This window comes from Vanessa atalanta, chromosome 27 (assembly GCF_905147765.1).
Source record: "Vanessa atalanta chromosome 27, ilVanAtal1.2, whole genome shotgun sequence".
NCBI lineage: Eukaryota > Metazoa > Arthropoda > Insecta > Lepidoptera > Nymphalidae > Vanessa > Vanessa atalanta.
The window spans coordinates 3277674-3402902 of record NC_061897.1 but is presented as its reverse complement, the minus strand read 5'-3'; the positions used below and the strand labels follow the sequence as shown (position 1 = coordinate 3402902).

General features: G+C 33.8%; 4 protein-coding genes across 7 annotated transcripts; 1 reads left to right on the top strand and 3 right to left on the bottom strand.

The window, feature by feature from the left end:
* Positions 1-3953: 3953 nt before the first annotated feature.
* LOC125074213 (luciferin 4-monooxygenase-like) lies at positions 3954-16844 on the bottom strand. The gene is made up of 9 exons (XM_047685476.1): positions 16584-16844; positions 14567-14774; positions 13822-14140; positions 12982-13144; positions 7501-7640; positions 7100-7238; positions 6402-6623; positions 4625-4795; positions 3954-4088 (listed from the first exon to the last, which is right to left on the bottom strand). Exons 1-9 carry the CDS (start codon positions 16707-16709, stop codon positions 3954-3956), a joined length of 1623 nt encoding a protein of 540 aa, XP_047541432.1. The 5' UTR covers positions 16710-16844.
* A 1870-nt stretch (positions 16845-18714) lies between these two features.
* Positions 18715-28093, bottom strand: LOC125074454 (4-coumarate--CoA ligase 1-like). Its single transcript, XM_047685827.1, has 9 exons — positions 27900-28093; positions 26507-26714; positions 24109-24463; positions 22880-23042; positions 22428-22567; positions 21692-21818; positions 20865-21086; positions 20081-20251; positions 18715-19173 (listed from the first exon to the last, which is right to left on the bottom strand). Exons 1-9 carry the CDS (start codon positions 28014-28016, stop codon positions 19048-19050), a joined length of 1629 nt encoding a protein of 542 aa, XP_047541783.1. The 5' UTR covers positions 28017-28093; the 3' UTR covers positions 18715-19047.
* A 2605-nt stretch (positions 28094-30698) lies between these two features.
* LOC125074453 (cullin-1) lies at positions 30699-72754 on the bottom strand. Of its 4 annotated transcripts, none has more exons than XM_047685823.1 (21): positions 72524-72754; positions 67669-67891; positions 47551-47633; positions 46985-47096; positions 45833-45928; positions 44944-45090; positions 43624-43770; positions 42793-42972; positions 41048-41182; positions 40531-40689; positions 40035-40164; positions 39609-39742; positions 38738-38845; positions 37774-37845; positions 36422-36574; positions 35417-35535; positions 34499-34619; positions 33535-33635; positions 32620-32725; positions 31963-32076; positions 30699-30819 (listed from the first exon to the last, which is right to left on the bottom strand). In XM_047685823.1, exons 2-21 carry the CDS (start codon positions 67732-67734, stop codon positions 30739-30741), a joined length of 2364 nt encoding a protein of 787 aa, XP_047541779.1. In that variant the 5' UTR covers positions 67735-67891; positions 72524-72754; the 3' UTR covers positions 30699-30738. The 4 variants fall into 4 exon arrangements, with proteins under 4 accessions (XP_047541779.1, XP_047541780.1, XP_047541782.1 ...); XM_047685824.1 differs by lacking the exon at positions 72524-72754 and adding an exon at positions 72247-72390; XM_047685826.1 differs by lacking the exon at positions 72524-72754 and adding an exon at positions 72239-72355.
* A 508-nt stretch (positions 72755-73262) lies between these two features.
* LOC125074255 (LHFPL tetraspan subfamily member 2a protein) lies at positions 73263-78721 on the top strand. Its single transcript, XM_047685538.1, has 5 exons — positions 73263-73557; positions 74581-74699; positions 75393-75503; positions 76476-76589; positions 78276-78721. Exons 1-5 carry the CDS (start codon positions 73382-73384, stop codon positions 78416-78418), a joined length of 663 nt encoding a protein of 220 aa, XP_047541494.1. The 5' UTR covers positions 73263-73381; the 3' UTR covers positions 78419-78721.
* The last annotated feature ends 46508 nt before the right edge of the window (positions 78722-125229 follow it).

Here is a 125229-nt window from a genome sequence, read left to right as displayed (position 1 = left end):
GAATCTACATTCCGAACCGGTGGTAGCTTAACTTTAAATAGTTTGTTAAATGACGATTCAAAAGTGCTTTTAAAAGCCTACTTGAATAAAGTATATTTTGATTTTGATACGCCGCTATCATAGAAGGACATCTCGGTCAGGACATCATCAATTACAATAAATATATATTGATTTGGTTAAACACAACTTTGTTGTTATTTATTTAACTTTTTAATTTTCTATAATTGTTCTATCATGTTACAAATCTGCCGGGCTCCCTGTTTCGGACATATTTTGTTTAAAGCTAAAACCTGTATCATACAGATTAACAAGTTACGTTTGGTTACGCAATCTGTGGTAAGTTTTAACGATGACTACATATCTTGTGTTTCATTTAAAACGTCGGATTTAATATGACCTCAACTTTCTCTTTATACAGCTTTAGGCGTAAAATTGTATGGTTTTATGTTAATGTTGTAATTTGATTGTGTTTTTTTTTTCATATCCTCAGATTAACACTCCGTAACAGATAGATTAGTAGCCTGTAAATTTCCTACTGCTGGGCTTCCTCTCCATTTGAGGAGAAGGTTTGGAGCATATTCCACCACGCTGCTTCTATCCAAACAGATAGATGATATTAATAAATTTATAGTAATATAACGCGAATGTAATTTTGTCTGTCTGTCTGTTGCTGTTTCTCGGCCAAACCACAGAACCGAATTAGATGAAATTTCGTTTGCAGCGTGCTTGAACTTTTTCTTTCTTAACGCTCGACGACCAACCCCTAAAAAGCCGCTTACAACAACTAGTTTCTAAACAAAGAACTTCAGGTATGACATTGGCTAATTTACAAATACTTTACAACAAAACCTTTAAATAGGAATCCGCAGGCGAAAACATTTATTCAATAAAAATAAATGTCCAATAAACTTATCATCATATAGATTTACAAAACAGTCAGGATATTTAATATTTTGAAACGAAAGGCAATATGTATAAAAATTATTTATAACATATATATACTATTATGGTATAAATAATTTTTATTATTAATCTTTTATATTTTTAACACTCTGTTATATCCCTTCCTACCCGTTGCTATTGGGACATCCCTCTTTTCTTTTCGGGTATTCAATTCTTCTCACTGTATAATCGGATGTGACGTCACAGACGGGCTTAGCGGGCAGTTCCAGTACAAACTGCATAGCTAGCTTTGGTTTGGATTTGGTTTTGGCTTGGCATGGCATAGCATATAGCGTGGCGTTACAATTTATACGTAATATTATTAGTATGGTATAATAAGTAGCTGATTAAATGAAACATATATCTTATCAAACTATATCAGTAAAAAGTTTTATCAACTATTGATTACTGTAATATAAGTATTGATCGTGATAATATTACTTTTTTAAAGTTGATATTTTATTTAATATGCATTTTATACAGCGTGAACAAAGAGTGTCTTACACATACATTACTCTGATCCCAATGTAAGTAGCTAAAGCACTTGTGTTATGGAAAATCAGAAGTAACGACGGTACCACAAACATCCAGACCCAAGACAATATAGAAAACGAATGAACTTTTTCTATATCGACTCGGCCGGGAATCGAACCCGGGACCTCGGAGTGGCGTACCCATGAAAACCTGTGTACACACTACTCGACCACGGAGGTCGTCATGATGATTAAAAGATAAATATGCATGAACACTTTTGCACACTGTGCAAAATTCTGTAGTCTCTTTCCACTTCATGGAAAAAATTAAGATCCCCCAAATCCAATATTAATTATGTTTGTTCCAATATTGATATGAAGGAATAAATAACAAAAAAAATGTTCCTAAATAATATTTAATACTCAGTCAATCTAAATAAATATATAAGTACATATTTTTAGAAATGAATGAGATGGAAGAGAAATTGGTAGATGATTGTTGGAATGAGATGGCCAGGCACATAAGGAAGGTCGCAAAGGATGTGTTTGGAGAGTCGAAAGGAAAAGGTCTGATAGATAGGGATACATGGTGGTGGAATTTGGAAGTGCAAAATGTACTGAGAGAGAAGAAAGTGGCATTTAAAGAATGGCAGGTTGTAAAAAATGTGAATACAAGTTTAAAAGATGAAAAAAAGGAAGTTTACAAGGAATTTAAGAGGAGAGCAAAGAAGGCGGTAGCAGTGGCCAGAGCTAAGGCACAAGAAAAGTTGTACAACTCACTGGACAGCCCTAGAGGCCAGAAGGAACTCTACCGAATTACGAAAGAGAGAGAAAGACGATCGAGAGATATAACACATATCAAATGCATGAAAGATGAGGCTGGTAAGGTGTTATGTAGAGATGAGGAAATAAAAGAGCGATGGAAGATTTATTTTGAAAAGCTTATGAATGAAGAGAATGACTGGAATGGTATTCTCCAAGAGGCACAAGTAAATAAGGGATTAGTAAGAGAAATAAGCATGGATGAGATAATGACAGCAGTCAAAAGTATGAAAAATGGGAAGGCTTTGGGTCCAGATGACATACCAGTTGAAGTATGGAAGGTGTTAAAGACTGACGGATGTATGTGGTTGACTTTATTCTTCAATAAGTTGTTGCATGAAGAAACCATCCCTCAAGAATGGTGCAGTAGTTCGCTAGTGCCCATCTTCAAAAATAAAGGGGATATACAGGATTGCAACAACTATAGAGGGATAAAGCTCATGTCACATACTATGAAAATATGGGAGAAGGTAATAGAGAGAAGATTGCGAGAAGAGAGTGAAATTGCCCAAAATCAGTTTGGGTTTATGTCAGGTCGAGGGACAATGGACGCTATTTTTGCACTCCGCCAATTGTGCGAGAAGTACAGACGTGCTCACAAGAACCTGCACATGGTATTCACTGATCTCGAGAAAGCCTATGATAGGGTGCCTCGTGAAGTGTTATGGTGGGCATTGAAAGAGAAAGGTTTGCCTGGGAAGTATGTGGAGTTAGTCCGTGCTATGTACAGGGGATCCTGTACCTACGTCCGATCGTCTGCCGGCAACACTGACCAGTTCAGTGTGGCTGTAGGGTTGCACCAAGGGTCGGCTCTAAGTCCTTACCTCTTCCTGCTGATTATGGACGCTCTAACGGCGAACATACAGGAGGAGGCACCCTGGTGCATGCTTTTTGCCGACGACATTGTACTGGTTGGTGAAGATGGACCTGAGATCCAGAATAGATTGGAAGATTGGCAACAGAAACTGGAGAATGTTGGCTTGAAAATCAGTAGAACGAAGACTGAATACATGTTCTGCGATTTCGGCGGTCTCTCCGGTCCTGAAGCCATAGCGCTTGATGGCGTAGCCCTTCCAGTCTGTTCCGACTTCCGGTATCTCGGTTCACTCATTCAAGGCGATGGCGAAATAGATCGAACGGTAAAGCACAGGATTAACACAGGGTGGATGAAATGGCGGCAGGTTACGGGAACAATTTGTGACCCCCGTATTCCCCTTAGACTTAAGGGGAAGATCTATAAGACCATGATCAGACCTGCTATTCTATATGGATCAGAGTGTTGGGCTATAAAAGGGATGACTGAAAGACAATTGCATGTGGCGGAGATGAGAATGCTGAGAGCAATGTGTGGTGTTACGCGAATGGATAGAGTAAGGAATGAGTACGTAAGAGGAAGTTTGAAAGTGGCACCGGTAACCGAGAAGCTATCTGGAAACCGGCTGTCTTGGTATGGGCATGTTATGCGGAGGAATGAGGACCATGTTGTGAGAAAGGTTTTGAGTATGGCTGTGGATGGATATAGAGGTAGGGGACGACCCAAGAAACGATGGATGGATTGTGTGAAAGACGATATGGTTAGAAAGAATGTTACTTGTGAGATGACGTCTGACAGAGAAGTATGGAAGAAGAAGACATGCTGCGCCGACCCCAAGTAAAATTGGGATAAGGGCAGGAGGATGATGACATATTTTTCGTAATTTTTGAGTAGTCGTTTTATTATAACTTGCTTTTTGCCTCGTTTTTATTCTGTGACATCTCCCTTAGCTTCCTTCTCAAAATTTTCCCACTGGGATTCTTAGGTATTTCTTTTACGAACTGAACTCCACCGCGGAGATGCTTCGGATTTGACAGCTGCAACAAATGCATTCTTTAAAACTATACCTCAGAATGGTATTTTTTGGTACGGCTTTGTGAAAGCCCGCCTGTGTAGGTGTCACCCACTCATCAGATATTCTACCGTCAAACAGTAATATTTGATTGTGTTCCGGTTTGAGGGGTGAGTGAGCTGGTGTAACTGAATGCACCAGTGACATAAAATTTTAGGTTGGCGGCGCATAGGTGATTTAAGGAATTGTTAATATTTCTTACAGCGCCTTTGTCTATGGGCGGTGGTGACCACTTACAATCAGGTGGCTCATATGCTCATCCGCCAACCAATGCCATAAAAAAAATGTGTACAGTACAGCTAGATACAAGATTAAAAAAATAAGTATAAACAAAACCAAAGTTAAACAGATTTTAATTTTAAGGTGAGTTAAGTACATTTAAAAAAAATAAGCAAAACAATGTCATATATATATATATATAATAATATGAATCACTAATTAAAATCTCATTTAATTAGAGTTAAAATAACTAGTAAAGTAGTCAAAAATGAAACCATTTACCTTTTCCTTTACAAGATTCTTAATTTCATCTTCAGTTACATTAGCCTCTGGTTGTACAACGACATAAGCACGCGGTACTTCCCCCGCGTCAGCATGGGGAATCCCAACAACTCCAACGTCGCGTATACTTGGATGTTGAAGTAAAACCGCTTCTATTTCAGCCGGTGGTACCTTCGAAATATTTATTGATTTCAATATCCTTCCCTAAATACCATCATCAATTAGCTCCATAAATGTTACTGTACCACCAGCCCGTATCGTGGAGTAAGTTCCAAACCTTCTCAAAAAGGGAGGACCTTTGTCCAATTGTTAACAAGCTGTTATTTTACCTTCGAAATTATCATTGATTTTGTTATATAGATATCTAAACTCGTGGTTGTAATAATACTATAACTGACTGTTCTTTATATTGTGGTATTAATCAAGCTTGTCAAGCATTCCCAAGGCGGTTAGTTGATAAAAACAGTAATTTAAAATGCACTGTGCTGATGAAATAAATGGGATACAAACAGGGCAATTCTACTAAAAAAAATTCACTTGGTCGCAATCTAATCGAAAGTGGAATTGATCCTCAGTTACGATTAAGCAGAGGTTTATTTTTGTGAGGAATAATCGAAGTTTGATCAGAGTAGAATCTGGATCGCATCATAGTCTTTATATGTTAGCAGAATGACCCCCTAAGGTCATTCCAATTGTGTCAGATTTGCCGTCCCATTGCATTATAAGAGTGCACTTATGTTTGTCGATAAGCTTTTAATTTTTTTTATACATATTTACATACAAAATAAATAGTCCATTAGAATTAGTACGGGTTAATACCCAGACAAGCACCACTGAACTCTCATGTGCTTAATTTAAAAATCGAAGTTGGATCGGAATTGAATTACGAACGTATAATTATCGTTTTAAGTTAGTATAATTATCCCCATTTGACTATAGAGAAGTCGGGCACGCACGTATTAAAATGAAAATAGTACGACTCAAATTCGCGAATAGCCGCCGTTCGTTTGAATCCCGGTAGCTATGGCTCCATCATTTAAAGTGGACGAGAATGAGATAGACGAAGCCCGAAGAGCGATTCATGTAGGAATATATATGTTACGTAACGTTATGAATATATATATAAATAACGTATAAATTAGACCGCCACGTGTTTGATGAATGTTATATGTTAGTAGAATTGACCCTCAGGCTTGATGATAATGACAAACTTGACAAATTTGTGGTTACTATACAAAAAATGGTCAAAAAATACTATTTGGTCTGCTTTCTCTAAGAGCTAAGATGGCTCTAATTATAACTCGAGTGCCTTAATATCGTTTGATGAACCAAACCCAGTAGAAATATTCTATAAAAAGAAACTCGAATCTCACCGCAGAAACAAGCGTGTATTTTCAGAATAGGACATTGATTATAATAAAATTTACAGGATACACGTATCAAAATTGCATATCACCGTAAGTCGAATCACCGAAAAGTCACAACAACATTTCTCGAGTGAGATACGAAGTGAGTTTAAACAGAATCGCATCGCAAGCACCGTTCATTTTACGTTCTCGTTCTCGACATTGAAGGGAAACATCATAAAGAAATCTCTAGGTCAGAACGCTTCTTCAGCGTTAAGACCATCAGAGTCGCATTCTAATAAAATTTTATAAACCATAGTTTACTTTAATTTGAATCTTGTTGTGCAGTAAATAAAGATTATCTGCATTTAACATTTATACATTTCCTTCATAAAAAAAATGGCGAAAATGTAAAATAAATTGTACCTTACCTGATAACCCTTATATTTAATTAGTTCCTTTAATCTATCCACTATGAAAAAGCATCTGTCTTCATCGTAGTACCCAATATCACCAGTTTTAAAGAAATCTTCATCATCGAAATCTTCGCTTCTATCTTTTCCAATGTAACCCTTCATAACCAAAGGGCCCTTTATGTAGATCTCTCCTGGTTGATTGACACCTAATGGTGCTTTCGTCTCTATATCTACAACCTTTAATTATGAAGAAATGTATAAGTTCAAAGTCCAGTTTTAAAGTAAAAGAGAGACTATGAATCGCTTTCGGAAATTTGTTTGTTTCCACTTGGTGGTAAGACTTTGTGCAAGCTTGTGAGTTGTGTTGTGGCTGGAAAAGTGAGCCAGTTTAACTACAGGAACAAGACATAACATCTTAATTCCCAAGGTTAGGGAGGGGGGCACTGGAAATTTAAGATACGGTTATTCTATCGACACAAGTATTTTTGGGTGGTGGTGATCACTTACCATCAATTAGCCGACTTTCTCGTCCGCTAACCTTAATGGTACCTTAATAGTAATAAAAATAACAGGTCTCAGCAAAAACCTTTATTTACGACTGTATGGATCGAACTATAGTCACCAGAGTCAGATTTAGAAGCATGAAGGCTGTTGAGCGACATTTGTTTAACTTCCTTTGCTTATATAATCGGTGTATAAAGTGAATACTCCACCTTAATAATACAGCTGGAGACCACACGTCCAACGCTGCCTGTTTTAGACAAGTGAGCTGTATCATAAGAGTCCCTCGTGACTCCAAGAGTGGCTTCCGTCATCCCATAGCCTTGGAGGACGCTTGTTACATTTGGAAATCTAACGAATGTAATTAGTTTTTATTTATTTGATTTGATTCAAAATATACATTATTCAAGTGGGCTTTTACAAATACTTTTGAATCGTCATTTAACAAACTATTTAAGTGAAGCTACCTTTTCGAAATGTAGATTCGACCGAAAAGAACCGGCGAGAAACCAAGTTCAACGTTTCAAAAAACAGTCATGTTAGTTAAATACAATTTTATATTGAATTTCCTTATTGATTATAGTTTAATTAATGTATTATTTTATTCAGATACCTGTCTCTAACTGCTTTTATGGTGTCACCTCTCAACGGTGCAGCTCCGGAGTAAACTAACTTTACCGAACTGACATCATAGTTCGATTGAAACTTACAAAGTGCAACTAATACTGGAGGCGCTACGACAATCTGGACGACCTGAAAACAGAAAAAAAAAACTGAAATAAACAAATTATACAAATATTCGTGTCTTATTCCAAGTTTTGTTTTTGCCACATTTGCTGTTTAAACAACTTGGACCTTGGGGTAATAGTGCAAAAAGCTTCATTAAAAGTATACCTCGCTCTATTGCCTCCACTTGTGACAGGAGGACTGGTTCATTTTTTGCCCAGAGGATTATTGCGATTCAACGGGGAAATTCTGCTTGTATTCTTGCCACCGACACACTTGTGATACCAATTTTTAAGCTAGAGTTACGTTGATACTATTTGGATGAAGATATCATATTTTAGCTGCATTAGCAAATATTATTTAGCAATTGTGTTTTTTTTTCTTTTAGCATTAGCAGCCCGTAAATGTCCCACTGCTGGGATAAAGGCCTCCTCTCCCTTTGAGGAGAAGGTTTTGGAGCATATTCCACCACGCTGCTCCAATGCGGGTTGGCGGAATACACATGTGGCATTATTTCGTTGAAATTAGACACATGCAGGTTTCCTCACGATGTTTTCCTTCACCGCGGAGCACGAGATGAATTATAAACACAAATTAAGCACATGAAATTTCAGTGGTGCCTGCCTGGGTTTGAACTCGAAATCATCGGTTAAGATGCACGCGTTCTAACCACTGGGCTATCTCGGCTCAATTGTGTAAGTCTTTTTAATTACAAGAAGAATTATTATTGCGTAAATAATTTGAATTTTTTAACTTTAACATTGGTTGTCCGAAGTTGAAATGTCTAGAGGTAACTTGTTTACCAACTTAATATTTGGTACAGATTAAAATTTTAATCAATTAATTTTTCTTTCAAATATATATGTATTTTGTAAAAAGTATTATGCTTAACGATCCTATAATTTTGGGCACAAGATAAACGACAAGCACTTGACCCACACTTATTACAGGAAACAAAGCATTAAGAGACTACTTGGTGGTAGGGCTTTGTGCAAGCCCGTCTGGGTAGGTACCGTCCACTCATCAGATATTCTACCGCCAAATAACAGTACACTGTATTGTTGTGTTCCGGTTAGAAGGGTGAGTGAGCCAGTGTAATCACAGGCACAAGGGACATAACATCTTAGTTCCCAAGGTGATTTATTTATTTATTATAGGATAACCAACAGAAATGACAATAGTATTACAAATATTATATAGTTAACAATTGAACACACTTGATAATTGTATTTCTTTTTATAGGTAATCACAGCTTGCACTAAATATAAAATTAAACATTAGTAATTATCACAAAATTGTTTTCTTTGGATCAAATATATAATTAAAAAGAAATTGAATTATTTAACATTTTTATAACAATATCAATTGATTTGCATTTAAATGATCATATTAAATGCAAAATAAATTAAATAAAAAGTAAACATTTTTTTTTTTAAATTAATTTTGAGTTAATAACAATAATCAATAATTTTAGTTTCAATAATTTATATTATTTTTTAAGAGACTTAACAAATTTGATTTGTAAATAGGCAAATTATTACAAGTAATATCTAGATTAGAGATCTTCGAGGAGAGATCATTATATGTGCGTGCTAGTCTAGCTGATGGGGAATATTTTCCTAAGTTAGATTTGTATAGCGGTACACGAAATAAGGCGCTCGGTTTTCTAGGTAATCTTGAGGGAACATTGAAATTAAATAATTGCAATATAGCTGGACAATCAATATTGTTGTTCAATATTTTGTGTAGGAATAATAGATCTGACATTATTCTGCGCGACTGTAATGAAGTAATGTTGAATCGTTCAAGCCATCCTTCATAAGAATTATCGGTTAGATTGCAGTTCGAGCGATACGCAAGATGACGCAATAGTTGTTTTTGTATCCTTTCGATTCTATCACTATGAATTTTGTAGTGAGGATTCCAAATTTGGCTGCAATATTCCAGTTTACTTCTCACTAGACTACTGTAAAGTTTGATGGTAGTTGAGGGCTACCTGAACTCTTTTGAATTCCTCAATACAAAACCTAATGTCTTTGTTGCTGTGGTAATAATATTATCAATGTGGCTGGTAAATCTTAACTCGCTGTCCAGTACGACGCCTAAATCACGCATCGCTCGAACTACCGTCAGTTTTTCTGCCTCGATGTAATATTGGCTCTGAACGTAGTTTTGTTTTCTTGTAAATCTGATTGAAAAGCATTTCTTGGGATTCAGTGTCATCTGGTTATGGTTACACCATTGTATCAACCTGTTCAGATCTTCCTGTAAAAGTGCGACGTCAAAATTGTTTGTAATTGTTTTAATAATTTTAAGATCATCTGCGAATAGGTAGACCTTTGAGTGCTGGAATATCGAAACAATATCGTTTATAAAGATGTTGAAGAAAGCTGGTCCTAAGACTGAGCCCTGCGGAACACCAGACTTGGCAATGTATGGCTGAGAAGAATATCCATCTATCACCACAGTAGAGGTTCTACTTTGTAGGTAGGATGAGCACCATTTTAAAATTGTCTCATTTAGTCCAAATTCGCTTAGTTTGTTAACAAGTAATGTGTGGTTTACTTTGTCAAAGGCCTTAGAGAAGTCTGTGTATATAGCATTGACTTGCAGTCGATTATCGACATTGCCAATTAATTCAGTGACATATGAAAAGAGGTTTGTTGCAGTAGATCTACCTGACAAGAAGCCATGCTGTTGCCCGTTGATACGTCTTCCTAGTACCTTAAAGCTTAGTTCATACACTAAACTCTCAAAGACCTTTGACATAGTACATAAAATGGAGATAGGTCTATAATTTACAATATTCTGACGACTTTCACTTTTGTAAATTGGCACTATACGCGCCTCTTTCCACTTTTCTGGGAAAATACCTGAATTTAGGGAGCTATTGAATATTAAGGTTAACGGAACAGACATTGAGATTGCGCACTTACGTATAAAAAAAGGCGGAATATTGTCTGGACCAGCAGCCTTCGATGTGTCAAGTCTTTTTAGTCGTTTCTCAATGTCTCCTTTGGATAAATGAATGTTGCCTATATAAGTTTTGGATATGTTCACTGACGGTAAATCAAAGTTATTGTTTGAATTATTATTATTATTAAATACCGATGAAAAATGATTAGCAAATAAGTCGCATATTTCTTGCCTATTGCTTGTCTCACGATTATTCAAAGTCATTTTGTTGGGGAATTCGAACCCTTATGTCGCATATTTTTCAGATGTGTCCAAAAATATTTCGGATGTTGGCCAATAGCTTCTTCAATATGTAAAATGTAATTATAGTAACATTTTTTAATAAGTTTGTCACAATCTTTCCGCAGGTATGCAAATTCAATTTTGTCAAGTGGATTGTTATATAATTTAACTTTGTGGTGATATTTATATTTTTGTTTTATTAGTTTGATGACTGTAGGAGTAAACCAGATAGGATAACATTTTGTTTTTTTGCAAGACTTGGGGACGAATTTATCAATCGCTACTTGCAGAATTTCGTAAAACTTAGATATCATTGAATTAACATTGTCTAGTGTACCTAAAGTTTGAAGCCAATCAATATTATCAAGATACGTTCTAATAGAATCGTAGTCAGCTTTTTTATAATTGTGTGAAGTTTTAGGCTTGGTTTTAAGAGGAATATTTGAGGGCATTATTTTTAAGACAATTTCTAATGGTGGGTGCAAAGTATCTACATTGCGTATTGGAAATTGACTTTCACTAATGTTCGTGGTTATGTTGGATAGAATTAAGTCTAAAATTTTTCCACTTCGGTTTTTTATATTATTATATTGGTTTAGGTCGTGTAAGGTGAAGAAATCTATTAGGCTACTTTTAAGAAGACAATTTGTGTGGTTCCTTGGGGATGTGTACTGAACATTAGGATGGACTTCCCATGTGATAGAACTCATGTTAAAGTCACCAAGTAATAAAATTGAATTATTTGGAACATCCAAGATGTTATTATTTATTGTTTTAGTTGCATTATTAATAAAAATGTCTAATGTGTTGCGAGTAACTGGTGGGGGAATGTATACTGCGCAGATATGTAAATGTTTTGTTATGTCCTCAGAATCGAGTTCTATTGTGACCCATAAGTCTTCGCATTGACTCTCCCATCCAAGTTGTCTACGTGAACTAAAGCCATCCTTTTTTACCGCTATCAAAACTCCACCACCAATTTTCTTATAGTTAGAAATGGAGGACGTTTCGCGATCACGTCTATATATATAATATCTGTCATCGAAGATCTTAGCATCGTGTATACTATCATTGAGCCAAGTTTCGGTTAGTACAATGATATCATAAGTCGAGTTAAGTACTTCATTTCGTACTTCAGTTAAGCTTAAACGAAGTCCTCGGACATTTTGATAATAACAGGCTATTGAATCGAATTTTTCAATTAATGTACCACAACATGTATGTTAATAAAAATTAGTAAAATTTAGTTACGATAAATTTAAGAGAGATTCTGAACTTTTTATAATTTTGTATTCAGACGACTTTGATTTCCGCATAAAAACTCGACCGTTCTTAATCCAGACAAATTCATATTTGAGTTCCTTAGCTTTAATGCGTGCCTCTGCGTGTAGTGCCTTTGTAGCCGGTGGGAGATGTTCGGTAACATATATAGGTTGTTTGTTTCCTCCGATGCCTAAGTGACTGGTATTTAATTTGTCCTCCTTACATTTCGCTTGTTTGTTAAAGGCTATAGTTGCCGCTAGAAAATTATCCCGTATTCTTGGACTACTAAATTTGACTAGTACAGAACGTGGTCGGGGGCTCTCCTTGTTGATTTTCATTATTCTACTGCAGCTCTGTATGTCAGTATCTGATAAGTTATACTTTACGTTAGCGGCCAGTTGTTTCACTGTGGAGATGATATTTTCAGATCGGTGCTCAGGAATGCATTGGATTTCTAGGTTGCTGGCTCGGGATTGATTTTCAACTAAAGTGAGTCTAGTCTGTAAGTCATTCACTTTGGAGTGTAGTGTTTTATTTTCTAACTGTAGGGTTTTAATTACTTCATTTCTAGCGGATAAATCTTTCTTGATGTTTTCATATTGATTTTCCAGGAAATTTATAGACGCAAGAACTTCGTTCGTTTTTGTAGTGAATTCATCCAGTATGCTTTTTTTGAAAAATTTGTGATGGCGGATAGGTGATGTAAGGAATGGTTAATATTTCTTACAGCGCCTTTGCTTATGGGCGGTGGTGACCACTTACCATCAGGTGGCCCATATGCTCGTCCGCCAACCAATGCCATAAAAAAAAGAGAGAAAGATTTGCCTAAAATTGGAACTCCTACCTTCAATTAAAACCCTCAAGATCTAATAACAATTTTTTAAAGAAAATACCTTCAAATACTTACTTGATATCTTTCAATTGTCTTCAAGTAGAGATCACTTTCAAATTTAGGTAAATATACGAAATAGCAACCGTTAGCAAATATCCTTAGGTTTCCCATTAGACCCATAGTGTGGTACCACGGGGTAATAGTCAAAGACGACTCACTTGGGTTCATGGTGCTCGATCTGAAAAAATGTATGAATTTACAGCTTACTTTCTTTAAATTATTAATGAATTAGTGATTCACCTTTAATGAAACAAATATCAATATATTTTAAACAATTTTCAGTTTGAAATATATCCTTAATGTCCGCTTTTTATTTAACTGTGGTTGTCGCTCGCGGCTTCGCTTGTTTTTTGGGTTGGCCGTCAACTGTGAGGCATAAAAAGTAGTAGATAATGCCTAATTTCATCAAATTCGCTTCAGTGGCTTAATCAGAGCAACAGAAAAACAGAGTTACTATATGATAGGTAATAAAATATATATATATATAAAACCTTCTCAAACAATTTTGAAATGCTTTGGCCTCGATATTCGCCTTTGTAAAACCATTTATATTTTTTAATATCTTGAAAAAAAATATTATTTATATTCAAATATGCACTGGGTATCATGATATATCCATGATATATCCAGTGCATATTTGAATATAAATTATATTAATTGGATAGTATGTGGAGAGAGCTCGAAGAGTGCCAGTGTAATTACAAACACAAGAATCATCTTAGATCTCATGGATGGTAATGCATTATTGATATACGAAGCGGTTTATATTTTGCCAGCGTCTATTGGCAAAGTTGACCTACCTCTGGCATATTAGTTCTCCCCTAATATATGACTACAGGAGACGAAAAAACTTACATATTGCATGTTGTCAAAATATTTAAGTGATTCAACATGACACCCTTCGGCAGTCCCGTTGTCCCAGACGAGTATAATATAACGGCTGTGTCCGTCTGTCCTACTACATCAGCTGCTCTGAAGTTCTCCAACGTGATATTCGTATTATTTTTTACTAAATCGTTGTACAAAATTGTGTTTGGTGGTCTGTCCGTACCAAAAATAATAATCTTCTCCATGTACGACAGAGTTCGTAAGGTCTTTTCGTGTATTTTGTAAGCGTGTTGGGAACAAAATATCATTTTTGGTTTTGATATATTTAGAACGTGTAAGAGTTCATCTGAAACACAAATAATATATTTAGAAGTTCCTGGCGGTAGAACTTTGTGAAGGCTGGTCTTTATGACGTTTGGTTTCTCTCTTTTTCTTACAACTTTAGCAGCCTGTAAATTTCCCACTGTTGGGCTGAGGCCTCTTCTTCCTTTGTGGATAAGGTTTGGAGCATATTCCACCACGCTGCTCCAATGCGCGGTGGCATACATATGTGGCAGAATTTCGTTGAAATTAGACACATGCAGGTTTCCTCACGATGTTTTCCTTCACCGCCGAACACGAGATGAATTATAAACACAAATTAAGCACATGAAAATTCAGTGGTGTCTACCTGGGTTTGAACCCGAAATCATCGGTTAAGATGCACGCGTTCTAACCACTGGGCCATCACGACTTTTCTTCTTACACTATATGTTACCATTTAAAAAGTTACCTTTAGTATATGCCGAATTGGTAGCAGTGAATGTAGCTCCAGTACAGGTTGTGCCAATAAAAGTGCTCCAATACTCCTGTCTATTTTCTGAACATATTGCGACAATATCTCCTCGCTTCACTCCTATACGAGCAAGGGAGACAGCTATATTCATGGCGTCCTTTACTATATCTCGATATGTCAGTCTTTCGTCAGTGATTCCGTTAATCTGTAATGTTCGTAGAAATTAATTCTTCATCGTTCTACTAGTCACTTCGATAGTCGTACCTAATTTATTACTAATCTTTTCTTTGGTTTTTCTCTCTTTTCATCCATAAATGCTATACATTCCTTCTCTCGCCTGTCCTCTCAACTAACTTATTAAAGAGGACAGTTTCGAGCATTTTTGACAAAGGTAGGGAGACGGGCACATGAGCCACCTGGTTCTAAGTGGTTACCAAAGCCCATAGACATTGGTTCCGTAAAAAAGTCATTACTTACATCGCCAATGCACCACCGACCTTGGGAACCGATATGGTATGTTCTTGATGCCCGTGATTACACTGGCTCACTTACCTTCAGATCGAAATACAACAATACTACATATTGCTGTTTGTCGGTAGAAAATATGATGAGTAAGGAGTAGGGCACTAACCCAACGAGTTTGCTCAAACCCCTGCCAATCTATATACTCATTTTTATATATGTCATATACTCATCACAGTACTGCCTCATTGGTTTAGTGTCTAACTTAAAAAATTTCAAAGCCCTCGTTTCCTAAATAATCTGATGAGTCTTTCAAGTAAATCTTCAAACCTCTTTGGTCCAGTGGCTTCAAAGACCACAGATCCTGAGGTTCTGGGTTTAAGCCCCAGGTCGAGCCGATAGCAAGTTGTTGGGTTTTTCTGTCGATAAATTCTCAGTAACAACCCGAATTCTGGAAGTTGGAAGTGTGAAAACTCCCGTGCCTCGGAAAACGCGTAAAGCCTGAATTATTCCTGAACATGGTCATTATCGGATTATGAGAGTGGCGGAATAGGGTGTGAACCTGCGTTTGCGCAATCACTTGTGCCCTGTAATATGCCCTGAGTAATTTTGTGTAAAGTGCAAAGTGCACCTGTGTTTACATATCTATGAACTATAAAGTCGCATTTTTTTTTTTTAGCATTAGCAGCCCGTAAATGTCCCACTGCTGGGATAAAGGCCTCCTCTCCCTTTTGAGGAGAAGGTTTGGAGCATATTCCACCATGCTGCTCCAATGCGGGTTGGCGGAATACACATGTGGCAGAATTTCGTTGAAATTAGACACATGCAGGTTTCCTCACGATGTTTTCCTTCACCGCCGAGCACGAGATGAATTATAAACACAAATTAAGCACATTAAATTTCAGTGGTGCCTGCCTGGGTTTGAGCCCGAAATCATCGATTAAGATGCACGCGTTCTAACCACTGGGCCATCTCGGCTCATAAAGTCGCATTTGGCTCTATTCCCTATGTGACCAAAATCGGAGACATCATCATCAACATTTTTCTTGTTAGCATTATAAAGTTAATAAAATATTATTATATGATTAGATAGGATTAAATTACCCAAGAAAGAGGGTCTTGTATTGTATAATTTCCTAACAATAAATGTACAAGTCTAATTGTGATAGGCCAGACGGACAGAAAACAGAACACACACAGCATTATCATAAATAGTTTGTAATTGTTTCCATGTGCTGTTATCTTATTCGTAATTGACTGATTATAACAGAGACAATGGCGAGCGGGGTAAACTCGCAAGTCCGATTAATACTTATACAACAAAAACGACCTCGTAAAAGAATTATGGTTACGACGATCTTTTTGAACATTTATCAGAACTAAGGGAGATCGACAGAGATGACAAATGACATTCCAGCTGCTACAGAAGCTAATATGGATTTATTGTTATAGTATATGATTGATTGTCCACTAACCACTAGTGGATTTCAAATTTTTCACTTCGACAACAGCGGCTTAACGTAAAAAGTACGAATATGTTAGAGTAACTTACCATTGCAATTTTATCTCCATGATTCCACATAGTGGTCACCATGTACTGACCGAAGTTTAAATGTGACGGTACACCGACCACTTCATCACCGTACACGTAGAGAGGGTTTTTCAACATTTTTTTCATAACACTCAACCAATTTTCTTACAAACTTAAAATACTTTATGACTCTGGTCTCAAGTTCAATGAGTATTCACAGATAATAATTTACAATAAACAGAAATTCTTTATAGATAATATTATCATATTACGGCCTGTGTTTGTTTGCGCTATCTTTAATTACGGTTGTGATATATATATTCAGCGTTCCGAAGTGAAATAGTAAAAAAAAAAACAAATGAAATTTACTTAAAACAATTTACTAACAAACAAACAAATAACTTCGAATTTATCTTAACATAAATAAACCACCAATTTATACATATTGAAGTACACTATTACTCCGTTTGTCTTAAACACAACACCTAACAACAAAACAAACAAAACATCTTACTGTCAACAGATCAAAAAGAAAAATCAATAGTCGTTTAATTCAGATTGGCGCGCTCTTACTTTGTTTTAATTGTAGCCAGTTATATAAAAAATGAGCCGAGATGGCCCAGTGGTTAGAACGCGTGCATCTTAACTGATGATTTCGGGTTCAAACCCAGGCAGGCACCACTGAATTTTCATGTGCTTAATTTGTGTTTATAATTCATCTCGTGCTCGGCGGTGAAGGAAAACATCGTGAGGAAACCTGCATGTGTCTAATTTCAACGAAATTCTGCCACATGTGTATTCCGCCAACCCGCATTGGAGCAGCGTGGTGGAATATGCTCCAAACCTTCTCCTCAAAGGGAGAGGAGGCCTTTATCCCAGCAGTGGGACATTTACGGGCTGCTAATGCTAAAAAAAAAAATATAAAAAATAATCTTCTAAATATAAATATATATATAACTTGACTAATTAAAGTTGTACAATGTGGGAAGAGATAGGCGTTGATTATTATCGTTCTGTTATATAGATATTAATATTATAATTTTTGTGACGCGGGAAATAATCTAGGGTCGTTGAACTCGGCTTTGTTGATTTCACTAAAATCCATCTGACTGTCATCAAAATAAATAAGATAAATAAGAACTGGCCGACCCCCTCCCTCCCTGTTTAATATTTATTACGTAAGAATCTAAAGGAGAAAATGAATACACGTTTGGTTTATTTTACTGTTTATTATTTAAAGTAACAACTTTTTGATATGTGTATATTTTAAATTTGAAATATACTAAAAGTACGCATCAGAGCGAACCTCAGTAATCGCGCGGTTTCCCGCGTTTTTTCAAATAATTTTAATTTTTTTGATCTTACGTAAGAATTATCGTCACTCCTTCCTTTTAAGAAAACATAAGACATGGTCGACCCCCTCCCCCTCTAAATCGTCTTACGTAATAAATGAATGACCCCTTATTATTACAATTTGTAGTTAATTTAACGCAACATAATTTAATAATTATCTTAAGCTAATAGCACCGAAAAAAATATATAACGCATTTATTTAAATATTGAATCAGTGTAAATTGTATTAGAATTTTCTAGTTTTTACATTACAAATAGTTGGTCTAAATCACTATATAAATATTTTCTGTGACGATTGATACATACACACACATATACACTTTTTCCCTGACACAATTTCAATTACTCATACATGGAAATAAAACAATATACAGTTTTGATTCGAAATAAAAATAATAATAAGCCAACGAGAGTGTTAACCCTTCTATATTTCGTTATCAAATCTTTGAACGAGAATGTAAATATGTCTAAAATTTAAAAACGAACTGTTTATTGTTTTATCATTTGATATCATTATACTAATAATTACCGCTATAAATCACCTGTATGATAAACAAAATTTCAGAATTTTATACTAGAATTAGACGTTTAAAGATAAATTTTACGATGTGTTCTGACGACGAACGTTGCTTTTAAAGGCTTTATAAATTTCGTACATTCATTCATTCCCAATTGTTTTTATTAATTTATTTTCAATATACCTTTATTTTAATTGTATTCTTAATTTGAATATTAGCCGTTAGTATTTTAATAATCAAACATTCTAAATACTAATATTTTGAAATGACAAGAACAGAAAATTAAAAAATAATTTATTTAAGAAGTAATTTTGACTTATTACTAGAAACCGCTTCCAAACTTAAAAAAATATCTCATTTATTATTATATATTTTTTTAATTCATATTGAAATTAATAATATTATTATCAATTTCATAGCAGTCTTAATCACCTATCAAATATTATCGACCCCATAGGGATTACATGTTTGAATAATTTCTATTAAAATATACAATTCTCAACATACAACACTATAAAAAAAAAATGAAAAATTATAGTATTTTTCAGATTCGTTTGAAATCAAACTCAATAACCTTTTAAAATCAACGTAAAAAGGACTTTATATGTATAGCATTAGAGTTTACTTTTGGCGGATTTAGCCATTTTTCTTAAATCCTTTCTTAATATCTTGCCAGTTTGGGTCTTCGGTATTTCGTTTATGAATTTGACTCCACCACGAAGATGCTTAGGATTTGAGAGCTGAAAGGATATTCATAATTACTTTAATGTAATAGGTATTTATTTAGGTAAGGTAGGCCTGTACATATCCCACTGCTGGGCTAAGGTCTCCTCTTCCTTGATGGTGGTCGGGAGCTTATTCTACTGTTTCAATGCATTTTGGTCGATACTCATGTAACAATTTTTTTATTAAAATTAGACACATAAAATATTAATCGAAAATAATGGAAATTTTCGATGCAGTCAGAAGTAAGAAGAAAGAAAGAAGTCAGAAGAACAAGTACCACTCTTATAGTTTACTTGGTGGTAGGACTTTGTGCAAGCCCGTCTGGGTAGGTACCACCCACACATCAGATATTCTACCGCCAAGCAACAGTACTCAGAATTGTTGTGTTCCGGTTTGAAGGGTGAGTGAGCCAGTGTAACTACAGGCACAAGGGACGTAACATCTTAGTTCCCAAGGTTGGATGTAAGGAATGGTTAATAATTCTTACAGCACCTTTGTCTATGGGCGGTGGTGACCACTTACCATCAGGTGGCCCATACGCTAGGCCGCCACCCAATTCCTTAAAAAAAAGCTCCACGAGTTCTAAACACTGGAACATCTCGGCTCTCTCGGCATTTATTTGTGGTAATAAATATACATTACAATGATTTCAAGGTCAATTCAAGTTCAGTTATTAAATGTAACTTAATTTAAAGCCATTGGAATCGGTGGCAGTTTCATTAACAAACGTGTTTGCATTTAGATTGTGATCGTTAAATCGTTAACAACAGATCGAATCAAAGATAATGAGACACATAGATAATTTTACTATTTTTTAATGATTTGATATATTTCTAATGGTTTCTTTGTCTGTCAGGCAGAGAGTCGCCTGGATCTATTACCTGTTATTCTTATATCAATTAATGGTATATTTCAACATACCCGTTCAGCGACGAAGTCTTGAACATCTTTCTCTGTAAGGGTTTTCCCGGGTTGTAACACGACGAACGCTAGAGGTACCTCCCCAGCGGTTGGATGTGGAATACCTATCACACCTGCGTCTCGGATGTCAGGGTTTTTGAGGAGCACTGCTTCTATCTCTGCTGGTGGTACCTGAAATTCATTTATAAAACATTTATTCCCAATATACTAAACCCTTAATCTAGCTAAATTGTAATAGATTTGGCAACTAATGGTTTAGTTAATCTAGAATAGTTTGACCAATAAATTAACACATCAATTCCCAATAATTAATACTAACTATTAAATGAAAATTAATAAAATACTACTTTGAGTATATTCTATTAAGTATCTACTCTTAAAAAAATGTAGCAAAAAGTAATTACTACCTAAGTAACGTATTAGTTATGAACAAGGATGTCTCATAAACAACTACATATATAATTATTTATATATATATAAGATTGTAATACCTAAACTGCTTGTAAACAATAATTATCAGATAAGATTCAAGCGCTATCTACTTTCAATATTATGAAGTCGAAGAGTTTGTTTGAATGCGCTAATTTCACGATCTAAATCACTGATTTAATGTTTAAGATACTTGGTACCTATCAGATATTCCTACCGGCTAACAGAAACCATAAAGGAGACAACATCTTAGCTCCAAAATTTTGTATAGTAACTCTTCGGCGATGTAAGGTTTCTATTTCTGATATCACCAATGTCTGCCTACCTATAATTAAAAAATAACTCTTCAACTCACCTGATATGCTTTGTATTTAATGAGTTCCTTTAATCGATCAACGATGTACAAATATCCTTCTTCATCATAGTAGCCAATGTCACCGGTTTTAATGAAACCTTCATCATCGAAATCATCACGTCTGTCCTTTCCTACATAGCCTTTCATACCCATAATGCTTTTGACGCATATTTCCCCCTTTTCATTAGGACCGAGAGGCTCTCTCGTTTCTGGGTTCACGACCTGTAATAGCAAACGTCGACAAAATCTATTAAAATAAATCAACGATTCATAAGTTCACCATTAATATGAGCTGTAAAAAAAGATTCTGTACTAATGTATACTAATATTATAAATGCAAAAGTAAATCTATCTATTAAGCTTTCATTAGCAGCCTGTAAATTACCCACTGCTGGGCTAAGGCCTCCTCTCCCTTTGAGGTTCTCCTTGAGGTTAGGAGCATATTCCACCACGCTGCTCCAATGCGGGTTGGTGGAATACACATGTGGCAGAATTTCGTGTTGAAATTTGTCACACGCGGGTTTCCTCACGACGTTGTCCGTCACCGCCGAGCACGAGATGAATTATAAACACAAATTAAGCACATGAAATTCAGTGGTGCTTGCCTGGGTTTGAACCCGAAATCATCGGTTAAGATGCACGCGTTCTAACCAAGCTTTCACGGGAAACGAATTTGATATGACGCAAGCTAGAACAGCTAGGACAGCTAGAACAGGCTTTGAAACACTTAACACCTGGCGAACAACCCCCAAAACACGACAGAAACCGGGGGCGACAACTAGTATATATATAGTTAACTTTTTTTAGGTCATAAAAAAAACACTTACCTTAGCAACAGTATGAGAGATTACCGATCCAACACTACCGATTTTGTCTGGATTAAAGTTGACCGAAATAGCAAGAGTCGTTTCTGTCATCCCGTAGCCTTGAAGGATAGCCTGTGCACTCGGAAATCTAAAATTGGTTTTGTATTAAATCCATAAATTTATTGTAATATATGACTAGTGTTATATTATAATGTATACAGGAAACCAAACATACGTTTATTTGATATTATAAAAAAATCTGTAAACGATCCTTAAATCGGATTGTTTTCCCATTGGATTATGTGAGTTGGGAAACAAAAGTGGCTCTATGATTGCGTTCTTGTGCACTGTACACAACGGCTGCACAGTTGACAAATATCTGTTGAAAATGACCGGGAAATAAAACCATCATATCATAGTTTGTATGAGCTAAAAATACTGGCAAAGCTAAAATTAAAAAACTATAAACTTAGGAGGCGCACATGAACCAAATAACAGTAATTAAAGAGTGCTCATAGACATCGGCATATTAAGAAATATAAACCGCCATTGCAAATACGTTATCAACCTTGGAAACTAAGGTGTTACGACCCTTGTTCCTATTGTTCCAATAGTTAATCTGGCTAATAACCTTTCCAACTTGCACTCAACGATACTAAGTAATGCTTTTTGGTTGTAGAATTAGTGATGAGTATACGATGCAAACCCACCAAGTAACTTAAATTAGTATCCAAGTGATATAATATGCGATTACTACCTTTGCTTAACAGCCTCCGCGGTTTCTTCATATAAAGGTGCAGCTCCACAGAATATAATCTGGACAGAACTAGTGTCATATTTCAAATTTGATTTGCACAAAGCGATTAGCATTGCAGGCACTACCGCCAACTGGGAAATCTGTTAACGAAAAATCGTGCAGTTCATATATGTTGACGAATAAATTTAATTAGATATACATTCTTGGAAATCTCGGAATCGTTGGTTGCTTTACATTTAATTTTAAGTTCGAAATCGATTTAAATATTTTTTTCAAATAAAGAATATTTCTTCAAAAATAACTCCTTGTTCCTTAGATTACAAATGAACACCTATCGTTGTTATGTTCATTGCAGTTCAGATCAAAACATGGCCTCACAAAGTATAAGACCTTTTGGGTCGAATAATTAGTGAGTCTGCGAAGCCTTTTACTGCGAAGCGATAACATTTTACCTCATATCTTTCAATAGTCTTCAAGTATAATTCCACCTCGAACTTGGGCAGGTAAACTGACGTGACTCCCTTGCAAAAGTTCGCTAAAGTACTGATAAGTCCCATTGAGTGGTACCATGGAGTGATATTTAATGGCTTCAATGGTGGTAAAACAAAACTAGGGCTGTAAAGAAAGTAAAAGTTGAAAAATATTATTTAGTTAATGTATGTGTACGCAAATACAGGGCACTCCTTATTCCTTCACAATCATAGTCTAGAAAGATCCCGGGCTCTCCATTGGTCCTCTAATGATCTAAGTCCAGGGTATTATTGGACAGACTTATACTGATAATTCTTGACGGGCTCATTCTATAACATATTAGGCCTTTGGACAAACTTTCACATTGCGTCGCAGACCACAATTTGATTTAGCAGGGCCCCGTTATTTTAGCGGTTAGGTATTGGGTCTTGTGATACTTAAACCCTGGATTGAAATCACGGCTTGGACTTTGGAAGGTCGTATTTATCGATGCAACGAAATCACGAAACGCCTCAAATGTCTGAACTCTTTCTGGTGAAAGAATAGCGAGTGTACTTCTATTTGGACACACACTTGTGACATTATATTCAGTTGAGCTATTGATTATGTCTGTCTGTATATATCGTATCTCATTCAAAATCCCACTCAGTCATGTTATACCAATATTCCCAAAAAAGGCTTACAGAAATGACAACATCCTATCCAAATTTAAGGAGTCGTCCATTTCTTAGAGTTTTTTTTTGTGAGACGAATATATCGCACGCCCGGTGCGAGACCGTCACTTTTGCAATGATTGAAAAAAATATTAAAATGCGTAATGTCCTGAAGAAACTCTTTACTTGGTGCAATAACCGTAACACATAGTTTCCGTAAGATGGCGTGAGTGTCATTATGGTTTTGGCGCGAATCACGGCGACGCTGGGAGAATATCAAAATTTTAAATGCTTCTCCTGAAAAAATTGCATTTTCGCAAAAGTGACGGTATCGCACCCGGGGCGCGATTTGTATATATACATCTTTATATTTATTCATTTGTGTGTGTGTGTCATTGCGCTTCTTCTAACCAGCTTGACAAATTTTGATAAAATTTGGTGCGTGTTTGAGTAGGTATTTAAATGCTACAGATACATAGGTGACACTGGTTTAAGGTTCCACATTTCCAGATTCCAGAGTTCCAGAAGCAGTTAAAAAATATACAAATAGTACTTACGAGCATAACGTTATGACATTAAGATGGGTCAACATCACTCCCTTCGGCAATCCTGTTGTTCCCGATGAGTATAATATTAATACTACGTCATTTTGTCCTTCAACATCTACCACTTGGAACTCCTCAAATGTAACGTTACGCGTTATTTTGTAACGCTTAACGTTATTAGTTTTATCGTTACTTGCTATTGCTAAATCTTTGTATAAAATTGTATTTGAAGGACTCTCATCACCGAATATGAAGATCTGCTTTAAGTGACTGAGGTTCTTGTATATCTTCATATGCGTTTTGTAAGCGAAGGGTGAACAAAATATATATTTCGGTTTTGAAATCGACATAACGTGTTTGAGTTCATCTGAAAATGAAAAACGTTTTTTTTTAAATAACTAGTAATTATTATTAAGTCGAAGCTTTGGAGATCATTCCACGTCGCCGCTACACTATAATGGATCTATTCGTACTTGTAGAACAAAGTCTCGTCTAATCTTTCAAAACTAAGCATGATATGACTCAAAAAATAAAACCATATAAAAATTTAATAGTAATGACGTTCCATCTACTACGACTTCTCGGACATGAGTCTGTCAAGCTTCTTAAATATGAGAGGACGTGTTTGCCCATCGTTGGGACTTTACTGGACAGTACTACTAATTATTATGTATCCCTTATTTCCAATGGCTGACAGGAGGTCTGGTTCTTTTTCGCCCAGAGAATTTGTTATTCATGGGAGAGGATTGTTGAAGGCGCTCCGTCTCCAAGAGAGAAACCTTTTAATGTAACATTTTAAGATACAATATGGACATACGCTTGCAATGGATTCAGTAGTTTTTACACTGACGGACAAATTGATTGATTGGTAATGTTACACGACGCGTATTGTAATAATCACTTCTTATCACTTTGTTTATGCAATTCTCGAATCTGAACGGGACAATACAGGCGAAGATTTCCCGCTGTATTCCCTAACATTTTATATTTTGCACAGAATTAGTCGTATCAATGACTTGTGCAAATTTAACACATCATCTGAGGAATTGCTAAACAGTAATCAATAGGTCTATGATAAGTCCGTTAACGGCATTATTGTTAAACGTAATACAGGTATGTATTTTAAAAAATATATATATATATTTTAATTTTGCATTAAATAATGCAATTTAGCACCTCATCTGGGGATCTACGATATGACAATGAACTTTACCAATATGTCTAGAAAAATAGACCTCTTTTTAGAAATATTCTTTTTACTTTACCACTTAAATTACTTGTAATTTAACAGCTCGTCTAAGGAATTATGAAATAACAACGAACTCAATCTGGTCTTTTTAAAAAATATTTAAAACCAAAACATCGGACCTTAATGTTAATCAGAGACCAATCAAATAAGGTAATTATTATCTCGCAATTCATCAGTTGTAACCATCTTCACTGACTTGCCTCACCTCCCCTGATAAAAACAATCAAATTGTATAATTGGAGATATTCCAAAGTTCAACGGTTTTGTTGTTTGAAAGTCAAACATCAGAACAATGACTACGGATAAATAAAGAGCTATTTAAACAAATACATTGTATTATCTTTGATAAAGCAGATATCAAACAAGAATATCAAGTCATTATAGTCATAAAGGAAACGAAAATATATTTAAGTTTATTTTAACAACTTTGTGCGATATTATCTCTTATTATCAGAGATAATAGATGAAAATTGGCTTGCGATATTATTAAGAATACTTAATCATCGTCATCAAAATGACTGACGGCGTTTTTGCGGGAATAAAAAAGGTTAACAATTTAATTTAATTTTGTGGCAAGAAAGCGTGTCTATTTTGCCGACATACATAATTTTGTATTAGGAAAATCAACGTTTTGAAGTACTTTTTCAAGCATAGTAGATTATATAGTCCCTATTGTTAGGAATATAATAATTTGTAATAAGTAGTAAATGATTACAGGACGTCAGAAAGTTACGAGTATTTTAGAGTAGGGCTTATGCTAGACTCTGTAGTAAAAACAGTATACAAGACAATAACTCATTAATGATACTACACCAATGACCTTTGATAATACAGCGAAGCGAGTTAGGTGTAGATAACTTGGTGGTAGGGCATTTTGCAAGCTCGTCTGGGTAGGTACCACCTAGCCATCGGTTATTGTATCGTCTAACAGCAATTTTAGCATTGTTGGGTTTCGGTTTGAAGGGTAAGTGAGTTAATTAAATTTCAGGTGCAAGGGACATAACATCTTAGTTCCCAAGGTTTCTTAAAGCGCCATTTTCTATGGGCGGTGGTGACCACTTACCATAACGTACGGAAGTATTTTAGATTAAAGTTTCATATAACAGACAGGATAATATCTATCGGATTTTGTAAGTAATATTTATATCAAAGCTCACCTACCATTTGTATATCCAACATTAATAGTGGTAACGATAGCTCCTGTGCACGAACTTCCAATCAAAGTACTCCAGAATTCTCTTCGATTTTCTGAACTTATGGCGATCACGTCTCCTTTTTTAACACCTAAGTGTGTGAGGGAGACAGCGAGATTTATAGCTTCCTGTTGAAGTTGATGGTACGTCTGTTGTTCATGTGTAGACCCGTTTATCTAAGGAAGGATTGAATAAAACAAACTACAATAAACTTAATTAGTTATTTCCATAATAGCTACTTAACAACAATGATGATGATTGTGGGTTCAAACCCGGATAAGCACCACTGAATTTTCGTGTGCTTAATTAGCCTTTATAATTCATTTCGTGCTACCTCGTCTTCCTTGAAGAAAAACCTTCGTGTGTCTAATTTCAATGAAATTGTATGTGTATGCACCAACCCGCTTAGGAGAAGCGTGGTGGAATAAGCTGCAAACCTTCTTCTCAAAGGAAGAGGAACCCATAGCCGAGAAAAGGGACATTTAAAGGTTGTTTAAAAATGTTTTATTTAAAAAAGAGTTCATACGAATCGATCTAATTCTAAATTCAATGTGTGACGCGCATTCGCTCAATTTTTTTCTTTTTTTTGTATATATTTTCTTCAATATAAATGTTTGATGTAGAGGGTCTACATTCAATCCTTGCGAGACTCGCACAAGTACCTAACTACTACATAAGAGGTAGAATATACATATATTAGTGAGTACCTACTTACTATAAAAGTAAACGTAAATACATTCATAAAATTATTATTAAAGCTTCCTCTTTCACTTAGGTTACAACGTCACAAGGGCGGTTAAATTTTATCAAAAATTTACATTGGTGAAGACCATTCCCATTATCATGACGCATTAAATAATACTGCGATGAGATTATCGTAATTACGAAGTTTAGTTTACAAGAGTGCATAAAAGTAAAACCTGTTGATGTTCCAAGTTTGTCACAGATCCGTTTTCCTAAGGTTTACAGCAAATTTCACCGCGGTTCATTACGACTTAGTACGACATAAAGAATAAATGGAAATTAAACAAAAAAAAAATTTTTGGATCGTTATCAACCCACTGGATTACGTAAATGTGTAAATATTAATGTTTAAATAATATAAATATACAACTATGAAGATCTATCAACTTTGATTGCGGCGAAGTTTAATCAAGTAAAAAAAAATATAACGATAAGGACCAGGATGTATTTTGTATGTAACCTTTTTAGAACGTACAAATAATATTTAAATTATCTGTGGTAATATTCAGTCTGTGTATTTAGTTGTTTACCATTTGTACAGTGAAACAACAAAACGATCAGACTATAAGCATTACTAACTATGTTTCAAACATGTCGTAATATAAATTAGCACTTACCAATGCGATTTTATCGCTATTTTCGTTTATTTTCTTTAACATAAAATCACCAAAGTTTATATTGGCCGGTATCAAGCGATCTGATGGACCGTAAATGTATTTTGGATTTTTAAGCATTGTCAAAGTGGTCTCGATAACACGGCGTCGCAATTCACACTGGCGTTTTACTGGTTGATATTCAATGACGGACTGGATTTGTTTGGCCGACTCATAACTGTCTTGTCTATACGATTGTAACCGGTGATTATACCACGATCGTACGATATAATTAATATTGCTTTATTACACAATATTATGATTTAATAATGTGAATAATTTCAATTTAGTTTTACAAATATCATATGAAGCTGATATATGAGGTACTTGATTTTTTTTTTAAACTTTTTATATTGTGACGTTCTATGTTAGAGGTCAATAACATTGATTCAAAATTAAACAAAACACGTCTAGACTACTTCTGTATCTGTATGTTCAATCATTTAATGTATATATTGAAAATATATGTTCATATCAGCGGATATACGTCAAATGAATGCATTTGAATTAGATTGATTTTCTTTTTTCTCGACAATGATTAACGGATACCGGAAAACTTAAAACAAATATGTTAACCTCTATAATATATTGCATTTCTTCTCCAGATGCTATATGGAAAGTACCTTTTGAATTTGTCAATTTAAGCTTTATTTCCTCATAAGCACAAGTTGTTTTTATATATATTAGAATTTAAAGTATCAAAATTCTAATGGAACCCTCATCTTAACTATGAAGAAAATTTTTGCTATTTTAACGTAATCAATACGCTTTAATCGCTAATAGTCCTTAGCCATTAAGCATAGCCTATGGAACTTATCTTTCGCCTAATACTCGTAAATCAGTGCTAATAATTAGTATGAGATGTTTTACTGAACGGACCTGCGAGCACAGATGTGAAGCTTATCGTTAACGCTCAATCGAGCAAGGTGTATCTCCTATTAGTGTGAATTTTCTATATAAATCAGCAGTTTGTCTTTAAATTCTGTTTTTTTTTTTTTTCATAATGTATCAATGTCCGTTTAAAGAATTACTAATACTATACATTCCCTCTAATTAAGTCTGAAGCTTATGCTGGGAGTTAGGACGATAATAACCCAAGAGCTCAGGATATCACTTATTTTTTGGCTGCAAGTAAGTAATTTGAAATTTTCGTATATCAATAAAAAAATAATAAATCCAGTAATGTTAAGTCAATAATTCATACTCCTGTAATTTTCTATAGTGTTGAGTGTGGAGACTATTTTTACTAGTCACGTTACATAGTAGAATTCAATAATTAATTATTTCAAAGCATTCGACCACATCTCACATGGGAAATAATTTCTAATATTTCTTTTTACAGTGATTTACAGCTTTAAATTTCATCACTGTAATAAATCATATGCTGTAACAATTATAGAATTCACTTTTAGTTTTGTACCAATAACTTCAGGTGTACTACAAGGCTCTCATCTCGGACCCGTACTTTTTAACGTTTTTATAAATGATGCAATTGATCCGCGGTCAACTGGAAGGCAAAGCCAAATTGGCATCAAAAAAGCTTGGTGTGCTCAGCAAGGCAAGACAGTATTTCACATCGGCCCATCGCCTAAGACTATACAAGGCGCAAATTCGGCCTCACATGGAGTACTGCTCTCACCTCTGGGCGGGTGCTCCCCAGTACCAGCTCCTTCCATTTGACCGTATCCAACGTAGAGCAGCTCGAATTATCGACGATCAAGCCCTTTCTGATCTGCACGATCCTTTGGGGTTGCGTAGAGATGTTGCATCTTCTACCGAATTTTCCACGGGGAGTGATCCGAGGAATTGTTTGGATTAATCCCGGCAGCTGAATTCCATCTTCGGACATCTCGACAAAATTCTAAATTTCACCCACACCACTTAGATGTCCGTAAATCCACAACAGCGCGATTTTTAAGGCATTTTCTGCCTCGCACAACCACTCTGTGGAACCAGCTTTCGCCGGCGGTTTTTCCGAACCGATACGACTTGGGAACCTTCAAGAAAAGAGCGTACTTATTTCTTAAAGGCCGGCAACGCACCTGTAACCCCCCTGGTGTTGCAGATGTCCATGGGCGGTGGTAGTCGCTTTCCATCAGGTGAGCCTCCTGCTCGTTTGCCCCCTATACCATAAAAAAAAAAAATTGATCGCTTTTAATAATCTCAAGTTTTGCTGTGACGATAGCAGGAAAGCATTAAATATTGTAAATATTACCAAATTATAAGAGAGTTTAAAGACTATCTTGATAATTATTAATGTAATGTTACCTACAAGTAAAAATAACGATTTTATCATAAACCCCATATTTCAAATACAACTCGTAAACAAATTCACGCTTGATAAGCATATTGATAAAATATGCTACATATAGTATATTTGGATTTATATGTCGATAAGAAAACTTAAAAATATCAATGTGATTATTTTGTGTAATGCTTTTATTTCTATATCTATACAGAATGTGTCTTTTTTTATTTCATTTAGGTAGACGTACTGGCCATCTAATACCAAATGGTTACCACCAGGTGCAAAAACAAGTACTAGATAATAAATTCAACAATCATGTGTTAGCAAAATTCAACCTTTTTGAACGCACACATACTGATTACGGACAAAGTCAAACTACAAGCGGATCCTTTGAAGTCCCACGAAAGGCCGCTTTTCGTCCTGGGCGTATGGTTGTCACTTTTGTTTATTATGTTATCTAGAATAGGGGAATAGATAAGATTTGATCGAATTGTACATAAAATAAAACTCAGCCGTAGATAATAGTTATAGTTTATTTATTATGCGGTTAGGCGATCACGCTAAATAACTGTATGTGTCCTTCTCCCCCTCGGTGCGCTCTAAGTATTCCTTTTCTATCAAAATATCGATACATTTCTGAAACAAATAATAAGATAAAATATATTAGAAATCACGAAAGTAGGTTCTTCTTCTCGAAACTTCTCGAAGGTTTTGTACCAGTCATACAGAAGTATATTCATACTGAAAGATTTCAACATTTCGAAGTAAATATTAATACACTATTATTACAACTTAGACCTTGATAGGAGGTTTCATTGGAAAGATTTAAGTAATCTGTCATATTTCGTTAAAGAAATGGCGTTTTGTATGTCTGTCAATGAGGCAGTTACATACAGACACCGTATGTAACTGCCTCATTGCTCTATTGTCTATAGGCCCCTATCTCGGGCCGATAAAAAAATATCGGATTTTTCTGACAAAAAATTCTCAGTAACAATCTGGAATTTGTCAGTGTGTGGGATCCGTGTCAGGGAAAGCACGCTAAAACCTTTGGTTTTACGAATGAACTATTTTCTGATCGTACCGGATTTGCCGTCACATCGGAATATTTAAGTGTACTTGTTTTTTGTTTTGTTTTTGTTGGCGCAAACAGTTGTGCACAATAATATGCCTCGTGTATTTGGCCGGTCTTCTTTGAGAAAACGATCAGTAAAACGTATTTCATTCGATTTGTTAATGACTCAGCTATATTGTGCACTTCAAGAGTTTATGATTAATCTATCTTTATTTATAATACAACACTTTTACACTTAACCACTTGTATCCACTTTAATTTTACTGCCAAAATACCGATAACAGATATAGTGAATATCATAGATTAATCAAGCTCTCGCCCAATGATATCGGGTCAGTTTGCTGTCAAATGTTGTTTATTTGACTTTTTTCCTTTTATGGTTGGAATAGAGATTAGCATATTTAAGGTTGCGACTCTCTAGTGAACATAATACAAACTCAGAACCCACTCTTCCATAACATGTGTGTGTGTGTGTCATATAAAAAAAAATTAATATAAATATAGAAAAGATAATTGAAATTAATAATGAATTCAAATTAACGATGAAGAAAGTGTGAAAATGCATGTGTGTTCGTGTGTAGCGAATGTGATGTATGTGTGTATGTGTCTGGTTATTTACACAAAGATTGGACAAAAGACCTGAATTTAATATAAGCGGGTTTTAGCATTCGTATATTTAAAAAAAAAAACACATTATATTTCACCTTTATGACCGGCACTCTCGGTTTGAATCGCGAAGACAGCTGGTTCAGTACCTCCACGACGAGATGTTGATGTTTTAGAGTCTTCCTCGTCTTCATAATCCTCACTATGGCAGCCTGTCGGATGAAAGAACACTTTCACATACTTATATCATGTTATGCGTTATTTAGATGTAACTCTCTTGTTCGTTATCACGCTTCCCGGATTGCGAGTATGTTTTTTACATTATGATGTCTCTATTCATGAGCCGAGAGGGTCGATAACTACAGCATAACCTAAGTAATCACCATTCACATTCCAAATGCTCAATTTCAGTTTGAATTAATACTTTTTAAATGTATATCTTTTCTCAGGGACTATTGCGTCAGCGTCTTATATTAATCTCCTATCATGATTGATGATGGTAAAAGAGATATATGCAATTTTTTTCCCCAAGGAATGCACCGCCAACCGATGTAAGGAATGTTTAATATTTCCTACAGCGCCATTGTCTATGGACGGGCGGGAGCCCCTTACCATCAGGTAACCCTCATACTCGTCGGAAGAAAACATCGCGGGGGAACCTGCACGTGTCATGCTGCATGTCTATCCCGTAATGGAGCGGTGCGGTTTAATTATTTGCAATCCTACTACAGGACATTAATTAAACGTTTTCTCACCTGTATGAGCATCTTGCGGTCCTCCTCGATGTGCTTGTGCGTCGCCTCCTGTTCTACTTTCAGTTCTGTTTTCAGTGGTATATTTATGTTCACTCGGAGTTTTTTGCTGCGAAAGCAATTATAATTATTAAAACTATAATATATATTTATTTATTTATATCATTTAAAAACACATTAACTTTTTCTTATTTCTTCAATATACATAACGATTCCTTAATCAAGTTAAACCACTAGATCACTGGTAATATTCTTTATAACTAAAGTAATACGGTAAGCAAGTGATACCTTTATCCTTAAGTTTTATTTTTATAATTATTACTATTAAAAATGTTATGTAAAGTCTTCAATATCTCTAATATAATGTCTGTCTAGTCTTAAGATATTTTTATAAAATACGAAGCATGTTGTGTTCTCCTATAATTGTGAGTGCATATAGGTTAAGTTTTGTGAATGTATTAGTGTAAGTTTTTTGTGTACTAACGTTGGAGATCCTTGTAAAATAAAATAAAATAAAAAATAAGATACCTTAACAGACAGATCTGCACTAAGCGTAATCACGGTAAAATTGAAATTCCGATAAATAAAAGATTTTTAGAATTATATCTGTGTGTGTTCGCAAGTCTGTGAATGAATGTACGGATATACACAAGTATATAAAGTTTCTACAGCTTCGTACAATATATTGATAACAATATAGAATTACAACATTGACCCCGAAACAAATACTAATTTTTCATGTTAAAGGCAGACCAAATCTCAATCGATCGATAAATAAATTTTTTCCTGTCAGGGATTTTGATAAAGTTATTGATCTTTTACAGAAGACTTAAATCTCGTGCTTAGATTGATACATTATGAGCAACATCTATCTAAAAAAGATCTTATCTCAGTAATAATATTTCAAACAATGCTTACTTTTTATATCCTAAATACAGTTCGACGACCGACGACTCCATAAGCTCGGACTCGTCGTCTTGACAGACGAGTAACTTCGCCTTCAGCAGGATTTGTAGAACCTGAGAATAATTACATAAATATTAAAAACCAAGTTAGTTGGTCGTTGAACTTCGTGCAAGGATGTCCGGGTAGATACCAACTACTCATCACATATTCTACTTTCGAACAGCAGTACTTGGTATTGTTTTGAAGGGGAGTTCCCAAGGTTGGTTGGGCATTGGCGATGTAACATTAGCAGCCCGTAAATGTCCCACTGCTGGGATAAAGGCCTCCTCTCCCTTTGAGGAGAAGGTTTGGAGCATATTCCACCACGCTGCTCCAATGCGGGTTGGCGGAATACACATGTGACAGAATTTCGTTGAAATTAGACACATGCAGGTTTCCTCACGATGTTTTCCTTCACCGCCGAGCACGAGATGAATTATAAACACAAATTAAGCACATGAAATTTCAGTGGTGCCTGCCTGGGTTTGAACCCGAAATCATCGTTAAGATGCACGCGTTCTAGCCACTGGGCCATCTCGGCTCAGTGGTTAGAACGCAATGTAAGGAATGGATGATATTTCTCATAGTGCGAATATGTATGGGTGTTTGTGTCAAATTAGAATCAGGAGACCAGTGTGCCTGTTTGTCTGTATTATTTAAAAAAATAGTAAAAAAAACAAAATTAAGAAAAAGAAAATTCAGTATCCATAGTTAATTTTTAATTATGGTTTATTTAAACTTACATAGATTGACATTGGATACCAAGTTACATACTTAATTAAGTTAAGTATGAATTTTAAAAATGGTTGTTTTTTTTTCTTTAAATCAAGATGGAAGAGTAATAAAATGTATTCTGATAGGGTTGTCAGCAAATTTATATAATGGCAACTCTAGAGTCTTTCTATTTTAAATTCTCTTAGGATGAGGGCCTCCATACCTGTATGAGGAAGTCCCCCTTGATCCCGGTGTGATGTTCCAGCTGGCGCACACTCCAGGACGTGTTGTCGTTGTACTGCAGCAGCACCGCCATTTGGAACGTACTCGCTTGTAATGTGTATCTGTGAATATAAAATGTATTTGTTAACAAACTATTAAAAACATTAGACTTTACTTCATACAAAATTAAAATATTTTAATTGGTTGCTCTAAATATTACCAAATCTATGCAAAAGACAATATAAACGATTTAATACATTTTATTGTTGCATACAGGATACAATGTGAATGATTTAATCTGTCATAGATAGACAAAAAAAAACAACAAAGAAAAGCTAAATAAAAAAAACTTATCATTAAGATGAAAACCCTGCCAAGTTTGGCAAGGGTGTAATTTATTAGTCAAGGAAGTTATATGGTATAATTATAATTTACACCCACTTTTATAGTAATCAGGAATAATATAGCATTCTACCAGTGAAAATATTTTTAGAATTAGATTATTAGTTCCGAAAATTACCTCTCATACGAAAAAACTTTTACTTTTTCATTCAAAGATTTAAAAAAAAAACGTATTATTATAATTGTTTTGTGTTAAACATTTCGATTATATAAAAATGTATAATTAAGATTAACTTGACTATATAGAGTAGTTGAAAGTAAAACTGCGCCACTAGTATCTGTCCGTCTATAGTAGATTGGATCGCTCGGAAAAAAAATCTAATCCTTCTCTATTTTTCATATTTCTTACTTAGCAAAATATAACTTGTTTTTTTTTTTATTTTTTTATTTTATTTAAATACTTATACTACACTTATACAATCAGACATATAGTTTGTATATATATATATTTGATAATATTTAATGTATTTAACCTACACTCTTTGAGTCTGTAAATTAAAAAAAAAAATAAACTCACCTGTTCTTAAAACAATTGGTCACGAGTTCACCCTTACTCATGTTGTAAAGCCAATTCAGTTTTCTGCCCGAGTGTTGAGATGAATAGAACGTTGTGAATCTGTGTACCGAACGCTCCAACTGTTGACAAACAAGTAATAAAAATGATTAAAGAAGGACAACACAAATGTCCCAAACTTGGACGAAGAACATTATTCAACATTGGACATTGGTGCTAATAGGAAATACACTCACGACCGAGCACAACGATATCCACTATCAACGTATTTCAAAAGTTGCGGCCACACTTGACCAATTCATCGGTTGTTTAAAAGTCAAGTAAATCTTAAACACGGAAAAGTTTAGTTAGTTGTTGTCTTTTTTATAGAGTTACAGAACAAATTCGCTTACCGTTAGTCCCTATGTATGCTTAGATCTTTAAAATTACACAACTGATTTTGATGCGGTTTTTTTAATAGATAGATTGATTCAAGATGAAGGTTTTATATGTATAATACATGCACAATATAGTAGAGAAACACTGCTCATTTTAGAGGTTTCCAAAGTGATGTCGTAAATAAACATTTTTTTTGCGCTTATATTGCAAATGCTGGCTGAAGTAACTTAAATATGGCCCATTAAAGCATGTAATTTAAATGAATATTTTCGAAGATATTACAGATTTAAAACGCAGGGACATAGTGGTTCGTATTGTCGAATGACTGAAAAACTGTGAACGTTGTAAGACATTCTTTAGTTAGTATATTTAGTGACAGTATTGCACCCGTGTGAAGCGGGTCGCTAGTTAGTTAGAAGCTACATTTGTTTAAATTCGGTTTTAGCAGACTTTCCAGAGAGTGATCATGTCTATGGTCTAATTTATTTTTTTAAGCAAATCTATCAACGCCCTAACATCTTTATAAGATATCAATAATTAGTTTTACTATTATTTAAGACAGAACATACAGCTAAAGCAACTTCGTTCCAAACATATCTTGTAATTTGTGAATATATATATATATTTTACCTCAGTTGGTAACTGGAAGCTAGACGATTGCTGGAAAGGCCAGGAACCAGACGATAGAACTTGAATGCTGAAGTCGATATGAAGAGGTTGTTCGGAGCTGTTGGCCATGTGCTTGCGGAAGTTCTCGTTTAAGTCTTTTGATACACCAATATCCTGGATACGAAATAAAAGAATAATTAAATAAAATTAGTACAAGAATTTAAAATATTTTTATTCGTTTGGATTTTCAATAATAATAATAATAAAAGCCTTTATTCCTAAACATGGGGTTACAAGAGGTCCCTGTCCCTGTGTGCCTTTTGTCATAGACCCCCTACAATTTTTTCCAATAGCTCTTGTCCCTTGCTACTCTGATCCAGAATTGTCCCGCTGTCCTGACTTGACAACCCCTACTTCCTTTGCCGTTTCTTGTTTGCCAGAGGGTGACTTGGTTACTCCATTTGTAAATGGGGTAGCGTAGTAATAGTACAATTTTAATTACCTAAATTTAAATATTAAAGTACTTTTCTATCTGACGGGAGCATTGTCTTTCTCTTAGCTAATTAGAAAGTTCTATATATATTTCTATGTACTGTATATATAATTTTTGCTTTGAAAACGTTACATGCTAAGTTTAAAACAGAAATAAATTTCACTTAAAATGAAAAACACAAACTCGGATTTTCTATTTTCATTTAATATAGGTAAGCATACTGGCAAATGGACTAAATGATAATTAATTAGTGTGTAACAGTCCTCACTGCCCATAGACAATACAACTGCAAGAAATATAAACCATAGTCCATACCTTACATTGCCACAACAACCAGCCTTGAAAACTAACATGTAATATCTCTTGCGCCAATAATTACACTGTCTAACTCACTATTCCAACTGGTGTACAAGTACACTAAGTATTACTGTGTGGCGGTAGAATATGTGAGTGGGTGATACCCACCTAAAGAGGCTTATACAAAGCCCTACTACGAAATTACCATTGTTATATAATGATATTATTATACCATCCTACCACCAACAACATTAACAGCCTGTAAATTTCCCACTGCTGGGCTAAGGCCTCCTCTCCCTTTGAGGAGAAGATTTGAATCATATTCTACCACGCTGTTCCAATGCGGATTGGTGTATACACATGTGGCAGAATTTCGTTGAAATTAAACATATGCAGGTTTCCTCACGATGTTTTCCTTCACCGCCGCGCATGAGATGAATTATAAACACAAATTAAGCACATGAAAATTCAGCGATGCTTAGCTGGGTTTGAATCTGCAATCATCGGTTAAAATGCACGCTATCTAACCACTGCGCCATCTCAGCTCTTACCACCAAGTAAATAATTAAATAACAATACTGACCTGGAACATCCTTTGTAACTTGCTCGTGTATTCGAATCCACACGCTTGCTTCAGTTTTGAGATCATCGAGGCCTGAAATGATAACAATTTTATTAAAAAACAAAACACAAACAAAAATAGACTATCATTTTATTTCTTAAGTTAAACATAAATTTGTACGACACAATATATAGTTGCAATATCGTTTTAATGATTTGCCAGTTATGTTTCTCATTGGACCGCCCACCACTTATATCCTGTTTAGTGCCATGAATAACGTGAGGTTAATGTAAGCTAAGCTAAATAAAAAAAAGCAATCATCTATTTAATTCACGTTATTTATACTAATATAATACGCGAAAGTAATTCTGTCTGTCCGTTGCTCTTTCGCGGCCAAATGACTAAACCGAAGGTATGAAGCAAGTTTGAACTCCAAGAGAGGACACAGGCTATATGTATATACATAGCACTAAGCGACCAACCCCAAAACCGCGAGCAACAACAAGTATAATATATAATAATTTGATCAATGGTACGGGTAAAATTAAACAAAGTTTACCTTTTCAATTTCCTTTTTAAAGTTGATATATATATTTACTTATATATTTTTTTATTGACAAAGGTGCTGTAAGAAATATTAACCATTCCTTACATCACCAATGCGCCACCAACCTTGGGAACTAAGATGTTATATCCCTTGTGCCTGTGATTACACAGGCTCACTCACCCTTCTAACCGGAACACAACAATACAGAGTACTGTTATTTGGCGGTAGAATATCTGATGAGTGGGTGGTACCTACCCAGACGGGCTTGCACAAAGCCCTATCACCAAGTGAATATTTCCAAATAGTCCTAGCAGATATTTACTTTATAAGATATCTATTTATCAATGTACTAAATTCCAGCATTCTAGACTCAGTAGTTCTAACTGTGCTTTGATAATTGACCAGAACAAACGATTTAAATAATAATTATCATCCTACCTCAGCATCATCACTGGCTGACATGTGTTGGACGAGTCGTTTGGCTAGCATCTTGCTGTAGAACTTCTGGAAGACATCTTTATCCTCAATGTACTTGAATACTACCATCTGTAAATAAAATTATAACCTTATTACTGAGTAGGAAATGAACAAGTGTGAGCAACAACACAGTCAAACCGAGACAACCAGATAGAGATCAGCCAAAGGAGGAATGAGTGTGTGAATTTATTGAAAAAAGAGTTCAATATTTTTTTACTTTGCCGTTTCATAAATTCAAATCATTCGTAAAAAATACATCGGTAAAGAAGGCATATTATTCAATACAAGATTATATTGATGATAAAAAAGCGTGGAGTTAATGCTTGTTGACTTCCAGGCAGGATATATAACATTCATATATAATTGTATTTAACTAACATGACTGTATTTTTAGATGTTGAAAATGAGTAACTACTGCGTTTCTTGTCGGTTCTTCTCGGTAGAATCTACATTCCGAACCGGGTGGTAGCTTTACTTAATATAGTTTATTAAATGATTCAAAAGTGCTTGTAAAAAAGCCTACTTGAATAATGAATATTTTGATTAAATTTGTACAATATAATTTTCCTCGGTTCCAAAAACATCTTTACCGACATTAAAAACGCCGTTTATACAATTATAAGTAAAACCTAATATTATTTAGATGTCGACCAACAACTTTACGTCAATTTAAGGTCAAAATGGTCTATTTATCTATATCCACATCACATATCCATATACTATTGCAATTGGCATTAGACCAGTTGGCCTATTTGGTTTATAAGACACACGCACACAATGCTTACACCAAATAATAATAAATATCTACATAGGTTTGAATTGGAAAACTCACAACTTGGTTAAGTGTGTCCTCGAGCTCTGCTTCTTCGGGGTTCTTGCTCGACTTCTTCAAAAGCAGATCGCAGTATTTGGCCAATAGTTCTGGACTCTTCGATGAGGAATTAGCCGCTTTCGTTACAGCATTACCTGAAATATTGTAATTGTATAAGCATAACATTATTTTACTCAGACTTATATGACTTAGCAACCAGCGTATACACTGTTACATAATATTATGGAATGTGAATATATTAAAAATGAAATTTTTCTCTTCGGAGGCTTGGAACATTTCTGTACAACACGGTTAATCTAAATAGGTCCAAGTTTGTATGAAAAGATAATGGTTTTCTTGACGATATAATTAAAAATATAAATCTGAATTTTACAGTAACCAAATGTTTAAAAAATCTTAAGTTTAATAATTATATATAATACTCACTATTTATGAACCTTCCACAGGCTTTGTCCAAGGCAGCCACGAAGCCAGAGTCATTGTTGAAGGCAACCAGAACTAACGCGTTGTACTTCTTGTGGACTTCTAAGATCGTAGACACATACACTTTAGGGTCCTGGAATATGACGACACTCTGTTTAAATACGCTTAAATTTAGATAATTTAATTACCCTTAGATTTATTTACAATATATTAAAATAAGCAGTTTTATAATAAATTAGGGCGCCAATTAGTAATTATCTTAAATAACTATTAAACTATATTTTTATACACAGCGCCCGTTTAGTTGGTCGGGTAAGTTATTTAATTTTTCTAACAGGTAACTCGATTACAACTCAAAGTTTGGAATTTGGCAGTATTCAATTCCCAGGCCTTGGGAATTCGATGGCACTGATATGGTGATCGCCATCCTATTCTGACGTCTGATAGTCAGAGTTCCTTCCCGTTGGGAATGGTCCGTACGTAAGAGCAGAGCACTCACGGAGTGCGCGCAGTCGCCGCACTTGTCGATGGCGGCGAGGCCCTGCGCGTGGATGTGCTGCTCCAGCAGGCGCCGCAGCTCCACCAGCCCGTCGGGGATGCGCGCCACGAGGCTGTACATGCGGCCCAGGTCGGCGTTCTTGTCCGCGTCCAGGAGTTTCTGCGGGGGGCGATAGTGTCATATATTATCTCCAGAGACCAACCGAGCCACAGAACATCCTACAGTGATGACGTTTTATTTGGAAATTCCTTAAAATAATCACAATTACGGTATACGATTTTGAAACATTCTAGGAAGCTTGACCTAGATTTGATTTGGATTTCAGACTTGCATATCTACGGTATCTCCTATGAATATTAGAAGTTGTTAATGAAGAAAGTTTTGAAGTCACGAAACACTAAGTGTACATACATTTTCAACACAATTAGTTAAGTGGAATTTGTTTTGAAATTGAGTTGCAAGATTTGGTCTGACGCCATTCACACGAAGGAATTAAACTAAGTAAAAAAAATCGTACCTGGAATTCTGCGTGGAATATCTCGAGGTGTTTCTCGATGAGCACTCGGTCACAAGTCTTGGCAAGTCGCTCCATTGTGGTCTCGTGCAAGTAAACCTGCACGCGACGCTGTTCCTCCTGCAGACGCTGCTCCGCCTGGGACAAACACACACACATATTGTCTATAAACATATAAATTGTAAATTGCTTTCACTAGCTTTCTATCGACGCACAATTTAAACTGAAAGACGTAAAGAAATTTGAAACTTGAAGGAACTCTTTGGTCGTTGGTGCACAAGAAACAATTGAAGGATATTTTAAATGGAGCGCTGCATCCTTCAATCTTCAAGTACACTAATGTGCAGTTCCTACTTATCAAATAGCTTTTGTACCTCACTGACAGATCATTTTTGAGTTACGAGTGAAGAACCCCTTAAAATCGGCCTACAATTCCTAAGTCTTTACGTCACAAACATACTAAAAACTAGAAAAATATTAAAGTCACGAACGTCTTCGGGATTAAAAAAACTTTAGTATATTTTTTCATTTTCCGATTTTATCGTACGTCGACGCACGCGCACGCATAAACCTAGCGCATTGACATCGACACATTCCACAATAATTGTATTCAATTCAGAAGCAATACACTTCTTCTTTTCCCTGCCTGTGTACCAATCTTTGGGGGGGGGGGGGGGGGGCGTAGCATGTCTTTTCCTTCCATTCTCCTCTATTCATCTGATCGTTCACACCATCTCTCTCATATCCCTCCTCACACACTCCATCCATGTTTTCTTAGGTTAGAATAAATTAGATCATCATCATCATTTCATCGGTAATCTAAGTAAAAACATACACCGGTTCGGAAAAGTATATACACCTGAGAAGAACCAGCGAAAGAATATCGACGAGTTTAAATTTGATGATTTATCATAGCAACCACTCGTGACGTCATAATACCTCAATCTGTTATGAAAGATTTCATGTTTACTATTTTGCAGTAACAATTTAAATTTAAATACACACCTGTAATATAATACATGTATCAGAGGTTCTCAAACTTTATGACGTCAGGGAACAATACACTTTGCGCGCGACACACTTGTTATATATCAATAAGCTTCAAAAGAAATTTCAATTAGAAGATGAAGTAAGTTCACGTGTCCAGGTAAAAACTAGTATCACATTACTTGTGTATAATATTGTGTACCCCTTATTTTGGTGTTATTATATTTGGTTTAACTTGACTTGGCATATTTGAGTATCTGTGTTCTTCGGTCGACGGTTTGAGTACCACTGAGACAGGTAGACATTGCTTGGGTCAGACAGGTATTATCATAATTTCTTTTATGTATTCTGTCGTGGTACATGCAAATAAGATTCAAGGTCATCGCGACACGCACTTGGATCTCGTGTTACGTTTAAACTGCATGTAAATTTAATCATGGGTCAAGTAGGATACATTTTACATACTTTTATTAACACAATGTACTCATACTCGTTTCAATATATTATATGTATAATTAAAATAATAGTATAAATTTAAAGCGTATATTCACTGAACAAATACAATAGATCGTGTAACGTCAAGTTTTCGGGAGAAAGAGGCATTTCGAGACATTTCAAGGCATACATATAAAAATATTGTGTACTCACTCCTTTGAATGTCAAATCAACGATGTTAGAAAGAGAGGAATCAGCGTTTAATTAAACACCCTCAAACGGCATATATAATTAAGGAGAATATATTTATTTCATAATCAAGTTACCTTAATCATGTATTCAGTGACGGGATTATTTCTCAGGAAATCGGTGCTTTCCCTCGTGTAGAATCTCTCCGTGTCTTCGAGGAATACAGCTTCGAATGTATCTTTATACACGGCCAGGTTCTGCCCACGGGCCGAGGGCTCCTCCTCGTTAAGACCCAGAGCTACGTAGCAGTTGATCACCTGGAACAGAAACATTGGATATTATCACCACATGTTTGGATTGACATAAAGATTCTTCTTTTCCCTGCCCATGTTGCAGGGCAGAAACGGCCGAAATTACTAATCAATCTTATATAAAATATATAGCTTACAAGATTGAATAGTTTATAAATTGGATTGACATCAAAATATTTAAAAAAAAACTATTAATGCCGGATCGTAGATTAGATTTTTGAATGAAAACTTCCATATGAGTGCCTGTGAGATGCTTATTGTATCATAGATTACGAACAGATCACAACTTAATAAATACAGTTTTAATATTATTTTGGAACCAAAGTGATTCCTATTTCAGAACACCACTCTTCTGGTACAGTAGGTAATTTTTACTGTGAGAACCAGACATTATGCAGTCAAATAACCATGAATAATTTTTTTATTTATCTTATGACATTTGTACTTAATTAATCTCCATGTAATCTTCACCATAATCAGTCCTTAACTCTCGACGCAAAGTAGTTACAAAAGTATACCTTAATTAAATTAAATTATTGACTCAAAACTAGAGTCTGACCTAGGTCATATAAAGGTAATCCACCGCGGTAAAAATATACTCAAATAACATAATGTAATCTCGTTGAACAGTTTCTAGGTGAAAAGATCAAAACTCACCCCAGACACTAGTCTAGTGTTAATGGTTTCTCCATTGCGCTCCCTCTCGATGAGTTTCAGTACAGCATTGGTCACTTGTTTGTTCAAACTTTGGAACAAATGATCACGCCAGGTCACCAGCGCGAGCTGGTAGATCTCATAAATACCCTGAAATTGATAATAATAATAGTAACATTAGTTGAGATATTCTGTAAGAATAAAATAGAAAGTCATCGCAGAGCACGCAACGCGACGTCACAGACGAACGTGAAATGTAAGGAAATTATATCACGACACTTACTATACTAAAATTTATTATAACATTTAAAGCATTTTTATTAGCATTAGCAGCCTGTAAATTTCCCACTGCTAGGCTAAAGCCCTCCTTTCCTTTGAGGAGAAGAAGGCTGGAGCATATTCCACCACGCTGCTCCAATGCGGGTTGGTGGAATACACATGTGGCAGAATTTCGTTGAAATTAGACACATGCAGGTTTCCTCACGATGTTTTCCTTCACCGCCGAGCACGAGATGAATTATAAACACAAATTAAGCACATGAAAATTCAGTGGTGCCTGCCTGGATTTGAACCCGAAATCATCGGTTAAGATGCACGCTTTCTGACCACTGGGCCATCTCAGCTCATTTAAAGCACACGCATCAAAATAACGTATCATTGTTGATCCGCTGTACGAAATTAATAAGACACGAAGTGAGCTCTTACAGAATAGAACTATTATATAAATTGCAATTCTACTTCGAGTAAATGTGTACGAAAAATAAAGATTACATGAGGAACACGCATGAAAAATAGAAAATTGAATATTACAAAAATGCGTGTGGGTGCTTTGCTAACGCTACATAACGATATTTTTCTAGAATAATCGTATGAGCTTGTACATCTCACGATTCAACTGTTCGCAGCGAAATTTTTACCATTAGTACCGTCAACAAACTCTAGTAACACTAATGGTAGCAAAAACACTTGCCCTCCTGGGAACCCAGTGATATCGACTCATCCATCATCAAAACAAATAAATATAAATCATTTCTTACACCAAGACCGACAAATAGCACCATCGACATTGGCAATGTAAATTTTAACCAAGACTCATGCCGCCATTGCGCCAACAACCTTAGGAACTCGGGTCTTACGTCACTTGTACCTGTACAAGTCCATTCAAACCTTTAAAACGGGACACAACGATACTACGTATTGGCGTTTGTCGGTAGAAAATATGATGATATCTACCGAGACGCACAAAGCCCAACGACGAATGAAACAAATATTTAAATAAACGTCTCACGTTAATTAATTAACAGATTCAACGATTAAACTCACCTTCCTTCCCTCTTCGCATTCACGCTTGACCCAATGCCTGTTGAGGTAGGAGCAAACCCCGTTGAGCACTCGGCTCGAGAACTGGTACTCCTCCCACTGTGTCGTGTAGAAGCCCAGGACGTCCTCGCCCATCAGGTCTACGCCGTGCTGTTGTACAAACATATATAAATACTTATTCAATTTAATATAATGTTCTAGTGAAATTCTAAATGGTTTTTTGTTTGCTATCTAATGAAAAACATATAATAATGTACTCTTGAATTATTAATTTAATTAACACTTTATTATGAATTACAGAAAAACTACAAAACAGAAAATAGTAGAAGGTATGCTTTTCTCTGGAAGAGATTTCATCCAGCACAACACAATAAGGGAAAAAGAATTTAGACAAATAAAAGGTAGACACGTGCAATTAATCTAGATTAAAATGTACAGTGGAGATTTAATCTTAATAAAACAAAGGAGTTCAGATGTAAAAATTGTCTACTTTTCGTCCTAACATGCAAATAGAACAGCAGGGGGGGTCTAGTGTTTGTTCAATATGCATTGTTTTTTGTTATAAGTTTAATGTATGTCCAAGTGTCTATCTGTGTCATTGTAGCTCCAAGCGGATGGATCGATTTTGACTTAGTTTGATAAAAAAAAATGTTCATTTATCTGAAGGACATTAGCACTTTTCTAGTTAAACTAGTAAAGGTGTGATCCTAGACTGGTCTGTTCTAAGCCAAATTTTAGCCAGCGTTCTATTTTTAAATCAATTTCATGGAGCCAGATAAATAAGCCATCTCATGTTAAATGGCAACCTCTGCCAGTAAGTCTTTTTTAGAAGTATATTTGTACTGAATTGGAAGTTTGTTAATTACTAATTACTATGTAGCTATAATCTCACCTCGAGTAAATTAATAAGATAGAATATAAGGAAATCACGTAGCCTCTTGTATAATTCAAGACCGACCAGTTGAGCGCCGCCAGGCACTTGTTGAATCTGAAAAAAAAAAAAAAACTTGAACACTGACTGTCTGACGCTAGCACAACTTCCGTCCTGTCGTAAAGAAATAAATTACATTATTAAATTAAACGATGAAGGTTTTGAGACGATACGTTTTTGGACCTGAATTACACTAGAATCCCGTTTATCCGGATCAAATAAAACCGGGAGTATTCCGTATAAATGAAAATACGGATAATCGATTTCAAAACAAATAAAAAAAACATTTAAATTTTATTCGATTATCACTTTTATACCAATTGATAGCTATGAAGCAAAATGTAATACTTTCTACGTCAATCAGTGAGAGGGACATTCACGATAGCAGGCGCGAACTGTCGTGACGTATCTTTGTGCGATCAAAATAATTTTAAAATTGTCAATTACTGCTGCACATAAGTGTCCGGATAATCGGGATTCTACTGTAACTCGTATATACTGTCCAGCCTCTTACAACCGAATAAATTGATATAAACATACCTTACATTTACAATTTCTATGCGACCCGATCTGCTATAAAATTTATTCATTTGAAACAGCCCTCGATACAAGACTTAAATACAGTCTGTCCAATCACAGGAGGACAAAAGCCAAATAAACAACATTTGACATCGAATTGACGCGATATCATTGGTCGAAATCTTGACTTAATCCACGATATTATAGAGTATCATTATGAATTAGCGAAAAAATTTGAACGTCGACAAAGCTGTTATCGGAAGTAATATTAAAACAGACATAAATAATTCAGTGATATATTATTCAAGAACTGATTTTAGGGCACTATATAGCTGACCTATTAAAATAAATCAAAATATACTTTATTCAAGTAGGCTTTTAGAAGCACATTAGCAAATCCAAGATTTGTTTATCTTTATTCCTTTTTCGATTGAAATATACTATACTGATACCCACATTAATTTTACTACCGAAATTCCGATAACAACGCCGATCTTTTAAACGCCATATTTTCACAAATCCATAGAGTATAGACCATACCATAGATCATTTGAAATCTCAACTCTACTTGGGTGGTTATATTATTCGACATACCTTATTTTTATATGAGCTGTTCCTGCCACCATTATTGGTGACACTCGTCCTACTGGAGCCGCTCGAACTTGACCCCTGCTGGTGAACTGATGTACAATAGTTATATACGTGTCTGGGATATATTAAGGTTTTTATTGATCTTTTATAAATTAGATAAAAAGTTACTCCATCCAAATAACACTACGAGGCAAAGAGCGGACCGTGCATTTTCTCGACAATTATAGTCAATTGCTTGCAATTAACAATAATTGTTACTCTTTAAACTTTGTGAAAGCCAAATTTAGTTAAATAAATAAAAATAGTATATATATATATAAAAAGAGCTGAGGATATATACATACGAAACAAGTTATCGCTCGCGACTTCGTTCGTGTTTTAAGAGTCTGAGACTCTTAAAACACTGAATAATAAATACATACTTTAGCTATATTTATATTGCATTATTCAAACTAATTTTAATCCAAAAAATAATATTGTAAAATATAAATGGCATTAACAACTAAATATTTTTTAAAACATTTTTAAATGCTAGCAACACTAAATCGAGTTGTTTTTTCAAAGGATACGTATATAAGTCCATGTATCTCTGCTTTACCATGAGCTGTCTCGTGTACACTTGTTCGATACCTTCCCGTAAATCGCCCCATATCTGAAAAAAATAAGAAAAATTCTTTGAAAATCAAATTAATTCCTATTTTAAACATTACTATCTATAAAAAGTTAAGTCGTAGTATCTATTACATACATACATACATACATAAATGACATATACAATATATGTATAGTATTTAATAACTTTGAATATTAATGTGCTTAAATTGTACATGATTCATTTTACACTCGTGGTGATTTGATACCTGCATCGGTCAGATGATATTCTCCCAATTAGGGTACCAACCAACCATCACTAAAAACAATACGATCTAATAAACCAAAAATTCTCCTTTACACATACACCGAGGAACACTCGCAATCGGAGTTAAAAGATTGCAGACGACCGTGTTCGTTTATCCAAAAATAGACTTTAAAGTATTGCATAGACACTATAATTTCCTTTAGCACGTTTAAAAAGCACAGCGTCGCGATCCGGAACGGCGCGTTTGATGTGAATCGTACTTTAGGTTTTTTTTTTATGTTATCATATGTTGTACCATGTGTTGAATCCGAAACAGCTGGGCTTCCCCCTCTTAAAAATGTACAGCTGTTTATTATAGCTTATCCGGGTCCTACGCTTCAGTCGATTCTAGTCCTTGGAAGGAGTCAGATCGTTGATTGTATTGCATACGTGTTATGAGGGCGTGTACCGCGTACGAAATGTAGCGTTACGTGATACTTTAAGACATTATTTGCAACATCGGACACTGTTCATCAAACACGTGGCGGTCTAATTTATACGTTATTTATGGACGCGGTTCAGAAAACTTCGATAACCGTTACGTAAGATATATATTCCTACATTAATCGCTCTTCGGGCTTCGTCTATCTCATTCTCGTCCACTTCAAATGGTGGAGCCATAGCTACCGGGATTCAGAGCGAACGGCGGCTATTCGGCGAATTCCTGTCGTACTACGTTCGTATTCATACGTTCGTTCGGCTTCTCGATAGTCAAATGGGGACAATTCTACTAAGTTTAAACGATAAAGATACGTTCCAAATACAATTTCAATCCAACTTCGATTGTTCCATACAAAAAATAACCTCAGCTTAATCGATCAACTTAATGATATCCGATCCTACTTTGACCGAACTGTTAGGCTATTCTGTAACAAGAAACATATCATGTGATATTCGAAATTAACTAAAATCATTATAAAATATATAGGGTAGACGATCAAAATTGCGTATCACTGTAAGTTAGTTGTCAATATTTTTTAGTTTGATACGAAGTATTTTCTTACAGAATCGCATTGCTAGAACTGGATCGTTGCGTTTGTAGAAACGGTACTCGTCAAGGATTATGTTTAATTGTATCGATTTGTAAATATTTATTGGTACAAAATTTAAAACCTATATGTAGTTTTTTGTAATTTATAATACAATCTTAAGCATCATAACAGTTAATACGTTTAATTGTGCGCGGGTACCGATTCCTTAAATACAGTTCAATCTAGTTTATGAGTCGATATAATTGTATCTTACTATTTTGTTGCAATAATGATTATTCTTAATTACTTATTTCATATTTTGTTAATGATTTGATAACGAGCTCAGTTTAAAAGCAGGGCTAGGTTTCGATTCTGGTATAACCAGAGCGGGATCCGCTGCAGCTCGCCGATCGCCGAGGCTCGATCGCTCTGTGGCGTGAACCCGACCCGGTTCAGACATCACGGATAGTTTATCCACTCAGTGACCCGTCTGTAGTTGCAAATGGCGTTGCTACCACTGTAGGGGGCCATCGCCCCAACCAGTTACCCCGGGGCCTTTTCGGGGCCGGTTCCTTGTCACGTGTGTACCGTGTGTATCTGTACTGTGATAGAGTAACAGCTGGTAAACGCCACATAGCTGGGCTAAGGCTACTTCATTTGAGGATACGGTTTGATGCTTATCCACTACGTAGTCTTCAAAATCAAAATCTTCTAAATAAGTCTTCAAAATCTTGGAAGATTTTTATCCGACACATGTAGGTTTGGTTCACCGTCGTATGAATTGAGTTTAAACACAAATTAACCACGTGATCTTTCAGTTAAAATTCAAGTGTTCCAGCTAGCGGACCATAACGGCTCAATAAAACAGAAATTTCATTATTATTAACGTACATATATTATATAATTTTCATGAATGAAGTAAAATATGATTACTTCGACTAAGCAAATAAGTAAAAAATAAAGTAAGACGAATTAAAACGTTATGAATTCAATTAAGAAAGCTATCTTCTTCGTAAGCGTGTAATTAATTTTAAGTATCGCTGTTATATTGTGATCATAGCGATCATTGTATGCTATATAATCACGTCATCTTGCAAATGACTCGACAGCCAGACTCGTGAGTGCCAACACAAGTAAGAGTTGACTTATTATTCCTTCACTCCCATAATCCGATTGAACGGGTCATACGACATGACCGGACAGTATTCAAGGACATGTTTTACGTGTTTTCCGAGGCACGACAGTGTCTATAATAACTTCTAGATGGTATTGAAAATTTATCAACAGAGAACCCGAATAACTTTTTTTCATGGCTTAGTGGGTAGACGAGCTGTAGGCTCCCGTGGTGTAAAGTGACAACCACCGCTCATGGACATCTGCGATATCGGGGCGCTTGCAAGTGCGGTGCTAGCCTTTGAGGATTAACTAGGCTCTTAACCCAAGGAAACAGCTTTTTATACGGGGAATCGGGGACTACGAGATTAAAGAACCGACCTGAAACTCGTGTACTTTCAACTTTGATCGCAAAGGTGTATCCGCTCCCTTATATTGCCACGAAATAACCCCGTTTACATTATCTCGTACCGATTTTAATAAATAATTATTATTTATTTTCACAAGATTATAAAATTATGTATATGTATTCATAATAGTCAAAATCATTCAAAGTTACATCCGATTGCTATAGCAATAACAAATTCGTAAGTTAAACGATTCGCTTATTAAATATATTAAATAAGCGATTCGTTTAACTAAAGAATGTATGTCTGTCTACTATAAAAAAAAAAAAAAACGTTTCGTAAGTTTCGAAGCCGCATGACGTAAAACAGATCATTAATCGTAGCTCTAAAACTATTGATTAATGTCGCACAAAAACGATTCGTTAAATATTGTAACCGAGTAACACTGAGACCGTAAAGTGATTTAATTACGGTAAAAAATGTGTAATTAAATAGATTACCATAAGTTTATTCTGTAATCGTTCATGATTAACCATCGCTATACAAATAAAACACCGTAAAATCACGATCAACAAATAGATAAGATTCGATAAAAATGTGAAAGTGCCCGCTTGTCTGATTACCACTCTTAAATGCCTCAACCGAAAGTCATGGCATTTAATAGAAAACCCAATGTTACCGCAACTTTTCAATCTGTAGACAAGATGAAGTTGTATTTTTTCTATTGGTTATTATTGATGTAAGGATTTCTGGATAGGTACCACACACTTATTATATATTCTACCGCAAATCAGCAATACATAGGTTCGTTGTGTTTAATTTTTAAGGGTGAGTGAGCCAATGTAACTACAGGCGCAGGTCAAGTCACAAGGTTAGTAACACATTGGCGATTTTAGAAATCTCTAAAAATAATTACTAGCAGTGGTGACCACCACTTAGTGGATACCATCAGGTGGCACATTTACCAATCCGCCTTTGTATAAATACTATGTAAAAAATATACTTTATTCAAGTAGGCTTTTACAAGCATTTTTGAATCATCATTCAACACACTATTTTAAGTTAAGCTACCACCGGCTCGGAATGCAGATTCTACCGAGAAGAACCGACAAGAAACTCAGTAGTTACTAATTGTCAACATTTAAAAATACAAAATCAATGATGATAATTATTAAGCTATCAAGTTTAAGTTAGTAATTGACACTGTGAGAGATATGATATAATATAATGATTTCCTAGTGGTAAACCTTATCATGTCCTTCGCGCATTAAATACAGAGACACTTCCCACTTCTAACCCGAAGCCTCGTCTCCATTTTGTAAATGTTTCTACACATATTGTACTTTTTACAAAACGAGATTAAGTCACGATTTTAACCTTTAGTGCCGAGCACGAGATGAATTATAAACACAGGCTCAAATATTCTACTAAAACATATTATTAATGTTTAAATTATTAATTATTAATGTTTAAATTATAAGTACAAAGCTATTTTGCTATCTCATATGAATACGAAACAACAAAGGAATACCAACACAACGGTCGTAATCGATAGATGTATTAAAAACCTAAATAAAATCGCTTATCACTTAAAGAAATCTTAACGTCATAATGTAAACGGGCTATCAGACGTCCGTTATAATTATATGTCTAAAAATAATAAACACAAAACTGGGCCGTTACTGCGTTTTTTAATCATAAAGATTTGTGAATACATTGGCCGCTATCCAAGTGCTGTATTAAAAATATCGCTTGCAATGTACTTAGTATTATGCGATTTTATTACTTTAATTTATATTATAACTAGCGACCCGGCAGCAACATCGTCGGCACCGAATATTATGACACGTTCCATGACTCTAGCAAAATCTTTCCAAGTCCAAAATATGGGCAACACGGTCCCTCTCATTCTTAAGAGTTCAATGGACTGGATGCATCCGAAATCTCCTGTTAAGAAAATGGTTTAAAGCTTACCGCGTATAGGAGATTTGATGGGTGAATGAGTCTGTATGACTACAGGAATAAAGGGCATAGCTAAGAGTTCCCAAGTTCACCGGAGCACTATCGAACCATATTTCTAATAGCGGCAATCTTTGGCGGTGGTGGTCACTTACCATCAGGTGTTCCAATTGTCAGTCCGCCTACCTAATATATATATATATATAAAAACTCGACCACGCTGGTCAAATGCAGATTATATGCTATAGCATAGAGGAAATAGAATTTCATACTATATGCACCTTTCCTCACGGTGTTTTCCTTCAACCGTATCTCCAAAATAATAAATTAAAACAATATGTATCTGCCCTCGATCTGATCTTATATACTATATGTGTACTGAACCATATTGGGTTTTTTTTTTAATTTTTCATGCTATATTATAAAGCAAAGGAGTTTGTTTGAACGCGCTAATCTCAGGATCGATCGTTGCGATACAGATTAGCTTTTTCTGTTAAATAGATAATTTATTGGACAAAACTCATTATTGAATATGAATCATTACAATTACTTATTAATGGACTAGAAAATTCTATCACAAAATCGGAAAAAAACACCATAACCTCAGAAGCACCGGCTAAAGTTCCTTGATGGTAGGACTTTGTGCAAGCCCGTCTGTGTAGGTACCACACTCATCAGCTATTCTACCGTCAAATTACAGTACTCTGTATTGTTGTGTTCCAGGCACAAGGGACATAACATCTTAGTTCAATCCAAGGTTGGTGGCGCATTGGTGATGTAAGGAATGGTTAATATTTCTTACAGCACCTTTGTCTATGGGCGGTGGTGACCACTTACCATCAGGTGGCCCAATTGCTCGTCCGCCAACCAATGCCATAAAAAAAAGTAACTGAGCGAGGCATATTATTTATGTTGTATATTTTTCAACCGTTGTATTTAGAATGTGTGAACAATTATTCATATTTCTAGTTAAAACAGCCCGAAGGCCATCGTTTAATTCCGAAGGTGTGTTATCCTATAAGACGTTATATTTATAATACCGTTTAAATTAATGAACGAATTTATCACTCGAGTAGTAGAAAAGTGTGTTTTATCAGCTCAGTACATTGTCATATCTGGAGACTGGTACCAAAAACAGATCCTGTACATCAGGTCACCAGGCCCTTAATCAATATTAGCAATTGATACAATATTATTCGAACCATCACAAAAAATATTTAAATACTAATCATTAAAAAAGTTAAATTGCTTAAAGCTTAAGCAAGCTTGCTTGCTGATCACAGAGCTTATAGATAAGTGATATTGGTAAACATAATATTATACACTAAATAAATATATATTTATCTAACATACGAGCGTTTAACATATCGGATATATGTTAGATCAGATCAAATGACACTACGATCCACGGGGGCGATGCAATACCGTTTAACGCTGATAAAAACACAAGGAGAAGCTAGTGATCAATAATCAGGGGGGACAATTCTGCTAACGTTTAACGGTAATTATATGTTCCCGATACAACTTCGACTATTCCTCACAAAAATTAACCTCAGCTTAATCTTAATTGGGGGCCGATTCCATTTATTTACATCGACTACGATACCATCTCGATATATATTCCGATCTAACTTTGACCGAACCGAAGCTGGATTTATGCGTTTGCATACTCTATTCCAACCATATACAGGAAAAAAACTAAATAATCAACATTTGACAGCAAATTGATATATTTCGCGATATCACTGGTCGAGGGCTTGATTAATCTATAATTTTCTCTATGAATTTTCGAAAAAATGGCGCTTTGAACGTCGACGAAACTGTTATCGGAATTTTAATTATAAAGTCTTAGTAGTGCACAACATAGCTGAGTTATTAGCAAATCGCATGGCATACGTAAATCTAAGGTTTTTTTATCCTTTTTCCTACTTCCATTGGAATATGCTATAGACACGATTGAACGGAAACGATAACGTTACGATACACTATAAAGGGACAATATTTTTAGAAGAGAAGTTGAAAACGACTGTCGGAATAGCCCCCCTCGTGCAATGCACGACTTGCACGCCCACATAGTCGACGTAGGATTACAATACTAAACGCTTAAATGGTTTTATGTACGAAGCATTATACTCTTGACGTATGGAAGGTCGTAGGATGTATTGAGTTACATATAATTCAATATCGCGGTCGTGACGTCACTTCAACATACAAACTTAATTACGATCGTTATGTATATAACGGAAAAATTGAATCAAAACCTTGTCAACGTATAAAGTTTTAAAAGACCCGACTAATGTCTTTATTATCGATGCAGAGATTAAATCATAAGATACTTATTACTGGAGTTTTTTTTTTTTAATAGGATCTTTGCCCCAAATTAATTAAGGATTTACTAATATTCCTATTTACCCCTCCTTTTAAGCTTATCACTTGTGTTAGGAATGGGGACGACAACAGTCCAAGAGGTCAGGATCATTCCTGCGACTGTTTACATCACCATAAACGTAAACCATTGCGCTCATGTCGGTTATATAGAAAATTAATAAACAAAAATTTCGATCGTTTCAATGATAAACAAAAAAAAAAGAAACGAAAATAATTTTGTTAAACCCATAATTCACCAACTATAAAAGTCTATCAGAGGAACAAAATTTAAAAATAAATTAAACCAGTATGAGGAACCCTAAAATATCATACAGCTTAAGATGCAAGATAAAATTACACTACGTTTAAAAAAAAAAACAAACATCTCTCATCTGTCGGTCGTTAAATTATGCTTCACTGACTAACACTTAAGGTATAATTAAATTACTTAAAATAGTTCGCCCTTATTTTAGAGGATTTTATGAGAAAATCTTGATCATGCTTCACTAAGCTTATATTCTAAATCAAAATCAAAATATACTTTGTTCGACTAGGCTATTACAAGCACTTTTGAATCGTCATTTAACAAACTATTTAAGTAAAGCTACCACCGGTTCGGAATGTAGATTCTGCCGCAAAGAACCGGCAAGAAACTCAGTAGTTACTCTTTTTCAACATTTAAATAGTCATGTTAGTTATAATATATATTGTGATATTTATTGGTGGTAGAGTTTTGTGAAAGACCGTCCGGGTACCAAACCAATCGTCATATATTAACGCCAAGCAGTAATACATTTATGTACTTATAGCCTATTCCAATAGAAGCTGAAATAATTATACTCAAACCTTAGATTTACGTATTTCATGCGATGCGACTAATAACTCAGCTATATTGTACTCTAATAAGAGTTTATGATTAATATATCTCTATTTATAATACAACACTTTTACACTTTACTACTTATATCCACTTTAGTTTTACTTCCAAAATTTCGATAACAGTTTCGTCGACGTTCAAAACCCAATTTTTTCGCAAATCCATAGTGACTATCATAGATTAATCAAGCTCTCGACCAATGATATCGCGTCAATTTGCTGTCAAATGTTGTTTTTTGGCTTTTCTCCTCTTATGGTTGGAATAGAGTATTGTATTGTTGTGTTAAACTTTGAAGGGTTATGGTTGGCAGAGCATTGACAATGTTAGAAATGGTTAATATTTCTTAGAGCGCCAATGTCTATGTGCAGTGGTGACCTTAGCATCAGGTGGTCCATGTGCCGTCCAGTCTACTCTACATTATAAAAGATACTGATGTCTCTGGCCGATTCCTATCAGTGCACACTCGGACCCTGTGATACCTTTATATTTAATTACTATTTTAATAAAACATTTTTCGACATCAAGGACGATGTCCGGATTAAGAGTCTTAGAGTCTTTCACAAAGAGCTTGGAAAAACATTAACAATCAGTTTTGAGGTCTTCCGATTGTAATATCCAGCTCGCTTATTATACTTTTAAGGGACTTTTTATTTCTAAGAAAGCACCGCTATGTTCATTTTAAGGTTATATAGATACAGAAGGTAATTCAATATTTTTTTTTCTTTCTTTAAATAAATGTAGAAAGTAAACCTGTTTAAGTCTTTAGCGTTTCACTTAAGGGTTACATAGTTTATACTGCAAAACGACCTTTTAACCATCAGTCAGCTATTTTATTGACTTAGCTATTAACGCTTCTATACGAATGCATTTTCCCTGTATGCTATTTTCGTACTAGCTAGTTCAAGCTTAATAGCGACGCAGACGGATCGACGTGGAAGGTCAATGGGGTAAAACAAAAAACAACCCCATTTCAGGCAAACGTTTCGGAAATCGCGTCAGTTTTTAAAAAGCTATAACACTCGAAATCATTGCCAAATGACGCAAATATCAAATATCGTTTTTGGTAGTATTACTAAGTATTCTTTGATAACGATGTACGTAATTAAACGTTAAAGATAAAATATCTGACTGTTTCGTTGGTTCTGTGGCTAGATGTGGGTATGGCCACAGATCCCAAGGGTACAAACTCCAAAAAAAAATTATTCAGTTTTTCCTTTGAAAAATTCTCAGTAACAGCCCAGACTCCGGAAGTTGGAAGTGTGAGCCGTCGATTCTGCGCCAGAACTCTTTCTATTCGTATCAGATTTGCCGTCCCATCGATTATGAGAGCGACGGAATAAAAACTGCACCTGTGTTTTTTGCACACACTTTTGCACTATTTTTATGATAGTGTGTTCTGGGTGGTTTCCTTGAGTTCGCCCGCCGTAGCCGAAATCAGTCAGTACGGCGTAATTAACATCAGAGATAATACTATGAATTAAAATTAAAATAGGTTTTGTTGATATGGCATAACACATAGTGACAATTGAATCACTTGGTCGGTGCGGTTGACGTTGGCGCTGTAAGAAGTATCAACAATTCTTTACCAATACGCCACCGATCTTGGAAACTAAGAATTTATGTGCCTTAACCCTGTAGTTACGATGGCTCATTCTAAGTACATATTACTTTTTGGCGAAAGAATATTCGATGAGCGGGTGGTACCTCACCAAACGGACTTTGTACAAGACAAAGCCCTCAAGTTCTATTTGCTCTATTCCTAATTCGAAGGTTGTATTTCCGGTTTATATATAACAGACGATACACGCAATCTACACGATAATCAACTCACAGGCGATATAGCCGTGTTTCTATTTATGGAAAAGCAAGATGCATTTATGAACATAATATGTCGTCTTAGCAGAACCAATTTTAGTTTGATTATTATCATTGAGCCGTGTTCAGGTGCATCCTGTTATCGACTTGGATGTAACAAACTTAAATTATAAAGAGGTTAGAAGAGATATTCTGAGCTTAAGATCTATCTGGACAGTTACAGCTAGCTGTTTTAGTGAGATTCTGAGATATGGGCCGTAATAGACCAGTCAAATTTTTGGAGCTTTCTGTTAAAAATTCGAGTGCACAGAATAAGGAATGACCAGTATTATCTGTAAGGAGTGTCAATCAAAGAGGAGCGATAGACTTAAACTTCTTAGTTAACGTACATCAACAATCTTCCTAATTTAATTGTTCACATAATCTCACAATATCTTCGTTTCAGAAAGAACGTAAACGTCTGAGGGTGAAGCAAAGGATCAGTATCCTTCACCTACATTTATAAAATCCAATATTTTATAGGTCAAGTTTAAATAAAAACAGGAATTTCCATTTTGACAGTGAAATGGTACGAGCAAAAATCTATACTTAATTGGAAGTTTAAAATCACGACACAAAGATTTTGTTATTGATCAAATAAACATTTTAATTTTACTTGATTAAAACCGTTTATTTATGTAAATTCTAAGTTTAAACCGAGAATGAACGTAAACTCACAAGTGAATGAAACAAGTCGTTCTCAGTAAATGGATTAAAACTAGAAAGTGTGTTTGTTAGTTGTTAAACTACCTCTCGATACTATTGTTTACATTGCACACTACAATACGACGCCATTGTTTGAAACTCGTTCGTTTCTAGGTGTTAAACTAAATATTCGTCACGGTTATAAGATATTTTATAGCCAGTTAAACGCGAACTCGTATCGTATGGCAAAATGTACTTAGTTCTTTATTTTAATTTTATAGGTCACGGTAAGTTATCATTACGTATAGACACCAATGAGTCATTAACCTAGGGAGCCTAGTTGGTATGACCCCCCTGTTCACTCAACCTTCAAACCGGAACACAACAATACAAAATATTACCTGGGTGGTACCTACCCAGACGGACTTACACTAAGCCCTAACACAAAGTTCTAAAACGTAACCAATTACATGAAAATCAAAAATATTCATTTAAAAACCACTCACTGCAGACTATTACTTTAATTAACATTATCATAAATTTATATTCAGACAGCTAGACTATCCAGTTAAAGGTGAACAAGCGAAATAAATGACTACTGATATTATGATTAATTATTTTTTAATTAATTATGAATAAATCGCACCCGTACGAAGTCAGGGCGAAACGCAAATATTTGGAAATGTATAGTTTATTTTTCTTAGCTATTTATTCTTTAAGAAAGATCGCTGATAATTATAATTCCAATTAAATTTTGATTATCTCGCCAAAAATTGGTGTCGTGTCATTTTAACGTCACTTGATAAATTTAAGTGATAATGCCGGATCTCGAGCGATCTCAAGTCTCCCGAAATTTAACTTTAATTGAAAATGTTTACACTTATTATCAAGTGGCTTAAGCATTGCTGGTTCCAAGTTTATTATTTTTGAGTGAGCCAGTGTAATCACAGGCACAAGGGACATAACATCTTAGTTGCCAAGGTTGGTGGCGCATAGGTGATGTAAGGAATGGTTAATATTTTTTACAGCGCCTTTGTCTATGGGCGGTGGTGACCACTTACCATCAGGTGGCCCATATGCTCGTCCGCCAACCAATGCTATAAAAAAAAAATAAGATAACTTAACACCAAATACTAAATAAGAAAAAACGTTACGGAAAATATCATCCTAAACTATCAATTTCCTTTGCGAAAACGCTGGCAAACGAGCAGGAGGCTCACCTGATGGAAAGGGACTACCACCGCCCATGGACTTGCAGCTTTAAGATATGTGTAGACTCTTTTCTTGAAGGTTCCCAAGTCGTATCAGTTTTTCTTTCGGTTTTCTTACCGCGATGTTCTTATACCAACATTGGTGAAAAGTGTCTTATTTTTTTCGATTCTAAACTCCAGCTTAAACCGGACCGTAATTGGTTGGTGGCAGTCCATGACGTTATAGGAGACCAATCAGCAGTAGAATTAAACTATAACCAGTTAATTTGACTTAGGTCTTTTCAGAAATTGGGCGTTATTTTATTTTCATGGCAGAATGTCTTTTAATCATATATTCTTAGCATATTATAAAGGCGTATAGAATATAGTTTTCGAGCAAAATTCAAGGAAAATAATATTCCCGTATGCCAAGTTATTATTACTAAGCTTATCTTAAACCTTGTATTAGTCACCTTTTGCGTGTGTGTATAAGAGAGTTCATGTGTGTTAATATATGTGTATTAATATTCCAAGAGATCAGGATCGAACTAGCTTTTTTATCGCTGAGCCTGTGTATCTCAGCTATTGATTTTTTTAATGTGCGTCTATATGGACATCCATGTGTGTGTGTGTGTGTGTGTGTGTGTGTGTGTGTGTGTGTGTGTTTGTGTGTAACTAAAAACTAACTTATCTGCAAACAATGTTACTTTAAAACTATTCATACTTAAAAATACCTATTGTATATGTATATTAAAATAACCTCGTAAACATTACACTCACACAAAACAATGATATATACAGTTACGTGAACGAACGGTATTTGCAAAATATACAAATAATTTATTATTGTTCGAAATCTGGGTCACAGAAATGATACCGCCCGCGCGACGATCATTCGCAATTATGATTAATGACGTAATTTAAATACCTAACGAAAATATTTACGTCGTACGTACGTAGGATGATTTGATAATTAAAATTTTCGCGAAAATACGGACAGATAGACATTGTTGATATTGAGAAACACGATGTATTAAAAATAGGTTGTTTGTCAACTATTTCGAAACTTCGGTAGCCTTCGGCGTTACGAGATCTAAAGTCCTACAACCCGCCTTCGGTTTTTTTTTAAAACACTCCAGGGTAAGTCCAACAAGACCACGTAGAGTTAATAGAGTCAATAGATTGACCACCTCCGTGGTCGAGTAGTGTGTACACCGGTTTTCATGGGTACGCCACTCCGAGGTCCCAGGTTCGATACCCGGCCGAGTCGATGTAGAAAAAATTCATTAGTTTTCTATGTTGTCTTGGGTCTGGGTCTGGTCTGGTGAGAAACCACCTATTTTGAGTCAATTGCACAGACAAATGTGTTATATAAAAATATTACAAATAAATTGTTTATCAACTATTTTGAAACTGCGGTAGCGTTACGGCGTTGCGAAATATGAAGCTACGCCTTCTGTTTTTTTTTAAACACTCCAGGGTAAGTCCGACAAGACCATACAGAGTCAAGAGTTAACAGAGTCGGAAACCACCCATATTGATTCAATTGCACAGACAAATGTGTAAGATTGAGTAAGGTTTTCATCATTCTCTAATTATCCACGATCTCACAATATCCTTAGGGTTTTCTCGAACATTCCAATTATTAATCATCCTCCGATATGGCGATGGCGAGATGGTAGGGTGACAATATTCTTATTTGAAGTATAAGTTGTAGGTTCAAAAACTGAACGAAACGAAAACAATTAGGGTATGGAAAAAATAGTTTGTGTTGAAAAATCATGAATGGTGTCATAGGGCTTGAATATACCTACTGAGGGAGGAGATACCTACCAGAGCAACGTATACCTACTATAAATACAAGCTGAATATAGTATTATTGTTTTTATTTATAGCGATGAAGTGCCTACCATCTTACAAAATACATTAGAAACGGTACAAGACATAGCGATTTTATCGTTTTTTTTTTATCTCTCAATCTTTGCTAAGTAATACTGAGCTACCACACACACATAAATCACTTCCCTTCATCTACAAAGACGGAGCACTAATCCCTACCACATCTTACTACGCTTAAAAAAACAACGTCGATATTACTACAAGATATAAAAAATATATATTTTTTATGAGCAATTCTTCTCAGTTGAAATAAAATTCCGAATAAACTAATAAAATAACACGTATACTTTGATATATAGTATATTAAAATGTTACATTTCACCTTGCGTTTCTCAGAGGACGCAATTTTGTTTTAAGGGGTGTCAGTAGAAGTTTAAGCCCAAAATTGTTGGGCTGCAAATAATGGACTAATAATCTATTCCAATACGAAACTGCCGAATTTTAAAACAACTCGTTTCATCAACAGATTTATAAAACATTCAAAATATGTTTTTCGTAAAATTTATCGTCTACGCTAGACGCGTATTATTATGCTATTACGTCAAACAAATATCTAATTAAATAAACGTCACAAATCATAATAATATCTAACGCATCACAGTTCTAAAATTATCGAGATAAAGACTCAGGTCTCAGACACGAGTATTCAATTTTCCGTCACCAGTAATAAACACAAATACAAATTTACTTTGTTTTAAGTCTGTGCGCAAGCCCGTCTGGCTAGTTACCAACCACTCATCAGATATTCTACCGCCAAACAGCAATACTTAGCATTGTTGTGTTCCGGTTTAACGGGGGACTCAGCCTGTGTAACTACAGGCACAAGGGACATCTTAGCTCCCAGCAGTCCTGAACGCTTATCATCAGGTGGTCCATAAGCACATCCGCCTAATTATTATTTTTAAAAAAAAATGGTTTAAATCTAGTCACCCACGAAGACGCCCCCTTAACTTTAAACTATTATCGTCTTGCATTAGTACGAGTGACGTTTGTGCTAATAAGATATCTTAGTGTGCGTGAAGGCTAATAGTACAGACAGCAAAAAAAAAATAATCTTAAGATTATTTTATTAAAAAATAATTAATTAAACATTGAGCGCGCTTTCGTGAAAACATAGCGCAATTTATAAAACTTAACCTTTAACCTATGTCATTACCAGTGACTCGAACTATCTCGATACCAAATTTCATCTAAATCGGTTTACGCGTGAAGAGATAACACTCAGAGTTACTTTCGCATTTATAATATTGGTAAAGATTACTTATTTATTTAATGATAGATATTTATTTAATACGTATAGACGCATTACTTTCAATAGTCAAAGTTAAAACTACTTTTGATTCGGAAAATAAAATACCTATAGCCTATTCCAATCGAAGGAATTTTAAAATAGTTGGGCTATATTGAGCACTACAAACAGATCTTGATTAATATATCTATATTTAAAATACAGTATTATTCAACTTAAATACATATATCCGCTTTAATTTCACCTCCAATCTTCCAATAAGAGTATCCCCAACATTAAATGCATTCCAATTTCTTCGCGAATCCATAATGAATATCATAGATTATCTATCCGAGGTCTCGACCAATAATATCGCGTCATTTCGATGTGAAATTTAGTTTATTTATCTTTACGTATGTTGTGGTTGGAAAAAGCTATAGACGACTAACACTGAAGACGAACTGAACAAAGTAGGTATTGTAATAAACATTTAATATCGCTTTTGTAGTATGAATAACGTTACCGAATTTTGTTTACACTTATTGCTAAGTTGATCTTAGTTCAGGGATGAGGAATAATGAAGGATAGTATAAGTACTCCCCCCCCCCACCTGCTCCATCAATAAACAAGAATTACTAGTGTAGTGTTTTGTTCCAGCTTAAAAGTCGAATGACTGACTTTAAATGACCCTTTGGCAGTATAGGTACCATTGATGGTTTTACCACGTGGGACATCAATAGGCTGTTACTAAACTTTCCGAAGAGTCACAAATATAATGAACGATTATGTGAACGTATGAACGATATCAAAGACAAACTGGAATGGAGGTCGTTTAAATGTTCGACCTCTTTGTACGTTCTCGTTGATTTTCCACTATATAAACCACGTGTCAACATTTAACCGTTAAGTATAATCCGGCCGATGAGAGAATGCGTTTAAGTGTATCTGTAAGTTTATCACGAGCATGACTAGTGATACATTAAAATAAAAATATATATATATGTGTCTTTGGACACCCGATTGGAACGAAGTCGCTTACGCTATATAAAATGTATTTATTAAATTATAACAAATAAAATTATAATTAAAAATCTTGCACATAATCAAATATAAGTTTAAAAAATGCTATACACAGTAACAGTTACTAAATTTCCCGCTACTGAGCTAAGGAATCCTCTGATTTGAAGATTTGATCTGATGGATAGAAGACCAAGTAAATACGATACGGCTTTTACGATAAAAACATCTGATATTATAAAAAAAAGTTTATTCTTATGTGCAGTTTACCTTCACTCCTCATACCTTTGTATTTGTCTATGTCTTCTTCAGAAGAAAGATCTATTATTTTACATTTTTTTAATTTAAAACCTAGTTCATGTAATATTCTCCGCAGTTTCTTGACTGTGATTGAAAATGTTTAATATTGTCAACAAAGATTTTGTCACAAGCTACGTTTTTTCGGTGAGATGAAAGCCAGACATCTTCCTTCTAATGACATCATAATCAAAACTATCTTATTTTGCTCGACGTTCTTAATTTTTTCTGAGCAAAAGCTCAAAAAGGTAAATTAAAAGTTGTATGAGAAGAACCAAATACTTTAGATAGTGATCTTCCCCTTAATATATATATTTGATTAATGAAGGAAAATTATTTCATGCTATTATACGGCTTATCCAGTTTCAATGATTCATATAAAAAAAAAATATATATATATTCCCTTTGCCATTAAATTGTCACGCAGTGTACGGAATGATTCACTCACGTGCAATCCCGATGCTGTCTCGGGTTGAAATGAAGCAAGAATCTATAGCGTCGAATAGCGTCGAATGGCGCGATAGGGAGCTATTTCAATTGGTTGTTTAAATCGGTAATAATCGGTTTCTTGAATTTGTCGATGCTACATCTAAATTGTGTCTTACTATATCTAAAAAGCGTTTCACTGTAAGTCGATTGTCAATATTTCACGAGTGAGATACGAAGTGATTTCTTACGGAACCGCACTGCTGATCTGACGTCCAAACGTCACATTGCATTTATGCGTTACGGCCTTTAATTTTAATCATACAAAGCGATCATTGAAACCTACTCGAGAACCCGAGAGTGGCATTACGTTTGCCAACATAAGCCTAGCGGTTGCGTACCGTGACGTCACACATTTTCGTTTTTTTTTAAATTATTGTGTAAGTTATTGTTGTATTTTTGCCTGTCATTAGCACCGTGCGTTTTAAGAAAGGCATTATATTCTATTCTATTACGACTATTGAATAATCAGCAATGTTGGTATGACAGTGCATTATCAGGTTTAACTAAACGCGTCTTTCTAGTATCGACACTTCATAATATATAATAATAAACTATATCGATTTCTTGTACGTCAGTACATCGAAGATTTTTCGATGTTTAATACTGAAAGTTAAGTGCATTCGTCTTATTCGTAAACAGTTAACACGACTTTATTTATAAATATTTTTAACGGGTGCTTGGTGAAAGAATGGAAGAAAGGGACAGCCCTTTCTTCCAAATGTCAAATCGATGACGACGGAAATAATTGAACCATTGTTTTACTTTGCAACCTTCGAATAACGTAACGTAATAAGTCTATAAGTGAGACCGTTAATGGTGGGCCTTTTAGAACCGCGAGTGACATAACAAGTAAGGTCCCACGGTTGTTAGATAATTATATGTAATTAACTATTTTTATTGTATACATAAAGATATTATATGAATTAAAAATGTGTTGTAAAACTGACGGATATAATTTTGTTGTATGCCACAAATATATTATATGGAATATTCCAGGACTAAAAAGGAGTTGTGTTGGTACATATAGCCATCTCTTTCAGACAGACCAATCTGATAGAGACACAAGACACACAATCTGGGTATGTGCAATACAAATATTTACATATTAAGATTATACCACTGTAGTTATATTTTATGTATCTGTGTATCATAGTTTCATATCAACGGATTTTTTTTTTTTTGAAATTAAATAGCCAGTCATTGGCGCTGTAAGAAATATTAACCCTAACATCGCCAATGTTATGTACACTTAACGAATAGCTCGAAGTCATTTACTTGTAAATATCTACTTAATGTAATGAATGCAAGAGAACGGTCCGTACGTTCGTTATATTATTTTAAACCACTGAATCGATAATTTAAGACATGACTTTATTTTCTCGCTGATAAATGCATTAATGACATATTGCAATCGGGGAGTCTAAAACTTCTGACCCATTAATAACAACCCGAGACCAGACCAAGAATATAGAGAAGTTAGAGGATTTTTACAAAAATAATTTAACTACGGATTGAGTACCAGCGCTCGTGACCTTGCAAAATTTTTGAAACCGAATTAAATTTTCCTTATTCTGCTACAAAAAATATTAAAGCATATATTCCCGCTTTTATAGTTCAAGTATTCATTTGAATAAAACATGAAGGAACCTCTTGTATTAATAAATAATAAATATCTTAACAAATATTGGACAACATCACATACATTACTCTGATCCCAATGTATGTATCTAAAGCACTTGTGTTATGGAAAATCAGAAGTAGCGACGGTACCACAAACACCCAGACCCAAGACAACATAGAAAATTTATGAACTTTTTCTACATCGACTCGAACGAGACTCGATCCGGAGGTGTATTACATTGAAACAATTTATTGTTTTCCTACTAAATCTCGAAAATCAGCGAATAGGATTTAAAGTAATTTACTTTAAGACGTAATATTATAAACCAAGAACTCTTCACCGGGAAAGACCTCGGGCGTAATCTTACTTAACGATTCTTGCGTAGCTATTATTTAAGAACAAACTCTACCCGACGCGGATAACGATCGTGAATGTCAGAAAGTAATATGCGACATTGACGAAGTATAGAAAAACAAACCTTCGAGCAATACATTCCATGGTTTATTATGCAATACAAACAGTTTTTGATCAATACCACCTATACACATTTTCATTTTACATCACTTGGTGGTAGGGCTTTGTGCAAGCTTAACTGGGTATGTACCACCCACTCATCAGATATTCCAGACAGCAGTAGGTACTCGATATTGTTGTTTCCGGTTTGAAGAGTGAGTGAGCCAGTCTACAGTCACAAAGGACATAACATCTTAGTTCTCAATTGTTTATGTAAAAAATGGTTAATATTTCTTACAGCACCATTATCTATGGGCGGTGACCACTTACCATCAGGTGACCCATTTGCTCATTCGCCAATTATATTTAATAATATTTATTTTATCGTAAAAAATAGCTTTTAGTTTAGATATCACACGCGCTCACGCCAATCAATACGCAATTTTTTCGCGAATCCATAATAAATATCATAGATTATATTCATGATCTCGACCAATGGTGTCGCGACAATTCAAGGTCAAAGTTGTTTATTTATCTTGTGGTTTGAATAGGCTAAATAATTTATAATAATATTATAAAAGCGAAATTATGTATGTCTGAGCTGAGACGGCTAAGCCGAATTTGATGAGATTTGGTATGAAGCCTAAAGGACACAAGCTCCAAATTTATATACATAAAACCAACAACCACAACTAAAACGCGGACGAAAAGGTGACAAATAGTTCTATACCCTTTTCTCCCAAGTTTTTCAACCGCTTTCCTTTGTTTTTTGTTAGGTTAGGTTAGCTAGTGAGCAGCTTTAGGGTTATCAATAAAAAAAAAAACATTAAGAAATAACAGTAGAATTAAAAAAAAAACATCGAAACATGAAAACAGTTTTTCTCGAAGTTTAAATAATGATTATGCTCGAATCTCGACCAATGACCGAACACTGTCACACTTAAAGGATACGCGTACCAAAATAGCGGTACGTAAATCACCTTAAGTCGGTTATCATTTATTCACGAGTGAGATGCCAAGTCAGTTCAGTTACACACACATAAATTAAAAAATAATAATATGAATGTTAAACATATGATAGTGACTATATTATCAGTGTGATACTATAAGTTTAATATTAACACGTACAGACGTACACACGAGACACGTGTTGAAGCGTATCTTAATCTATAGTATTGTTTTAGCTAATAGCTTTACCATTTCTAATATTAGAAACAATGCGTCATTTATAATCTATGTATGTATGTATGTCTATTTATATTTGCTTTCATTTGCTACCAATGTTCTCATTTAAAGTTATCCAAATTCAAATTTGAAATATAGCTTTATTTTTTAATTATCAGGATAAGGGTATTACACCGTGCAGCCTATTATTGTTGTTAAGGCAAAAGTATTGCACTGTGCAGCCTCATAGTTTTAATAAATAATATGTTTTGTACTTAATGAATAAAAAAAATCTTACCTGATCCAGGTCAATCTGTCGCAAGGGAAGCTGCGGTCTTACGTTGTTTGAACTCATCGAACTCATCTTATCGTCATATATGAATTGCACTAAAGCTGAACACGATTCATACAATAAAAAAAATAATAAAAATACTATGTCACTTCGAGATCACAGATAATGTTATTTACAATAACATAATTTTTTTGCGTCAGGATTTATTTTTCGGCACAATGGTTCTTTCCTGAAACAAAAAAAAATAAAACTTTCAATATCGCACATTCTATTCTCGTCTTGTTATTTTCATGGATTATAATATGTACTACAAAAACACATTTTATCGATGGTCAGGAAAAGAAAAAAAAGTATGTAGTATGTCTACATGGGTACTTTGGCGTATCTGTCATTAAATTTATTTAAAAAAATTAATTGTATATAGAATAGATTTAAAACAGGCAAATAAAATGTGTTGTGGTTTATCATGCATTCCTTATTTTATAAATATACAATAACTGTTTAACCTTCTTTAGTTCGTTTTAAACCGCTCTACCCAACAAGGAAAACTATTATATGCATAATGTGACTAAGCTATGGACTAATTTCTTACTACTTTCTGACCTACCACTGATACTGGCTATTCTTTTCAACCCCACACATAAGAAAGAGATGTCTGTATTTATAGACCTGTCAAATTCGTTAAAGTAATGAGAACGATAGACGCCATTTTGAATAATTTAGTTTCTTATTAAAAATATCTGCTGTAACGTTTACTATTAAAATGGAAATTTGAATTAAACTATCAACTTCGTACGAACGTGCAATTCGATTATAAATATCAACACGTAGTTTTATATTTTGAAACCGGATCAACGGCTTAAACTTGATCAATTCAGTAGTTGGTGTTATTTTTCTTTTTCTACGTGAGCAACACTTAAATCAACATTAAACTCTTCGTGATAAAAAAAAGCTACACTGTAACGAAATACGGGTCATAATTCTATCACTCGTACCGTTGGAAATATGTAGTTAATTAATTGATGTCTTTTCGGTTTCGTCAGAGTAGAATAGAGATCGATATCAACCGATTGGATTTTTAAAAGTGGTTTACGGTCAGACCCCACAAACCGATCATAAGGATGTATAACCAGAAAGTAAGATATCAACCAAAGTTTCCAATTGAAGTTGAAGTCAGGTCAGCTGAAGTCTAGCAAATTATTATCATGCTGTTTAGATATGATGCTGATAGGATACCTATTTTGAAGTCAGTATAGTATCAAATATCATAGCATAGATCACCATAGGAACAGCCATAGGAATAGGAAGCCAAATACTTCATGATAAAAAAAAAATAATAATTTTAAAAACATTAGCAATAACACCAGCCACCTAATGGTGAATGGTCACCACTGGTCATAGACCATTGGCACCTTAAGAAATTTTAACCATAAAGAAAAAAAAGCAGAAGAAACAACTAGCAACCAGACCAATAAAAAATAGATATAGCTTAAATTATGTCATAAAACTAAAACATTAGTGAAAACCACAAAGACAATTAGAGATTTTATGTAATTTAACACAGTTTAATTAAAAAAAAAAAGTTTATATAACACTTAATCATTGCAATATATATAATTGCATACATATATTATAATAAACGAATGTTGCTTGTATTTGAAAGGAAGTAATCAGTTTTAATTTACTAACAGGAACAACATTATAATTACATCAATAAAACATATATACCAATAAAAATAATGCTTTTTACATTTTATCTTGTACACTGAATGTAGGGGGAGAGGGTTGGTTAATCTCTGGGGCTAGAATTTTGATTATGTATATTTATTTATTTTTATATTATAGGTGGCAAACGAGCAGGCGGCTCACCTGATGGAAAGTGACTATCACCGACCATGGACAGTTGCAACACTGCCATTTAATAATTGTTTTTATCATGCATATTAGAACTGCCACAATTTCTGTCTAGCCAATTGTTAATAAATTATAATAACATGAATTAAAGTATACTATGGACTTTGAGCTAAGAAGTTGAGTGTTTTTTGCTGGTCACTTACAGCATTCTTCATCTTAATGTTCTTCGCTCTATAAAAGTTGAATGTTCACTTTGTTATTTGTATTTGTTCAGTCAATTCTTATGTAAATATATTAAATGTAATAAAATTAATTTGTGAATAGTCCACTTGATGTTATATTTCATTATAAGCTGTTTAGAATACTAACAATTATTTTTAATCTGTGTCATTATTAACTCTTAATGTTTGTGTTGTTCTAGGTTAAGGATTAACAAGGTTTAGGTTGGTAACATTGCTACTACTTTATGTAAACCATACTGATCAATCTCATTTGTTTTCTACATCCTACATGACATTGGCAAAATAGTCTGTGTCCTGTCGGACTTAAAGACCATTAAACCAGGAATTGAATTGCTGGTAACAACTTTATATTTGACCCACAATATATAACATATAAAAATTAAGTTATCTTTTAATAATTAAGTTACTTTTTTTCTAGGTTAAGGATTAACAAGGTTTAGGTTGGTAACATTGCTACTACTTTATGTAAACCATACTGATCAATCTCATTTGTTTTCTACATCCTACATGACATTGGCAAAATAGTCTGTGTCCTGTCGGACTTAAAGACCATTAAACCAGGAATTGAATTGCTGGTAACAACTTTATATTTGACCCACAATATATAACATATAAAAATTAAGTTATCTTTTAATAATTAAGTTACTTTTTAACTCTGTCTTTTTGTTTGCTAACTTCTTGAGCACTACATGAATAGATAATTCATGACTGATTAATATCTTAGTGTACATATATAATAATAGGCTCTCATTTAAACAGTCAGCTAATTTAAGCAGTTTTCCAGCAAAGTAAGATGAGACCTTCTGGTATACATTTTATGTATACTTTGTTTTCAGTTACAAAAATATGTATCTCATTTATTGGTACAGATAAGTCACATTATTTAAAAAAAAAATCTTATTGATGGATTGATGTATGAATACAAAACCTGTTAACTTATTATAATGTATTGCATTCTGATTAATCATTAAGTCTCAAAATGTATAAACAGATTTCCTATACAAGTTTTACCAAAACCTGTTTAACTTAGAGAGTTAGAGACGTAAAATTACTAAGTTATTATTGTATAAATTACAATACATTATTATGGCTTATGAAGAAGGGTTGAACTACAACATATACAATGTTATTATTACTGCTGTCATGACAACATAACAGACAACAGCATTTTACTTGAAATTCAGTTTTTTTTTTTTTATAGCAAGACTGGCAAAGGAGTCCTCTGATGGGAAGTGGGCACTACCCACAGCCATTGTCTAGCAATACTAACTATTCCTTACATTGCCAATGAGTCCCAAGCTTTAGGAACTAAGATATTATATAAAGCCTGTAGTTACACTGGCTTCCACCCTTCAAACCTGAAGACAGTTATACTAAGTATAGCTATTTGGCTATTAATATGCTATGAGTGGGTGGTTTCTACCCAGCTGGGCTTGCACACAAAGACCAGTCAAATATTGTGATTAATTTGAGCCAGTTTTGGAGACACATTTAATATACCAAATGATTTTCATTTAAGTATAGTATATAAAATCTAGATTTTGGGTTTAAAATTTTATATGAATATTTATTAAGTTACCTAACAATGAATCTTTTATCATTGTTGTAACAGCAACAATGTTAGAGCTACTTTTGACTATCATATGTTAAGATTTCTAAAGTCAGTGAAATCCCTCCAATGTGCCACTGTAGGGCTAAAGCTTCCTCCCACTTTGAGGAGAAGGAGCATCAACCACATGGCTACAATGGTGGATACATTTTTTTTGTCACTCACTATCACTATCTATGCACTGCATTGGACATTTTAGTATATTAAAATTTATATTATATACTTGTATAATATAAATTAAGAGCATATTGATAATAATAGTATATCTTTCATTTCTTTATTAATAGAAAGTTATCAATGGTTATTGTCTTAGGTGTTTATTTAAAAAATATATGTAATTTATTTAAAAGGTTACACAAAATAAGATTTAAATAGTTATTAAATATAAGCTATATAAAAAATAGGTTCTTTAAGTATGTTATATTAATTATTTAAAAAAAAATAACATGATACCTTTGTGCTCCATTTAAAAAAAATGCAACAAACATGTTATATAAAATTAGCTATTGTTTTATACATAACTATGATTACACAAGTTCAAAATGAGAACATGTCAAGATTTAACACTAACTGCATTTCAAGTTCTAACAAAAACAGTAAAAACTTACCAAACAACAGTTAAAGACCTACTCAACCATAAACTACGTCCTATTAACATATACACAGCGACAGTTGTTGTGAAAAAGTAAAAATGCCCAACAAAACTCAACTTTCTACCCACATTTTAAGAAAAAAAAGAACAATTTAGCGGGAAACTTTATATGGTATCTACGATGATTACGAAGAGGGAAAAGTAAAAGTATAAAACATCTGACAAAGGAATCGAGATTTTGCAATCAACAAGGGCAAACTAAATCGTGTTTTTTTTTACTTCCTTACGCATCTGTGACGAATCCGCAGTTTTCCTTTTAAGAAATCCCTGTCATGGCACCGTTTACACATTAATTAGTTTTATTTATAATAAGATAACGATTTTATAAAAATTAAAATGTTAAATTACACTGATTCATTACTCGACGAAGTTTTAACTTTAGCTATACACCTGAATTTACCTGTCAATTGACAGCTTTATTATACTACCAAGTGAAGTAGGTCTCACAAGCCGTCAATAATGTAGAATTGAGGTTAACTCTAAATTTAGTTTCATTATACTTACGTAGTGATCACCCGTTTTACACTGTCATCGACCACATTTTAGTTTGAAATCTAGCACTTCACGAATTAATAACTGTTATAACTCACTTCATTTACTTTTATGTAAGTTTTTGTAGATTAGTACATGTCATTGCTGTGAAATCTAGTTTATATAGGCCCTGTTTCTAAAAACTATTTCACGCAGTCAAATCACATCAAATGAAAAGAAATATAAGAAAGAGCACGAGCATGCTACAATGCGAGAAAACGATATTGATTACTGTTTATTGACGCTAGGTGACGCTCAAAGAAATATTTTAAGCTGCGTTCAATTTTACTACTAAAATTAATACATGTTATTGGCAATCATTTTATTTACGACTATTAGAAGTAACGGAACGATGTAAAATCCAACAAATTATTGTGAATTGTTAATTTTATATAGACAGACTTATATATTACTACTAAAAGAAGCAAAATATATAAATTGTTAACTTGAAACTATAACTAATTATTTCCATATTAATTAACTAACATATTATCATCATCTAATTTTTCGGATATGATTATATTAAATGGTGTTTTTTAGAAGCAGGTCTTAAAATAAAATAATAAATAAATTGTGTTATGTATTTTATTGAATATTACGATTTGATTCCTCAGATTTATTCTCTGTATATTCAATTGACACGCGAAAAAAAATGTCACTTTGACATTGACAATAGATTGCTTGACAATGACATTATCAACCAATGTCCAACAAAACCATAATTTGTATATTTAGTATTTACTAATGTATTCATAGACTTAAAAATTACCATAACTGGCTTAAACTGGTGCTAATATCTTCTAAACAACAACCGTAACACGCTATTGTACGATGTGCTACGTAATTATTACCGGGCGTAGTCTTGCGTGGTTGCTTTTAAGTTTAGTAGCGTTCATGCTAATTTTAACCGGTATAATGACGCCCAAATGGCTTTTAGGTCAGCCTGTTGTTTTAAACGAGAACAATACAACAAAGTTTTATGTACCCAGCGTAGGAATATATAACCGGTTTGTATTATTGATATTTTTATATCTTAAATTTTAGTATACATTGTTGAATAAACACTTTTAATAAAACGTAAACGAACTTGAATAGATATAAATTTTATAAAAACTACAAAAATTGTACTAATTGAATATTACTTTAAAATTATTTCGTCTGTTGTTTAAGTCTGAAACTTGCATTGATAGAAGATATTGTATTACCTTCAAATATTTTTAATTTTGGCAATTGACCAGTTGACTCAAATAATCCATATGAAGAACTTAATATTTTTGATGTGCTTTTCTTTCCTAGAATAACAATTAAACATAGCTTAAGACAATGTATTTAATATCTTCTACATAACACACAATCTGACTAAAAATTAAGATAAACTACTTAAAAAATATACAGTCAAACATACAGTTTGTCTGATATGAAAAGAAATTCCAAAATAAAGTCTATGATACATATTTAAACTTGTTTATAGTTTAAGATTTTCTGGTACCCATGTACCAATAAGTGGATATTAAATATTTGGGGAAACTGTAATGAACACCATTGCCATTCCTAATTGACCATATTCACATATAATCCCATTTGTGCTAGAGGGGGTGGGAAAGGGGAGGGGGCAGGTGCTAGTTATTCTATTGCTTATTCCAATTGAAGAAATAAAGATAAACCTTAAATTTACATGCAATTTACTAATAACTCAGCTATATTGAACACTTTTAAATGGAATGACTTCTATCCACTTTAATTTAATTGAAAGTTCCATTAACAGCTTCATTGATATTCAAAACACCAGAATTATCTCTTAGCCAATTATATAGCTCCGATTTGATGTCAAATATTTTTTATTTGAGTTTTGTCTTGTTGTTGTTGGTGGTATATTCCTGTACACATTATAATGTGTATGGTAAATTTTATAAAGGTTGGTTGATAGGTGAAACCTTTTTTTATTTAGAATATTAGGATGTAGGAGAATTTTCCTGGAAGGATTTTTTACATAAACATAGAGTTTACTGTATTTTTATTATTATTTTCAGATGTATTCGTATGAAACATGACCGTTACAACTGTGCACCCTTCTCTTTGTATGGGTTGGCTACTGATTCTTCTGTATATCCTAAACCATGGAAGGCTGCACTGTTTTTCTTATCTCTATGTAAGTATGTTCTTTTTGAGTGATTTATAACTGTCATTTATACAGTAGCTTACCTGTAATGCCACAGACCGCAAGGACCTGGGTTCAATTCCTGGGTTGGCAAATAAGTTATTGGGTGTTTATGTGACTGACTCATATAACACTCTCTTATGCCTGCATGTATGCTGTAAACACATACATATGTACCTCATTGCTATATATATTATTTATATAATAAGAAAAATGTATCTATAAAACAATAGCTCTTTTTTGCTGTGCATCACTTAATAACCTCAGAATATTTAAATTTTTACCATTCTGTTCAAGGCTTTTCAGAAGATTCATAGCTAAATATCAACATATAATATAATTTTAATAATGAAGCCACAACAACGCTTGGTTGAGTCTGTTTGTATATAGATTTATCAAAAAAATATTTATTGGTTTTCAATAATTTTAAACTCATCAAAAGCATGTTAAGTCGCTGTTCCTCTCGCTGCTTCACGTCACGTCAGATTTCATGTTCCATTAGTATTATAAGACCGGGATTAGATCACTTGTGTTTGCTGACACTTGAGCACTTTTATATGCACCGCTAAGCTGTTGATCTCGCTTGCTAATGGCCTCTGGAGAACATAATTATCATCATCAGTATTCCTTCTGTAAATAATAATTATTAATGAGAAATTCTACATACTATTTTTTTCATTCAAGGTGCAGCGATACAGTTTTCAACAGTTTTAGCTGGAGTACTGGCGTGTTGTGTGCAATCTGTGTTTAAGAAGAGTGTGATATCTCTAGCAGGAGCTACTCAGGCTTTGGGAGGTGAACATTTTTCTCTTTTTATTTAATATGCTCATAAAATATCATAACAATGTTTACAATATCATAACAACTGCTCCTGTGGTACCTGTTGGTGGCATGTCAAAGCCTTGGTTTGTCCTAAAGCTGAAGTGCTATCAAGCCTGGGCTGATGCATCGGCGTCTTGTAATATAAATACCAGTGCATTCAGAAACAAGTTCAACTCTGTCTCTAAGTCTTTCAAAACCGTTTACACTAAGGCGAAAACATTGGCGGAATTAGCGAGAAGCTGATGCGTCCTACCTTGGAATATGTTCTGGTGTCTCGCGAAGGCTAACATAGAAAATTTATGTCAGACTTTTTTTCCGTGTGTGACATCTCTATATAGGAGCGATGTTTTTTTTTTTTTTATAGTTAGAGGGCCTGGCAAATGAGCTACCTGATCATAAATGGTCACCAATACCCAAAAACGTTGATATAGTAAGAAATATTAATCATTCCTCATATCGCCAATGTGTCACCAACCTTGGAAACTAAAGTGTTATGTCCCTTGTTCTTTAGTTAACTCTCACTCATCCTTTTAAACCGGAACGAAACAATACCATATAGTGCTGTTAAGCGTGAGAATATGTGATTACTGGGTGATTCTTACTATCACAAACTTAACTTTTAAACAAGTCCCTCGCCAAAATTATTTTATTAAAGTCATCTATGACATATTTCAAATCAACGGTTGGGGTGGCACTGTAGTATGTGAAAGCGATATATGACGTTTCCCGATAACACTGAGTGGGTACTGCGGGGTTTTTAGTGGGGATTCTAGTGTAACGTTGCTGGTGACTCCCCCACTTCACGTGGTGGATAAGTAGACTTATTTCCAGAGAAATAAATTATGTACACATTTTTTTTTTTGTAAATGTTTATATACTGGTATTTTGTTGCGTTCTTTTATTTTGTCCAAATTTCCTTTGCTTAAAAAGTACTTTCTTTTTCAGGTTTCTTTGGAGTCCTGGGCCTTCTCCTCTACCCGTGGGGCTGGGGCGCGTCCCGCGTGAAGCGTCTCTGCGGTGACTACTCGGAGCCGTATATACCCGGAGAATGTTCGATCGGTAATATATGACAGGACATACTAACTTTATAAATACGGAAAGTAATTCTGTATGTTACCGCTGAACCGATTTAGATGACATTTGGTGAGGAGATAGTTTGAGTCCAGAGAAAGGACATAGGCTTTTAATTCATTGCTCGAGGGGTTAAAGTGTTTTTTGTGCTGTAGGTATAGTTTTACAAATGTGTGGCTGTAGCAATGGCGTAGCTAGGTGGGCAAGGGCCCCGGTGCATAGAAAATCATCGGGCCCTCACCCCCCCTTTCCACTCCATCTTTAACTTTATATTGCCTTTCAAAATTATAACTAGGAATAAGAATAGGATACAGCGAGTTGAACTTATCATTAGTAGGCTAAATCCATACATCATCTCTATTCAAAGCTTAGGTTAGAGGGCCCCTTGAGCTCCGGGGCCCTGGTGCACTGCACCACCTGGCCCTACGATAGCTACGCCACTGGGCCGTAGGTTCGGCTAGTATAAATATATATTTCGTTATTGTAGTCCGTTTTTCCTATGTCATTACAATTTTTATAGAATCTAGGGTCGTGTTATCAGGAATACAAGTTCGCTTCGCAAAGTCACTTATTGGGGCAAGGTATTCGTTTCTATTATAAAATTCCAAAACTTTTTGACCTTGCCGATTTATAAATTCATATAATTTAAAAAAAAAAACATTCATTAAAAAGCGTGGAGTTAATTCTTATTGACTTTCATATCTTTGTATGTTAAATTTTCGAAAAGAGGAACTACTGAGTTTATTGCCGGTTCTTCTCGGTAGAATCTACATTCCGATAATAATCTTAATAACTAAAATAAAGATTCAAAAGTCCTTGTAAAAGTCTACTTGAATAAAGTATTTTTCTCCTTTCCAGTAATTCTACTCTCAAAATTCAGATTTCATAATTTTTTTATAATTCTATTCGTGTAAATCCACAAACATAACGCGACGTAATTAACGATATTATCACGTATCAATGGATAGAGGAATTAATGTAAGTAAACTTTGACCTTGAACTGACTTACATTCGTTTTTAGTAAAGGGAAAAGTACTAAATCAATTACTAAGTCTGCTCCAGGAATAACAGTTTCATATAAGAAACAGGTAGACTTGCATATTATATAGGGAATATTTTCTATGATTTATATATACGTTTAAATGTAACACACACATTGAAGACTTGAATTTTAACCGATTATTACAAGTTTACAAACTGACATTGAGTTTTCATTTTCTTGATTTGCATGTGTGGGACGAAAAACCCATTTGTAGCCTACATTGGAACAGCGTTATGGAATACGCTATAAAACTCCTCAAACTGAGACCTTAGCATGGACATGGGCCTTTTATATAGGTTATTTACAGATAGGCGGACGAGTCAATGGTAAATGGTCATCGACGCCCATAGACAATGGTGCTGTTAGAAATATTTACCATACCTTACTCCACCAATGCGCCACCCACTTTGGAAACTAAAATGTTATGTCCCTTGTGCCTATGGTTACACTAGCTCACTCATTCTTCGAACCGGAACACACCAATATGGAGAACTGCTGTCTGGCGATAGAATATATGATGAGTGGATGATACCTATCCAGACGGGCTTGCACAAAGCCCTACCAACCAGTTTTTTTTATTTATTAAGTTAACGAAACAAATCGCTAACAGATAAATTTTTTATATATTACAGGATGGGCCCTCTTCGTGACAGCTATAGGAGTAGCTCAAGTATTTCTGGCCAGTGCGTTATCCAAACCCGCTGACAAAGCAGCTAACTCAGATAAAGTTCAGTTCCAGATGGATGAAGGGAAACAGCTCATATGCCTCGTCTGATAAGTCCCAATCAATTATAAACCTACAGTTCTATTCTGCGAGAATAAACTCAAAACTCAACGAACCGTCGTGAAATTCCATAAAGCATTAAGCGACATTGATTGTAAGAATTATTAAATTTCAAGTGTATAAGGATCAAAATAGCGTACGGTAAGTCGGTATACGTTTCACAAGTGAGTTCTCACAGTCCTTCAAAATACATAAGATTAACCTAAAATAATTTTGACTGATAAAAACATATGGTCTTTGATGACTTAAAATTAAAACATTATAAGACTCGACGATATCGATATAGTTTAATAATAATAAAAACCTCGAATATTAAGACTTCAAATCCAATGAAAGTGTTAAGTGTGACCGCTTGTAAATCCTTGGTAATTTTTTTAATCCAACATTGTGGTTGATGACTATTGTCTCGGCCTTATACGACATTTTTGGGACTATATGGACCGTGTTGGGCAGTAAAGTGGCAACTCAGAAGCACATTTAAATGAGAAAAGCAAAGTTGTGAAATTAAATAATGTCTTTTGAATAATAGGCATAATATTATAGTCATATACATATTTAATTTAACAGGGTTATCGTTACTGTAAAAATGGTTTTCTCAGTTGAATCTTCACAAGATTAGGCCTGTAGGTTGGTACGTTCTGCAAAACACGGTACAAATATGCTTTACTTGGTTAAAAAATCCCCTATAATCCGTCCTACATAACTGTTTTTTTTTAAACAGATAAATTGATCATGAACGTTTCATTATAAACTCCGCGCGTTATCAGAATGAGATGTGACGTTTTGGAATTGAGATACGACTGCTAGCGGTAGCGTCAGCAAAACCGTTTTGATACTTGCGAGACAAGTTGTTAATTATTTGTATTTCTGATCGTAATTATTTACTGGGTGATTTAATGCTGTCGCTGTATTTACCCAACATTACTCTAGCGATTAGATAAATAATATAATAAGTTGAATATAAAGGTTCTTTTTTTAAGTTAGTTACGTGAAATGATCCTTGAAGTTGATTAGACATTCATACAAACACCCTTAACATAGTTGCCTACATCGACTAGGTCCTTAGTACATATACAATTTTTGTTTTTATATCCAATTTTTTTTTTTTTTTTGCTAACGCACCTTGATGCATTAACTTATATTCGATTTAAATTTAAAAATTCGATCTCATTCTCATAACGCGCGGATTTTTTCATATTGTTGTTGCGGGTAATAAGATCACATCTATCCGAACAATCGGTTGTATTTCAAAATATATTATACTACAAAGTTAAGGAGGACACAGATATGGTGCATTCTTATGATATGACTTCATTAAAAAATGGTAATCTCAATTTTACAGACTGAAAATGGCTTCCATTTTTGAATATTTTTTTATTCGATTCGTAATTTGACATTTTTTATAGTCACGGATATCAAAGAAATCGTTTTTTTTTTTTAATTTGTAATACTCACATAGTTTTTAAGATTATATTTTAACATATAAGAATATACATATATAATATTATTATGTTGTCTAGGAGAGTGAGCATTTGCCATATTTTTTTTTATTGATTATGTCTTTGCCATAGATGAAAAACATATTTGGCTTTAATTGTTTAAAAAAAAAACCAGTATTATTTTTATTTCGTTCCTTTAAAATTCGAATGGTTGGTTGTATTTTAGTTTTAATATAGAAAAAGAAACTAAATTATTTTTGATTCCTATGGTAAAATAAATTATATTTAAGTTGATTATGCAAAAGTGATTTTATGGGCGAAATAATGATAAGAAATTTGTAAAGCATTGTAATTGAATACCTGTGCTATTACTATATACTAAAAAAAAAAACGAAAGAAAGCACTTTTGCATTTAAAAAACCATGTACTGCCTTATGATACTTTTAAACTAGACTAAGTTTAACCACTACTAAACTATTTTTATACAATATACAAACTATATTATACATATTTTATAGATAGATTTATTTTATTAATATAGTATATAATGGTAAATAATCTATTCATATAACAAAACAGAATATATAACATTTTATACATTAATTGAATATATCAATGACGTATAAAAGCGATTTGAAATTTTGTTTAATTATATAGATAATTCAAAAGACAAATAATGTCAATAATATTTTTTTTTATTTTGTAGTCTGTGCTCAATACTAATAGGTTGTAAGATAAGAATGGCTAAACTTTTGTATTTTCCAAGCGAAGGATTAAAAAAAAACAACAGACTTATGGAGTGTAGAGAGAGCATAAGAATTATTAATATTAACCTTAAATATACAATTAAAATTAAAAATAGTTACTGTACAAATCATGACCTCTTGCAATGTTGGCGAGAATGATAGCAGCATGTCCACTTGGATAGCAATTTCGATCCTGGAGTCACCACTAGTAATAGGGATGGTTCTTTTATATGAGGCCTGTTATACTTTTAATTAATGTTTTGCACTAATACTCAAAATTCTAAGTGATTCAACTGCAAATGCAACAAAGACAATTTTGGATTAGAGACGAATATTTGAATCGTTGTGTTCGCTTCAGATTTTTTCGCTCGACACCGGTTTTAAATGTTACCAACACAACTGTAAGCCAACATGACAGTTTTAGTTTATACAACAGATTATATTTAACATATTAAATATTCACTCGTTCTGAATACTGCATTTATTATACAAAATATACATTTTTTAATATTGCTATAGATTTAAGATTATTTTTATAATGATTATACTGTCTGTATTTTTAGACGTTATTAATAAATAAATTATACAATTTATAAAGGCGTTTTATTGCAACTCAGTAAAATGTGTGACATAATGATAATATTACAAGGTCCATTATAAGCATTTTTTCTAGCAGTTCTATATTCGTTTTTTTTTCACTTTGCTATAGTGATGATAAATTAAAAATTAGCTTATAAGTCTTCCTTTCATTGATGGTTAAGTCGTTTGGCTTTTGGTAAACCCTTTAAATGGTGGTACATCAAGTAAAGTTGGAACAAAGCAGAGAAGATTACCATGGCATTTAAATTTTTGGCAGCCTAAAAAAAAATTAAAGACTTGCAATTAATGGCAAGACCTTGGCATTTTCGGTGTAAATAATTGTAAAGACTCAGTGATGAACAGCCGGCGATGATAAGGCCAAATAGAGCGCAAGCAAAGTCAGTACTTCAAGTCATAACCATCTCCAAAAAACTATGGCAACGTTGCTTAGTTTGTTGTTATTAATAAAGTATTTAATTAAATTAATTATATTATGTTTTAAGACGATATGTGTCCTTGGCCTGTGGGCCAAAGTGAGCAAAATTGGCCATTTGTCAGTTCGCCTACATATAATATAGAAAAACAAGCATTTCCTCTTTGAATCGCAGCCCTTCAGTAAAGACTATTTTTTTTATGGTATTGGTAGGCCGACTAGCAAATGGGCCACCCGATGGTAAGTGGTCACCACCGCCTATAGACAATGGCGTTGTAAGAAATATTAACCATTCCTTACATCAATAATGCGCCATCAGCCTTGGGAACTAAGATGTTATGTCCCTTGTGCCTGTGATTACACTGGCTCACACACACTTCTAACCGGAACACAACAATACTGAGTACTGTTGTTTGGCGGTAGATTATCTGATGAGTGGGTGGTACCTACCCAGACGGGCTTGCACAAAGCCCTACCACCAAGTAGACATTAAGAAGAAATTATATAATAGGTTAATTTTGAATAGAATGATAAAAAAAAAATACTAAATAGGGTAATGAAGATACAGATGGTTAAGAAAATTACAAATGTTAACATCTATACTAATATTATAAATGCGGAAATAACTCTGTTACCTCTTCACGCTTAAACCGCTGAACCGATTAAGATGAAATTTGTTATGGAGATAGTTTGAGTCCCGGGAAAGGACATTCTTGTGTGGTATAGATAGTTTTATTAAATTCGAGCGAGTATAGCCGCAGATTTAGCTAGTATTGAATATGTAAAAGTGATTAAACTATGAGGAATTTATAAATATTAAAAGTTGTAGGTGTTTCGTCTAATTTACAATTTTAAAATATATGTATCAGAATCTAGCTATGCTAACATAATTACAGGTCGTCGATGTACAGGAGTACTGAGTAGGTACATGCCTAATTCAGTTATTGTTTAAATTTAATTAATAATGTAGATAAACTATACTAAAATATACGTTACATACATTAGCAGCCTGTAAATTTCCCACTACTGGGCTAAGGCCTCTCCCTTTTGAGGAGAAGTGAAGAGATGTGGCAGAATTTTGTTGAAATTAGACAGACGCAGGTTTCCTCACGATGTTTTCCTTCACCGCCGAGCACGAGATGAATTATAAACACAAATTAAGCACATGAAATTCAGTGGTTGGTTTGAAACTTGCCTGGGTTTGAACCCTAAATCATCGGTTAAGATGCACGCGTTCTAACCTCTGGCTATAAACGTAATATGAACGCTGAAGCATTCTTGCCATCATTCCACGCAGTAATTTTTTGCACAGTATCTATTTTTATCCCACATGGTTATTGTTGACTAGACAATATGACTCACACTGTCAAAAAGTAATCAGATCTCATGTCAGCCAAGCTTCTAACTCTACACGCCTTAGCTTATGTATTAAATTTCAACTTTCTAGGACATAGGAAATATCCTACGAATTTTTATTGATCATCTTTGACGAAAACAGGGGTTTTTAGATATCAATAAAATCTAAAGTAGAGTTATGCAATTAAAACTTTATACATTTAAAACGTTCGCTATTGACTAAATGTCACGAGATATTTTTTTTTATCCAAAGTTAAGTTATAAGAGTACAAAAAATGACGAAGAGGAAGAGTTTCGAGAAAAAGTAAGTGCCCTTGTTCTTCGCTTGGCTCGACTTGGCGATATAATTAAGACCTAAATGTCAATGATTCTTATGTAAATATACATATACCTATATGAACCTATAGGTAAGGAAGAATATAAATTTATAATTTCCAATATATAACTGACATCGACGTAAAATTTAAATTAATTTTAATTGTCTCAAATTTCCAATGGAAATACAATACTTAAAATCAAAGGACAACTATCGTGACATATGTAATATTACTCACGATTTCTAGCAATTAATGTATCCATTATACGTTTTGTACTAAATTATATAATATATAAATTATATCAACCGTCATAATAATTCTACAAGAAACGCAATAAAATTACCAGTTCTGTCCTATAATTGATGTAAAACAGAACTACTTAGAGGGAATGAAATTGGATTGGGGCATGCATATTTAATTGACAGGTCGCCATATTGTGATTATCGATGGCGGACATTTTGTTTTTTTTTTTCTTTTCTTTTTTTAATTCAAATTGTATGTTAGGGACTCCTTTGACAGATAAAGTAGTTCCCAGTTTATTAAATTGATTAAATAAACGTTTTATTGTAGTCTTTTATTATTGTATCTACTTACTTGTAATTATATTCTTGTATGGTACTTATTTATGTTTTTTTTTTTATTGTTTACATTATATAATATAAAAGCAATCGAAGAAATGATAGTTGTCGACCTTAAAAGCAGACGCAATATCCATTTGAAATATCGATCAATAGGTATTTAATTTAAATCTGCACATACGTAAATATATTTTAAATACAAAACAAATTCATTTGTTTCATCAAGTACCTATCGCATAAGTCCTCCAAATAATGCAGCAGTGTAAATACTTACTTGAATTGTATAAAAAAATAATCTAGTTAGGCTTAAAGAACTTTATTTCTCACTAGTTTACAGCCGCCTGTTAAAACACGGGAGGTCGTAGGTTTTAGATATAACAAGAAGCCTATGTTCTTCCTTGGGGTTCAAGCTTGCTTTATACTTACTAAAGTTCATCAAATTCGGTTCAGTGCTTTAGCCTTGTAGAGACATATTATTAACTTACAGAAATTATTTTAGTTTGCTTAAAATTTCACAATAATACAACTTTAATTTTTCTTTACATTTAAACACTGCCATACTTGCAATATCTTATTTCATTAGGCTGACTGACTGTTTAAATATATCTGCCTACATATAATATTGAGATGACAACACAGTAAAATTTAAACGACACTTCTATTCTGTACTCACTTCGTATCTCACTCTATAATGATACACACACACTAAAATTTGACGCGTGTTTTCTTTGATTGTTATAATTTTATTTCAAAGTCGTAAATCACTTTTTGATAATTTAAAATCTTGATCTTCGGTGAGTTTCGAGTTTGTTCTCAATCTACCCTTATACTCCATTAGTCTGTCTGTATTCTATTGTAGCTTCTATAAAAATAAATTAACATTTAAGTATATAAAAAGAAAGCAACTTTCAACAAATTCGAATGATATTTAATATATACAAAAATAACACCTGCCCTCGATTGCTCTTCAATACATTCCAATAAATAAAATCAAAAATGAAATAAACCTTAGTATAAATCTCCGTTAGCTGCGCAGCGCACATACCACATGCCAGGTCCAGCCAATGGCGTGGCTGCGCGCCCGCGGCCTGTCACGATTCGACGGGTGCCATATTTGTAAATACATAATAATATACTAATGTTCCTTTTTTGATTTACATTCCATATACTGGATACTGAACGTAATTTCATGATGTTTTCTTTTAAACTCGACTCTTGTATTAGGACTTAAACGTCGTACTAGGAAATGACATTCCCTTGCAGAAAATGGTTCAAAACTTTCGGCTGAAAAATGTGATGATGTTTGCCAAATTATTTTGACAATATTAAGATTTTCACAGAAGAAACTATTAGTTTTACTTTTTTTTTTTAAGTTATTACACTATTCTGTATTGATATTAATCGATAAAGTTTGATTGTCGCCACCAAACTTCTAATATTCGCATTTTGGCATCGGAATCTCTTCATAGTTCATTTTGAGCGCAGTTTAGGTATGTGCAAGTTCAAACTATACGAATTGAATGATTATTTAACACAACGATACAGTTTCTGGACTATTATAGACTTCGTATAGTCTGATATTGAAGAGTATGAATATCCGGTTAGACTTTGTTAAAGTGCGCCAATTGTGATCTTGCATCTGTTGTCAATTAATATCACGTATTAATTACATTTCTAATATAAATATAATTTACTAGCTCGCTGTCCTGTCTTCATTCGAGTACAATTAGGTACCATTTAGATTGACGTAAGAACATAAAAGCAAAAGTTAGGTATTAGTATATTAGTAGTTAGGACAGTTGAATTTCTTCACTTTTTTCTTTCAGATTTATATATATATACACCTTCCTCTTGAATTACTCTGTTTATTTTTGAAAACCGCAATAAGACCCGTTGCGTAATGTAAAAGATCTGAATGTCAGATGGCGGGAAGCGACGTTTTTTTTTACGCGGTGAACAAAAATCCTAATTTTTAAAAGCATTGAAGCATTTTTGCGATATATTTTTGTAGCATAGGTATTATTAATTGTGTTTATTTATATATTTAAAAAATAATGCTACATATAATAAACTCTATTCCGATAAAAACAAATTCTAATTGAAAGTTCATTTGACTAAAAACATAGGTCAGTTGGTTTTGTTTCTGTAAAGGAGAGATGTGGCTGACGACCTCAAAACATTTATTCAATATTAAAGCAGTATACTTATGTACCTACATGGTTGTAGAAAATCTACTACCGGTTCGGAAAAAGGCGGCAAAGGAACTGAATAGTTTTTTTTTATCAACATGTCTACTATTAAAATGTACCTACTTATATTTTGATTGAGGATAGCCCAAGGTGTGTTACCATGTAAAAAAATTCAATATAATAATATAATTTATTTAAAATAATTTTAATAAAATTTTACAAATAAACTTTATTGTCATATTATCATAATATTTTATTTTAGTGCAAGAAGAACATGGTCTAATGATACCAATCTATTCCAACAAGAAGACAAAAGATGAACAATATTTTTATTCGACGCGTTATCATTAGTCAGGAACGTTATATTCTACGATAATCATGACGAAACTGCTATCGGAACTTTGGAAGTAAAATCAAAGTGGATATAAGTAGTTACACAGAATATTTATTAAAAAAATATAATCAAGAATTCGCGAACTCAGAAATACGCGTGAAATAATCGATTGTAACGGACTAAACACATTTCCTAGAACCTTTTACTTAACCAAAACTAACCGAACATAACTTATTCAAACATCATTGGTCAAAAATACTACGACAATGTTGCCAGTCGAAATAAAATTTACTGGGAGTCAAATAAATCTACAAAAATTTGATATAACATTTAGCAGAAATATAAAATCAAGACTAATAATTCAATGGTAACATTTGATTCCTGAAGCGATTTTTATACGAAAACAAAGGGAAAAACGGAATTTTTGATTGATGAGGTACGTATCAGCCCGCGGGAACGTCAGATAAAACCAGCCCTACATTGATTGATTCACCGTAAGTCGGAACGTGATTATTATAAACCTCTTTTATAATTTTTATAAGTCGGTTAAAAGGCTAAACAACATTACAATATTTTTTTGTGCTAACCATAAATAAAAACAACTTACATTTAATTTCATTGACTTTTATTTAATTTGCCTGTATGTATTCGTAAAATTTAAATATTTATTCAAGTAGGCTCATAAAAGCATTTTATGAATAGTTAAGCTACCGTATTGAATTAAATTTAAAATTACAAGTGCCTTATGTAGACTCTATTCATATTCATATTTTATTTAAGTATGTTAAATAAATACAATTACATTACATTTTTTTTTTTAAATGAGTTAGAACGCGTTCATCTTAACCGATGATTTCGGGTTCAAACCCAGGTAAGAACCACTGAATTTTCATGTGCTTAATTTGTGTTTATAATTCATCTCGTGCTTGGCGAAGGAAAACATCGCGAGAAACCTGCATGTGTCTAATTTCAAGCAAATTCTGCCACATGTGTATTCCACTAACTCGCATTGGAGCAGCGTGGTGCAATATGCTCGCTTCTCCTCAAAGGGAGAGGAGACCTTAACTCAGCAGTGGGAAATTAACAGGCTGCTAATGTAATAAATACAATTAACTATAATTTATTCCAATGACAAGAGGAGAAAATCCAAATAAATATTTCACAGCTAATTGAAGCAATATCATTGGTCGAGAGCTTGATTAATCTATGATATTCACTATGGATTTGCGAGATAATCGCGTTTTGAACGTCGATGAAACGGTTATCGGAATTTGAAAGTAAAATTAAAGTGGTTATAAGTACTTAAGAGTCATAGTGTTGTATTATAAATAAAGATATATTAATCATAAACTCTTAGTAGTGCATAATATAGCTGAGGTTTGGTTATCTTTATTCCTACTTCCATTGGAATAGGCGCTAGATATTCATCGCCATTTCGCCACCAAGCTTGTTACACTGGCTCACTCACACTTCAAACCGGAACACAATAATACTGTTATATATAATAAGGTATATCGTTAATAATAATAAAATAATATATACTGTTGCCCATTTTCTTTGGTATATTTATTTAAAAAAAAAAACATTGTTACAATAATGAATGAGAGCTCCGAAGTTAATTATACAATACGAAACAAATGTGTTTCAATACAAAAGTGAAAAATACAGTTTAAAATTATATCATTCAATAAGCCGTATGTCGTTTGACGTTATACGACGGTTTTTTTGTTCTCGATTTCTCATTACACGACATTACTTAATTTGCGATTCAATTGTATTAAATTCACAGAATAATAAAAAGGTTTAAAATGTTATAGGCTGTATGAATTTAATTATGTGTCACAAAAAAAAAAATAAAAAAAAAATACTGATTATACTTAACAAAGGTACTGAAAACTTAAATTTTATATATAAAACGTTTTTTGTTATAGTATGTCTGCCTATACTGTTATAAAAAATATGTTTTATGTAACTATTGACGGGCTATAGACATAGGCGCTGTAAGAGATATTCATCTATATATCGTAACAATTCACTCCAAAACTTGGATGCTAAGATGTTATGTTCCTTGTGACCATTTGGAACACAATAATGCTTAAGTACACGATCGTTTAATCTCAGAATGTGATATGCGACATTTGAGTATTAATAATCATTACAGAATACGCGTATCAAAATGGCGTATCACCGTGAGCCGATTGTCAACATTTCCCGAGTGAGAAACGAAGTGAATTTGTCTTTTTCCGTGGACTAACAATATAGTACCTATATTAATAATTTCGGACAGATCTACGATAGATCCGATCGAGAACTACTAAAGTCTACTACTACTCGTTTGTGCACTAAAGGATATTACAACACTAATGACTTTTTAGTTGACTGCACACGTTGGGAATGAAATGATCGCCTCCAGGCTGTTTCAAATAACTATAATATAATTATCATTGTACTTGCAAAATGGTAAAAAAAAAAATATATCCCGCTGAGTTTCTTTCGCCGGTTCTTCTCAGGTCCGAGGTACTAAATTCCGAACCGGTGGTAGATTTTTGACAAACAATAAGCAAGTGTAAACACTTATATATTGAATAAAGATTTTTGACTTTGAGAACTATTCACAATTAAAGATCGTTGACGAATTACGATTTTTTAATCGACAACATGTATCCTCAAATTTCGTATAATTGAGATATTTCGACATTAAAACTATAAAATACAATGACATGAAGTTCAACGGGCGGCCATGTTTCACGTTTATGGATGCGTTCAATAAGTGTTTTGCTTTACTTTAAATAATGATTTCGTGCAGTGGTGTAGACTCAATGGAAACTTATGCACAATAAATTATGAACACACCGTTAAACCGTATTTGTTTAATTTCATTTATTTTACCCGAGCGAAGCCGGGTTTTCATTTAGTATTATTATATTGTAAGTTAGTCTTTTCCTGAGAAGAGATCTTCAAAGCCGGTGGAGTAAAGCACGTTGTCGTAGATGCGTAATTTCGAAACAATCTTGAATCCTCTCCTACCTACGATGATCATATCTTGAGTTTTTATGGGTATGAAACCAACATAAGAAGGTACCCTGTGAGAAAATAAATATTCTAAGATCTCAAAATACAGAAACCAACCTCAAAAATAAATTTAATAGGCTTAACTAAAAATACGATCGATAGATAATTCGAGCAATTGCGGGTCGTTTACAATTTGCTATTGAAGAGTTCGATTATCTATATCCGAAGAACTTCATCACCTTCATGTATTCACTAGAACCTTCCCTTAACAGTACAAATTTAATAGCGAAAACCCTGTCCAAATCGGGTCAGTAATATTAGAGAAAATCAAATAAACGTATACACAAACGGATCAAAAGCAGAACATTCTTTTTTTTGAAATATTTCAAAAATGGAAGTCGTTCTATTTTTCCCTAATTTTTCATGATCAAGTTTTTTTTATTGCAAACCGGTATCGTATCATAAAACAATCGTAGAATCTAAAACTACACAATTTTGAACTATTAATTAATCAAATTATTCTCGTACAACCCACTCCTACCACAGAAGGCACAGAAGGCTGTGATTAAAATATTAAACTATTAATAATACAAGATACTATGTTATTATGACGGTAATATTTAATAATATATAATTATAAATACATTTTGACTGTGTGAAAGTCAAATAATTGTTGATTGTTGGTTTTATATAATATATTTTAGGAGCTGTTTTAGATAATTTATTTACATTTAAACTTATATAAATTCTCACTTTGTTTCCTGTTAAAGTGACGCCTTGAAATTACAAGATGCCATTGACATATCTAACATGATATACTTTTAACAGGAATTTCTTCAACAACATCACATACATTACTCTGATACCAATGTAAGTAGCTAAATCACTTGTGTTATGGTAAATCAGAAGTAACGACAGTACCACAAACACCCAGACCCAAGACAACGTAAAAAACTAATGAAATTTTTCTACATCGACTCGGACGGGAATCTCCGAATCCGGGACCTCGGAGTAACAATGAAAACCGGTGTACATACTACGCAACCACGGAGGTCGTCGTTCTTCAACCGCTGGGAACGAGTTTTGCAGTTCAGTGTGCTGGTCCGGAATCCGAAACCCTGTAATAACCCACGGCTGGGCCTTGAGAGGAAAGTATGGAATTAATTCTACCAAGCTGTTTCTTCGTGGATAGACATGTGGCAGAATTTTATCGAAATTAGAGACATGCAAGTTTTTTAACGTTGTTTTCCTTCACCGCGGATCACGAGATTAATTATAAACACTGATTAAGCACATGGAAATTCAGATGTGCTCGAGTTTGAACCCGCGATCATTGCTTAAGAATCATGTACACATACGATAGAAATAAAAAAAAATGGATCAGAACTTTAATACTAGGGAATCTGTACTGACCCATAATACCGAGTCAGTTCAATTTAAGCAAAGAAATCAAACAAAATGAAATAAAATATGATAAAAGCGCAAATTTAACGTTTAATGCTTTTTTTTGTGTCTTTAAATCAATTTGCTGCGGTCTTTAAGACATTTTCTGCCTCCTGCCTGCCCTGCTTTCGCCGGCGGTTTTTCCGAACCGATACGACTTGGGAACCTACAAGAAAAGAGCGTACTCCTTCTTTAAAGGTCGGCAACGCATTTGCAAGCCCCCGGTGCCCCTGTGTTGCAGATGTCCATGGGTGGTAGTCACTTTGCATCAGGTGGGCCTCCTGCTCGTTTGCCAATTATCACACAAAAAAAATAGGCAAAGATAGATTTAGTATCTTGTTTTTTTGTTCGATCACCGTTTTTTGGAACGAAGTTCTATACGCGGCAGCAGCGTGAGGAGTCAGAAGTCGTCACGTGACATGAAAAGGCGTTATGTCGTTTATGATATCTTTCCTCCCTTTCTCTTTATCACTGTCTCTTTCAATTAACAGTTTCATTTCTCTTCCTCTGTTATTTAATCTATACATATAATAAAATTGGAGTGTCTGTTTGTAATATTAAAACAACCGCTTTTTACTAAATTCATATGTATGTAAACATGACCATGTACCAAATATACTAATAAACTCTCTCGAGATTCATTTATTTATAGTGTCAATTAATCAACAGTTATTTCATCTAGATTTTATTAAAACCTCTTTCATCGAAGACTCTTTTAAAACATTTGTAAAAATACCTCAAATCGAATAAAATGTTTTTCAACGCAATTTTTTTTATGAGATCAGAAAATTCATGAATCTAAAATAACATACAATTCAAATGTATATGCGGTCGACCACATCGATAGAGTGACAAGCATTCGTGTTTATAATGAACATTCCACACTCTCACATAAAAATATTACTGAAAATCTGTTAATATCTTTATATAAATATAAAAACAAAAAAAAGCTATACCACTATTTTGACAGGCCGGGCCACTTGATGAACGTATAAAGTTTCAATTCTCTGTAGCTTTGTTCAACTATTTTGATTTCTATACATCAATTCTTTGGCGAAAATGCTGTATATAATATAAGCAAAAGGACTACTTTAAGTTACTCTTTAAAATATCTTGCATTTTTAAGTTTGAGTAAGATTTAATCCCAAGGAGTAAATAAAAAATCATGTAATTAGTTTTATTTTATAACAGTTCGAAAAAAATCGGAATTTCATCTAGAAAGTTTAGCAAAATAAATTTTAGATTTATATGTGGATGTCTTACGATAATTACCACCATTTTCTAAATATCTGTTTCTCCTTTTATATTTTGGCAAATGTTAAATGTTTATATAAAAAAAAATATATAGTCTCACAGAGTTCCTTTCGCCAGTTCTTCTCAGGTCTTAGGAGAGGTTTTCTTTCCGAACCGGTGTGTTACATTTAGTACTTAACAATTTGATAAGTGTTATGCTTTTATATTGAATAAGGATTTCTGATTTTGACTCTGATTTTCTGATTTTGACTTTTTGCTTATAGATTTGGCAATATATGTGGACTACTCAGTGGCGGACTAAGCCCGTCAGAGGCCCGGGGTGGCAGAGCTGAATGAGGCTACACGTTCATTCATGGGTTCCTGGGGAAGTACCCGCTATAAAGACGGGAATACCCCTAGCGTTTTGGACGCATTCAGCGAAGTTTAAAGAATATTAGTATTGCGTAAAAAGTCTAGATGGCTATAGGGTGTAGTGTTTTTAAAGCCTTGTTTATGATTTGATCAGGAGAACGCGGATAGATTTGGGGACTACCCAAGACTGGAGGCCCGGGGCGAGTCACCCCTTCCGCCCACCGTTTAGTCCACTCCACTTTTACATGAACACACTTGTGTCAGAATTTCAACCTGTGTAAGTTTCCTTACGATATCATACCTCCTTGCTTCTTCATATTTATACTAATTAATTTATCGTATGTTTACGCAGTCCGACTACTACTTTTGACTTCAATTTAATTGGTGCTGTTGATCAGAACAGATTATCCTCTTTCGTGTCATCTCTTTCCTACGGGATATCCGAGAAGCGCTCGTCTTGATGTTTTCTTTCACCATTAATGAACACATGTGAGGTAATATATTGCCTCATTAACGCAGTGACATTTAGTTTAGATCGACGTACTTCCTTGGCCAATGTAAAAAAAAAATTGTCAAATGTCAAACTCATTCGTGGTTACGTGGGATTGAACTAATTTAAACAGACAGTTTAATAAATAATGTATGATATTACAATTTATATCGTACTGAGAATATAAATATTTCATGTACACCCTATAACCTACACATTCACCCCAATACATCAACCGGCCGTGAGAACTGCACGGAATCGAATCCCCTATAATCAACCAATCGGTGCTCCGCAATTAGTTGTACAGACGGACAGACGCACGGTATATATATCGGTACATAGGCACTGCGGTAATTAAATACCGACGTAGATTGACATTCGGTATTTTAAAACTACGAACTACTAAGCATTTTTTTTTAATTCAATATTGAAGGTTTTTACTGACTATGTCAGTTGCAAAAAGACTTATATGTAAAGTACTTCCATTACAGCGGCTTTTGCTGCGTTTTAATCGTAAGTTTTAGGTATAAAGTAGTAAAATAAAAACGCCTGACTCTTCCCTTAGGGTTCAAGCTTGCTTTATACCAAATGGAGTTACTTTCGCATTTATAATAATAATAGAGATCAGCACATGTATATACTCTATTCCAACCATAAGAGGAGAAAAGCCAAATAGACAACATTTGACAGCAAATTGACGCGATATCATTGGTCGAGAGCTTGATTAATTAGTGATATTCACTATGGATTTGCCAAAAAAATGCCGTTTTGAACGTCGACGAAACTGTAATCGGTATTTTGGGAGTAAAATTAAAGTATAAGTGGTTAAGTGTATTAGTGTTGTATTATAAATTAAGATATATTAATCATAAACTCTTAGTAGTGCACAACATAGCTGAGTTATTAGCAAATCGCATGAATAACGTAAATCTAAGGTTTGTTTATCAGTTTTTCTACTTCCATTGAAATAGGTTATATATAGTATTTGTGTCTATGATCACTCGTCAAAAACTGATCGTCTATATGTATGTATGACGACCGATTATATATAACGTTATAAATAGTTAACTATCAGAGGGGTATAACACACATAATAATATAAGCTTATCTTTTAAGGCAGGATATATTTTTAATTGTATTTAATTAACATCCCTATTATGAACACTATTTCATTGGTGGAATCGAAAGTGGTTTTTTTTTAAAAAGTACTTAACCGCCTACCAAGGACTACCTGGTGGTAACTGCCCATAGATATTGGCGCCGTATGAATTTATGAACATTTCTTAAATCGCCAATACACCACCAACCTCATTTGCCCCGCACAACCACTCTGTGTAACCAGCTTTCGCCGACGGTTTTTCCGAACCGATACGACTTGGGAACCTTCAAGAAAAGAGGGTACTTGTAATGCCCTGCAAGCCCCTCGGTGTTGCAGATGTCCATGGGCGGTGGTAGTCGCTTTCCATCAGGTGAGCCTCCTGCTCGCTTGTCGCCTACCACATAAAATAAAACCTTAGGAACTAAGATTTATGTCCTTTGTTTCTGTAGTTAAGATGGCTCATTCGCCCTTAAAACAGGAAGACAACACTAAGTGTTGCTCTTGGTAGAATATCTGATGAGTTGTACAAACCCAGTCAACTTTGCACCTTAAACCTACCACCTGGTCAAAGTTTTGCGTCGAGACGAGAGAACTTTACTTTAATAAATATAAGGTATATATACATATATATAGTTCTAGTAGAAGTGACGCATGACGCATCGGTGACGTTAAATAATACGTTTAATATCAGTGCCAATGTTTAGGCAGTAACCACTAACCATGTGCTAATCTAACTACCTATATCTATAAAGAACTAACTTTTAGAACGAAGTTATTTTATGCGGCTTACAATAACAATCAATCAATGAACTGGCAGAAATAATTACGTCACGAAAAAACGTTTTGTCCCTTTCAGACAATCTTGCCTCTCTTTCTATTTTTCTACCTCCCTTTCTTTTACATATTTTTTCATTTAAATTATTTTTTTGTTATTGTACAAGTAACATCTGATTTTTAATAATAATTATATTTCATTCTTTCTACTGTTTAATATAGAGCAACTTCGTGCCAATCACGTCCAACGACACCGGTCTTTTTTTTTTTTAATAAATAAGCAACTGCTAAATTTCTTACAGTCTGACTAAAACCAATTCAAAACTTTTATTACTCCATATGAAATATATTTAAACCAATTCGTACAAAACTATCGATCAATATATCAAATCTAGAAAAGGGGGTAATTTCCAAACGTAAAAAGAAATTGGAATAAAAAAAACAAAAGATTCTGAGGTATGTGGAAATGTGCGGTTAATTGCAACTAATTCCTACCCTCGGGCTGCGATTACCGGGAATCGAATCGACGAACGCTGTAATAATTCACATAAGTCAGTACCGTGATTTATTGGTTCAGAGGGATTTACGAAATATAGAGCATATTATCTCTACTCAAGATGTTATCGTTGGTGAGTTTGAAATAAGAATGCTTTCTGTATTTAAATACTTTTTTTTTATATTTACCAATTGAAGATATTGATACTCTTTGGTTCAGTAAAGTTTAATTTTTGAATTTCGAATTATAATTTAATTATTTAATATTGAAGGAGATTCAATGATCGTTTCTTAACTATATTTTTATTATACAATTCTAATTTCAAATGAAAAAAATCACGCCTATTTCTTGAGTTTAGTTTAGTGGCAGATGTTGGTGGTAGAATGGCACATAGGTACATTGATGACTAATATTTACAAATATCTCGTGATAAATGCTGATACAACAACAGTGTTATTCTGTAAAAACTCACTTCTCATCATCTTACCTGGAAAGTTTGCAAATCGACATACGGAGGAATTCATCATTTTTTTAAATATTAAAGTCATTGTCGTATATTAGTTTTACTTTCTAAGTTTTCACGATCATGGTCTGCGGTGAGTTTCGAGTTTACAAAAATCTTATGTGATTTCTCTCGGTTTTAAAGTTATCTCACGAAGTACCGGCAATATAACTCAGTACTTGTAATAATCGGAAGTAAGTATTAAGACATTGGGCGTGTCTTACTAATCTTAGTAAGTCGTTTGATAACAAATACTAAAATCACAAAGTAAATCGGATCAAATTACATTACATTTTACATTAGCAGCCTGTAAATTTCCCACTGCTGGGCTCAGGCCTCATCTCCCTTTGAGGAGAAGGTTTGCAGCATATTCCACCACGCTGCTCCAATGCGGGTTGCTGGATTACGCACGTGGCAGAATTTCGTTGAAATTAGACACATGCAGGTTTCCTCACGATGTTTTCCTTCACCGCCGAGCACGAGATTAATTACAAACATGAATTAAGCACATGAAAATTCAGTGATACTTGCCTGGGCTTGCACCCGAAATCATCGGTTAAGATGCACGCGTTCTAACCACTGGGCCATCTCGGCTCAAATTAAATACTTATTAATTAATTTACTAAATCTTTCGTCTTAGTAACTCCGTTAATCCTTCACAAAAAGTTTATATATATATTAAAAAATTGTTTTGCGTTTTATTTGAAAAAAAAAAAACACAAATGTTTTACTAAATCTTAAGAAATCCGAATAGGACCGTATAGAAATCAGTTTAAATTGGTTTCCTGCCTCGATTTCTATCTTATCTTTTTTATTTCATCTTTGAATTGTTCAAGGTGAATTTCGCTGATGTGAAAATTGCGTCGAATCGAATTTTATTTTTGTTTTAAAGACATTTCATTTGAAGAATCGTTCGGATTAACTTAACCATTTACGTTTATTTGATTGGTTCTTTATTTATCTATCTTTAATATTTTCTTCGAAATAGATGAAATAATTAATAGTTATATTTGAAATAAAACTAGTTTTTAACGGATTTAATCGCGTATTTTAATTATTTTAACATCCCGACGTTTCGAGCACTTTGCAGTGTTCGTGGTCACGGGCAGACCTGACCTGACCTGATCTAACCTGACCTGAAACTAGTTTTATTTCAATGTGTAATAATCGCGAAAATCTAAGACAACATTATAATAGTTATATTGCTTTAGATCTGAAGTGAGAATGAAAAAAAATACTGACTATAACAAAGAACAAAAAAACATTATTATTTTAAACGGATGTAAACACAAAAACTTCTTATCGGCTCGACTTGAGGTTTGAACTCAGAACCTCGGAATCTGTGGCCTTATAAGGCTTACGCGTATTCTTATGTACGCTTGTAGGTAGGGCCGCTAAATAGCAGTTGTGTTCCAGAAGGATGAGTGAGCCAGTGTAATTTTTAATTCAATATTATACGGTACTATATTTATATGTGTCCTAAATATAAACATACTGACGGATTCATAAGCTGCATCAAAGTTCAAGTTTACTTTCGAATTCATAATTTCGATGTGTGCAAATATTTGGAGGAAAAAAAAATAGAACTTTAGTAAAAGATAAAATTACAGCCTGGAAAATAAAATTTATGCCTAGTCTTAAATTCATACGTCATTAGTGTAAAGTTTGAATTAATTCTAATTATACTTCTAGCGGTTTAAGAGTGATAGCGTAACAAATATTCTCTTGAGGAACAGTGGCAATGCCCTAAATTAATTAAGGAATTACTAATATTCCTAATTACCTCTATTATTAAGCCTAACACTTGTGTCAAGAGGGGGGAATAGCCCAAGGGGTCAGGATCGATCCTGTGACTTTTTAAATCGATAAGCGGTCCGTAAACCATTGCGCGATTGACGCTTTTTATTAACACTCATAATTTTACTAGCTGTGCCCGCGACTTCGTGCGCGTTGTTTGAATTTAAGTTATTTGCATATTGTAGCGTGATTTTATTTAATTCTATATATAATTCTAAAATAAAAGTAGCCTAATTTACTACTTATTACATCCGCTATCTGTCAGTGAAAGTCCCGTCGAAATCGGTACAGCCGTTCCAGAGTTTAGCCGGAACAAACAGACATACAAACAGACAAAAAATAGTAAAAAAATTTTATTTTGGTATATGTACCGTGTATACATACATATGCATTTAGTAAAAATGGATTATTTTAATATTACAAACAGACTCCAATTTTATTATATGTATAGTAACGCTGTCTAATAAGTTATATATTAGTCAGCGTTACTAAGGACAATATTTAGTATTAAATTTAGTCACTTATAAGGCGTGTTAATAATTTGAAGCTATATATAAAATGGCGTCAATAAAAATATATGCTTAACAATTAGTATGAATTAACCAACGACACCTGCTTCGATTGATTTATCGTACAAAACACTATCGTAACGTACTTTCATCAAGATCAATCGTAAATTTTCAAAAATAATTAAAATGTACGCGAATTTTGTATACAGATTTTTTTTTTTTAAATAATTTATGTTTGTAATATTCATAAATGTATTTTAGGAAATAAGACCTGTTAATAAAACTGTCACATGACGGACGGAACCCGGTTAATAAAAGCTTGTATATATGTGTCGGAGGAGCAGGATGCCGAATAATTGGTTTCGGGGATTGATCCGACATTTAGAAGACTATGTGGGCGTGAAATGGAGATATTCACAAAATAAAACGTATTTAATATCGTCTAATCACTATTTAAATTGATTCAATAATCGTACACCACAAAAATATCAAAGGATTACAATAATTCATATCGATTAAGAGCAAATGTGTTTACAAGCAACCATCGCATTCGAGTCGCTTGTCAAAACATAACGGCTCGCGTTGCCATGACACTCACAACTCCATTCGGGGTGACCCGCTCTTAAAGGTAAATCAGCCATCAAACATTATTGCCAACTACTCGATTCATTAATTATCCAAATCAACAACCAATGTAACCGCGCCCCGTTATATATATAATTGTATTCAACTAACATAACTTTGTATTTTAAATGTTTGAAAAGGCTTACTGTGAGCTTCTTACCGGTTCTTCTCGCAATATACATTCCGAACCGGTGGTAGCTTCACTTAATATAGTTTGTAAAATGAAGATTGAAAAGTCTCTCGTGAGGTGAGGAGGAATTCGTTAATTGCACTGATTCACCATTATAAGCAGTAATACTTTTATAATGTTAGTATTTGGTTTTAGAATTGATTAGGGTTTCCTAGATGGTTTTGAATGAAATCCTACCATTTGGAAAACTGTTTACTAGTCTTTGGGGCATTATTTATTTTAATAATAATAATAATATAATAATAATATGACTGGTGAAGTTACATTCTTAATTTTATGGTATAATAATTAACGTACGTTTTATGTGTTCACTTTAATACAAATGGGCTCGTTATTATTTTTTAATTCGATTTATTTCATGTTGGCAAAGACCTAATGGTAAACCGACACCATTTATTAATCATCCCTCTTTATCTCTACACCACCAACCTTAAACACTTTGTGGTCATAGTTTTTATAAATATACTGATGTTTAAGAAGTGGTTAAAATTTCACATACTGGTCATGAGGTGATGGTTTCCACTCGCGATCAGGTAGCCTGTTTGCTTATCTGCCTACGGAATATAAATGAAACGATAACAATGTGCATTATGATAATTATAATATACACCATACTATATAAAATTTCAAGCATATTTAATTGATTTTTAGGGTTCCGTAGCCAAAGGGCAAAAGGAGACTCTATTACTTAGACTCCTCTGTCCATCCGTCTGTCCCCTGGCTGTGATCGTATCTGATTTTACTTACAGATGCTGTATTTCTGTTGTCGCTTTAAAAAACAAATACTAATAACAGAATCAAATAAATATTTAACTGGGGCCCCTATACAAAAGACATGATTTTTTTGCCGTTTTTGTAATTTTGATAATTGTAGATAATGGTATGGAACCCTTCGTGTGCGAGTCTGACTCGCGCTTGGCCAGTTTTTATTTATTCTCATTAAAAGAATGATTTTTTAATAACATAGTAATTGTTTACAATAAGGCCTAGAGTATGTACAGTACTTTGGAAAGCATCGCATATACCGTTTGGTATTTACGAACATGACCGACCGCATCGTGACGATATATATAGAGTTGATCTTACCAAATTTACATAATTAAATTACCTTTTATTTTCGAACAAAAAAATTAAATTTAAAAATGTTACTTTTAAAAACTATCAAGATGGGGTTATAACTGCTTCGTATCATTCCATAAAAACAAATTCTAGTCGTAAATGACTTATTTACTTGCTGCCACGCTCGCTATCTTGCAACATTGTTGATCTTAGATACGAAATTGACTCTTATTTGCTTGTGATAAAGTTCAATTTGCGAATAAATTTAGCATCAAATTACTTTTGAAATCGATTGAGTAAAGTACGTGATTTTAATTAATTCTAATTAACAATATTTATTCTGAATTATATTGTATAACAAATACATCCACGAAGGCACGTTTTTCCACGTAAAATTTTATTATAGGCGTTCATTACACGTTATGATGCTGACTCGAGAACTATCGCGATAGAAAAAAATTACTTTCGACTAAAATGAAAAAGTGACTTTGGCAATGTTCTGGATCCTTGTGAACTCCAAAATATTATCATTTGACGACCTCCGTGGTCGAGTAGTGTGTACACCGGTTTTCATTTTAGGTTTTTATTAGTTTTCTACGTTGTCTTGGGTCTGGGTGTTTGTGGTACCGTCGTTACTTCTGATTTCCATAACACAAGTGCTTTAGCTACTTACATTGGGATCAGAGTAAAGTATGTGATGTTGTCCAATATTTAAAAAAAAAAATATTCGGTGTCATCACGCACTATATATACTTATATATATATTTTATTGAAATATAATTTATTTTAACGTGGTGAAGCGCATCTTCATGAGCGCATAGATCTATACGTACTTGTAAAATTAAAAGTAAAAAGTAAAAGTAACGTACGAATCATAAATGATATAAATTTGTTAAATATTAATTGGTGTCTGAAATGCATTGTACAATTAATTGCTCACAGTTTAAATCATTTTCGAATTGTATTTCAAGAGTTGCTCAAACAAAAACAAAGGCCAAGATAAAAGAGTAGATAAAATAAAGGAAAGAACAAACGCATTCCAGCACATGATTGCGCGTGCGCACGCGACGCACGCAACGATCTAAGCGAGACCAAGATGGCGGAGACGTTGAGTAACTTAGTTGTAACATTTCATTTAAACGTTTCTTGAACTAACAATTGTTTTTATTTAAAGTATGTACTTACGTTTCAAAATATAATAATGATTTAATCTCTTATGTCTAGGAGATTGGGAGTATATGGCCCGTTGGGAATTTTTAGTTTAACTATCGTCAAGCAAATTACTTGAATTTGAAGAGGTCCGGATAAAGGGTAAGCTGGTTAAAATCAATGGTATTTTTGTGATATTCGTATATTTGCTTGCTGGTAATGCTTTTTGCTAGCCCTACTGGGTACAACTCACGTATTCTACCGCCAAATAACAATACTTTGTACAATTGTGTTTCGGTTTGAAAGCTGAGATAACAATTTATGTTAGTTCAAGGGACATGTTAACGTCTTAGTTCTCAAAGTTAGTGGCGCACTGGGGATGTAAGGAACGGCTAATTGTTATTACGATGCCAGTGTGACCTTCAAGAGGACACTTTGCCAGTCTGTCTGGCTATTTTCATTAAAATAAATATAATCATTGCCATATTAAGCGAATATAGCAGTCATTAGTTATACGAATTAAAAAGTCAATTTATAGCAAATGTAAAAAACAATTATATATTGGATTTAAACCCATGAACTGACGGCAAATTCTTCTACTATACCAACTGGGTCATGTACTAAAATACATTGTGACTAATAATAATAATAAAAAAAATAGGAAACAAGGTAAAACCAAAAACTATAGATCAATAGATGTTAATTACCGGTTAGCCGATAATTCTCGTAATAACACGGTTCAAAACATTGAATTTATTACGATCCTTGATTGATCGGTGATCAATCCAACTGTGGATGTGTTACAGGAATACGTGGAGTCGCACGCAATGTGAAAGTTTTCGGTTCTTTTGAAATAATTCGTGTTTTAAGTTTATATGGGATTAAAAGGTTAGACTTAGTTTAAAAAAAAATTAACTACTATCTAAAAGATATTTGTAATAAATTAAATTTCCTTAGGTGGTAGGGACATAGACTACCTGATTGTAAGATTCACTACCACTCATATTCACATTTATACCGTAACAAGTTTTAACCAATGCACCGTCAACCTTGGGAACTAAGGTGTTATGTCCCTTGTTCCTACGGTTACACAGGCTCACCCCTCAAACACAACAATACCCAGCATTGCTTGGCGGTAGAATATACGATGAGTGGGTTTTATGCAGACTTGCTCAAAACCCCACCAAGTAAATAGAAAGATTCATTAATTCGTTTATATGTGATTTGTATATCCTTTTTGTATTTAAGTTTATGTTTTTTTGAAACAAGCATTTATTTAGCCTATGTATAAAAATGAAGTCTGGATTGTTTTGCCAATATCAAACTGTGTGCTAAATTCAGCTCAATCATTTAGATGGAAATATATTTGACGTGCCTTTATATTTTTATTTTAAGGCAGCAACACTATCTCAATTTCAGAATTACAATTTCAATTGCCGTTACCATTTTTTTGCGACTTCTTTAATGACCCAGATATTGTGTGTCACTAGGCTCTCTTGTCTGTCGTGTCTAGATAGTTTTCCATGATAGCAGTTATTAAGTGATTTTACCTTAAAATACTGACGAATGTAAAATTAAAGCTAAAAAAAATTAAAAGTAAAATAAAATTCAAAAGAACTAATACAAACTCGGTTGGGTGCATTCCAAAAACTACGTAGAGTCCCGAATGAAACTCATTTGAGTTAGTAACATTCCATTTTAAAACACATCCCTGATGAGATATCAAGGTCGTATAAAAAAAATATATATAATTTTACAAACAATAACGACTCAACAGTTTTCTATGCGATAATTTTAATTGATCGACGTTTCCTTCACTCTTGTTTTTAAAATATTAATGCTCTGAATAAAAATCGGATCTCTGGAGGATTGATTCAATGCCCGCGGCTGACGATACCGAGATAATATATATTAGTTCCTTAGAAATACGGTAATAACATCACGCTATCGTCTGTTGAATATTTAAATGGATTTATTCGAATACCTCCTATATCAAAGTTAAATTTATTACAGCCTCACTGTTGGGCAATGTCTCCTGTCTTAAAAATAATGTTGGGCAAAGGCATCTAAAGAGAAGAGCCGAGATGGCCCAGTGGCTAGAACGCGTGCATCTTAACCGATGATTTCGGGTTCAAACCCAGGCAGGCACCACTGAAATTTCATGTGCTTCATTTGTGTTTATAATTCATCTCGTGCTCGGCGGTGAAGGAAACATCGTGAGGAAGCCTGCATGTGTCTAATTTCAACGAAATTCTGCCACATGTGTATTCCACCAACCCGCATTGGAGCAGCGTGGTGGAATATGCTCCAAACCTTCTCCTCAAAGGTAGAGGAGGCCTTTATCCCAGCAGTGGGACATTTACGGGCTGCTAATGCTAAATGCTAAAGTCATCTAACAAAGGGTTGGATCTAAGTCTATCGCTGGACAAAAGTTTTATCCGGTTGTGTGCACGAAACCAAAACTAATTTTATTATTATACTATTACATAGAAGAACAGGCACGAATCTATATAAGAGTTTTTGGGTGTGTAAACTACATAATAAACTAAATTTTAGCTAACTCATTTTTAGCTAGCGACGGAACAATTTAGTACTCTAATTTCATTAATTTTTTTTTAAACACCGATTAAACTAAATCTTGTTTTGATAAAAGGATAAATCAACACTACTAGAACTGAGATTTTTCAAATAATTTTAAACATTTGTCTGATAGGACAAATATGTTTTTTTACATTTTCGAGACGAAGCGTTTTGTCTGAAACCAAACGATAATAAAAGGCAATAACCATTTTTAAATTTTATTTTAATCAGGCAGTTAAATTCAATACATTCGGTCAAGAAATTTCAAATTAAAACGTATAATTGACATTATATACATACAGTCTAACTAAACATGCATTTTATAAAATAATGCTACGACATTCTTTGCTGTTACTCTATATCAAATATAAAAAAAAAGATGTTTTTTTTAAATGAGGTATTTTTTTGTATTTTGATTATTTGGCCCGACTCTATAATGCGCAATATGAGAGAGTGCTTAACGATCGTTTTTTTTTTTTCGCTTAATTGCGGCAACTGTTATTATTATTATTATGATCTTGTTAGTTAACGAAATCAAAATAGTTTTTATACCATTGTAAATGTAATGTATTTAAAAAAAAAAAAAGTCAAGTGTCAATCCGAAAACACTTAAATGTGCGAAAAATCTATACTAATATAATTCTAAATGCGAAAGTGACTGTCTGTTACCTCTTCGCGCTTAAACTGCTGCACTGATTTAGATTCAACTTGGTAAGTTGATAGTTTGTGTCCTAGACAAGGACATAGGCTTCTTTGTTACAAAAGCCTATAGACTTATTACAATAGAATTATTTTTTTCGTGCACCTTTGGTCTTTCAATTTTCAACTGGTAAACTTCGGACTGCTTCTGAAATGCAAAAAAAGAACAATTATTTTATCAGGGATTCAAGGCAAGTTCAACAATAACATCCCAATAATAAAAGAATAATAAGCAATGTTAATGATGTTGTCAAAGAATTATTGTCCTTAAAAAAACCTATCCTGCACTGACATCTAGGTACATTATGGTCGCAGATATCCTGTTAGTAAATATTTCAAGATAAAATTTTCAAGTATTTATAAAATAATTAGAAAAACTATTGTAAAACATGAAAGCAAAAGTAACAGCCTACCACTACTGGTGTTAGCCCCCCCCCTATAATTTTGAGGAGGGGGTTTGTGACTTACTACGCTGCTCAAATGTGGTGGATTTAATGATAGATTTGGTGGTAAGTCTCTGCAAGCTCGTCTCGGTACGTACTACCCACTCACCAGATATTCTCCCGCCAGACCTACCGCCAGAATGTAACTACAGCTATAAGGAACATAATCTTAGTTCCCAAGGTTGGTTTCGCATTGGCGATGTAAGGAATGGTTAATATTTCTAGTACATAATAGTCTATGGGCGTTGGTTTACTTGGCCAATTCATCGTCCAACCGTTATTTATACATATATATAAAAAAAATTAAAATTATAGCTTAATATTTTATTTTGTTAACTATATAGTTGCATTCAGTAACAAAATACGTAAGTATAAAAAGTTACAAAAACATTCTCTCAAATTTTATGAGAGTTTGAGAAACAAAAAGTTATCAAAATAAAAAATCACCTCTAAACAGACCGACCGATATATTTTTTATTTAAAAATCACGTTCAGAAAATGGCCGCTGGCGTTCGTCAGTTTGAAAGTACAGACAGAATAAAAATATCTTTAATATTTATTTTATTATAAATAAAATACTGGCTGGCTTCCAGTATGTGTTGAAATATAATAAGAAAATATTACCTATGGCATATTATTATATAAAACATTAGTTGTCGCCCGCGGTTTTGCTCGCGTTTTAGAGACTCGTCATTGGGTGTTAAAAAATTAGAAGTAGGTATAAGAGTGCCTATGTTCTTCCTTGGGCTTCAAATTATGCTTTAAAGTCATCAATCACTTAGGTTTCTTTTTCTATAAATTAGGTATGAAGTCAGGTAAAGGGGCCATCTGAAAGTGAGGTCACAACCATGGACTTCAGCAATGTAATATTAACCATCTGATATAAACCATTGGCAACCTTCGGAACTAAGATATTATGACTTGTACTATAGTTACATTGGCTCCCTCAGCCTTCAAATCACACAACAATACTAAATATTCCTGTTTGTCTACCAAAGTATGTGTTTGCACAAAGTCCTTCCAAGTATAATGTATATATCACCTTAGAATTGTAAATACTGTTAGATTGTAATCTATCTCGCAAGATTGTAAGCTGTCTAAATATTGTGAACTGTGATTTAACTCAAAATAAAACGTCTAAAATTTCGATAGTCTATGATATTTCGGTTAGGTTAGGTTAGAGTTTTTATAATTTAATTTTAATTAGCTTCGTTACTTTAATTAGGTTCGGTAATGTAACTTTAATCTACCGAAAAGTAATGCGTTAGATTTAAATTGCAAGCAGCATGTTACAGTTCATAATCTCGCGAGATAGATTATAATCTAACGGTATTTACAATTTGACGGTGACATATATATTAAACGCCCGTCGCCCGCGGCTTCGCTCGCGTTTTAGGGGTTGGTTGTCATATGTTAGGCAAAAAAGTAGCCTATGTCCTTCTTTGTTGGAGTTCCAGTTTGCTTCATACCAAATTTCAACAAATTCGATTTATTGGTTTGGTAGTGAAAGAGCGACAGACAGACAGACAGAGTTACTTCCACATTTATAATATTAGTATAGATTTATTAACGTTTTTTCTATCCCTACAAGCTTGTACGTAGTGTTAGTACGGAATTTTCGTGAAGTCACGATTATAATAATTTTCAAAATTTGTAATTACAGCATCGGGCTACTGTTTTCTCATAAATAATACTTTTGAACTTTAAAAATATAATTTTCGTTTCATCCACAGTTTATTATCACGACGGATGATTTGTTTATGAATAAACATGTCATATTTATTGAATACAATTCAATTCAAGTGTATTTTTATCAGTTTATAATCAAATTATTGTCTAAGTTTAAAGCGATTATATTATATACTTAAACTTTCTCCGAAATGAAATGCATCTTCTGATATAAGTTTAATATTCATTGATTTAGTAGTTTTTTCAGTTAGACATTCCATGAAACGTCGGTACACTTAAAAGTAGAGATCGTAAAATACAATTTAAAAAATCAAAAATTTTTTTTTTTTTTTATATTATTTATTTGATAGACGTCAGAAATATTGAATGAATTTTGAACATAGATTTTCTTGAATTTGTACTCGATTGTTGAGGAAAACATCGTGAGGAAGCCTGCACGTGTCGGGTGAAACTCTGCCACATGTGTATTGACCTTTTCCCATAGGAGCAGCGTGGTGAAATAAGCCCCAAGCCTTCTTCTAAAAGAAAAACGGCCTTAGCTCAGCAGTGACATTTTTTTTTCAATAATGTTTTGCCTTTATTAGGCATTTTCAAAATATTCATTACTAATACAACACATAATACGTAATATACTAACTACTACTATAAAACATTATCTGACATACTTTACGAACCTCTAAAAAAAACGCTCAAAGATAATTTTCGTCGATAAATTCATAATTGTAGGTTAGAGCGAGTATTTATCGTTTTAATCGATCTCAGCGCATCAAAATCGGTACAGGCTTCCGATGAGCTGTGATGTAACCTTCCTGTGGCTTAGAGAGGTAGTTTGCCTGACTTGGAATGTTTTATTTGATCGAATATATTGTCTGTTGCAACTGATTATTCACTAAGTTAAAATTGGTTTTTGTAATGCTGTTCGTCCCGACGTCCCGAAAAATTCATACTTTGTGTTGAAATTACCAAACAAAATATTCATAAGACATATTATAACCTGGGTTCCTTCAAACGAGGTGTTAAGAGGCATATTGCCGTTCAATTATCTGACTGTACTGGTTGTCTTCCCGTTTGGATTCCACTACCACTTACCATACTTATATACAGAAAAAATACATAATTGTTTATTATTAAAAAATCGTGTTGAATTATTTTGTAGAAAATGTGAAAATATATTTTATATTAAATGGAAATTCACTTATGTTACGTCACTTAAACCTTCTCCGAAATGAGCTGCATATTCTGATATAAGTTTTATATTAATTGGCTTAGTTATTATTTCAGTGAACGTTGCTAATCAAATCAAATGAATTTTATTCAAGTAAACTTCACGACGAAGCGTTTTTGGATCGTCGATATTTAAACACTACTAGCGTTTCGGAAAGCAGTCTCCAGCGAGAAGAAACGACAAGAAACTCGCATAGTTGCTCTTATCACATAAACAGATTTACAATGCACAACAATTAGTATCCTGGTTCATTCTAACTAGTTAATGAAATGGGATGGTAACTGGTACCTCTGGTAAATCTTAAAAGTGATATAATTTTTACTTTTTGAAATATTATTATACGATTTCATAGACAAAAAGTAATCTTTTTAATACTTAGTATTGTTCTGTTCTGTTTGGAAGGTGGGTGAGCCAGTATAACTACAGGCACAAAGGACATATTATAGTTTCAAGGGTGGTGGTATATTGAAAGATTTTTTTTTATTTTTTACAGTGCTAATGTCGATGGGGGGAGGTGGGGATGGTCAATTCACCATCAGGTGGTAAAATTTTTGTCTGCCTACAAATAACATAAACAACTTTTATTCTTTTATATACAATTAAAAAAAAACTATATATTTTTTTTATTGATAGTATATCAAAATATATCTACTATGGCACATTATAGATTATTTTCATCGATGTCACGAAAACCAGTCTTGCATACTAATATATGATGTACACGAATGAAAATGTATTTTATATTAACGGATTAAAATTCAATTTAGAGAAACAAATTTTTTGACTTATGCCTTTTTTACGAAGCATGTATTTTGCGGTCAAAGACAGACATAAATTATTCTTTAAAAAATAAGTCAATAGCTCAATGATGATAAATATCACATTGGACTTTATTGCGATGAAAATAGAGCTTTAAATCGATCGATATATTATTCGAAATAAATTTCATTGGATTCTCTTATCATTTGTATCGAGAAACTGTTTCTATTGAAACGTCATAAGTCGATAAATTATCATTTTTGTTAAACCTTATCACTAAAGCTTTACGATCTAATTTTGTTTGACGGTTATTATTATTCGTTTCGGGTTGAGTTGCGTTTGCTTCTCCAAGAGGTGTAGGTTCGAACCCCGCCTGGGGCGTTATGTACGCATGAATTATTGAAGGGTGCATGTCTCGAGTTTTTTGCTACAACGATAGATGTTTTTTAATAATTTTTTTCCTACTTAATAGACTTAGACATCCGCTGAATTATAAAATCCACAAAGTTTAATGTTTTTTTTTTATATGTTATTAATACACTAAAAACTTTTTGGTTTTTCCTCATAAAAGTTTAATAGGTTAGATCTCTGTGCTCAGATAACTGTCGTATTATAATCGATTTTGACAGCAATATATCTATAACGACGGTTGGAAGTATCTCTATTCTACTAAGGCTTAAGATTGCTTGTAGGTAGAGCTTGCAAGCCCGTCTAGGTAGTCATCAGATATTATCCAACAAAAATTGTTAGATATTGTTCAAGTTTGAAGTTTGGGTTTAACTACGGGCACAAAAGATATATTTTCTTCCTAGGTTGGTGGCGCATTGGCGATGTAAGGAATGGTTAATATTTGAATAGCGCCAATGTCTATGGTCGTTGGTGACCAGTTGCCAGCTGTGGCCCATATGCTCATCTGCTAACTTATACTATCAAAGAAGACCGTACAAAGACACAATATAATAAGTACTTCTTAAATTATGAGTTATTGTGAACTGAATGCCTCGTTGGCTGGATAAAACTATGAGGTCCTGGGTTCAAAGCCTGAGTCGGAAAATGTTTTTGGAGTTTTTCACTCATTCTCAAAGTTGGTGTTGGCGTGTTCGTGTTAAAGTGCCACGGATTTCGAGAGTGAGGCTATATAAAGTACACCTGTGATTTCAAATATATATACTTGTGTAATATGATACGGGGGACAATTCCACTAATGAATTGTTAGCTTATCGCAACGAAAATTATACGTAATCATTGACGATTATCCGTCCTCCTATTCTACAAACACAAAGATTTATTTGCTTTTCGGGAATACAGATAGACTGTCAAAGTTGAGAACGCTCAGAAATTAGTGAACAACGGTCGGTCACTATAAGTACACGCACACTAGTAAAGTTGTATGACGTTTGGCGAGTGTCAAGCGTAGCTCAGACGCACACTAAGGTAATCCAGTTGGCGCGTTTGTTTTCTTTCTTTATTAGTGCGATACTCTATCTCGATATATACACTATATTAGATGTTGAAAAAGAGTAACTACTGAGTTTCATGCCGGTTCTCCTCGGTAGAATCTACATTCCGAACCGGTGGTAGCTTTACTTTAAATAGTTTGTTAAATGACGATTCAAAATTGCTTGTAAAAGCCTACTTGAATAAATTATATTTTGATTTGATTTGATATATGTATATACCGAAAGTATCCGTTATAAACTAGTAGAATTGTCCCGCACGCTTGACTAAAACTGCACTGAGCTAACATTATTTAAATTAAAACACTCGATGTAGTGTGTGTACAATATTGCGCGTAATAAAGTTTACTTAGATGCCATCGTTTTATATTTTCACAAACACAACTAAACCATGAGTTTTTTTTATATATTTAGGTCCACCTGACCTGCAAATGAACTACTTGATGGTAAGTGGTCACCGTCACTCATATACATCAACGTTGTAAGAAATATTATAGTATGTCAATTCGTTCAATGCCATATTCGTACAGTAGTTATTTTTAATTTTTATCTCTAAATATATACATACCTTTCGGAATTGTGTTTGAACGGAGAAACGGTAATCGCCTTTTTGTCATTCTTCTTCATTTTAAATTAGGTTCTATATGATATATTTAATTAGGGCATAAATTAAATTTTAAAAATAATAATAGCACCATTAATGTCCCACTTCAGTGCTTAAGCTTATTTATTTTTGAGGTGAATTCTCAAACCACCAGAATGCCGGTCGTTTTATATATATATTATTTATATAGATATATTATTTTATCGAAGGACACAAAATATAATAAGAATCGCGTGTTCCAACAACTGGGCAATCATGTTTAAATCTGCTTTATCCTTAGTCCTTCGAATATTTTGGGAAATATACTATTATTCAGCGTAATTCAAACTAGGGTTTCGGCTACGTGTAACGCATAGCTGGATTTTCTAGTATATTAAAGTAATTTATAAATGACTCATGAACGCTTAATATACATAATGTGTTTATCGCTATACCGTTTCTGGGCTTCGGGCTAATAAATTAACCAGGCTTGTCATCATTATTAAGACGGTAAATGATGTCATCTTGATCGAATTTAGCCACGGTGGTAAATCTCAAAGTGTATGCAAAAGCGTACGCGTAAAACCAGAAGCACTCTCTATTACCTCATACGGTAAATTCGATACGACCGGAGTTGGTTGCAGGACTGCTTTGCTTATTCATCATCGACATCCTCCATCAATAGAAAAACCCTTCGACCAGGATCTCAGGATCTCGGACATATATCCATTAAACCAACGTGGAATTAGCCAAGTTGTTAAACGAATAAGAGAATTATGAACAAACGCACACGAAGTATAAAAATATAAGCTTATCCCAAAACTTTATATCTAATCGTTTATTAGAAGGATCAAATAAACCCAACATTAGAAATCACACTAAATGTTATGTTACCGAGGTATTAAATATTCAACAAATGAGCTACAGGATGTATCATTAAAATATATTTTGGGCCGAAAGCGAGGCGTGCGAGTTACCATACAGTCAACTTCTGGAATTCGTGTGTACAGGGTGTTCTATTATTTACATAACACATAGCTGTGTGTAATAAATTAAATTGTTAACGAAAATGTTTACTTGAAGAGATTTCTTCCAGTATATTCTAGAAGGAAAAAAAAATTTCAGACGTATAAATAAAGACGTAGAGAATCACGCAATATCTCAAGTTTCCGCTCGCTTGGGGGCATATTGGTGTATTTTTTGTGTTAGAGGTAAAAACCTTTGTGGTATTTCAGACTATTTTCTAACGCTGTGCCAAAAGTTTATTCAGATCCGTTCAGCCGTTCTGACATTAATGAGTTTAAAGCCTTATAATATTAGAAAGACAGCAATATACAATTACTATAGATATATATGTACTCATAATTCTTTACTGTATGAACTAAGACAATAAAAAAAATACTATTTAAGCATTTTCCTAATTAACACTCAATAAGAATTGGTACATGATTTGGTCTTTCCAGATCAAAGACTTCCCCCCATTTGAGGTCTTTAATACTGTAAAATTTTGCTCATGACGATTTAGCTTTGTATATCATATATAGGATACTCTCAACGATAAGGCATTTCATACAGCATACGTACACGTAAGATTGTAGACTCTCTGATGTTCCTCTGGTGGGCAGTCTTTACCGAAACTTTGTAAGAGTCCGATTTCCAATGCTATGATATCTCAGTACTTCATTTGATGTATGTAAGTTTTACTGGATGATAGGGTTTAGTGCGAACCCGTCTGGTAACCACTCATCAATTATTCTAATACCAAACAGCAATACTGAGTACTGTTGTGTTCCAGTTTGAAGGATAAAGAGTCAGTGTAATTAGAGGCATAAGGAACAATATCTTCGCTCCTAAGGTTGGTGGCGCACTAGCGATGTAAGGAATAATTAATATTACAGGGCCAATTTGTATGGGTGGTGACTACTTACTATCAGGTGAGCCTCCTGCACGTTTGCCACCTTAGTTGGTTGGCAAGGCTTGCCTAGTGCGGGGCCACTGGATGTTTTGTGACTATGTTAATTTTTCATGTGAAAAATTTTTTCTTTTACCTATGTCTTAAGAATAAAGTTGGCCCATTAGGTCTTCCGCTTACTTATATTACAAAAAAATAGTATATAACATGTTTATATGAAAGGTTAAATTGGAGATATATGCTTTTCGGTAGTACACCCACATATACTTCTAAAAAATGCAGAAAATAATTCTGGCCACTGTGATATTTAAGGCTTGCCAAAATATAGACTACGAAATATCCCACAAATAATTGTTGCAATTATTGTAATTTTAAAAAGAAAAGCTATAAAAAATTTGAAGAACTTTAGTATCGCCGTAAATAAGAACTTTAGTATTTAATATCTTAATTTATTTTTAATATGTTATTAATTAAGACACGAAGTTATTTTTTAGCATTAGCAGCCCGTAAATGTCCCACTGCTGGGATAAAGGCCTCTCCTTTGAGGAGAAGGTTTGGAGCATATTCCACCACGCGGCTCCAATGCGGGTTGGCGGAATACACATGTGGCAGAATTTCGTTGAAATTAGACACATGCAAGTTTCCTCACGATGTTTTCCTTTACCGCCGAGCACGAGATAAATTTTAAACACAAATTGAGCACATGAAATTTCAGTGGTGCCTGCCTGGGTTTGAACCCGAAATCATCGGTTAAGATGCACGCGTTCTAACCACTTCGATTTATATATGTAGAGATTATCAGAAGATTTTTTGAAATAACATCGTGGGAACAATTGTTTCAAAGCGTTGATATATTTTATGATTAATTTCAGATTTTGGGAATAATAAAATTATTCCTTTGCCTGTAAAAAAAGTATATTATCAGTTTCATGCGAATCAATAAAAATTTAAGAACAATATTCACTCTGTATAACGAAGTTTACGCCTTAGGCTCTTTCGTATCATACTGGACGGTATAATTACACGACCTTTCGGAGAACAGCAGCCTTTGTTGCTACCGTGATTAGATGCTGCAAAGATAACTTGGACAAAAAAAAAAAATAAAAAAAAAAGTACCAGTGACCTGTATTATGTTCATAAAATGGAATGTACTGTGTCTGAACTTATTAGTTACAAACTCTGGACGTAGATGGGCGTCAAAGAAACTTAAAACAGATTTATCACTTGCTAACTTTGTGCCTTCGTTAAATATATTATTAAAAAAAAAAAAAAACAATTAAACTGCTGTTTCTGAATGAAATCTTAACTAGGTATTTATTTTGCAATTAAGCTATTCTCCAGAATAAATAATATATGTGTAGGTATACTTAAAACAAAATCTAAGTTTTAAGGCTTAAGAAATATAAGAAATAGATATTATTAATTTATTTTTATTGAATTTTGTGTCTATGTTTACAATTGAAAATGTCAACGTAATCTTCTTTTACCTTTTTTCTCGCTTCAAAAACCAGTAGTACTCACTCCGTCTATTCAAGGGGGCATCAAGGGATCGCTTGTGCGTGCTACCGTGACCCCCTGACGGTTGGTCCACCTTTGCGAGCCTCCAAGCTAGACGGGTTCCCGGGATACATATAAACTCTAACTCCATCTTCTGCAGAGCGAGTCAGATAAAGCACTCTCCTCATGGGCTCGTTCTACGGCCTCATTCTGCGACAATTGTCACCTTAACTGTACCAATATGTAAAATTTAAATTCTTCAAAATAACATATGTTTATAAAACAATACGTGAAAACATCGTGAGAAAACCTGAACTAATTTCAATGAAATTCTGTCACATATGTATCCACTAATCCGCAATAGAACATTGTGGTGGACCTTCTCTCAGAGAGAAGCCCAACAGTGGGCCATTCACATGCTGTTACTTTACTTAAGATTAGAGTTAGTAGCTCTCATTTAATTTGCTGTGTTTCGATTTGAAGGATGAGTGAGTCGTACAGGCGCAAGGGACACCTTAGCTCTCAATGTTGGTAGCGTGTTGTGACGTAAGAAATAGTTAATACATATAACAGTGCTATGGGCGAAGGTGACAACTTACCAATTACATAGAAATATATAACCTATATCTACATAGTATACGAGGAATCAGGGGATTGCGTCACAATAGCGTCCTATTGTAAAATAGAGATTGAAATTCAAAAGTATCAGACAGCCGGGCAATAAGGAAAAATGGGTTCTCTAGTACAAGAAAAGTTTCACATTTATTGCCAATAAATTACGGACGAATAACGTCTGGGCGACTGGCATCAATTTATTTATATATATATATATATATTTAAATTTATATATTGGACAACATCACATACATCTCTCTGATCCCAATGTAAGTAGCTAAAGCACTTGTGTTATGGAAAATCAAAAGTAACGAAGGTACCACAAACACCCAGACCCAAGACAACATAGAAAACTAATGAACTTTTTCTACATCGACTCGGCCGGGAATCGAACCCGGGACCTCGGAGTGGCGTACCCATGAAAACCGGTGTACTCACTACTCGACCACGGAGGTCGTCAGAATTTGATAATAGACAAAGTTAAAAATATTTACGCAATCTCATTAGCGCAAGGAAAACCTTTACCAAAATTAATATTTAAATGTCTTATTAATAATAAAACCCGAGCGAAGCCGGGGTCTTCATATAGTGGGTATATAATTGATATATTAAATAATCATTTACTATTCAGATAGCTTTGTTTATTTTTGCATGACGGCCTAAGTAGTGTTTTGCATAATGTTACAATTTTTTGTCGTCTCCACGAGTACTAGTTAAAACCGGATGAACTTTCAAGAAATTACCAGTTATAACCGGTTAGACGAGTTTTATGTTTAAAGTAAAAACTAACATCGAACCCCTAAGATCGGACCGTGGAAATCACCTGTCTTTTACAACTCAATCAATGAGTAATTTCCTATCGAATTTCTTTACGCCTATCCCGTTTTAAATAAAAATAAAGATTATAAAACACGTTTAGATAACGGACGACGGTTCGATAGTTTCGTTGATAATTAGCGAAAAACGTTAATCTTTATATGGTTATGTTATTTCTTTAAATGTAATCGTGGCAGTAAAACGGATCGATAAAAAAAAACCTTGATTTGATAACATACATTGAAGACTATTCACACAAATATGTTTTATAGAAGGAAACAAAAAAGAACTCTTGACCTCCGTTAACAAGATGACATCTTGTGGTCTTATATAAATTAATGATTAAAATAGTTGCCGTTAGGTTTACCGGCTTTATATATAGTCTATCATTTGCGCAATCACAAGTTCTTAGTGTATACCAATTTTTATAAAGATCAGTTCAACCGTTCTTGAACTATAGCGGGACATACGGACAGACCAAAAAAAAATTCAAAAATGGTAAAACGATGTCAGTGAGTCATAAAATGAATATTTAATAAAAACTTAGTGTACAGACAGACTCTACAGATTTATATTGTAATATAGATAGTCTTACACTTGACCACACCTGATGGTGAGTGATGGAATATCTTCATTGTAATACTCAGAAAACAGACACCGGAAGGGCATTCTCTCTTCGTCTTCCATATTCGCTGAAAATCGGTGGTGTGATGATGTTTGCATTTTAGCTCGACTGATCCCCTAGATAGGGGGATAGACTAGGCTATAAGACTAGGCCCCGAGCAGAAGTTTCTCAAACGTAAGAAGGTTTACTGTGCTAAAATAATATAAGATTTAACTCAATATAAATAGTAATAATATTTACTTGACTTCAACTCAATACTTTAATTTGTTATTTGATATAAATATTGTAATAAAATTAAATACCTACTATATTAATTTGATTACAATATTTACTACTGTTTTTCTTGCCGGTTCTCGTCGGTAGAATCTATTTTCTGAACCGGTGGCAGTTTAAGATTTAATTCAATAGTGTAACACGACTATTCAAAAGTTCTTTTATGAACGTACTTAAATAAATAATACATTGATTTTGTTATGAAAAAGTATTGCAGTCATGTAATTAAAAAGATATATAATTAATTAATCTCATCAATAATAAGAATATACACAAAAACAATTACGATCTAACACGTTTGATAAAAATATAAACTCAAAAAGGCACTTTCAAAAGAGCGCAAGAAATTAGTCCTAAAATAAATTATAAGCTTTATAAGAACTTAGTGACAGTTATCTGGTTTGAACTCGCAATTTTACGTTAAGAATCACGTACATTAACCATTGGGCCGTCTAACCACACTCAAGACAACCACATGAATACTTACATATTATGTTAACAATGCAAACTTATAACAATTGAAACAACTTTACCGTCGTCCAGTCGTATTTACAGGTACCACTTACTATATAGTCTACCATCAAACCACAATATTACAATGGGTCAGTACTTACAAATATATCATTGATAATAAAAAGCCCATCATTTAAAAACGAATGATTCTGTTTAAAAATTCTTTGACTCGATTCTATTTATAAAAATAAAACATAAAACCTTGCCCTAATTGGACCTCTTTTGTTAAACTACTTCGATTTTTTGTTTTTAATTTCGTCTTGTGCTCGGCGGTTAGGGAAACCTGAATGTGTCCCGTGAAAATTTCTTCACATATTCGCATTGGAGCCGCGTGTTGGAGTAATCCCTAAGCCGTTTCCTTAAGAGAAGATCATCTTACCCAGGAGCGGGATATTTACAGTGCTAGTATCTTACATAAAATGTATTTACTTAATCATGTAAATCTTTATCTAAAATATATGCATTATTATACTTCAATAATTATTAATTATCAATGAAAAATATTTATAAAAATTACACGTTGAACACTATTTTATCTGACGTCAAAGTCATGGCTTGACTTTTTTAGATACATTATTTAACTATATTATACGTAACAGAAAGAAAAAATAAAACAAAAAAAGGTAGAAAAATATATGTGTAATCATGTCGTTTTCAAAAAAATATATAAAATGAATCGTCTCCATTACTTTTTTTAATACACTTTACATAAGCGTGTGGTCAAAGTCCGACCACTGTTATGTACATCTTATTGTTTATATTCAGAACTGTCAAAATAAGATCCGCGATGGTCAGTTGGAAGCTCTTAGATATCGTGAGCTTAAATCCGGACAAGTACATTTTTTATATATATTTCGGCGTTAGATTTAGTCCAGCCGTGGTATATTAATATCTTTCCTTTGACTTGTTTAATATTCTACTTAAATAAAAAAAAAAGAAACACGACAATGCGGTGACAAAAGAATTGGCGGGAATATTTTGACATTAACGTCATATCTATTTAATATAATCTGTGGACAATATGGCGTTCGAAAGCCACACCTCACTTGTTTGATATTTTTACATTATTACAGGGTGTGATACGCTGACAGTAAGGGTGGAACATAGATTATTATTTAATTTGTCATTGTATACATTCCAGAGTTATTTTGATCAAAATCTTTTTATTGAATATATGTATTGCGAGGGTCAAAATTTGTTGATTTTGTTACATCTATTATTTTTTATTATATACTGATAGTGTAATCTTTGTATTTTATTAACTAACATTAATTATTTACATCATTTTGTAAATATAAATTATTTTATTGATTATCAAGACACAATTTTAAATTGAAAATATTTTTTTTTAAAAATCCGTAACAATTTACCAACTGAGTTTATTTATATATAGTAGTTAAAAAGATACATATTTAACTCTTTTTTTAATTTATTTTGATACTTAAGAACCTTGTACTGGCGATTGCACAAATTTATTAAATTATTGTACTGCCATCGTTCCTTTATATGTGTGGAAAGTTTGAACTTAACATACATAAATACAGGCGAAGCTAATAAAACGTTCTAAAAAAGATATATCATAACTTTATCTAAAATAAATAAGCAAAGTTATCATTTCCACAATAAAACTACTAAAGCTATTAGAAAACGTTTATAAATAAATGTATCATGAACATTAAATAATAAAAAATAATTATTTAAAAATGAAACAAAGTTCGCTCTACTCCTCAACAGATGGCGCTACTCGTACGCTTAGCCACGCTAATAGGCCCGCCGTTAATTATGGCTAATGATTGTTAACTGTTTTTAAATTGACTAACGCGAATGTTTGAGCGGTCAATTCGTTTTTGTTACAATTGAATGTGTTAAACAAAAACGCATTTTTATTAAGTTATCGAGTTAATAAATATATTCGTTAATAAAGACAATTTATTTTATACGTACTTAAGACGTCAATTGAAAAAGATGTTGAGCTTAATATATAAAATATATCTTTTTACTAATGTAGGTTTTAGGTAATTGAATAATCACTATTATTTAAAATATACTCTGTAAACAGTTAATATGTTTATTAGTGATCGCCCATTGGGTGAAATTCCCGTAATTAATTTCTTATAAAAGTGAGATTTGACATCATAGACGTACAAGTCCAATATAATAATTAAAAAAAAATTGACAACAGTTTAGCGATTATCTTTTAAAAAGCTATAATACTTTTTAATGCAATCATCTGTGAGTTATTTAAAAAAAAATAATAGAACGTGTTTGACGTAAACTTGCCATTATGAATATAAAAAAAAAAAACAAGGAATGTAAAAATCGCGTCATTAATTTCCAAGTCGATCGTAAGATCGTAGATGTTTTATTTAATTAATTATAATGTATTTATAATAAACATTACAAGTAATTAAGTATTTCTTTTCTGGAATCTTCCCTATAAACACTAACCTGGCAATAAATATGTCAAATTTCACACTCGTCTCCTTCCTTACAATATGCTTACAATAAAAACTCAAGCTTGAGATTATAGAATAAAAAAAATAAAAATAAAGAGAAATAGGTTTATCGTTTTATTAATTTTTTTTTTTACATTATATTACAGTCTGTAAATTTCCCACTGCTGGGCTAATGCCTCCTCTCCCTTTGAGGAGAAGGCTTGGAGCATATTCCATCGCGCTGCTCCGCTGCGGGTTGGTGGAATACACATGTTTTCCTTCGCCGCCGAGCACGAGATGAATTTTAAACACAAATTATGCGGTAAGCATATTAAAATTCAGTGGTGCTTGCCTGGGTTTGAACCCGAAATCATCGGTTAAGATGTACGTTCTAACCACTGGACCATCTCGGCTCGATAATAATTTAGACATCAACAAATTAAAAATATCCTTTTAACGAGTTTTACGAGCATTTATGATAAATAAATAATAATAATAATAATTTTACATTGTCCAATCAAGTTGAATCAAATCTACATGTAAGACAGTGTACAATATATATAACAATGTCTTCCAGGTAACCTTAAGGTTGAGGCAAGAATCAGTAAGATTTAATTGAATAGACCAGTTCTACACATAGATCTACTGAGAACAATCGCCGAGCGTCTCTAGTACAGTAAGTTATCCGCCATTTAAATTACACGAGTTAAACCGATACAATTATTATATATCCTATTATTATTTTTTTATAAAAGCTTTTATTTGTTTAATTATTAATAGTCAAGTTATATAACACTGGTGACACATCGTGACACTTCGTGACAAAGAGACGAAAGGAGAGAACAGCAAGACAAGCAAGGAAGCAATTACCTAACAGAGGAACATTAACGGGATATCTCTAATTACTTATATTTATTTAGCTATACATGCGGCTTTATCCGCGTTTACAAAACTTTACCAAAACTAAAAGAGCCTATGTCTACTCAAACGTTATAAGCGTGAATAACAATAAACAGACAGAGTTACTTTCGCGTTTATAATATTAGTACAGATATAATCTGTAACGCCGATGATTCAAAAGTTCTTGTAAAAGTCTGGTATAATTATTGATTTGATTTGCTAGCTGGAATAAATTGATACAAAATATACTTTATTCAAGTAGGCTTTACGAGTACTTTTGAATTGTCATTTAACAAACTATTTTCGGAATATACATTCTACCGAGAAGAACCGGTAAGAAACTCAGTAGTTAATCTCTTTCTCAACATCTAAAATCCAGATTTGAACCTGCGAATTTCAGTTAAGATTTCCGTATACTGCTAATTATATAGATTTGTTTTGAATCGTTATTTTACAGAAATGTTAAGGTGCCACCGGTTCTAAAAGTACATTCTAACGAGAAGAACCGGCAGCAAACTCAGTAGTGGATCTCCACGCTTTTTTATCATCTATGTAATCTTGTGTTGAATAATATGCCTTCTTATATATTAATAGCGTAATCCGATTTTTGTCCCCGTGATTACGGGACGACAGCTGCGCATAAAAGATCAGTTATGGTCTTATTTTGAAGAGCTCCAGCCTTAGATGTGCGGAAAATTTAAAAGGATTCTTGATTGCACTTTACTAAATGTTTACGATATAATAAAGAATTAATTTTAGATAAAAAAAAAACATGTGAACAGACGTCGTCAGTTTACAAAGAAATTAAATCAAAACAAAATCTGTCATAATTTCGGAACTTGTCAAAATCTTTTTATAAGCACATTGATAAAAGTCGAATATGACACAGAATATTATTTCCAGTTTACTAAATTACATTCCGACGTAAAGTTCAAAGGACGACAGCTGTTACGTAGTTTTAATTGCTTATATAAATGGTATATAGAGTGTAGGTATATATGTTTTGTGCATGCCCGTCTGTGTAGGTACCACCCACTCGTTAGATATTCTACCGCCAAACAGCAGTACTCAGTATTATTGTGTTCCGGTTTGAAGGGTGAGTGAGACACTGTGACTGCAGGCACAGGGGACATAACATCTTAGTTCCCGAGGTTGGTGGCGCATTGGTGATGTAAGTAATGGTTAATATTTCTTAGAGCGCCATTGTCGATGGGCGGTAGTGACCAATTACCATCAGGTGGGGCATCTGATGGTAAGTAATTTGATCGTCCGCGTACCTATACCATAAATATAACATAGGAGTCACGTTCAAGTTAAAGTCGGCTATCATTATAAGGAAGTTTAAAGCGTATTCCATCACGCTGTTCCAATGCACGTTGGATACAAATAGGCTGGATTTTAATCCAACACATACAAATATCCCCGTGACGTTACAGTTACGTGACGGTGACTACATACCATCAGTTGGCACATTTACTCGTTCAACTACATGGGCTTATATGACACAAAAAGTTCTTTAAAATTATATGTTCAAATATATTTCATAGCTATGTTTTCTTATTACATAAAATTAGACTTATGTAATACATAACCCACCTTCGTAATGCCTTCAGAAAATCAGAATATGCGATTCAACGTTTAAATGCTGCTAGCATTCTCGCGGCCCCACCAAACGCTCGTTTGCGAAGTAATTTTCAATCTCGATTTGAACTGACTTATTTAAGTCAACACGTTCGATAAAAGTAATTCAATTATTTTCTTCAGTATAATATTAGCATTAGCATAGCATTAGCAGCCCGTAAATATCTCACTGCTGGGATAAAGGCCTCCTCTCCCTTTGAGGAGAAGGTTTGGAGCATATTCCACCACGCTGCTCCAATGCGGGTTGGCGGAATACACATGTGGCAGAATTTCGTTGAAATTAGATGAATTATAAACACAAATTAAGCACATGAAATTTCAGTGGTGCCTGCCTGGGTTTGAACCCAAAATCATCGGTTAAGATGCACGCGTTCTAACCACTGGGCCATCTCGGCTCATAGATATAGTATAATAGATATTATATTTTTCTTTAAGCTTTAAGCATTGATGTTAAATATATTTATTTGTAAAACATACTTACAACACATATAATTATCATAATAATAATAAAATATCTAATGTACATGTCAATTACAAGGCTATAAGGCAATTTCAGATTCATCGGATAAAGTAACAAAATATCATTAAAAAAAGTGATTTAAAATTTAAATTAAGAACATTAAAATAATGTAAATCATTCAAAAGACTATTAAAAAATTAATATATTTTTTTTTTTTATATTTGAAACTTTATAAAATCTATACTAATATTATAAATGTGAAAGTAACTTTGCTTTTACCTCTTCACGCTGAAATAAAACGAATAAAATACGCATGACGGTTCAATTCATTTATAAACAATTATTAATTAATAATTAATTCGATTAATTCACAAAAAAAATCACGAACTCATATATACAGTTAACAAAAATTTTGTAATTATGACATTTCTCATTTCTTTATTTCCATTTCGTTTTGTATATGTGACAAAATCAGTTTTAAAACAATATTTACTGTACATTTTTACAAGCTTTGAGATATATGTATTTTTAATAATAAACGGCTGTGGCTATATCTATTTATTAAAGCGCAAAGCTTGAACTATTTGTGAGGCCAGTGTCGGTCGTGCGACTATCAAACCTCAGGCTATACACTATTGGGCTATTGAGACTATGCAATATTATACTTATAAAAATGTCCCGACTCAATGCCAAAATTTTACCTTTGATGAATTTTACTTCTAAATCGGCACGCTAGTTATAGATGTAAAGGGTGATCTGTACTAATATTATAAATGCGAAAGTAACTCTGGTAATTCCTCACGCCTAAGCCGCTGATCGATTTAGATGAAATTTAGGATGATGATAGTTTGAATTCCAGGAATAAACTTAGGATACTTTTGTACTTAAATTTTACTCCTCGGGCGGTATAACAGGTTCAAGTAGTCTTATAATAAGTCCGCATTGAGTCTCATATAGGTTGCCTTACGCAAGGCAAAGAGGACTAAGAGTTCGAACTCAGGACTTCGGAATCTATAATAAGCTAACTACTATACCAACTACAGCTTAAATTAATAAAACTTTAAAACAAGAATGACTTCGAAATTCAAATGTTTGTAAGATAAACGTGCGTTGAAATGAATTTAGGGCTCCTACGTTGCTAGGTAGTTGATCTAGGTAGTGTTTTTGCGAGTTACAGCGAAAGGGAATTACGGCGGCGAACGACTTTGATCTCATAGATCGTTGCATGCGCAGACGCAACAAATCGCGACTTTATTGAGATCAATAAAGTCATGTCAAGTCATGTGGTTTTTGTTGTCCTGTTTTAGTTTGTTTACATATAACATGTTTAATTTTATATGATAATCATTAAAGATAAATTAATTTCGTAAAACTTATTTAGTTTGGAATGAATAGTAGTTACCTAGGTCCACTTCAGTGTGGAATTAAAAAAAAAAAAAAAGAACTGATTATCGATCACGACAGTTATTCTATATTATTATTTAGCATGTATGGGTGTATAAACACAGGTTCACTTATTATCTCATTCTCCCGATGTTACGGCGGATCTGACGTGACCAGAAAGAGATCAGGAGCAGAACAAAGGCTTTTCTACATACTTCCAATTTCCAGATACTGGTGTGCTAATAATAATTGTACAACATAAAAACCGATAACCTTTTCATTCAATGTTGCTTACTCTAAAGACGTATCACACATCAGTTATTAATTTTAAGTGCTTGTGATAAGTTGATAGTGTAACTTTTTCAGTAAATTAAAAAAACTGCTTAACTTGGAGTTTGAACCCAAGACTCCAGAAGTCTTGGAACTGACTCCAGCCTTATAATTAGCCACTGGAGCAACGAAGCAGTCAATTAAAAAAAATAATAATGTATGAACATTAAGCACAATGAAGCTTCATCTTCTTAAAAGCCTTTTTCCAGTAATTGCAATAATACGTAATCGGAAGGACGCCTGTGACTATTTAAATACACGAGTAATTATTCAGTAACTAGTCAATTAATAATATCACATTTTAAAAATAATTCAATCACCTATTTGCTTATTCCTTTTTTAAAAATAACCTCTAATCACAGTACATAGTCAAGAGTAGGTATTAAACTAAATCATGAATAAGACATGACATTAACTAATCTTTGCCACGAACCCACCCCAGCAATGCGCGGCGCGCTGATCGCGCAGGTTATATATTCGTCTCGCTCGCACAAACGTCTCTCCCTTTCCCTCCAAACGTGCCGCAAAGCTTTTTGCAAGCTTCGATTCTCAGAGGATACCTTAGTTCATTGTCACCTTATTGTGATAATTTATAATGTAAATTTAATATTTGACCTTTATATGACACATATAATCGATGGCCTTTTGTCTATAGCCGTACGAATGTATATATTTTTACTAATGCGTATAGAAAAACGTTTGTTAGTATATCTTTTATGTTAGGTTAGGTTAATGTGTTTATAATTTTAGTCAAATCGGCTCATTACATTAAAAACAACACGAGTCGTTCATAATTTTTCGAGTTAACAATCTGTCTAGACTTATTATAAACTAACATTACGCCCCAATATATTTACTGTGAAATTATAGTAGATTTAATTCGTGAAACTCTAATACATAGAACAATCAATGTACATTACGAGATATTATATAAGATCAGATGGCACATCGAAACGGCAAACTATTAATTGCGTAGAGAACTATCCGCCGGTTCAGCGCCGGTAATATTCTAAGTGAAGGAACTGATCACAATTTCTGATCTTCTTATCATCCAATAAAGCAAAGTCAATCCTTCTCGGGGCAATGTATTCGTTTCAAAAGTAAATTCGACGATATTTATAATTCTGCCGATTTAGCATTAGCAGCCCGTAAATGTCCCACTGCTGGGATAAAGGCCTCCTCTCCCTTTGAGGAGAAGGTTTGGAGCATATTCCACCACGCTGCTCCAATGCGGGTTGGCGGAATAC

What these genes read in the sequence shown, in the direction of transcription:
- LOC125074453 (XM_047685823.1), bottom strand. Translation starts at nt 67,734, where the DNA reads ATGAGTTCGATGAGTTCAAACAACGTAAGACCGCAGCTTCCCTTGCGA. An exon ending in ACACTAGACTAGTGTCTGGG is followed by an intron (nt 42,973 to 43,623) that starts GTGAGTTTTGAT and finishes TTTCTGTTCCAG; the next exon opens with GTGATCAACTGCTACGTAGC. An exon ending in TATTCCACGCAGAATTCCAG is followed by an intron (nt 40,690 to 41,047) that starts GTACGATTTTTT and finishes CGCCCCCCGCAG; the next exon opens with AAACTCCTGGACGCGGACAA.
- LOC125074213 (XM_047685476.1), bottom strand. Translation starts at nt 16,709, where the DNA reads ATGAAAAAAATGTTGAAAAACCCTCTCTACGTGTACGGTGATGAAGTG. An exon ending in AGACAATTGAAAGATATCAA is followed by an intron (nt 7,641 to 12,981) that starts GTAAGTATTTGA and finishes TTCTGTTTTCAG; the next exon opens with GTCGTCCAGATTGTCGTAGC. An exon ending in AGAATCTTGTAAAGGAAAAG is followed by an intron (nt 4,089 to 4,624) that starts GTAAATGGTTTC and finishes CATTTGTTGCAG; the next exon opens with CTGTCAAATCCGAAGCATCT.
- LOC125074255 (XM_047685538.1), top strand. Translation starts at nt 73,382, where the DNA reads ATGTGCTACGTAATTATTACCGGGCGTAGTCTTGCGTGGTTGCTTTTA. An exon ending in AGCTACTCAGGCTTTGGGAG is followed by an intron (nt 75,504 to 76,475) that starts GTGAACATTTTT and finishes TTTCTTTTTCAG; the next exon opens with GTTTCTTTGGAGTCCTGGGC. An exon ending in ACCCGGAGAATGTTCGATCG is followed by an intron (nt 76,590 to 78,275) that starts GTAATATATGAC and finishes TATATATTACAG; the next exon opens with GATGGGCCCTCTTCGTGACA.
- LOC125074454 (XM_047685827.1), bottom strand. Translation starts at nt 28,016, where the DNA reads ATGCTTAAAAATCCAAAATACATTTACGGTCCATCAGATCGCTTGATA. An exon ending in GCGGAGGCTGTTAAGCAAAG is followed by an intron (nt 21,819 to 22,427) that starts GTAGTAATCGCA and finishes AACCAATTTTAG; the next exon opens with ATTTCCGAGTGCACAGGCTA. An exon ending in TTAAATACAAAGCATATCAG is followed by an intron (nt 20,252 to 20,864) that starts GTGAGTTGAAGA and finishes AATGAATTTCAG; the next exon opens with GTACCACCAGCAGAGATAGA.